This window comes from Euleptes europaea, chromosome 13 (assembly GCF_029931775.1).
Source record: "Euleptes europaea isolate rEulEur1 chromosome 13, rEulEur1.hap1, whole genome shotgun sequence".
In the NCBI taxonomy this organism is placed as follows: domain Eukaryota; kingdom Metazoa; phylum Chordata; class Lepidosauria; order Squamata; family Sphaerodactylidae; genus Euleptes; species Euleptes europaea.
Window position 1 is genome coordinate 42,433,195 of NC_079324.1, and position 143,631 is coordinate 42,576,825.

The following is a 143,631-nucleotide window of genomic DNA, read 5'->3' on the forward strand; positions in this document are numbered from 1 at the left end:
CTGTTTTCACACTTGTTGGATAATGTACCTTCAATGCGCTTTAGCAAGCATTTGCAGCAAATTATCGTTAAAGTGTATTACCCAATGTGTGTGAAAGCAGCCTGTGGACACCAGTGGCGGGAAGCAGTATTGGGGGAAGGCCTTGGCCTCTATGCTCTGTTTGTTTGGCCCTCCAGGGCAACTTGTTGGCTGCTGCATGAACCAGTATGCTGGACTAGATGGGCCACTGGTCTGATCCAGCAAGCTTTTATGTTGTGGTCAAGGTGTGCCCAACCAGACATTTAAGTATTATCAGCACAGACCCCCTCTCATCTGGCAGCCTGTCATGACCAAGATGCTGATACTAGCCCAGCTGTTGCTTAGAAAAGTTTTTGGCCTTGTTGATGCTGATGGCTACAAAGGTTGATTGGGGTCAACTTGTACGGCATGGATGCTTGCTAACTACTACACAAGAGAACAGCATGGGATAGTGCTTAGCATGTCAAACTGCGACTCAGAATACCTAAATTCAAATCTCCATTTTGCCATAAAGCTCACTGGGTGACCTTGGGACAATCACTCTCAGCCTAAAGTTTCTGAAAGGGCATTTAAGGTGGGTAGCTGTGTTAATCTGCAGTATAAGCTCACAAAAGCTTATACCCTGGAAAAATATGTTGAGCTTTAAGGTGCTACTGGATTTGAATTTTGTTCTTTCTCACAGGGTTATTGCAAGAATAAAATTAACACCATGGATGGTATAAAAAAATCTAGCTGATGACACTGCCTTACACCAGACAATGTATTTCAGGATAGCCCCCTCTGACTGGCAGCAATTCTTCAAAACAGCGAAAGGTCCTTCCTATTACTTTCTGACAGCCTTAACTATAGATGCCAGGGTCTGAATTTGGGACCTTTGTCACGCAAGCCATGTGCTCTGGCACTAATACACTTCCCAATGTTAGTTCTACAGGCCTCTGGCAAATGTCCCAAAACATGGGCTCATTCTTCTCTACAAACCACCCTCCCCGCCCAACATAAGAACTCACACAGATATTAAAAAGGGAAATGAACACTGTTTACTGTCTGCTTCAAATACATTTTCCAAAGCAACCTTGAAATGTGGAAAGTGGGCAACAGCTATAAATACATGTAAAAAAAAATCAAAGAGAATAATAAATAAAAACCACAATCAGCTTCTGGCCTTAGTGCGTGTTAAGAGAACTGTGCTCTTTCAAACTGTTCCCTCCCCCAACAGCCCTGCAGACAAAGAGCAATTGATAATCCCTGCCTCTGCTTTTTGTCTTGAGGCTTGGCAAGGGAATAGGATGCAACCATTTTGTAATATAAAAATTCCCTCCTCCCCATCAAGTCACCTAAGAAGGACCTTGACTAGAAATGGGTAGTGAGCAAAGGTCTTCTTGGCAGAGATTCCTTTTGCTGCAGTTTTTGAATCAGTTCCAGAAGGTTCATTTGGAGAGTCAGTTCCTGTCAAGAGAAAATAATATTTTTACTTTAGAAAGGCAGCATGCCCAGCTCCCTCCCATGTGGCAGAACACTTTTTTGGTGTGTGTGTGTGTGGGGGGATGTGTCTACCAAATGGTAAAGTATGAAGGTAAGAGACCTGTAAGTAGCTACTGGCCTGGCTCCTTAAAGTAAGTAAGTAAGTAAATAATTATACTCTCTTTGTGTTGTTTGTTCTGTCAGAGCTCATAGTATGATATTCCCTAAGGTAGCAGCTACCTTGAACTCCTTCCCTAGTGAGACCCAATGAGCCCTTTCCCTAATCCAATTTCACCATCATGACAAAATCTATCAATGCTGGATGGCTTTTCAAGATGGTTGATGCAACTTTCTTAAAAATCTTTGATGGTGGACAGCTAAAGAGTCTGTCTGCTGAATTTTAATGGTGGCTTTACTGTACTCCGGATGATTTTGATTCTAGTATTATTTTATTGTTGTTTGCTTTGAACAATATTTGTAGGAAAAGTGACTTAATAAAGGAGTAAGCTGGATATGTCTAGAATAGTAGAGCACATGCTATAGAATGCTACCCATGTCTTTGGGGCAGGAAAGGGTAGGGAGTGGTCAGGAAGCAGTGCTTGAGGGAAGCCTGTCTGTTATACCTGTCATTCTCATTCAGAAACTTTCTGGAACACAGTATGAAATAAAATGGATTACAATCCCTGACATGGTACTGAGTAGCTGTGACTACTGGCTGTTTTCTGCACAGACCTGTGTGTTTGTAGTAACGTAAAACCCAGATACACCGGCTTTCTCTAAAGTGCTCTGCTGGTCAATGACTTTCTGATCCAGTTCCAGGACAATTTTCTCATCCATCATGCGCTGCTCCTCATGAATTCGTTGCTCCATGGCCTGAGACAAGGGGGAAAGGATAGCAGAAAACTCCAATGAGAAATCTGACAGAATGCAAAATAAAAATGACCATAAAGGCCACCAAGTCCAACCAACCCTTTGTTGCAACCCAGCACTGTCCGCCCACTTCAGAATGTTCTATACCCGTGTTGGCGAACCTATGGCACGCGTGCCACTTCCGGCACGCGTAGCCCTCTCTGCCGGCACGCGTGGTTCCTCCAAGCCGCTGGCCTTTCCAGCTCTGCCCCTCCCCGGATGGGGGAGGCTGTAGCCCAGGGGTGGGGAACCTCCGACATCACTGGCGGTGGCCCCCAGACTCTCCCACAGAAGCCGTTTTGAGAATCCGGATGGGGAAAATGTGCATCTGGAGAGTGGCAAATCCAAGGCAAAACCTCCCATACATAAATGGCCTATTTCTTTCTCTGTCTCCCTCTGTCCTTTTCTTTCCCTACTTTTCTTTCTCTCCCTCGCTCCATTTCTTTCTCCCTTTCTCTTTTTCTTTCTTTCTCTCCCTCCCTTCCCTTCTTTCCTTCCTTCCTTCTTTCCCTCCAGCAGCTTCTCCGGCGCCCTCTGGGTCTGTGCGGGCGGAGGGGCGTGCAGTCCTATTCCACCTTTGAAGTGCCCACAAGCCATCCTCCAAACACCTTTCCATTTGTCTTGATATGTAGAGAGAAAACACTAAGGAACTAGTTGCCAGTCTCCAGGTACTAGCTGGAGATCTGCTATTACAAGTGATCTCCAGCCAATAGACATCAGTTCCCCTGGAGAAAATGGCCACTTTGGCAATTGGACTCTATGGCACTGAAGTCCCTCCCCAAACCCCATCCTCCTCAGGCGTCACCCCAAAAACCTCCCACTCATGGCGAAGAGGAACTTGGCAACCCTAGCCTCTCCCTCTGGGCCCCCTCTGGGGGTGGTATTCAGGTTAAATTGCCGCATTGGCACTCGGCGATAAATAAGTGGATTTTCGGTTGCAGTTTGGGCACTCGGTCTCTAAAAGGTTCGCCATCACTGTTCTATACCATCTTGGCCACTGTGCCCCTTGCAGAATTGAGTGAACTGTAAAAAGATACTTACAACGAACACCTCCTGACAACTTTTGCCAGTGAAACAAGTCACATGTAAATGAACAGATGCAGACCCATTTGGGTCACCTGCCACTGGGACATGGGAAATCCCTGACCTCAGGTCCCAATGCAAGCCTAACCAGATTATCTCAATGGATTTTCCCTCCTGTTGTGCAATCCAATAAACTTCCAACTCTCCTCTCTAGTTACAATGCCTCTCAGAGGAGCTGAGGAAGGAACCTGTCAAAAGTGTAAGGGTGGTGAAGAAAACAGTTCCTAGTCCTACTGGGCCACAACTGAGACATCAAAATAAGTTATAAAATGCCATCTGTAACATTATTCAACTCTGTTTTGCACTAGAGAAACCAACCACATCAAAGGACACCTCCTTTAGACTGTCAGTTCCTGGCGAGGAGACAGGCCTCACCTCTAGTTCCTTCTGCTGAGCAACTTTGAGAAAAGGCATGTTGTGAGGCAAACAGCACTGCTGGGCTTCCTTGTGTTTATGAAGCATCTCCTGCTTGAGCACTGGAGGTTGACAAAGCAAAAGCACGTCATTTGTTTTTGAAATGCAATTACTTTCGCTCCTGTTCAGAGTGAGACTATTGTTTCTCCTTCAAGCAAGTTTTAATGGCTGGCTGCCTGCAGGAAGGGAGAGAGGTGTGAGGGAAGTGGCAAAACTGCTCTGGGCCAGCCATGCAGTCAAGTAGCAATACACTTATTTTCTGTGTATTACTAGCTAGCAGCAAGATCTGATTTTGCCCTGGGCTACCTGAACTCAGAGTCAAAGTTGAATGATTTAAATCAAAACAATATAATTAAAGCAATAGATGCCCACTATTTCTCTCACCTGCAAGCTATGTGTTGGCATGCACGTGAGCATCTGTGTACTGGGAAGAGGCACACAGTCACCTGTCATTCACACTATGTTCTTAAATTTGAAATGATGACCAAATCCTTATCCTGAGCTCATTTTCTGCATTAGATTCATCCCTTCACCCATTTAATGAGTATGTTTTTGTGCAATCTACACTTCTACAGCTCTTTAACCACCCTGTTTAGCAAGTTCAAGAGAATGGCTCCAAGTAACCCAGTTCATGTTAAATGAACTTGGCTGTAGCCCAGAGAGGAGAGACTGTCCATGATCTCTGCTTGCCTCGGTGTTCATGATGCAGCTTGAGCCGCTGGTTGTAGAGGTTTTTCTCTGTCAGGTGCTGGATCTCTAGCAAGCCCTGGACAATGTCGAAGACTGTCCCATCGATGAGAGCCAACGCCAGGTCACTAAGGATGGTATAGGATAATCGCTGCTGGGAAGAACTGCAGGGAAAATACAAGAGAGAATCATGGGAAGTATGTTTCCTATGTAACCCTGAGGCTATACAGACAAGAGTAGTGGGACAGCCCAGATTAGCCTGAGCTTGTCAGAACTTGAAGCTAAGCAGGGTTGGCCATGGTAAGTACTTGGATAGGAGTCCACCAAGGAAGACTAGGGGTTGATATCCAGAGGAAGGCAATGACAAACTGCCTCCTCTTATGTCTTCCCTTGAAAACCCCATCAGGGTCACCATGAGTCGGTTACATCTTGATGGCACTTTATTATTATTGGGATAAAGATTGTGGGCAGGCCATGCTGGTCCATAAGAAAACTAACACAATGGCTGCACATTTTTTTAAAATTAGGACCAAACAAAGTTCCACAAATTTGCAACCTTTCAAATTCCCTCAAATTCCTCACCTGGTGTGATGTTCAGTGTCCAAAATAAAGGAGTGTGGTAAGAATAAGAAAAATGTTTTGGGAGAAACAAACAATATGTTTGTTTACTTCAATTACTTCTAGCCCAATTTGTTTTAAATTGACCCAAGGCAATTTACAAAATCTAGAACCAATAAAACAGAAAAAAAAATCCATAAGTAACAAATATAAACCTCCTTTAAAACCTAACAGTTTGTATGAAATGCTCTCTTTAAAAAATACAGAATTGTGAAACTGTACCAAAGCAGACACTCTCCTTACATGTTTTGGGTTGCTGTTCCACAAGGAAGAAGCAACTACAAAAAATGCCTGTTAAGTGGCCAGAAAGCTGACCTCACCTGCCTATACAAAAGGAAACCAGCAAGCCCTGCATTTGAGAAGCCCAGCCACCAATATCTCATCTATGGGATATCTTCAGCTATCCAACCCGAAGAGCAACAACGGAATCAAATATTTGTTGTATGTACGCAGCACAGGTTTCCACCCTCCTTTCCTGGATGGTGCCGAGACTCTAATGCCATTTATGCATGGGTTTTGCCTTGGATTTGCCACTCTTTAGATGCACGTTTCCCCCATCCATATTCTCAAAACTCAACAATAAGCCCCCATGCAGAGTTTTGAGAATCCAGATGGGGAAAATGTGCATCTAAAGAGTGGCAAATCCAAGGCAAAAACTTCCATGAATAAATGGCCAACATTAGATTTCCTGCGCTGAGCAGAGCTGATTTATCCCTTTTTAGGATCTACGAAGAGCCTTAAAATGGAACGAGGGTGCATCTGTCGCCTTAACTGGACGATACAAGCTGAACTATAGACCTGCTACGCCCTATATGTCCCTGTCACAATTCGCATAGTACAGCCCCCAAATTCATACAAAGACCTTTAATGCCAATTTAACATAATATCAAATACAAAATTATCTAACAAGCACACCTAGCTTAGTAGTAGAAAAGGGCAAGAGTCCAGTAGCACCTTAAAGACTAACAAGAATATTTTCTGGTAGGGGATGAGCTTTCGTGAGCCGCAGCTCACGTCTTCAGAAAGCTCATACCCTACCAGAAAATATTCTTAAGTAGTAGAAAAGGGCAAGAGTCCAGTAGCACCTTAAAGACTAACAAGAATATTTTCTGGTAGGGTATGAGCTTTCAGACCCTACCAGAAAAACAGCTCATACCCTACCAGAAAATATTCTTGTTAGTCTTTAGGGTGCTACTGGACTCTTGCCCTTTTCTACTACTGCAGACAAACATGGCTACCCACAGAAAATATTCTTGTTAGTCTTTAAGGTGCTACTGGACTCTTGCCCTTTTCTACTACTGCAGACAGACTAACAGAATTACCTAATTTAGCGTGCTTGTTAGATAACTTTGTATTTGATATTACGTTAAATTGGCATGAAAAGTTATATGAATTTATATGAATTTAGTGGCTGCACTACGCGAATTGTGACCGTGGCTTAACTGGACGCGGCAGCCCTGTTTACAAACCACCAGGCTTCGAGAGGCACCCAAAGGCTGCTAGGCCAGAGAAGGAAGAGTGAAATGAAGAAAAGCCCCTTGCCCCTTCCCACAGCATAATCACATGCATCACTGTAATCCTCATAAAAACAGCCGTAAAGGAGATTGCCGGGGGGGGGGGGGAGTGAGTGCTGCCAGGCAAAAAGTTCGCCTCGGGGCGACGCCGACAAAGCTGCCGTTGTTATTATACATCGCTAGTAATTGTACACAATAATTCTGCTATTAACAGGCTTGGCCCCTCCCCCGGGTGCCACGGCGAGCAGAGGCGCGACCGTTAACGGTCCCCGCCCCGCCGGAGACAAAACCCCGCCCCTCACCTGGGCAGGCCCTTGACGAGGGCCTGCAGCTTGGACAGCAGCTGGTAGTGGCGCGCCTGCTGCCGGGCCTGGAGGTCGCCGCCGGCCTCCTCGCCGCCGTAGCCCGTCCTGAAGCGCTCCATGTCCGGCGGCGGCGGCGGCGCCAGGGCCTCCCCGCCTCTTCCTTCCGAAGGGCGGGAACCGGGCCTGCCCCAACCGCGAGGCCCGTCACGTGAAGAAGAGGCGTTCCCCGGGCCTGTGAGCAGGGGTAGTCCCTCCCCCTCCCCCTTACCAAAAAACAGGGCCGGATTTAGGTTCGAGGAGGCCCTGAGCTATTGAAGGTAACGGGGCCCTTTATATGTGCAGCTGTCCTTGGTCAGCCACAAATTGTCGCTGTTTTTTTGGGTTGAATATATGCTCTGTGGTAATTTATGGACCTAATAGGCATCTAAAGCCATTTGCACATAGCAAAACATGTATTTTATCAAAGTAATTGTTGAACTGAAAGACGATTAAGAAGAAGTATATTAATAGTGAAATAATTATTAAACCAGTGATATTTTAGGGAGCAGGCTAGCAGGCGGGGCCCGTTACTTACATCATAGGAGTCTACGCAACACAAAACACCGTTGCTGTATGTAGGTTTTATTTTATTTGTTTTTTTATCTTATATTTCGGAAATGTACATCGTTTTTTTTTTCCTTTAATTTTTTGGGGCCCCCCCAAGAGAATGGGGCCCTAAGCTATAGCTTGTTTAGCTTATACGTAAATCCGGCACTGCCAAAAAAGAAGTTACAAAAGGGAGAAGCGACTACAGGGGTTGCGCAAAAGGACGGTAGAAACTGCTTGTGTGTGTGTAAAGTGCCGTCAAGTTGCAGCCGACTTATGGCGACCCCTTTTGGGGTTTTCATGGCAAGAGACTTACAGAGGTGGTTTGCCAGTGCCTTCCTCTGCACAGCAACCCTGGACTTCCTTGGTGGTCTCCCATCCAAATACTAACCAGGGCTGACCCTGCTTAGCTTCCGAGATCTGATGAGATCAGGCTAGCCTGGGCTATCCAGGTCAGGGCCAGAAACCGCTTAAGCAAATATATTCTTTCTGTTAATGTGCAGCATACACAGGCTGTATATTTTCACCATGGCAGCAAATAGCGGCTTGGGGAGATCATTTCAAAGCTAAGCTCTCTTGCCCTCTGCTATGCCGATCCAAATCCACACGTGCCTGCTTAAAACAGGTGGTGGTGAGGACTTGGACCCTGGAAATTGCATTCAAGGGACTCCCAGCGGCTTGTCTGGCTTGCCTGTTAAGTACTTTCACACAGCCCAAATAATGCACTTTCAGTCCACTTTCAGGGCACCTTAACGATCGTTTGCAAGTGGATTTTGCCAGTTCACACAGTAAAATCCACCTTCAAAGTGGATTGAAGGTGCATTATTTGGGCTGGGTGAAAGTGAAATAATGAAAGTACCCATATTCCCCTGCTCCCCTGTTTTGGCAACTGGCCAGAAGGAAGAAATTTTGCCCTTCGTGCAATTGGATTGCATGATTTTTCCAAGCAATTTTGTGATTCCAGGAGGTAGAATTCAGTTCAGCGGGATTTTTACTTTCAAGGAAACATGCGCAGGCCAGATGTTTAGCTCATCGTTCCGGTGGGATTTATTTCCCGATTAGTTGCGAGCATTCACGCCTCCCTCCCCAAACTCATGAATTTTAAAAATCAAACTGGTGGTTTTAGGGCCCCAAATCCACATCAGTGTAGATTTTTTTTTTAAGGATATGGGGTATGGTAGCACAATGATGAACTTTTAAGCAAACTTAACAAATGCAGAGAAAGACCTCAAGAATCCTGTGTCCAGAGACCTTGTGCAGAAGAAGGAATTACACCTCCAAGCTCTTCCCTATTCATTTGGTCAAGCACAACTTTAAAGCACATTAATGCAATAGGACTTCCTCTGCTATAAGTGCTATAAAGCAGCCTGTAGTCCCTGAGCTGCTTGGCATGACTCTTGGGAGCCATGTTAATTTTGTGTGTCTGCAGATGCATCCATTTAAAAGGGATACCAATCCATCTGGTTATTTACTTTTTAATTCAACAATCATAAACAGGGCTTGGGTATGCTTAAAAATGTGTTATGTGGAAATTAGCATAGAGGGAAGGAGTTGGGGCCCTTTTTAGAAGAGCTTCTCTCCTGTTTTTGTTATTCCAAGGAGCTGCAGCCAGTGGTTCATTCTGAAGATGAGAGACCCTTTGAGGATGTGCAGAGTGCCCCCTAGTAGACCAGCCCCCCCCCCCTGCAAAATAAGGAGGTAAGAGTAAACTTCCTCCAGGCATATCAAGCGTGCCTTCCCTGCACTCTGAATAGGGTTGCCAACCTCCAGGTAGTAGCTGAAGATCTGCTGCTATTACAATTGATCTCCAGTCAATAGAGATCAGTTCACCTGGAAAAAACGGATCCAGCTGCAAAAACTCCACTATCTCCTTCCTTTATGGCTGCACTCAAAATGTTCAAATGGGTTCTTCCTGTCACCAAGCAATGAGTAGCTTGTAGTCACCGGCCATCAAGCCCCTGAATCAAGCAAGGAAGCTATGTAAAAACATGAAAACATGGGGCAGTAAAGGCTAGCAGAAATACACAAAATGCACTAGGTACAGAAATATAGTTTTAAAACCCTCCACATTGAAGTTGAGTAAAACACTAGCATAATAAATACATCTAATTTGGAACAATGGCCCTTTGTTCTGATTAGAGGATCAAAAAAATCTGCACAATGAAGCCATGTTTTGAGAAGAGGGAATTTTCCTTACAGACCTAGGTTCAGGTTTGCAGAAGGCAAAAATTAAAAAACAAGAAGAGTTGGTTTTTATACCCCCCCTTTTCTCTACAGTAAGGAGTCTCAAAGTGGCTTGCAATTGCCTTCCCTTCCCCCCTCCCCCCCACACAACAGGCACCTTGTGAGGTAGGTGGGGCTGAGAGAGCTCTAAGAGAACTGTGAGTAGCCCAAGGTCCCCCTGCAGGCTTCAAGTGTAGGGGTAAGGAAATCAAACCTGGTTCTCCAGATTAGAGTCCACCTCTCTTAACAACTACACTACTCTCACTCACAAAAACTGAGGGGACTGAAAATTTTGAAAAACCAAAACGTGAGGAAAAATGCTTGTATAGAAGAACTTCCTGATGGACTGTGTCCTGGTTGTTACTTTTTAAAGCACTTTGACTAAAAATGCTACAACCATTCTCTTCCCCCCTCTTGCTGGTTTTGATGTAACAGTGAATACATGTTTATAAGAGAGAGTGAAAAAGTACAGTGGAGACAGAGGGTCTCTGTTCCTTTAAGCAGGCGGCACTCATATGATCACAGTACTGCCTCATGCTAACAGTTTCCCAGTCTGCCTTCCTGCTTACAACACCCATGCATTGCTGTACTACTGTGCAAGGATCCACTTGGGGGCCAGAAGTGCTGCTGCTTGATCAATGCCCCTATTTGCTGGCTGTTCAGTGGGGAGGAGGGTTGTGGGATAAGCAAAGGGGAAGGGAACTACATCGCTCCTGCATCCTGTGAAGAATCTCTTCTTGACAGAGAGGCCAGGCTGGTTGAGGCCCATAATGAAATCCAGATGCTGCTGAAGTGATGACATTGGGCTGTGATTTGTGCTTCCCAGTGCAGACTAAACAAGCAAAAAAGAAAAAAAAAGGAACCTTGGACTAAGTCTCGCCACAGCCAGCTGTGCACAGACCTGAATATAAATCAGGCAGCGGTCTATAGCCATCTACTCACAACCGAATGTGCACATCTTTCCTCCATTTGCCTTTTTAAAAACATCATAGTCCCAGTTGGTAGGTTGAAAGCAAGAAATAACCCAGAAGATGTTGCCTTCCCCACAGGGACTGATCCTTTACGCTGTATATGTATGATTAAATGAGAATAATTCCTTCTACACTGCATAAAAGTTATTAGTGCAGTCCTAAACAGGCTTACACCCTTCTAAGCCCATTTCAGCTAATGGGTTTAGAAGGGTGTAACTCGCCTCAGGGTTGCACTTGTTTGAAACCTTAATAAACAGAAGTACAGAAGCAGCCCTTCGATAGGTTAAGGTCAGGTGGCAGAGGCTCAGTGCCACCGAAGAATCTGACGCAAGCCACAAGGACATTCTTGTGGGCAAGCTCCACTGACAGGAATGGGGGCTACACAAAACCACAGTAGGGGGCCTGTACACCTCCATGGAGTTTGCACATAACATCTCTGTGGATTGCATTCTATGTTGATGGGCCGAGGAAGCATGACTCCATGAGGGCAAACCTCTCTTCTTTCAAATCCTTCTCAAAACTCACCTCTTCCGGGAAGCCTTCATCTCAATCTATTTGTCATGTGTGTGTAAAGTGCCGTCAAGTCGCAGCCGACTTATGGCGACCCCTTATGGGGTTTTCAAGGCAAGAGACTAATGGAGGTGGTTTGCCAGTGCCTTCCTCTGTATAGCAACCCTGGACTTCCTTGGTGGTCTCCCATCCAAATACTAACCAGGGCTAACCCTGCTTAGCTTCTGAGATCTGACGAGATCAGGCTAGCCTGGGCCATCCAGGTCCTACCTCCAGAGGAAAAAAAAAATATCCAACTATATTTTCTTCATCAGTTTCCAAAGACTTTTTTACTTTTCAAAATGTAGCTGGTTGGGTTAATTTGTTTGATGTGGGGCAGGGGGGAAATGAGCTCTTTAATCCTTTTTTCCAGCTGAAAAAAAAAGCCACCCATGGAGCTGCTTTTACCCCCATTGGGGGAAAGTTACAGAGACCTTAATTTTTGTCTCCAGTGGGGAAAAAGGCAACTTTGGGGTGTTCTTCCCAGCAGAAAAATGGGAGCGGAAGGAAGTATTAAAGAGCCCCCCACCCTGTTCTGCCTCTTAAAAAAGCCACCTCAGTGACTGCATTTAAAAAAGAAAAAAATCATCTTTGAGAATGATCACAGAGGAAAATATACTGTGTAATTCGAGCATTAGCCTAAGTATCTGTAACCATATTGGCTCATATTCTTATGCCCTTTGCCTTGGTTTTCCCCCCCTCCCCCCTCCCTCCTGCTGCCTTGCCTTCCTTCAAAAATAAGAGGGACTTTTTTTTTAGCATACTGGAAAGCACTTGTGTACATCGAAAGTGCTTCATAAATAATGAAGTGTAAAGTACCAGGGTGCCATCTGGAGTTTCTGCCTCAGGCAACAGAACACACTGGGCCAGACCCAATGTCTCTACAGAGATAGGCGGGTGGGTGTAAAAGCCATGAGTATTGACAAGGAAGGGCTGTTTCCTTAGGGACCAGCAAGATAATCTTGATAGGAAGATTCCCATTTCAAGAATCTTTAGGGAAGTTTTGAACGGAAGACAGACAAGTAGATTATAATTTCCTGTAGCAAAATGCAGCACCTCTCTTTGAGGGCCTTCCAGCTCTAGGGTGAGTGGGGCGGGGAGAGTCAGCAAGCAACAAGCAGAGCCACAGAGAACAGTCACTAAGAGTCAAAAATACATTTTTTTAATTGATGAAGCTTCTGATGGAGATGCTAGACTTGCGTACCAAACTGCCTTCAAGGCGGCCTTGCTGTTGCTGCCAAAAGGGGCATCCGTCGAAGGCAGCTTGAGGCAGCACGGCTGCACGGGAGGACGGTGCCTGAATCATCATTGGGGGAGGCCACGGGGCACCCGTGTCCAACCAGGTCTGGACTGCCATACTCGGCCAACACCCGAAGCCCAGCACGAGGCCTACACACGTCGCCAGCAACGGAGGAAAGGTCTCCCGCCTCAAACCCCGTGGAGCTTTCACTTCAGCCTTTCGCTGTGGCAGTTCCCAGACCTGACTAGAGTTACAGAAAGCCAACTAATCCATACTGCAGATTATAACAACTCCGGCAATCTTAGGGAGAGAAGCATGTGTATGCAGTTATAATACTGTTACAAATATGACCCAGCCTGCCCTGCTAAGCCCTCTTTCCCTCCCCACTCCCCGCCTCACCCCTGGCGCCAGCGCTTGCCCACAAAATCCTTTCCCCGCTCAACAAAGGGGGAATGAAATCAGAAGTGCTTTGGGCCCGCTGCTGGGGGAGAGGGCCTCCCAATGGCATTGGGGTCCACATCTCTCGGTGGGAGACATGGCATTCTCTGGAGACTTGTTTTCCCCAAGACAGATTCTGCCCGGCCTCCCTGTTTCCACTGACCACTTTTTCTTCTTCTGTGGGCGTCTTTAGTAGGCCACAGAAGATGGCCTTCCTTTATTGGACAGTCTGCGGTGGTGTGGTTGTTTTGGGCTGGTTCGAGATAGCTTCTCTGCTCTTCTTCCTGGGTGGCTTTTTAATGGGAGTTTTCTTGACCACAGGGTCGCTGGTAGGCACTGGCTCTTGGCTGCTGCTGGAGCTATGCTTCTCCACCTTTTTGGGGTCGCTGGGTGGGGCCTCCGAAATGGGATTGATTAATTTCTGCAGGTTGGGTGAAGTCGGCAGCGCGGGCTTGCTGGACTTCTGGCTGCCGGTGGCCACAGAGCGCTTTGCCTTTTGCGGAGGAGTGGGTTTCTCCCTCTGAGCTGGCAGGGGGCTCACCCCATTCTGCCTTGCACCGCTGTCGCCCCTGTTAAGGCTCTGAGTCTTTTCCTTCAGCTGCGCAGCCAGCAGCGTTGCCGCTTCTGAAGACAAGTGAGGGTGGATGACTTCAGAGCGAGCTTTGCTGTGGTTAGGGCTCTTGGGGACATCCCCTCCCTTCCGGTCTAGGGGATGGCTCCCTATCTTTTTGATCACATTCTGAATGGCCCCGTTGATATTCTCCATTTGCTCTGTGCTGGCCTTGTGCCGCTGCTTGGATTTGGATGGTGACTGTGGATCCCCAGAGGCAGGGATGGCTTTGCCTTCGGGGGAGCACAACTCTTTTGGATGTTTTGGGGCCTTCTCTTTGCTTCTTGCAGGGGCCTTTTCATCTGGCTTGCTGTGAACCCCTGCTGATGTCTCACTGGGGCTCCTTTTCCTCTTGGCCAGACCCTGCTTCTGTTCCAATGGATCAGGCATCCCAATGGCAGGTAAGGAGTTGGACTGGTTGGAGTTGTACTTGCTGTGGATCCATGAGACTTTGGGCTTTGTCGAGGGGTCCGGAGGAGGAGGCTTGGCTCTCTCTGGGGATGGCGGCTTGGGACTCTTGTTTCCCATGGCGTTTTCATCTTCGTCTTTGGACTGCTTGGAGAGGCGGGCAATCCTGGCATAGAGAGCTCCACTGGCTGAGCCAGAGCCACAAGATGAGCGCTCGCTGTCAGAGGATTTGAGCAAGGGCATTTCGCTGCTGTCTGCTTGGAGGGAGCTGCTCTCTTTTAAGACGGTGTACTCCCCGGCTTCCTCTTCGCTGATTGTTGGCGCCATCTTCTCCGCTAGGTTGCAAGGGGTTGAGACTTTGTCTTTGCTGTCGCTCATACTCTCTGGGGAGGGAAAGGAGGCAGGCTTATTATGTTGTAAGAGCAGGATGGCATTTCAGCACCCCTAATACCATAAAGCTGAGCACTAGAGACGGACTGTAGACACCTCTCTCCCCTGCCCAGAGTAAGATGAGCTCTTAGGCCCACCTGACTCTATTGACAGAGGGATCAAGGGTCCCAGCCTGCATCAGAAGCCCAACAGGACCTCTGAACAGATTATGGGCTCTTGCATTCTGTTTGGCTGGATGTCGTTTTGGGGGCTTAACAACCCACAGGGATCTTCTTGATATTATTTGCATCATGAATAATGATACAGCTCATCAGAGAGTTCAAAACACTTCATTGACATTATCTAGGTATATGATGTAATCCATTGAAGCAAAGTTAATGAATGTAGGCTATACCATGCAAACTGTGGTGACGTGAACTGCCCTTATGTAAGGGGCAAGAGAGATGTACGTTCAAGGGAATAATCATATTCTCATCACTAGTTTAAGTACATGCAATTGCATTTGCTCACATTCATCCCTTGTTTATTTATTTATTTAATATGTCATGCTATCAGTAATAGTCCCAAGGCTTGTTCTCTTCCATTCTTCTCTTCCTGTTGTTGGGTCACATATCCACTTTGGGCTGTAAGGTCCTTGGGATGGGGATTTGTCTTTGTGTGTGTTTATGCTACTCTGCAAAGTGCCATGTACAAGGATGGCACAGAACTATAATTAACAACAAGAAATGAAAATTGTCACATGGGAGGAACAATTAGTCACAAAGCATGCAGATATTGCTTGCATGTGTGAACAGATGGCTTTTGTTTAAAAAAACTAAGTTCTCAGCACCACAGACACCATATCCTGTGGTATGCAACTATACACCCCTGGTTAGTAATTAGTTTCCCTAAAGGCCAGTGAGCTGAGATTAAAGAGTTCTAGACTAACTAGGGGTGTATAGTCTGGAGACGGCCAAATTTGGTCCAAGGACCTCATGCTGCTGATCCCCAACTGGACAGAATGAAAGATGGCAGAACTGCAAGGTGCCACACCAGTTTGCATAAAGTTAGGTGGGGGGGTTGCTTTCCTTTTCATTTGCTTCCACTTGTACAAACAATACACTGGAATTACAGGAGTTAACTTTCACTGGTGGGAAACTCAGTGCATTGTAATTATGGGATGGCTCCCACCCCTAACCACACTTTAAAAGTCGTGCATGTGTGGCCTTAGAATTCTTTAGTCATTACAGGGCTATTTTGTGAAGGCCAGTTATTTGCTACAGAAGGTTTGCGGTGGAGTTGGGCTTATGCCAAACATTCCTTTGCCCTGTAATGACTGCCAAAATGAGAGAAGAGGAGACGTAAGCACTTCTGAGCTCAACTGCCGGGGACAGCAATTTACCACATGGCTGCAATCAGACTGCAAAATGGAAACTCTGGTTTCCAAGACAGCAACCACCGGTGCATCTAACCAGTTCCTGACAACTCTAGCTTTGAGTTTACAAAAAGATGATGGAGAGAACAGCAAAGGAAACTTTAAACAACAACGGCAGCATTGCTTTTCCTAGAGGAAGGACTGGTGGAAGGAACATTAACAATCTGATATATGCAGGTGACATCACACTACTGGCTGAAAACAGTGAAGACTTGAAACGACTACTGATGAAGGTTAAAGCAGAAAGTGCCAAAGCAGGACTACAGGTGAACATCAAGAAGATAAAAATAATGACTACTGGGGAATTGAGCAACTTTAAGGCTGATGATGAAGAAATTAAAATTGTTCAAGATTTTCTGTTCCTTGGTTCCATCATTAACCAAAAGGGAGACAGCTACCAAGAAATCAGAAGGAGATTAAGGCTGGGAAGGGCAGCCATGAAGGAGCTAGAAAAGATTCTTCAGTGTAAAGATATGTGTCTGGCGACCAAGATCAAATTAATTCATGCCATAACGTTCCCCATTACTATGTATGGCCGTGAAAGTTGGACAATGAAAGCTGGTAAGAAGAAAGTACATTCCCTTGAAATGTAGCGTTGGAGGAGTTTTATGGATACCATGGACCACCAAAAAGACAAATCTGTGGTTCTAGATCAAATTAAGCCTGAACTGTCCCTAGAAGCTAAAATGACTGAAATGAGGCTATTGTGTTTTGGTCACATTATGAGAAGACAAGAGTCACTTGAAAAGACAATAATGCTAGGAAAAGTTGAAGGCAGCAGGAAAAGAGGAAGACTCAACATGAGATGGATTGACGCTATAAAGGAAGCTGCAGCCCTCAGTTTGTAAGACCTGAACAAGGCTGTTAATGATAGTTTGCAGTTTGGTTGTGCCCTTGAGGAAAGAAAAGTCCAGACTGGAACTCTGTAAGGTTCACCTAGTCCAGGGTCAGTGATCACTCACCTTCATGCGGCACACAGTATACTGGTCCTTCATCGGTGGTGTCGAAGGAAGAGAAAGAGCCCTGAGAAGACCATGAAGGCGATGGCTGCTCCACCACAGATGGGGGTTCAATGAAGCTGCAGTTCATGGTGTTCTCCAAGTCATGGTGAGCCACTGCAAGACACAAAAAGGGCTACATTTATTGTTGTGATTCCGATTGGATCATAACTGCCATGTGCCCTGAGTCACCATTCTCCACTTCTGTTGCTTAAGAGCAGCCCTGGTGGGTCAGATGAAGAGTCAATGTTCTTTTTCTATTGGTAGCCGGCCAAATGCTTCCAGGAAGCTCATGACATAGGACAGGAAGGCATATGTCCCGCCCTTCTTGTTTGACCAAGCATCTGGTACTCAGAATTACACTGCCTCTGAACATGAAGATCCCTTTTTGTTACTAATAGCTGCAGATCTACTGATCCTCTTCCATAAATGTGTCTAATCCTTTCTTAAAGTTCCTTACCCCAGTAGCCTACACCATGCCTTGTGGCAGTCAATTCTATAAATTAATTGCACATTGTGTGAAGAAGTACTATTCCCCCCCCCCCCATCTGTTCTGACTGTAGTGCAAGTCATTTTCATTGTATGACACTAAGGCCTGTTGTTATAATGGAGGGACAATTATCATCTCTCTGTCCACTCTCTGTCCCACCTTATGGCTAAACCACATATTGCAAAAGGAAAGCCAGGAGAGGACCGATCTAGATAGGGGCGAAAACAATGGAGAAGGGAAGGGGTATACTTCTTCCCACAACAGGGATGAAAGTAAGCTGGTACAGGTGAGAATAGAGTACTGTAAAAGAACTGGCCCAAGTGATACACCTCTCATCTCCTTTGACCCACCCCCCTCAAGAAAGTAAGATAATTAAATTACTTTCATCTTGCCCCAAGATGCCATTTCCCCAACTGGAAATGCCCTCCCTCCTTTTTGGACTGTATTAAGCCTCAGGGGGAACATAATAGACACAACCCCAGCTCAGATCAGGGGACCCGTGGCTACCCTTTGTAGCTAAAACACATGGTTTGGGATCTGCTCATAATTCCTCAGCATCAAGTATAGTTTGGCCCTTAGTTCTCCCCTTTCCACTAATCTAAAAAGCCCCATGTGTTTTAGTCTTTCCTGATACAGAAGGTGGTCCAGTCCCTGGATAATTTTGGTAGCCCTTCCCTACTGATCAACAATATCCTTTTTGAGATGGTATGACCAGAATGGTACAAAATATTCCAAATACAGCTGGTCTGTGTATTCTCCTTTCTTGCTAGAATGTGTTCCTCAAATCACATAGATATACTGATGTTCTGCAAACAGGTCTTGCAAACGCCTATGGAAATGACTAGTCCACGTGCCATCAACATCAATGCCATTCCGGGGTGGGAAGAGAGAGAAATTCTCCAATTTAGAAAAACCTCCCTTCTCTTTTACACCTGAAGCAATTCTTCCTTGCCATAGCTCCCTGGATCTTGTATCAGTAACAGAACATACAATCATTTTTTAAGAGAGGAGAAATTGACTTATGGTAAGCATCACTTCCCAGAGTGTTCCATACACATTTCTTTTATCTCACTATCACATCTGGTCAAAAACCTGCTACACCTATTTGATGAGGAGTAAAATTAGGATGAGTGTGTACACTGCAAGCCAACCCCTCTTTCAAAGTGCCTTTAGATCTCAGGGGAGGGGAAGTGGGTGGCAGGAGGCAGCAAAATGTGACTCAAAACTGATTTAATATTACTGGGATTGTGGGAAGCGTGTACTAAATATGACACCAGTCACAGCCAGAGAATGGGGGTTTGAGGCTGTTTTCTTCTGTTCTGGCTCATACTAGTGATCATTCCAATAACAAAAAGGAATCTTGGGGCATCTTACATACTAACAGATTTATTGAAGTAGATCCTTTTATGGGTTTTAAGATGCCACAAGATGCCCTCCTCCCCGCACCAACAACTGTCTATTGTGGCTAACCCACTGGGATTTGGATTCTGACAACAGACCACATTAAACTCAAGATGAGGACCCCCCCCCCAGCAAACTCCAGTAGATCACTTCTTTTGACAGTAGAGGGAGCCCTGACCTTACTAGCTGTGAGATCATCCCAAGAGCTCCTGGTTTTGACTTTCTTGGCTGGGATCCAGACAGTCTGGATGGGGAGGAGAGCCTGGAGTGATTGTGAGAGCAGAAGGCAAAGTCTGAAAATGTAGCTGACGTGGGGGAGATAGGAAACGGGGGGCAAGAGAAGGGCTGAGTAAGAGATGAAGAGCCCGAGAACAAGGCAGGCAGGAGAGAGTCAGGGACCCAGTCAGCATGTTATAGTGGACAGTGGATCTTTTAGGAATACCTACACTATAAAACTAGGTACACTACAAATTTATAACCCTTTTAGCTTGTCATGGTTTCCCTCAAAGAATCATGGGAACTGTAGTTTGGAGAAGGTACTGAGGCTTCTAGCTATCCCCAGCCCCTCCATTAAGGCAGAACAACCTATCTGCTGGTTAATGTGAACACAGGGGTGGAAATAGGGTGGGGCAGCCTTTTTAGGAAAGAATAATCAGGCAGGGCGGTAGAAGACTTTATAGTCTCCAGATTGCCAGTTCCCTGCAGATGGCTCCTTTTCCCAGCCGTTTTCCCCCAACTTGGGGGGGGGGAGAGATTTTTTTAAAAAGCAGCTAGCCTGATCTCGTCAGATCTCAGAAGCTAAGCAGGGTTGGCCCTGGATATATTTGGATGGGTGACCTCCAAGGAATACCAGGGTTGTGATGCAGAGGCAAACCACCTCTGAATGTCTCTTACCATAAGTCAGCTGTGCCTTGATGGCGTGCACACACATATTTTTGCATGGGAGATTCTCCCACATTAGCACTGCAAGGCAAATACAGGGTTGGGACCCCATAACTGCATCTCAATATGCAATTCTGCCCTCAGAGAACTACAGTTTTCATGGGAACAAGGAATAGATGTCTCATTTTATAGCACAGACATGGGTAAAGTAACTTTCCAGTGCTCCCAGAGGTACATTCCTCCATACAGATGAACACACGAAACTGTCTTATACTGAATCAGACCATTGGTCCTTCAAAGTCTACTCAGACTGGCAGCAGCTCTCCAGGGTCTCAGGCAGAATTCTATCACATCACCTACTACTTCATTATTTTAATGGGAGATGCCAAGGATTGAACCTGGGACCTTCTGCATGCCAAGCAGATGTTCTACCACTGAGCCACAGCCCTGCCCCTGAGCAAACTACTCTGAGATAACTTGGTCATCTGTCTTATCTGGCTAGCAAGGAAAGTCTTACCATTCTTCAGGAGGCAAAATGGCTGCCTGTATACAGGAGGAAGGAAGAACTAGAGCGGCCTTCCTTGCTGTTTGGCACCAGTCTAGCAATGGATGACCTTAGTAATCTGACACATGTTTTGGAAATACACTGGTCATGAACTCAGGGCAGCAATATTTTGTTTTCAAAGCCCTAGCATCTCAGGTCATGCCACTGCCCATGTGCAGAGGGCCTTTTAACTTAAAAAATGTAAGGACAAAATAATTTTGAACACATGCAGAGTGCTAAACCATGGGCAGATGCAATTAAAAACTACAACAACTGCTTCACATCTAGGATTGCTGACTGCCTGTAGAAAAAGTGTCCTGTCCCTTTAATAGAGGCTTAATGGGATGTTATTTACTAGGTGTTGTTTTTTTACCTCCATGCCACAAAAAGCTTTGGCCGCCTATTTCCACACATTAAGCCCCTATTAATGGGACAGGACATTTTTCTCCAGGCCTGTTGGAAATCCTACATCTTACACAAAGTAGGGAAATAAAGTTCAATCACCAACCAAACACTTTCTTAAATTTCTGACTTAAAATCTTTGCTCCATATGAGCGGCGGACTCTAATCTGGTGAACCGGGTTGGATGACCTTGGGCTAGTCACAGCTCCCTTAGAGCTCTCTCAGCCCCACCTACCTCACAGGGTGTCGGTTGTGGGGAGGGGAAGGTGATTGTAAGCCAGTTTGATTCTTCCTTAAGTGGTAGAGAAAGTTGGCATATAAAAACCAACTCTTCTTCAAGTACTTTATTTTCTCTGTTCAGAATCTACTAGTCATTATCTTCTTTGCAGGGGACCATAATCTTCATATTTGCAGTGGAGAAAAATTTACCATACCACTCATAATTTTACAAACTTGACACCGAGTCATCCTTTTCCAGAACTCATAAACCCCAAATGCTTTAGCCCTTCCTCAGAGGGAAGGCGCTCCAACACCTTCCAGACTTCTCTAACTCTACTTTAAAAAATAGCCCAACAGTCCTTTGAGCTTCAAGTGCGCCAGGAGGCTTCCAACATGACTTCCCAGCCTGCAGCAAAATCAGTTATAAAGGCCAACTGCAGCTACGTGACTGAATCTCACAATGCAGATATCGATTGTAACTGAAATGACACTTGATGAGCCAACTAACTTCTTCAGAGCATTTAACCAAGTGAGTGGTTGTTTAAACCCTTTCTAGGCACTCTTTTACTGATCAAAACTCCATGCCTTGGCAGATGTGTGCCCCTGGTGGTGGTGGTGAAATCTATATTTTCTATTATGAGGCAAACAGCAATTGGAGGAGGGGATTTGGACTGAGAAAAGGGTTAAATACCCCTTCACCCTGCTGCTCAAAAGAAGTCAGCTCCCTAGGGTTGCCAGGTCCCTCTTCGCCATTGGCGGGAGGTTTTTGGGGTGGAGCCTGAGGAGGGTGGGGGTTTGAGGAGGGGAAGGACTTCAATGCCATAGAGTCCAATTACCAAGGTGGCCATTTTTTCCAGTAGCTGGAGATCAGTAGCTGGAGATCAGTTGTAACAGCGGGAGATCTCCAGCTACTACCTGGAGGTTGGCAACCCTACAGCTACCCCTCCCCACTACAGTTAAAAAATATTGGGAAATCCAATGTGGGGAATCAAAAGCTTAATGCTTAGCTTGGCCCTCGGTTGCCACAAAATGCACTGTGGAGGCACCTGGCCTGGGCCATGAGCTTTGGCAGCCCAGGGGGTGAGAAGGCCCTGAACAGGAGGGCTTCTGTGCAGAGGGATTCCTCAGGGATCCAGTCCTTCCTGTAGCTGCTCCACACTCAGACATCTGGTTCTGGCTGACTCACTGCCAAATAAATCACGCCGAGCAGGCGGCTGTGAGAAAGCTGTGCCACTTCCTGTGGGCCTCTCGCTTTCCCCTCCTCGCAGGAGCACTGGTCCCTGCTTCGCAGTCTAAATGGGCTTGCCTTGCGGACAGGCCTTGGCCGTCACTCCCTTGTGTCAGGAAAGAAGTTAAAAGCCAAAAGATTGGGCAGAAATAAGAAACAGCAGCACCCATCCCCCAACATTTTGCCCTGCAGTTAGTCTGGCTTGTAGGAAATCAGCCATTTTGGATTGCAAAAACAGCTCTGAAGCAGATGGAGGTTTCCATAAAAACTTACAGAATGTGATTTTTATACTCCAGTATTTCATGGGGGGGGGGGGGAAACAGGAATGCTGTTGTGTACCCTCCCCAACAGACTTTTCACAGAGAGTATATTACAGAACCCATTCTTGCTACCCTGATGGTAAAACATCACAACAAACATTTCTATATGCTTATTAACCCAGCAGTTCTCAAACTTTTTGAAGTGGGATTCACTTCTGAATTTACTGTAACTTTCAAGACCCATCATGGCAATGCCTTAATCTGTTGGAAGTGCTGGTAGAGGAGGCAATATATGAAGGCTCACTCCATCATGTCCAGCATAACTCCATCATGTCTGTTGGCTAGGGTTGCCATACAGCAGATGAAGCCTGGAGATCTCCTGGTATTACAACTAATCACCAGACTACAGAGTAGGTTTACCAGGTCCCTCTTCCCCACCGGAGGGAGGTTTTTGGGGCGGAGCCTAAGGAGGGCAGGGTTTGGGGAGGGGAGGGACTTCAATGCCATAGAGTCCAAAATTGTTGCTGATGTTAAGGAGGGGAGAGACTAAAATGCCACAGAGTCCAATAGCCAAAGCAGCCATTTTCTCCAGGTGAACTGATCTCTATTGGCTGGAGATCAGTTGTAATGGCAGGAGATCTCCAGCTAGTACCTCCTCAGGTTCCGGCCCAAAAACCTCCCGCTGGTGGCGAAGAGGGACTTGGCAACCATACTGATCCCTACACAGTACATAGGGGTAAGTGGCATTCTCCCTCACTCCTCCATATTTAACTTATAGGGGGCACAAACCCAAAGAATAACCAATTCTAGCAACCAACACTAAAAAAAAGAAAAGGAAAAAGAGTACTTAAACCCCAAATGTCCCTCAAAGGTGAACAACTACCCATGTCCAACAGGGAACCAGAACAACATGTCATCAGGACAGTTTCGCAGCATTCTGTATGGGGACTACGAACTGCTAAATTGCAGGAAAGGAGTGGGGCTGGAACCACCATGCCATGGGGACTGGCAAGGTTGGGAAGCCAACAAAAGGGGAAAACAAGGACATGGAATGCAAAGTCCTAAATGCTATTAATGTAAGAACGTATTTGCTTTAACGTATAATGTAATGTATTTGCTTTAATGTAAGAACGATGATATTCCAAGTGGGCAGCATCTAAATGAAAGACTCTTCGCCTGAAGTTAAATGATTCAGTGTTCTCTGGCATGCTATGTTGCCAAAACCAGGCCTATGTATATACTAAACAAATCCTGCACTCAGTAAAGCTGATGTCTGAGGCCTGTATAGGGGAGAGAAGTCTTGATTTGTATTATTCATTCTGCTTCTTGACTATTTTGTGTAATTTATTCCTGTTTTGATGTGCATGGGGAACATTTGTAGAAGCTTGCTGAATCAGACTAGGGGAGAAACAGATGTGATGAAAATCATGGGGTCCCCAGGTGTCTGTTAAAGGTAAATGACAGATGTGCACTGTCCTGGTTGGATGGCTGTTATTTGCACTAGAAAGGGAAAAAATGGGTTTTTAGAAGGACCAAACATCTTCTTTGTAAACAGTATCATAGTGATAGCTGTGGAGAGATTTCAATTAGCAAAACCAAGCAGGGGTTAGAGGGTTAAAGCCCCTCTCCAGATCATGAGCTTGCCCACTTGCAATTGCCTTTTACAGACAGGCAGGCATCTGTAATCTTCATTGCACCCTATAAGTCCACTTCTCACACTAGCCAGCCAGGTGAGTTTCATAAAACACTCAAGCAGACCAAATGTGAAGGCAGCCTGGGTGGGGGTGAGGAGAAAGAAGCGAAGCCCCTACTCCTCATTGCTGGAAATCTGGTTCAACTACCTAAGCGCTCAGGTGGCTTCAGAGATTTCAGCAGATATTAACCATACCCTTGACGATGGTGACAGTCCAATAATTGAAAAGTTGGCTCGAGGTGGGTGGGGCAATGAAAACTGACAGAAATATTATGCATGAGGAAAAAGCCAACTGAAAACCAGCTTCCAGAAAAAGATCAGGGTAAAAGAACCAGAAGAAACCTGGGGAATAAAAATAAAATTAAAAAACCCCAAAGTGAGAACTAACAGCACAAAAATGTGTGCGGAAAGCGGGAGGTAAACAGTAGTAGGGGGCCAGAACCAACTGAAAAAACCCATGTGGAAAAGCCCAATATTAACCTTGATAGGCCAATGATTTGGCTTGATATAAGGCGCCTTCATGTGTTCATACAAGTGTGGAAGGAGTCAGGAAGCAGGAAAGCAAGTGGATGCCTGGATTAACTTGCCAGAAGATCCCCAAAAGCATAGAGATACCAAACGTGTGGCTGTGCATGCAAACGTGACACTGAAACATTTGCAAAAGGCATCGGGTACTGTCTGTCCTTCATTTAGTAGCAGGTAGCACTGTTCCCGCCCTGACCTGGATGGCCCAGGCTAGCCTGATCTCGTCAGATATCAGAAGCTAAACAGGGTCACCCCTGGTTAGTATTTGGATGGGAGACCACCAAGGAAGTCCAGGTTTGCTATACAGAGGAAGGCACTGGCAAACCACCTCTGTTAGTCTCTTGCCTTGAAAACCCCATAAGAGGTTGCCATAAGTCGGCTGCGACTTGATGGCACTTTACACATGCACAGCACTGTTTCCAGACAGCTGGAGATGAAGCTGGGGCCAGAAAGAGAACTTGCTCAGACAGCTCTCTCCACTCGGGAGTTTTGCACAAGGCAAGATGGGAATGGACCACTGTGACCAACTGAGATGAGCTTCTGGTCACTGGCAAGGAGGCTGCAAAGGCCCTGCAGCTGCTCAGGCTGCGAAACTGTGCCACAGCTTGCCCACAGCTGCTGTTTTGACAGGCGCCTTGCAGCTGGATGGGCCATTTTTAGGTCTGCCAAAGCCAAGGGTAATATGGCTTCTGTTTGCTCCTTCCTGCCCAGAAGAAGAGCCGGCAGAAATCCATCTCCTCACTTCCCCTTCTCCTCTGGGGGTGGTGGAGGTGAGCAAGATGTTGCAAAAGTCACAGAGATCCCTGCTGGATTAAAAGGAGCTTCCAATGCCCTCCCCCACTGCACAGAATGAATGACTTCCTCAGCCACTGCATACACAGATTTCCTTAGCAGGAAAAGAGAAAGGGTTCTGCCTCTACAGGAACCTGTCCCCTTGCCACAGAGTTGGTACAGGCAAGCAGAAGAGCTGTGAACAACTCCGCCATAGGCACACCGGCTCAGCTCCGGGGCCAAGTGGAAACAGGCCTGGAGAGGGAGGAAGGTGGGGGAGTTATTTTTAGCTCTTAGGTGCTTGTACATCAGTCAGTTCTGCCTGCTGTAAGAGAGAAGAAAACATCTCTCTGTTGGCTCTGTTTAAATGCTAAGATTAGACTAATTCACGGAAGAAGAATCTATAGGCAGCTGTTACGGTAACTATATTTATATATTCTGCAAATATCCCTAACAAAATGTGCATAGGAAATTAACATTGCTAACTGATTTATATTTAGTGCATATACTGCCTTGGACGCATTCCAGAAGAAGAAGAGTTCATTTTTATATGCCGACTTTCTGTACTACTTAAGGGAGACTCAAGCTGGCTTACAATCACCTTCCCTTCCCCTCCCCACAACAGACACCCTGTGAGGTGGGTGGGGCTGAGAGAACTCTAACAGAGCTGTGACTTGCCTAACGTCACCCAGCTGGCTTTGTGTGTAGGAGCGGGGAAACAAATCCAGCTCACCAGATTAGCCTCCGCCACTCATGTGGAGGAGTGAGAAATCAAACCCGGTTCTCTAAATCAGAGTGCACTGCTCCAAACCACCACTCTTAACCACTATACCACATTGGCTCTCCACCCTCAAGCATCTATACATTTTCACTACCAACCACAAACGCAATAGGTTTCCAGGAAAAACCCATTCTGAACAATTCCTTGAACACCTGTGGTTGCCATCCTCATCATGAAATACTCATGATTCCAGATGTACTTCAAGACACAATATTAGTGAACATTTTGAAAAAATGTTAATAGTCGAAACAGTTCTTCAAATTATTGCAAATTAATAAACTCATTGTGGGATCAAGGGATGCCAAAATGCTACACAATTGAGGTCAAAGTAGAGGGTATGTAAAATTAACCAATAGATACATATTCCATTAGTAACCATAAATCTTTTATATATACACAAGTTAAACTCTCTTAACTGCTTTGCCTAACTACTAACAAAATAGCAAAATGATTAAAAAATTAAGTTCATCTAAGTTAGATGAAGTAGGGAGAATTCATCTGCCAGCATTATTAAAATAGAGAAGTAGGTTGGACTAGATGACCCTGGTGGTCCCTTCCAACTCTATGATTCTATGATTCTTCCTGCCATCTTTTTTGCCAGCTACAACAAAGTTTTATCTGCGTGTGCCCCACAAAGCCGAGTTACACCCTTCTAAATCCACTGAGGTCAATGGATGTTCTAGGATACTGTTTCCAGTATCTGATTAAGGAATTGCTCTCAACAGGTGTTTATTTGGAAACTCATGGCAAATAAAGTTTGTAAGCACATTTGTAGATGCTTAGGTATAATGAGCATATATAAGCTTGATGTGTTTTATGCGAGTGTTTAGATGTATTGATTCTGACCTATTTTCTTAACTGCTGGTGCTTTTATGGCCGTCTTTTATGTCTATGACTGTTTTGCACTCTTGATTTTATTGACAGGCTGCTGCTTTAAATGTTTATATTGGGACAGTTTTATTGCAAGAGATAAGTTTTGCTGAATTGCTTAAAAACTGTTGTGTTTATGCACCATGTATCTTTTATTTGTTTTCTGCCTCAAGCAGCTATCCTAGAGAGGCTACAAGTAATCTAAATAGAATATGTTTTTCTTGCTCTGCTGTCTGTTGTGTTGCTAACACAAATAATATACCAACTTTCTACCCTTACTCTGGTTGCTGTTGCTGTCAATATTCCACCTTTCTCCCATGGTACTTTGGATTCCCAGAAGGTCTCCCATGTATGTACTGACCAAACTCAGTTCTGCCTAGCTTCAGTTGGATCACGAGACCTCCAACTATGCCCTGTACAGAGACAATATATCCTTGAAGACCAGATGCTTGGTACAAATTCTCAAGGACTTCCTTGAGGCATCGAAAATCTGAGACGTATGTTTTGGTATCTATAAGCTGAGCACACGTATCTGCATGATTTACAGTGCTGACCTATACAGACTTACACCTTTTTAAGCCCATTGGCTTCTATGGGCTTAGAAGAGTGTAACTGTACTTAGGATGGCATCGTAAACCTGACACTGACCCTAAGCCCATTGGCTTCTATGGGCTTAGAAGAGTATAACTGTACTTAGGATGGCATTGTAAGCCTGCCACGGACAGTCTTGAAGGGAGAAGCCCTGAAATGCACCTTTGAGGATACTCTGGGTCCTGCTTGTTCTCTGTTGCTCTGTTGCTCCAGAGACTAGGACACGGAGTAATGGATTTAAACTAGGAGAAAAACGATTCCACCTAAACATTAGGAAGAACTTTCTGACAGTGAGGGCAGTTCGACGGTGGAATCCGTTGCCTCGGAGGGTGGTGGAGTCCCCGTCTTTGGAGGTCTTTAAGCAGAGGTTGGATGGCCATCTGTCGAGAGTGCTTTGATTGTGCGATCCTGCATGGCAGGGGGTTGGACTGGATGGCCCTTGTGGTCTCTTCCAACCTTGTGTGATTTTGTGATTCGTTTGCTCAGCCCCTCCCTTGGCATTCTGTCAGGAGCTGCTGATTTCAGCAGCCGCAAAGACAGTGGAAACCTTTTTAAAAAGTCACCGTACAGAATGGATCTTCTAGTTTATCCCTGCTGCTGTCATTAGGGTTGCCAGGTTCCTCTTCGACACCAGCGGGAGGTTTTTGGGGTGGAGCCTAAGGAGGGCGGGGCTTGGGGAAGGGAGAGACTTCAATGCCATAGAGGCCAATTGCCAAAGCGGCCATTTTCTCCAGGTGAACTGATTTCTATCGGCTGGAGATCAGTTGTAATAGCAGGAGATCGCCAGCTAGTACCTGGAGGTTGGCAACCCTGCTGCTGTCATAAATGTACTGAGAACGCTTTGAACCCTGGACTAGCTTGTTACTTAAAAATATAAGAAGTGGGAAGAGGGTCTCCCAGCAGCTCCAGTTTGAATTCTCTCCCCTCTTTTCACTGCAGTTGCACAAGACCTCGGGCCCTCCGCTGGATAATAATAAGAACATATGGCGAGGCCTGTGCGCCAAGCAAAACAAAGGAGCCCGTGACCAAAGCATTTCATTCCAATGAAATAACAGCCCCTCTGGCAGTCGAGTGAGGCTTTGCGGCGAGGCCTGTCTTGGAGTGTGTGCACACAGACAGGAGAGCACACACTGGCAACGGGGTTAATTAGCTTTTTCATGTCTCAGGCTGGGGTTTGCCAGCGATGTCCTAGAGTAGAGAACTCTTTGATAATTGCATGAAGGGCCCTTTGGGGAGGGAGGCGGGTAGAAGAGGGAGGGAAACACCGGAAAGCTGCCTTAGACTGTCACATCCTGAGTCCCTCTAGCCCAGAACTGTCTACTCTGCCTGCCTGCCTCTCTCCAAGGTCTAAGGTACAGCCCTTTTCCCCAGCTAGCCCTGCTACCGTGGAGATGCCAAGGACTGAATGTGGAAACTTCTGCATGCTGAGCAGATGTGTTCTCTATCTGTCTCCCTCTATCTAGAACATTTTGATCTTGCCCTTCTTCCCGGGAACTTAGGATAATGTACACTATTCTCTCTTCCCCATTTTTATCTACACAATAACCCTGTGAATTAGGTTATTAGACTGAGAGTTTGTGGCTTGGATCCAGATGACCATTGTCATGGCGGGCAGGATTTCTGTCCACACAGCTTGGCTTTCTTGTCTCCCTCCTCCTGCTGCAGCCTCAGGGCACTTGGGGGGAGAGGGGAGCACAGTTTGGGGAGGGACCTCAGTGGGATATGTCACAGTGTTCATCTTCTAAAGCAGCCATTTTATCCAGGGGAACTGATCCCTTTAACCTGTAGACCAGTTGTAATTCCAGGAGATCGCCAGCCACCATCTGGATACTGGCAATCCTATCCCATCATACACTGCAGTAAGGGCAGCCCTGGGAAATAATCCAAGATTAAGCATGGATCTCCACATTCATACATCCAGTGAAACCATAGCTAAGATTATCTGTGGTCAATAAACCAACTACTAACCATGGTTTCAGATCCTGGTTTGATGGGCCCTAAATAACCACAGCTAATAGAGTGGCCTGCGTTTAGGCAGTCCCATTAATCGTAGTCTATTTTAATTAAACTACAATTTCATGTGACATCTGAACGGGGACAGTCAGTCATTGCCAATGTTTACTGATGGGGGGGAATATGAAAATGTGGGTGGCATAAAATGTGACAGCCACTTGCTTTGACGGTTTTAAAAATTAGATGACACTAATGCACATAGGTGAGGTCTATTGATGCCAGGATAGTTAAATGAAACCTGCAGGCTATTCCTGAGTATAAGATATTTAGAGACAGGGCAACAGCGGACATCCATCACATGAACACATGAAGCTGCCTTCTACTGAATCAGACCCCCTTTGGTCCATCAAAGTCAGTATTGTCTACTCAGACTGGCAGAGGCTCTCCAGGGTCTCAGGCAGAGATCTTTCACATCATCTTCCCAGCCTGCTCCTCAGCTTCCCAGAACCCCCCACTGGCTGCTAGGGTTGTCATCCTCCAGGTGGGGGCTGGAGCTTTCCTGGAATTACAACTGAATTACAACAGTACATAAATCACGTATTTATTTATTCCGCTTCTCCTGGAGAAAATGGCTGCTTTGGAGGATGGACTGTATGGCATTATACCCTACCAAGGGCCCTGCCCTCCCTAAACCTCACTTTCCCAGGCTCCACTTTCAAATCCCCCGGTAGTTCTAAATCCAGAGTTGGCAACCCTGCTGAGTGGCTGCTATTGTCCTGCATTAGAAGGCCTGATCCATCTGGGGCTATTCTTCCATCCTTATGCTAAGGTATTTTTGGGGGTGGGTGGGAGCTTGTAGGGATGAATGGGGAACTGCATGTCTCTGCAAGGCTCCCTGAGTGAAGCTGTCCAAACCCGCACTGTACAAGGCAGGCCTCCTGCCCTACCTGCAGCTCCAGAAGAGAGAGCTGCCTTCTTGCAAACAGAGGCCAAGGGGGGAGCTCTCACTGCCCCTGTTTATACAAAACCTCCGACTGGCTGCAAGTGCCAGGAAATGCACATACACAGGCCCATTCAGTCAGCGCCCGTAGCCAGCTCCACTTTCACAGAAGGAGTCTCTATTCTCGGGAAAGAAGTCCCTGCCCAGTGGGCCTCTGTAAACACAGCCCTTGTTATCGTTTCAGTGGGAAAACGGTTTCTGCTGCTCGAGCCGCAGACTTGCAAGGGCAGTGTGGTACCACTGTGCTTCCCCAATGGAGAGGGGGAGGCAGTTCTCAGCACAGCCGAATACACAATGCTGGGCCCCCAACGTTTAAAAGGCAGGACAGTCTGGAATCAAGTTTCAAGGAGTGCTGGTCTAAATATTTTGCATATTTCATATTTTCCTGCAAAAGTTGCTGTTTTGCTTTGTTTGGGGCGTTTTTGTTCTTTTTTTTTTTTTGCAAAACCCCCCCCCCCCCAAGTCTCCTCCAAACTGCGGCTGCTACTGCCTTGGAGATCTTTTTTTTTCCTTTTTAACTTGCAAAAGACTTCTTCCTTTTATGATCCCAGCCAATCAGTGACCATGTACTGAATGTGATGATGCTGCTGCACCATTTAGCTCATGAGATTCAACTATGGGACAACATCATGGAAGGGAAATGAAGCCCTCCCTAATGCCCCCACTCCAAAAAGGATGGGGAATGCATCCTTACTTTCCAAACAATGGGGTTCATCCTGTTAGTTGTGCTGGCAGGTCCACCACCCACCACCATTGTGTGAGGCACACATAGATATCTGGACCACACTATATCAATATCCAAATTCTGCCCCACATAGTCAACTACAAACTGGATTGATGGTGGTCGGGGGATTGTTACATTGGTTGCCCAGGTAATGGAGACATCCTGCAGAGGGGTGCAAAAAATGACTGGAAGCAAGAAAAAAATATTTGTGAAATATATAACAATTCTCTGGCCAGGCAACCTGCATTCTAAGATCAAGGAAAGACAAGACAAATTCTGCAACATGAGCAAATGATAGGTAATAATTTGCAGAATTGCTGGTATTGTCATAATTTATCCCACAAGCATTACTTATTCCATAAGATATTCCGGTTTTGCGGGGAGAGAGACACAACTTGCCACTGCTCGGAAATCAACCAACCACCGGAAATGATTATTCAGCAACTTTGCCATTTTACCAAGCATTGCCTACACACTTTCATCCGAAAGGGCAAGACTCTTCCCTCCCTTGACAACAAAGATGACAAAGCAGAGATTCTCAGGAAGCTGACACGCACCCCATCTGGTGCCTTTTCTGTGCTCCTGCAGGCTCACAACATAACACTGGGCCTTGCCAGTAGCTAGATGGGCTGTCGTTTTTCCCTCCTGGCCTTAATCCTGTATCTTTAGACACACAGCTCACAGATGACAAGCAAATGAAACATTTTTGGCCTGGACAGAACATGATAACAGTGGGCTCATACCTTTCTGCTAACTAGGATCTTGACACCCCTAAGCTGAGTCAAGAGTGTGTTGTCATGACCAGAACTCTGAAGCTCCCACCCTTGTGTCTATTTTAGCAATCTGACTGATAAATGAGCATACTTTGCAATTACCCCACTGGCAGTGATACAAGATTTAGTTTTACTGGTGTGGTAGCAATACTCTTCTTGTTTTTATCATGCGGTCTAGGGGTTGTTAACAAGATGGAACCAAGCTAGAACTCTCATTTAGGTACCATGTGCCATTTAAATGATATCGGGGTACCTTACCAACAACTTTGGGTAACTTCTGACGGCGAAGAGGAATCCGGGGAAGTTTCATACTGATCTGGCTGAACCTGCCACAAAGACGTCTTGGGGACTTCTTGTTGACTGGGTCCTGATTTGCGCTGCAGAGGAAGCCAGGTGTTTGGTTAGACTTCTGGCAAAACATACAGCATGGATGCAGATTCTGTGGCAGGGTCTTATGATGAAACACAATGACATGTCAAGTCTGTTCCCTAAATTGGTTTCCCCTTCTCCCATTCCACTCCAACTGCTTTTATAGACCTCCAATACCTTCATTCTTTTGCTCTGGTGTCTGTCTACAACTGTCTGTCTCCTTGCCCCTTCTCATTCCCTTGCTCCCATGGGTGCCTGGGTTTCCCACAACCACCAAAATAAATCCTCCATTCCCCAAGGCCATTTTTGCATGGTAATTAGCAGTGCGTTCCAGGCTGAATTGCCCCGAATATTTTTTTGAATTTTGCACACAGAACCGTCATTCCGGAAGTGACTGCGAAGACGGTGCATACCTGTTTCGCATTACTACAGAGCCCATTTAAAGCCATTTGGTGTTTTCCACGAAGAATACCCCTCAAGGAACAATGCAAAACAACAGAGGGGCATTAGCTATGCATATGCTAATAGCTATGCAAACAGGAACAAAGGAGCAGGTGAGTGGGGGGAGTGGAACTTCTCCTTTTGCGTCGGGACCGTGAAAAGGCATTTTTAAAGTCACATTTTAAAAAAGCTTTGAGCGAGCATCAAAATTAACCATGCAAAAATGTCTCAAGTGTACCTTTTCCCTCTTGCTACTCCCTACCCACTGGAGCTCTGGCCTCTCTTTGACTTTTTTGTTAGCATATTTTAAAAAGGTAAAGGTAGTCTCCTGTGGAAGCACCGGGTCATTATTGACCCATGGGGTGACATCACATCATGACGTTTATTAGGCAGACTATGTTTACAGGGTGGTTTGCCAGTGCCTTCCCCAGTCATCTACACTTTACCCCCAGCAGCAAGCTGGGTACTGATTTTACTGACCTCGGAGGCTGGAAGGCAGAGTCAACCTTGAGCTGGCTACCTGAAACCAACTTCCGTCAGGATCGAACTCAGGTTGTGAGCAGAGCTTTTGACTGTAGTACTGCAGCTGACCACTCTGCGCCACGGGGCTCATATAGCATATTTAATGGCCATTCATAACTTTCCTCTTCATTCTGGCACCTCCCCCCAAACTGATCTGTACCTTTGCCTTGTATGTCTTGCCTAGTCTAGCAGATGTAGTCTCTTAGTGTAAGACTGATGGCAGAGGGATGTCGCTGACTTTGGGGTAGGCCATCCCCACCATGCAAGCGGAGAGAATCACACCAGACTCCCTTACTCAGCACTAAGGGCCAGATCTCCACCCAAGCACCTGAGGCTCCAGCAGCACTGCTGGAAGCATCCTTGGCTTATGCCTGTCACCGTCTCCGAGACCCGCTGACTCCAGCCCCCAAGATGCTGGCAGAGCCACTGGGCTTGACTTGCTCCAAGAGCATTTGGCCAAGTACATCTCTCGTTGCCCCTGTCCCCAGTTCACTGGCACCCCAACATCTTCACCGGTAGCCGCTGCAGTTTTTCCCAGGACTGGCACCAAAAGAATTGCCTACCCTAGGTTTAGATACAGCACCCAGGAACAGCAAATAGCATCCATCTGCAGAGGAAGGAGCTGGATTACCATTCTCTATTGTGTTCTCTATTGAAATATGCTGTGTTTTAATCAGCTAGGTGCTGCGACCATACTGATGAAAAGGCAGGGTAGAAATCTAACAGACAGTAAGTTAGAAATCATATGACCCCTCCCCGTTGCAAGCAACTTAATGGCACATAAATCACAAGGCAAGGGATATATTGCCCCCAAGATGCCACCCCCTGGTCTTAACCTCACCAGTCCCCACTCACCCCCTTGTGAAAGGATATCTGACACTCCACTGTTTGCTCTAATGGAGAGCTGGAACCAAAAGCAGCTGGCCAATGTCAGACTCAGAACGGAGAATCCCAACAGCACTCCGACCCAGCGGCTTGGTGCTTTCCCTGGCGTTGCCCTGGCATGCGGCCTGTTCAGGGACCCCTCCTCCCCCCAAACCCCTAAAAGCTTCTTGCAACACCTGCCATGGATTCATCATCAACACTTACTCCCGAGCATGGTCCTTCTTGCGGCAAACACAGCAGCAGCACAGAAGCGACAGGAGCAGGATTAGCAGAAGGGTCAGGAGGACTCCGGCTCCAATCACCCCCATCCGCTGGTTGGCTTCTGGAACAGAATCAAAGGTGTGTGAGGTGAGGCTTATTGTGGCAAGCCCCTGACTATCGCAATCAAGACGGGTGGTACCTGGCAGCCTGGGGAGGTGACATCATGCGCTAGAAGCCCAAAGGAGAGATTGACAGTTTTATGCCTGGATTCATTGGATACTTACCCATGTAGCAGTCTCCTGTCAGGGGGTCGCAGGAGTCCTTGTGGCAGTTGCAGGATTCTGCACAGTTCACTCCGTACTGACCAGCTGGGCACGTCATGTTGCAGCTGAGGAAAGAATGGTTGGGTGAGCAATAAAGAAAGGGAGGAGGAGCTGCCACGCCTTGTCCTGAGGCTAGTCATGTATGTATAGAGCAAGAGTTTCTCCTTTCCTCCAAAACAGCCCACTGTGAAGGGCTGGATCTCCAGGGATACAACTTCTTCAACAATACGGAACTAAAATTCCACAATAAATCATAGAAGAAAGACAACAGCATTCATTGGTAGACAAGTCCACAATTTGTACAGGTGGGGTGGGAGAGCATTTTTTTTTGGGGGGAGGCAAATTTGAAAGTACTGTGTCATCATTTTCTTGTCCAAGACCAGGAAAGATTAGCAGAGAAAGAGGCCAGAGACCTGTAAAGGCCTCAAGGTTCCAGAGGGAATGACTGACACCTAGTCCAACAACTGAAGAAAAAGGGGAACAAAGAAACTCAACCTAAAAGTCAGGGGAAACCAAAGGGGTTGAGCTAAACACTATGTACTATAACAACTAATAACAACTAATAAATCTATTTTAATTATATATTGTGTACAAATGTATTTAGGAGCCCTGTGGCGAAGAGTGTTAAGCTGCAGTACTGCAGTCAAAAGCTCTGAGTTCAATCCTGACAGAAGTCGGTTTCAGGTAGCCGGCTCAAGGTTGACTCAGCCTTCCATCCTTCCGAGGTCGGTAAAATGAGTACCCAGCTTGCTGGGGGTAAAGGGAAGATGACTGGGGAAGGCACTGGCAAACCACCCCGCAAACGTCTTGGAAACGTCGGGATGTGACGTCACCCCATGGGTCAGGAATGACCCGGTCCTTGCATAGGGGACCTTTACCTACCTTTTACAAATGTATTTAAAAACACAGGGCCTAAAATATAGGCTTCCTAAAACGCACAAACATAGTTACAAATATTACCAACACATAACAGTTGATGTTAGTATATAAAATGACCAAAATCTGACCAGACGCATTTCGGTCTTTTACAAGCCTTCCTCAGTGGTCATACATACACAATTTTACAATACACACCTAGTCCACCCTCCCCCTGACATAACTGAATGGAAGACAGTTTCTAAGCTTTTACCAACAGCTGCTGGTTAGTTTGATAGCTTCTGCCCTTACAAAAACGAGTCCTAACAAAAATAAATAAATAAAAGAATGTGGGAATACAGGCAAATTGCTAGAGTCTGTAGTGAAGGTCCTGGTCCAGGATTTCTCATGGCATGTGACCAGCAGCATACATGGAGGCACGATTTCCCATATGTGCACATGCAGACAAGGTTAAGAGTTTCCTGTACTCTATTGTACAATGATAATGATGGGGGCATACAGTAGCCAATCCACAAAAAGACCATTTCTGTGATGCACCATCTTGCTTTTTAATCAGCTCATTTCCCACTGAACAGCCAATGTGGTGTAAAGACTAGAGTGTTGGACTAGGATCTAGAAGCTCACTGGATTACCTTGCAGCAGTTGCTCTTTCTCAGCCTAATCTAATCCACAGGGTTGTGGTTGCGAAGATAAAATGGAAGAGGGGAAAATGATATTGCGCTTTGGATTCCCATTAGGAAGAAAAGTGGGATATATTAATAAAATTTAAGTCTACATGCATCTGTGTACCACAACACTTTGGCCAAGGCACTTTTTTGAGAGTTCTGGTCAAAAGTGACATTTATCCCTAAGGACAGGATGTTTTCAAATATGAACTTTCACATACTGTTTTTTGGGTTGTTGTTTCTTTAAAAAACAGAATTCAGCATCCCAAGAGTCTCTATTTGGAATTGGGTCAGAGGTGTTGCTCAGAGGTCAGAAGGTTTGCTGAATTCTGTGGTGCACTGGACTCATAGAAAGTCCAACAGGACCTGTTCTTTCTGGGCTTTCTTCTGAAAATTCAAAGGCTGTGGATTTGAATCCCACCAGAGTCCATTTAGGGGAAGGATGAATGGTAGGGCAGGTGCTTTGCATAAAGGTCTCCAGTAAAATCCCTGGTATCTCTAGTTAAAAAGAGTCTTTGGGAGAAAGGACAGGAAAGACCATGTGGTGCCAAGACACCAGCAGAATGCTGCCAATACTGGGTCAGATGGTGACTTCTAAGAGATCTAAAATAGACGATATATATATATTTGTAGGTCCTCCCCATCAGCTGGTTGTTCTTCAGCCACAAATCACAACAGCTTGTTTAATTAGGGTGGAATCAGGAAGAGAGCATCATTTGCGTATCTCACACTTCCATGGAACAAAGTACTATGGGCAGGGGGTTGGACTAGATGACCCTGGTGGTCCCTTCCAACTCTATAATTCTATGATTTTACGAACACACTCGAGTGGGTAACTTTTTAAAGTAGCAGAACACCGGGCTGTTGCATTGGGCCAGAGACTTTTATGACACAGTGGTGCACCTTCTTGATCTCAAATTTGGAGCTGAGGTGAATGGTGACCAGAGGCAGGACTCTTCAGCAGGGGCACCATGCCTGTGGAATGCCAATTTGAGGCCTGTTTGGCTCCTACACTACTTTCTTTTAGGCACCAAGCCAAAACCTTTCTGCTTCCCCAGACTTTTAACTAAAGGGCTGATCTTTTAAGCATCATTTTATAGTCTGTTTTTAGCCTGAGAATATTTAAGAACCACTTTAAGCTGCTTCGTGTTTTATGTTGTATTCTGTTCTGCTGTGTGTTGAATGGTGGGGCTTAATAACTTTTATGAGGTTTTATGTTTTATTTCGTAAGCCACCTCGGGCAGGTTCCCTGGAGAAGGGGACACAGAAATTTTCCAATTAAATGGATAACTGATTAAAGCTTTCATCAATGAACTGTACCGATCAAGCACTGGGAGCTCGGAGGCCCACGCTTGGTCAAGAGCCGCACACTGTCCCAGTCACCATTTCAGAAAAACCCAAAGAGGCATCTTGGTGGGGCAAAGTGACTGGATGGAACAGCCTCAAGCAGCTGCTGCTGCTCCTTAGCCATCGGAGTCTCCCAGGAATCCAGGAATTTGCATGCCTCACGAACATCCAAAGCATCCCTTTGGCTCTAGTCCTTGCCTCCTCTGTGCCACGTGCCAGTTGGCATAGAGAGCACGGACTCCACAGGCCCTCACAGCAGCTGTACGCAGGCACGCTCAGCTGGCAGCACTTAACAGAGTCTGTTTTTTGGGTTAATGCTGGGCCCTGCTGGTTTCTGTTGAATGCTTTATACTATTCTCTTTTGTCTTCTGATTACTTGGTTGCTGTGTTTTACATTTTTAAAACTCTAGTTTAGAATTGAGAGGTTTTTTGTTTGTTTGTTTTGTTTTGCTGTAAGCCTCTGTTAAGGGCTGTCAAGTCACTTCTGACTCCTGGCGACTCTATGAATCAGTGTCCTCCAAAACGTCCTATCATTAACAGCCTTGCTCAGGTCTTGCAAAATGAGGACTGTGGCTTCAATCCATCTTATGCTGGGTCTTTCTCTTTTCCCACTACCTTAAACTTTTCCTAGCATTATTGTCTTTTCCAGTGACTCTTGTCTTCTCATGTGACCAAAGTGTAATAGCCTCAGTTTAGTCATTGTGGCTTCTAGGGACAGTTCAGGCTTGATTTGATCTAGAACCCACTTATTTGTTTTTTTGGTGGTCCACAGTATCCATAACACTTTCCCCCAACACTACATTTCAAAGGAATCTACTTTCTTCCTGTCAGCTTTCTTCATTCCCAGCTTTCACACCCATAAATAGTAATAGGGAATACTATGGCATGAAACAACTTGATCTTGGTTGCCAGTGACATGTCCTTGCACTTAAGAATCTTTTCTTCCCAGTCTCAATCTCCTTCTGATTTCTTGGGTTGCAGTCTCGCTTTTGGTTGATAATGGAGCAAGGAATAGAAAGGTGGGTTTAAAAATATTTTTAAAAACGAGTGGGTGAATACGTTGTCAGGGTATTTAAAAAAGACAGTAGGGCTGAGCTTGGGGCTCTGCCTATGTTGAAGGCGTGCTGAATTTGGCTCCCGCTGCAGATTTCTACTTCCCAAGAATTCCAGATTCTTTTTAGAATCTTCCCTTCTACAAATTTCTCGCCCTTAAGCCTGCAAAGAAAAGTTAACAGCTCATTCCTGAGAGCTCAGCGGCCAGGGGCGGCGTGGCCATGGTGGCATCACAGCGTCTCCCAAGGGGTTTGGCTGCTGCAGCAGGGGGAAGAAAGGGTGTTTTAAAACAGAAAAATAAGATAAGGGGGGGGGAAGCCCAATTGAAAACAGCGATGCTGCACCAACAAAAAACTGGTGCAGCACCGCTGTTGTTAAAGGGAGCGTTCCTAGGCTGAAAGAGGTTAGGAAGCTGCCTACCGGCAGCTCTGCCCCCCAGAACACCCCAGGAAAGGCTCCCGGGATGCCGGCGCAAGGACTTGCACCAGCAGGACACCAAGCTGGCGTCTGAGGGCCCCTCTACCATGGCAGTCCAGGGGGGCCAGCGCAAGTGGCACTATGCTGGCATCTGTGCCAGTTTGCACAGTGCAAGTGTCACAGATGCTGGTGTAGGGATTACAGTGCCTCCTAAGCTCATTCGGCTCCCCAGCAACAGGAATGGGCTGTTAAAAACCCTAGTACATAATTCAAAACCATGTAGGTTCAGTATGACTTCTGGCAACCAAGGGATGTGCCTTCAGTGTTTCTCCCATCCTGAGACTCACAGGAACAGAAAAGTCCAAGGAGATTTACCCAGGGATATCTTGGATTTCCTTCCACTGATCCACCCATCTTTTCTTGCAAGTTTTCCAGGATGCTGATAGATTTTTTAAAAATTGTTGCTATTGCACTGATTCCAAATTGCTTCTTTTTTTGTGTTGAGTATTTAACTTGGTTGGCGTGATGCTTTTGATAGCGTCAATGAGCATGTTATATAGTGTCCTGGGTTGACCTGCAAACAGATTTCCTGCTGAAAGGTGACTAAGTAACACCACCTAGGTGGTTATCACAAAGATGGTGGCCTGCCAAAATGTTTCATTCCTCATTCGTCTCCTAAAACTGGAAAAGCCTGTGGCCAAAACCAGTGTTGCAAGAACACTATGTTGAGGAGGTAAGGAAGGGGGGATGAACCACCCCTTACGTTGCAAAATGAACTGTCAGAAGGTCCACGACCATAGCTACTAGGCTTCCCATCTATCTATCTATTTATTTAATTTATTTATACCCTGCCTTTCTCCCCAATGGAGACTCAAAGCGGCTTGCATCGTTTCTCCTCTCATCCATTTTATCATCACAACAACCTTGTGAGGTAGTTTAGGCTGAGAGAATGTGAGTGGGTCAAGGTTACCCAGTGAGCTTCCATGGCACAAGTGGGGATTCAACCCCAGATCTCCCAGATCCTAGTCCAGCACTCTTAACCACTACACCACACTGGCTCTCCAAATTTCTCCTGACTCTGGAGTTCCCAGGTGCCTGCTAATGGTGGGCAATCTCCCACCAATTCCTGTAGCTGCCTGCCAACGCTCACCTGTTTAGTGGGCGGAAGCAGGCCGGCCTAAAGGGGGAGTGAACAATTGGCACGTGTGTGCAATGATGACCCTTTTGGCACAATGGGGAAGCACCGGCACCACACCGGGGGACAATCTATCACTCTTGGAGCAAGTGCTAGAGTATCCCCCAGGTGTGATGCCAGCGCTTCCACACTACGCCAGAAGTGATGTCATCATGTGCGCCCCAATCGCTGCCCCGTGTACACCCCCCCCCCCAGATCTTCTGCTGGCTGCCAGGAGGGACCTGGAAACCCTACCTGACTCTCAGCCATCTTGGGCCCAAAAATCTTGTTAGGCCGTGCTGTCTTTCTCATCTCCTTGATACTGACAGAAATCAGGTAATGGAACCATTGTAAGATGAAGCAACGATTCCTTCACACTCTAGTCCCCCCCGCCACGCCTTATCAAATGCTTAAATGGCTGCAATCCCAAAGCTTTAGAACTGTGTTGTCATCCTTGTGGCGGACTCAAGGACATTGTCACATCTAGAATGGCCATTTCTCACTCACATTGCACAAATCTCAGTAGAGAGTACTGCAGCACTAGACTGCTGACATTAAAGACTGTGCGAGCAGGAAGCGACTCAGCAGTCTTGTGCTATTAGGCTGATACAATAAAGCTTCCCTTTCGTTTATCTCTTCCTTGATTTCTCAGGGGCCCCAACTTTTTGTCTCTAATAGTAATGGTGCTTACTTGATTACCACCATGGCAGCCAAAGAGGGTCATCCAGATGGTAGGGATTGGATCAGAAGACATTTAGGGCTGTTTAGCTTGGAAAGAAGGTGCTTAAAGGGAGACATGACAGAGGTCTATAAAATTATGCATGGTATAGAGAGAGTGGACACGGAGAAGCTTTTCTCCCTCTATCATAATACTAGAACGCGCGGGTCATCTGCTGAAGCTGGAAGGCGAGAGATTCAAAACAGATAGAAGGGAGTATTTCTTCACACAACACCTATTAAAATTGTGGAACTCCCTGCCCCAGGATATGGTGATGGCTGCCAACTGGGAAGGCTTTAAGAGGGGAGTGGACATGTTCATGGAGGACAGGGCTATCCATGGTTACTAATCAAAATGAATACTAATCATCATGCATACCTATTCTCTCCAGGATCAGAGGAGCATGCCTATTACATTAGGCACTGTAAAACACAGGAAGGATGCTGCTGCAGTTGTTTGGGGGCTTCCTAGAGGCACCTGGTTGGCCACTGTGTGAACAGACTACTGGACTTGATGGGCCTTGGCCTGATCCAGAAGGGTTTTCCTTAGGATGCTGCTGCAGTTGTTTGGGGGCTTCCTAGAGGCACCTGGTTGGCCACTGTGTGAACAGACTACTGGACTTGATGGGCCTTGGCCTGATCCAGAAGGGTTTTCCTTATGTTCTTATGTCTGATGGAGTAGGTCCCTGGCTTTGGAGTTCCAAAGCCAGGTCTACCCCATAGGAAATAATGGTCCTTTAAATTTTAAAGGCCCATGTGCCATGACTAGCTGGAGAGTGCTTAAATAAGGGCTAGTTGACCTGGCCTCCCTATTGATAATGGTCCTTTAAAGTTTAAAAGACAGATGCACCAACAACCAGCTGGGGAGTTCTCCCTCCTGCCTGGCCACTGCTGCCACCCTGACAGGATTCGATTCCAATATTATAGAGTGGAATTGCATCAGGGGGCAGGAGTCGTATTAGATATTGCAGACCTGGATCCGATACCCAAAATATTGAGCATCTTACTGAGCTGGCAATGTGTGACTGCACACCCTAATCTTGAACCCTTTAGTGATTATGGGGGGAAGAGGAATTTCCCCATCATCTCTCCCTCTCCTCGATTCTTTGTGGGCTGCCAACTTGATACCAAATTGGGGAGGGGCTGTGGCTCAGTGGTAGAGCCTCTGCTTGGCATGCAGAAGGCCCTAGGTTCAATCCCCGGCATCTCCAGTTAAAGGGACTAGGCACGTAGGTAGTTTGAAGGACCCCTGCCTGAGACCCTGGAGAGCCGCTGCCGGTCTGAGTCGACAATGCTGACTTTGATGGACCAAGGGTCTGATTCAGAATAAGGCAGCTTCAAATGATAACAGCCTAACCCACTCGTCTTCAATCTTTTGTTTTTACGTTTTACTGCATGTATCCATCTCTCCCCCCCCCCATTTCTCTTTCTTCTGCCATCTCTTTAAAAGAAAATGTCTGGAAGATTAGTGGTGTTAGCCCCCTCCCTTAGCTTGAGGCCTGGTCCACTGTCGGCTCAGGACCTACCACGTGAAGACCACCTCTCTGATTGCATCCTGATTCAACAGCATCCCTAACAAAAATATTGGCAAAAGAAGAAAGCCCTGAAGTTGCTTGTATGGCAGGACTGGGCCCTGACTGGGAACAAAGCTACGATTAAAAAAATTAAAATAAATCGATTCATTGCTTCCCTTCAAAAGCAACTAAAATCCACTGCCTGAGGCAGCCACCCCAATTCTTCCTTATACTAGGGCTGGTTTGAACCGAAACTCCAGTTTGGGAAACCCTTTGGGGGTTTTTCTGAACCATGCTTTCTTTTTTGACTTTTGTACGATCAGATCCCCAATTCTAGGTGCAACTCCTGATCACTCAAGTTGCTGCATGCTGGGAAAAGAAGCTGTTTCCAGAGGGGCAAATCTGTTCTTTAGCTTCCATAATGAAACAAAAAAACCCCAAACCACCCTCCAAATAAACAAACGGGAATTCTTCTCTCCCTTCTTCCCATGAAATGTACAAAGAAATCCCTAAATACTGCTTCACAGGAAAAATAACCACTTCTTTTTTAGCCTTGAATGCAACTGAGGCATGTAGTTGTTTTGAAGAAACTTTGTCCTGAGAGCCAGCAACCAAGATGAGTAACTCCTGACCAAGCATTATTTTTAGTTTGCCTTCAGGGGTTTCCATCTGCGGAAAAAGCCCTCTTACTACGTCTGACATTTCAATCTGCCGGGCTACTGTAACTGACATGTGCAAGGTGGGATTCAAGACATTTTGGTACCCAATGAGGAAATCCAAACGGCACTCTCTGGATTGGGGAGAGGGTTGTTATCCTGCATGAGCTGAAAAGGAACTGTGCAAAAGCACTGAGGGGATAAAAACTTCAGCCTTTCCCATTTTTAAGTGCGAAACTTCTGAGGATTACAGAAAAGATCACATAGCTTAGTGACATCTCAGGCACCATGCAACAGGTACCCCTCCACAGCTTGATTGTATCTGATATGTTGGAAACTAACACATGAACACACATGAAGCTGCCTTATACTGAATCAGACCCTTGGTCCATCAAAGTCAGTATTGTCTACTCAGACCGGCAGCGGCTCTCCAGGGTCTCAGGCAGAGGTCTTTCACATCACCTACCTGCCTCGTCCCTTTAACTGGAGATAATGGGGATTGAACCTGGGACCTTCTGCATGCCAAGCAGATGCTCTACCACTGAGCTACAGCCTCTCCCCTAACTAGAGCTCTTTTGATCTGCAAAATGTCTTCTTGTTGAGGGAATAGCGAAACTCCTGCCACATTTACAATGATATATCTGTCTTTACTTTCCCTTTCCCGACCCTAATTCCCTTCCAAAACACTCTTTAAAATATCACCAATCACACAACTGCGTCACCACAAAGAGAATCCAGCCCAAATCCATTCAACTCACACACTTCCTGTGTCAACTGGGTCGTGTGAATTGGCCTGCAGATACACGAGTTGCAGTTAAAAGAATGCCTGATACAAAACCCGGATTCTGCTTTGAAGAATATTTTCAATAAAGAAAAAGAAGTATTCCAATGCCTCTGATTAAGGGAATGCTCCTCCTGTGGAAAGAGAACCCGACTCAGGCTTCCCTTTCACTCCATTCATGGTGGGTGAACTCAAACATCCATTAACTCAGATATCCTTCCTCACTCGTCTTCCCTGTAAACCCAACTGCAGCTTTGAACACGGCCAAAAGAGTTTGAGCCCATTCAGAGCAGTTAGGGGCTTAATAACGTCATTATATGGCAGCCATTTTTAATGTTTGCTGCATAGCACAATGATCTGTTTCATAGCAGGTAATGACAGAAGTTGCTCCGGTCTGGAAGCAGACAAAGTTAACTCTAAATGAGCCTGTTCAATGGGAGGACGCTACATTCAGACAGCAAAAGGGAAAGTAGCTGGATTCCTTTTTGCACATAAAGCAATGCATGTCTATATCCCAGACACACTGTCAGAGAGCAATGATTTAACTACATCGTTTTGTAGAAGAAGAGTTGTTTTTGATACCTTGCGTTTCTTTACCTTAATGAGTCTCAAAGTGGCTTACAATCACAACCCCTTCCTCTCCATACAACAGGCACTTTGTGAGGTAGGCAGGGCCCAACGTAAGCCAGCATGCTTCATGTGGAGGAGTGGGGAATCGAACCCGGTTCTTGGGATTAGAGTCCGCTGCTCTTAACCACTACACCACGCTGGCTATACAGTGTTGCACAGACCTGTTATAAAATTTGATATCTGGCATAGAACTAATTAACCTGAGAACCCCAGGTTTTTTTTAAACCCCAAGTTTAAAACAAGTTGGAGCGAGTCCAGAGGAGGGCAACCAGAATGGTCAAAGGTCTGGAATCCATGCCCTATGAGGAGAGACTTAGGGAGTTGGGTTTGTTTGGAGAAGAGAAGGTTGAGGGGAGACATGATAGCCATGTTTAAATATTTGAAGGGATGTCATGTTGATGAGGGAACTAGCTTGTTCTCTGTTGCTCCAGAGACTAGGACACAGAGTAATGGATTTAAACTAATAGAAAAGCGATTCCACCTAAACATTAGGAAGAGCTTTCTGACGGTGAGGGCTGTTTGATGGTGGAATGCGCTGCCTTGGAGGGTGGTGGAGTCCCTGTCTTTGGAGGTCTTTAAACAGAGGCTAGATGGCCATCTGTTGGGAGTGCTTTGATTGTGGGATCCTGCATGGCAGGGGGAGGGTTGGGGTCACTGTGGATGTGGGGGGGTAGTTGTTAATTTCCTGCATTGTGCAGGGAGTTGGACTGGATGACCCTGGTGGTGCCTTCCAACTCTGTGATTCTATGATTCTAAGTTTCTAGGTCTCACAACTCTGATGATAAAACTTAATGCATGTGGGTGATGCCTGATAAAAGTCATAAGGCAGAAAAGCAGCCTTCCCAGAGGATGGGGGATGCAGCTTCAAGTCTCTGCAGGCTGGGCTAGCAGAACTGGAGGAGCAGCAGGAAGTTTGCATGCCTACGCAAAGTTCATTTAATTTATTCAACCGATTGAGTCCATTCACATGTTAACAAGGTCCTGTGTTCCCCTCCACTGTCTGCCGCTAGGAATTTTGAACAGACGTGCACTGAGAATTCCAAGTCTGGAACTCAATTCCCAGAAGTGGATGGACCCAATTTGGATTGAGGTCACATCATATTTTTTGACAGTTAGAGTGGAACAGGCTTCCTTGGGAGGTGGTGAACTCTCCTTCCCTGGATGTTTTTAAGAAGAGGTTAGATGGCCATATGTCAGCAATGGTGATTCTATGACCTTAAGCAGATGATGAGAGGGAGGGCATCTTGGCCATCTTCTGGGCATGGAGTAGGGGTCACTGGGGGTGTGTGTGGGGGAGGTAGTTGTGAATTTCCTGCATTGTGCAGAGGGTTGGACTAGATGACCCTGGTGATCCCTGCCACCTCTATGATTCTATGATGCCAATGCATGCCTGGGACATGAGTTCCCAGCACGAAACTCCAGGTGAATGTCTTTGTAACATGTAAACCAGCCCTCTGAGTCTGAAGCAAGTTGGTGAAAAGAGGAGCAAATCACTTACGAAGTCCCGTAAAACCCTGCCCTGCAGAGGCATCTTCCTGTCTCGAAGTGACATTCACCGTTGAAACAGTCACTGCAGACAAAGGCACAGTTCTCGCCGTACGTCCCATTGCGGCACTTGGTCTCACACCTAGAGAAAAGCCAAAACAGGCCATTATGGTTGGAGAAGGGTGATCTGAGGAAGCAGAAAGGACAGGGCAGCATGGCAAAGGGACAAGCTCTGTTTGTGGTCACCGTTCAATTACCCTTAGTCTACTATGTGAAGGGCTGAGACTGATTTGCCTAAATCTTTCTGCTAAGTGAGCTCCTTCTCCATCACTGACTGACTTTGCCCTACATGCAACTGGAAAGTCAATTTTCTAATGTATTGGGCCACAAGAACCAAAAGAAATCTGGCACAGCCAATGGACTCCTGCCTGTGGAACCACAGTGGGTTCACCCTCCCACAATATCCACACTGCAAGTACAAGTCACTTGGCACGTTCCTGAACACCTGTCTCAAAAAGCAGTGGGCATTGGATAGAACTGGCATCATGTGAAGGTCTTCTAGGAAGCACCCTGTATCCCAACAGTCTCCACAATAAATATTAATGTAGGGTCACATCAATCAGCAAGGTGTAAGAGTAACATAAGCCAACATGTCATTTCACAAACCACTGCTCTCTCATAAGGGACAGTGCATGCATTCTGCAGAATTGTGGAATAAAGCTGATCCTGGTCTTTCCCACTTCAACTGGGCTGCAGATCTGTGTAGAAAGTTTCAATGCTCCCCCATTAAAAAAAAAAATCTCCCTGCACATGAAAAGACGTATTGGAAAGGAGATGGCTAAAGAATATGCCTTCTTCCTAAAATGGCAGAAAGGTGGTGGTAATGGGGTAGTCCCCTATGCAATGCCCCACTTCCAACCAGAAGGGAAGGAAAGCTTCAACACTATGCTGGTGAATGAACAAAACGGACCTTTGTTTCAGCTTGCCTCAAACCATTGGGAAATGTCACACATGAAGCTGCCTTATACTGAATCAGACCCTTGGTTCATCAATGTCAGTATTGTCTACTGAGACCAGCAGCGGCTCTCCAGGGTCTCAGGTAGAGGTCTTTCACATCACCTACTTGCCCAGTCCCTTTAACTGGAGATGACAGGGATTGAACATGGGACCTTCTGCTTACCTAGCAGATGCTCTACAAAATGAGCCACAGCCCCTCCTACAGACCCTGAGCTCAAGGAGGCACCGTCCAGGTCTACACTGAAGCAGGGCTAATAATAGCCCCAACCTGGCCCTGATGCTCAGTACTGTCCTAAGTAGCACAAACCTTTCCCACTCCTGGACTTACCTGTCTCCAATCCAGCCAGGATTGCAGAGTGAACACTTGCCATTGATATGATTGCAAGTGTGACCATCCTTGCAGGAAGGGCAGATCTGCTCACAGCCTTCTCCGTAGAAGCCCGAGGCACAGACCTGGTTGCACTTGGTGCCGTTCCAGCCCGCTTCGCATGCCAGGCAGAGGCCATCCACAATCGTGCATGGCTGCAGCCCCTTGCACTGGCCACACCTGTAAAAACCATGGAAATGTGCACAGGTTTTTAGGAAGTCCAGCCAGGTAGCCAAAGCAACACCCCCCCTCCTTTATTCCTGAGTTAGCTACCTGCACATGAACAACCTCGGGGCTGGCCTTACCCCCAGTTGACCTTCAGCCATACTTTAGGACTGTGCTTAACAGGGGCTGCTACTTCCTGTACAGCAACAGAGATAAGGGAGTTTTCTTTAGCTAAGGGAGTTTTCTTTAGTGATGCTTTCATGCATATTCTTTGGCCCAGCAAAACACAACAGTGATTCAGACAGTTGCACATCAGGTGAGTGGGAACTTGTTTCCCAAGTGCCCAGGACTCCGATTTGGCTTGGGACCACAGCATGGGGTGACTTCAGCCTCCCCCCATGACATTTTCACAACTGAAACAGCCTTGAAGGGGCACTATTTGCCTGGTTGGGGGGGGGGGCTGCGCATACACTGACACACTCAAAAATTGATATGACCATGTGAATTAGATGATTAGGCAAAATAAGAGAATTGAAGTTGAATCTTACAACTTTAATCTTTATCTTACAAATAAAAGAAATGGTGCACAAGACAGGGACTGAGCTAGATAATTCTTCTGCAACTAATACAAGTCCAGAAGCATCAGTTTTCACAATGCAAGAAGCAAATAAAGCTTATATTAGAGTAATAGCAGTGTTGCAGTATAAGAGAAATCCTTTTCCTAAGTAAAGGGCAATTAGAACTAAAGGGCAATTAGAACTAAAGGGTAATTAGGAAAAGGGTATAGAAAATAATGCATGAAATTATGTTCTATATGAAAATATGTTCTATCTGAAACAGAAATTTTATGAAATAGAAGACAAAGCAGGAAAATTGCCTGGCTAACAGGCAAAATAAAATGCCAAAAGTATTATATCTAAAATTAAGATGGCACCATTGATGCAAAAAAATGAGGACATTATGAAAGACATTTTACAGTTCTATGAAGAGATAGGCCTTTTATGCATGGCTGTTTCCCTTACTGGTCACCCCCCCTCCCCAACTACTTTGGGGATTTGTTTCGATTATCCATGGATTTTCCGTCCTTCAGAAGTCGCTCTTCCTGCAAATTTCTACGTATTTTCCCCGCATTTTCTTGATGCTGGCTAAACAGCATCCAGAAAACGCTTGGGGAGAGCGAGGCGACCTCTGAAGGTTGGAAAATGCATGCATCATCAGAACAAAGCCCCGAAGTAGTTAGGAGGGGGTGCGCTAGGGAAACAGCCATGCATAAAGGACCATTGTTTATTTCTCACAAACCTGAAGAATGGGCCATAGAATAATTTTTAGGGGAAATAAATATTTCAAAATTATCCATAAAGTGTCTAGAAAACATTTCAGTGAAATATGTTGAGAAGGAATTTTTTAAAAAGAACGCAACTTCAGGCCTTAATAGGCGTACACCTGAATATTATCAAGTGTTTTTGCTAGGACCAAAACCCTAACCAGTGTAAGATTCTGCATGAATCATATCAAAAATGAAGTCTGCAGCACACAGAAATAATCATTAACTCAATCAAAAGCGTTGCCTCTCATCTTGCTTTCCCCACCTTTTCCAGGTGTAGGAGGGAAAAGAGAAAAAACACAGCAATCTTAAAAACAGCGTAATGGTTAGAGTGTAGTATTAGGATCTGGGAGACCCAGGTTCGAACCCCCACTCTGCCATGGAGGGACCTTGGACCAATCACTCTCTCTCAGCCTAGCCTACCTCCCAGGACTGTTGTGAGGCTAAAAGGGAGGAGAGGAGAGTGATGTAAGAGGCTTTGGGCTCCCACTGGGATGAAAAGCAAGGTATAAATAAATGAAATAAACTAATACAGATGAAAAGTTTGTCCCTACTCAAAAAAAGAAAGGCACCTGAGATTTCAAGCTTGCGTAACTTCCCAAGCTCCCTGCTTACCGTCTCCTGCAGCCTTGTCCGTAGAAGCCGGCCGGGCACGGCTCCCGACAGTGCTTGCCACGGTAGCCCGGGTCACAGGTGCACGTCCCATCCAGCTGGTTGCACCTGCCCATGTGGCACAGGCAGAAGCGGTCACAGCGGGGGCCAAAGGTCCCCCCGCGACACTGGCAGCGCCCAGTGAACTGCTCACAAGGCGAGGTGTTGCAGGCGCACTGGTTGTTGCAGCTGCGGCCCCACCAGCCGGGCTGGCAGATGCAGGTCCCCGTCTGTTGGTCACACTGAGAGTTGAGGCTGCAGTAGCAAGTGCTGGAGCACTGGGGGCCCCACCAGTTGGGCTCGCAGGTGCACTTGCCCATCTTCTGGTCGCACTTCCCATGCTTGCACAAGCAAGGGTTCTCGCACTTTGGACCCCAGCGGTTGGCGTTGCATGTGCACTGCCCCGTCACGTCTTCACACTGCCCATTAGGGTGGCACCGGCACATCTCCTTGCAGTCGGGGCCCCAGAACTGGCGGGGACATTCTGCAGACAAAACCGTAGGGATCCAAGAGACAGTTAGCAGTACAGCAGAAATCAAATGTTTGCTCCCCAAAACTTCTCTGAACAGTACGCTCAAACATGCTCCAAATTATTCTCTTGATACTCAAGACCTCGTGTGTGTTGATGGATAGAGTGAGGACTTCATAGCAGATGCGCAATGGCGGTTTTGCGCAGTTTCTTGCTCACAATTGCAGCACGCAGAGAGAAGCAGCTTCAGGCTCTCTCCCCTCCCTGGTGCTCACATCCTTAAAACTCTCCCATGGAGCACTGTTGGCTCTGTTGCAGGGCACACCCCCATTCCAGCCTACTTTAGTTTACTCTTGAAGAAACCTTTTCTCCCAAGGAGACTATTACACCAGAGGAGGCCTTTACTCCACAGGGAGCTAGTGCTGGCTGTCAATCCCCCCCAAGTCTGTTCCTTAATTGCCCCTGTAAATGTGCCTTGCTCTTCCCTCTACCTTGCAGCTGTGTTGATTTCTCCCTAGGACAGCACTCCTGCTCTCCCCCTTCTCCCCCAGGGTCAGCATGCTCTCCAAGGTGTGCCAGACCAGCTCTCCCCAGGGTGAGAGTGCTCCAGGGTATGACACATGTATAGGCTTGCCAGCTTTTGTTTGTAGGTTGGGTTTCATTCCCCTTTTTTTCTTCCTCCTAGGCTTGCCAATTGCCCAGTGGAGATGGGCAAAAGCCCCCCAATCCACCGGGCTGCCCACCAACTCTCAGCTGGTCAGTGGGCAAAAGAGGGCCAGGCGGAGAGGGAAACCTGCGATGTGCGTAGGGTTGCCAGGTGCCCGGTGGTGGTGGGTAAAATCCCGCCAATCCACCGGGTTGCCCGCCAGCCAGTTGAGGGCCTGCGGGCTCAGCGAGCCCCTCGAGCGCGCTCCACACGCATCACTTCCGGGTTTACCCGGAAGCGACGCGGACACTCTGGCAACCTTGGCTGAAACTATGGAAACCACAGAGTTTCGGCCGGGATTGCTAGAGCATCCGCGTCACGCGGGGTGCACACGCGCACCTGGCGCACGTCCACCGCAGCCCCGCAAAGCTCCCGCTGGTGGAGCCGCGGGGCCTAGGAAGTCTAGATGTGCGTGACCCTCCATAGAGTTTCGGCAGAGATTGCTAGAGTGTCCGCGTTGCTTCCATGTAAACCCAGAAGTGATGTCGGCACGTCGCTCACCCCAGGCCACGCCCCCGCAAAACTCCCACCAGTGGAGCAAGGGACCTGACAACCCCTACACATTTATAGTACTACTGAAATGGAGGATAAGACCTCTATTTAGTAAAAAGTGAGGTCTGGGGCCAATAAGGTTGCCAGGTCTCTCGTCGCCACCTGCGGGAGGTTTTGGGGACGGAGTCTAGGAGGGCGGGGTTTGGGGAGGGGAGGGACTTCCGTGCCATAGAGTCCAATTGCCAAAGTGGCCATTTTCTCCAGGTGAACTGATCTCTATCGGCTGGAGATGAGTTGTAATAGAAGATCTCCAGCTACTAGGCTTACCAGGTCCCTCTTCCACTCAATTGGCCCCTTGTGGTGCGTTTTACACCCGGAAGTGCCGCATCGCAACAGGCCTTTACCACTCAAACTAGGAGCTTTTGTGGAAACCGGCCCTTTGCAAGCAGCACTTCCGGATGTGAACCGGAAGTGACCTGTCCCTGCCTGCAGGTTGCCCGCCGACCCTCAGCTGGTCAGCGCGCGGCCAGGTGGATTGGCGGGGGTTTCCCGCCACCACCAGGCACTTGGCAACCCTACCAGTTACTACCTGGAGGTTGGCAACCCTAGGGGACAATAGTCCTCAACACGGGTGCACCAATGGTAGGTGAAGTCCCTAGCAAGAAGACAGATGCTGTCCATTTTACTTACTTGTCTCGCAATTGGCTCCAAAGTAGCCATGGCGACAGCGGCACTCGTTGGGCCTCACACAAACCTCATTGTCCTTGCAGGTGAAATTTCCCTCACATATGGCTATGGGGGAGAGAAAAACAGCATTGTTAGGACATGGCAGACCAGTGGGCTGGAAGCAGGAGGATCCTGGGCCCTTCCCCCAGTGACCTAGATCTCCCATAAGAGATGGAAGCTGAGCACAACTTCTTACAGGGCCCTGGTCTTTTTTGAAAAAAGAAACCATACAAGGTCATGTAATGTGAAAGGTTGAGGTCACTGCAAATTTATATAGCACAATTCATGTTTGTATTAAAGTTTTTCTATAGGAAATAAAAACCCTGCACGACTTCTTTGTGCTGCCTTGACATTCGAAAATAACATACAGTAAATTGTCCTTTGACAAGAGCATTTGCTTTTGAGATAATGAGCTCAAAGTTAATGCCGTTTTTTTTAACTGATTCTACTTCTTCACCCAAACTCCATAGCTTACCCAGTTCTCAAATCATGATGACTTTTGACTACCAGTCCATAAACATTTGCTTGCTTTCTCATTGAAACACACAGAATGCCCAGTGATAGCCTGCCTTTGTTTCCAGAAAGTTCCAGACGCCTGCTGTGCAAGTGAATGGTCTTACTCGGAAATGTTGCTTAAGTACATATTGGCTTGCATCCAATGAAGTGTTCCCCAGATGGAATGATCTCCACCCTTGGAGCATGATCTCCTTGCCTCCCCCGGCCCAAAGCGCTGTTTGTGGAAGCAGCATTTAAGTGGGCATGTTTTCTGCCCTACCTTCGGCGACTCTAGGAGCCAGATTTAAGAGGTTATCAAGCTTAGAATGGGGGTGTCCCTGTAAGTCGGGTGCACACGTTTTCTTCAGATGCTCTTTCTATGAGGAAGCAAGATTTAACCTAATTTCCCCTCTCCTTAATCTAACAAAGGACAGCTCTGAGGAAGGGAGGCTGAGGAATCTCCTATGGGAAGGGTCAGCCCAGACGATGAAACAAGTAGCTAAATTCTGTGCGGCAATATACAAGATCTGCCAGAAAAAGCGGGGGGCTTGGCAATCAAACCTAAAATGGAGAACGTTATTTTAATCTGAGGTTTTTAGCTAATTTATTTATCTATTTAAGAATTATATATCCCATAGTTTTAGACACTGTATCTTTTAATTCTATTTTGTAATTGATATGAATATTTTAATAGCTTCGCCGTATTCATAAATCAGATTAGCAGTCACATATAAAGTCCGCTTCTTAAAGTTGAGTCATGGCAACTAGATTATTTTAATTTTATTTAATATTTAGTGAATTTTAGTTTCTTAAATATTAGTCAAGAATTTTACCCAGGTATTGTCTTTTTAAAATCTATGTAATCTTTTATCTCATGGACTGATGATACAAATGTTTTACTGGCATATGCCGTACTAATAAATCTGATTCTGATTCAGTGGGCATTTAAGGCCACAGCAACAGGGGTGCAGGTGAGAAGGTCACAGAAATCATTCTCTCTGTGGAAACACTGTTGGATCCAAGCCATGTATCTTAAGTAGCACAAAGGCTCTTCTTTGCCACAAATTAACACATTTTAATGTTTAGATCAAATTACAGTGAGTACTTAAAAAAAAAAACCTGAAGTACCAATGGGAAATTAGATTTAAATCAATTTGAGCCAGCTCTTTCTTTATGGATGGTGTAGCCTAACACATGGGATGTATTGATTTAAGTCCTTTTTCATGTCGACTAAAATAAAAACCCATTTGGCTTCAGCGAGTCCCTCTTTCAACACAGGCTTACCTGCCAGGGAGCATTGCAGAAGATACTGGGGTACGTCCTCGGGCATGCTCCTGGGGTCCCGCTACACATTCTTCATATTTGTTGGGGAACAACATGAGGACTTAGCATCAGCTTGGGCGATGGGAGATTTCTGCCTCCTGCACCCACGCTGACTCTTTTCTGCCTGCAACCAAAGCAGGCAGGGAGAAATCAGCCCCAGCCCCTCTCCCCTGCCGTTTTTGCTGTGTTGTGAAACGAAGGTGAGGCCATGAAAATAACATGACTTTAACAAGGAAGCCAACAGCCACTCCATCAGGCAGTATGAAAATGCAAAAACAGCAGCGGGGAAGAGGCTAAAGCTGCTTCTCACCGCTGGCTTTGGTTGCAAGCAGAAAAGAGCGTGTGTGCGTGTGAGGCAGAAAAGCCCCATTGCGCTTCTGATGCATAGTCCTTGTGTTGTCCCCCAATGAACACGAATTTGTAATGTGTGGATTATTGGGGACTGTCTGACCTCTCTGAACTGAGCACATCCTAGGCACCCATCCCTCTCTTAGAACTGTGCCTTGCAGATTGATAGGAAGGCAAGTGGTCATTCAGGGGACAGTGTCCACCATTACTGACTTCCTCCTTAAGGAGCTGCTGGTAAGCTTCTGAGCCTGGGCTTTCTATGGCATGCAATCTGAAAGCCACTGAGCAACTTGAGAACAATAAGTGAGGCTGGCCATGTTGTCCCTTGCTAGCCACACACTCCAGTGGGGTGATAGAAACCTCCACATTCGGTCATGGGTACCTTACTGACCCTAAACACATGCTTCACATTAACCTTCTATCATGAGAACATATTTATTTTATTAAGCTTATACCCCACCCTCCCCAGCAAAAGCTGGGCTCAGATGGAATGTGGGCAATTACTGTATTAAGATGCTTATAGATTAGGTGAGGCAGAGGTGTGAAGCAGACAGAATCCCCCATCAAGACATCCTACCATGTGTACCGCCCCGCCTTACTTTCAGGTTTCTGCTCCCGAGCAAAAGAAAGAGCCAGTTTGGAATCTGGGTGCCATCTTGACCCTTTCTCTCTGAAAAAAAGTCCCCCTGGTAATCTCCACTGGACAGACTTCCGCGTGCACAGTCCCTGCACAAAACCTCCTCAAGTGGCAAGGAAGCAAGGAGAAGATTCCAGACAGCCCCAAGATGGACACCAGAAAGAACTCTAGAAAAGTACAGAGAGATTAGATAACTGTCAGTTAGGCAGAGATGGAAACACAGAGTTTAGCACATGCAGCAGGAAAGCTTAGAAGGCACCATGTTCCCATCATGCATGAGATGCCGGGCAAAGCACTTACCCCGTTGAAATGTGGAGAAATTACTCTTCCCCCTTGGGAAATGTTTGGGTAGCATCCGACCAAGGCACTAAACACATGCAAAGGAGGAGTGGGGAGGGAGGGAGGGGGGAATTAATTAGTTTTCATAACGGAGAACTCCATGGTATTAGTTTATTATTCAAACTTTAAATACACAGGCAACACAAAGGAGCGACACTCAGTTTCCCCCACAAAATCTTCTTAGCGACGGCAACCGCTCAACTGTGCTTAGAGAACTGTTCACAAGTTATTACCTGGAGAGAATGAACAAGTGCAAGTGTATGGGGACAGGGGTGGGGAGGAGAGGGATCACACCTGCCTGCTCCAAATCTGTGCACATGTGGACAGCCTGGGGAGGGGCTGAGGCTCAGTGGTAGAGCATCTGCTTGGCATGCAGAAGGTCCCAGGTTCAATCCCTGGCATCTCCAGTTAAAGGGACTAGGCAAGTAGGTGATGTAGAAGACGTCTACTTGAGACTCTGGAGAGCTGCTGCCAGCCTGAGTAGACAATACTGACATTGATGGACCAAGGGTCTGATTCAGTATAAGGCAGCTTCATGTGTTCATGTATTCATATGCATGTAGGCTTTGCCCACGTGTTCATATTCAAGGTCCTGACAGCACAGAACTCAATTGGTATTCTTTTAATTTACCCTTGGTTTGGTTCCATCTTCTCCTCCTTAAAAGAATTCCCTGTTGTGAATTTCTGTTTTAAATTGCAAATATATAAGAAAAAACAATAAAAATAAATAACATGCCCAATGAATTTTTCTACATTCATTTCACATCTTGTTTTCATAAATGGAATGAAAGGTTGCAGTCCAGCCATCTGAAATATCTCAAGTATCCCTCCCTTCCGGCCCTTACATCTGAGATGAATATACTTAACCACTTAAGCCATTTTCATTACCTTCCAAGCTTTTGCTTATCCTGTCTCTTCAAACAGATAGGTGAAGTTGGCCAGCTAGAGGAGTCTGACTGCTGACCTTACAAGCAATTTCTCTGTGCACTTTTTGTTTTGCCCTTTCAAAATATCCAAGGAGAATGTTCAGTGCATCGAGTGGATGGAAATAACTTAACATATGAGACTGATTACATGCATAACTTTCCCTTGGATTTTAGACTGCAAACTCTGCAGGGCAGGGACTTATTTGAAAGCCATTTCTAAAAAAAATTCTTTGATGCTGACCAAAATTCAGGCTTGTAGGTAGTCACCAAGAACACTTTCTACACATGTGTGACATTCCAGTTCCATTCATATATCATAGACAAAGCACATTTTGTTTGTAATGGGCACGAACATGGTTAATTGCCAGGCTTATGCACTACACATCTTCTCCCCTCCTCTTCTCTTGTGCAGCATGCTGAGATAGCAAACCTCTACCAGTCCTTGAAGACAGCATCAGGAGAAGGCCTTGGTCTGCTGGCCCTCCACGGCATCTGGTTGGCCAATGTGTGAAACAGGATGCTGGACCAGATGGACCACTGGTCTGATCCAGCAGGGCTCTTCCTATGTTCTTATTATGGATGACTTCACCTAACTCCCTTTTCTCTTGACACCTGTAGGTGGGTGCCATAACTAACTAAGGTTAGTGTCCCTCCCAGTAACCAGGATTCTTAGGAAGGGTTAAACTGTAGTTAAAAATCCTGATTCCTGGACTGATGTTTGCATTTGGACATGACAACCAATTGCACTTAGCTGAAATCTTGGTATGCTGAGCTAAGGGTTCAAAATGGGGGAGAAAGTGAAGGGCTCTGACCATTGTAAATAAACGTTGTATGTGATGCCTGGATTGAGCCTCTGCTTTGGTTATCCTGGTGGTACTTTTTTAAAAGGCTGATTCACAAACTGTGTACTTTAAGGTGCACACTTTACATGGTAATCTAGGAACGAGTGGGAGATAAACTTATGGTGACGTACATACTCGTGGTTTGGTCGTGGCTCCTTCCTGAGAGATATGTTCAATGGCATAATTTGTGTAAGGGCCTAAAAAGGGAGCTTTCAGTCATTCTGAGAGTTTTAAGACAGAAGGCAGTTTGGTCAGTGCCCAAGAAGCTTCAGTTCCTTCTGTGGTCTGCTTGTATATGATCCAACCAGCCTAGGTACAATTAGGACTGTGAATATCTCCTTTTTGGCCCCTCCTCCCCAGCTGTTCCAGCATTTATTCCAAACTGGGGCCCTGTGCCAGAGCTCAACCCTACCTAAATTCAAAACCATGGACTCCGTGACCCTCAACTTCCTAGTTCATTGGGATATTGCTGAGGGTGGTTTTGGGGGGGAGGGTTTGGTGTCTGTGTGTTTGTGTCGGTGTGTCCAATCAACCTAGGTTTGGTCCAAGACATTTTGGTGCTGATGATGGAAAATCCAAAGCCTCCCTCTGTCTGTCACTAATTAACACAGGCCACAATACAGTAGGGCCACAATACATTTTACAGACACCACACTGAAACCAACAGAAACTCTACAGAAGCACTGCTCTTGTGGAACTCCCTGCCAAGGTCACACTATGGTACCTGTACCTGGATCCAGATCTGGAGTGTACAATCTCCAGGCCAAGGAACCAGAGCTGGAAGCCAAGTCTCGGGAAATGCATCAGCAGGCAGAAGGTCTTGTTCTGCTTGTCAGGTGAGGAAAGAAGGCCGGGCTCCACATGTTGGCCTGGCCAATCCAGAGGTTTCACAATATCTGCCCATCACAGGGGCTGATGTTGCATGCAGGGGCTGATGTTGCATGCAGTTGCACAGGGGCATGATGTTGCATACAGACATCTCTGTATGTCTGATGGTGCACAAACAGACCCTATGCCCTAAGCAGTTCATTAAACTAAGCCCCACTCACACACCATGAGGTTCCTTATTCAAGGCCCTGAGTCTCTCACACTTCCATTAATTTCGGGGTGGGGGGAACCTTGAGTTTCCCAGTGGATTATGAATCACCCCATGTGTAAAATTTGTCAGTTTTCTGCTCTGCCTCCCCATAATGGTGTCCAAAATTTACTGCCAGAGATTGTTACCTCACAGCAGGGCCACCCCTGTGTAGGGTTGCTAACGCTGGGTTGAGAAATTCCTGGAGATTTGGGGGTGAAGCCTGGGGAGGTTGGGGCCTGGGGAGGAGAGGGTCCTCAGTGGGGCATAATGCCACAGAGGCCACCCTCCGAAGCAACCACTTTCTCCAGGGGAACTGATCTTTGTAGCCTTTGGATAAGTTGTAATTCCAGGAGATCTCCAGGCCCTGCCTGGAGGTTGGCAACTCTACCTGCCTGCTACGTTTAATTGTTCAACTACATTACAATTGCACAATCTTTCTCTTTCTTTCTCTCTTGTGCGCGTGCGCGCACACACACACACACACAAACTGCTCTAGAGGCCAAGCGAGGCTGCTTTCGATCAGCACCAAGAAACATTACTCCACAGGAAGGGAAGAGCATCTTAGCCAACTGGAACTGCAGTGAATTTAACAGGCCTCCAAAAATAGCCTCTCCAAGTTTCCCATCAGCGCCTTGGGACTCCAAGTCCCGAGAACTCACAAAACTCCACTTTTTTTGTTCACTCTGTAAAAAGCTACAAAGCATTCTAGCCGGAACAGTCGGATGCCAAGTTCCAAAGCCAAAGGGGAGCTTTTGGACACAGACAATAGAGAATAGAAAGGCACAGAAAGTCCGCTGCCTCTTTTCTTGCACTTGCAATAACTGTGCAAAGGCCCAAAAGGTATAGAGTGTAACAAATACCATTCACCTCACCTCGGGAATTTGGGAGCATGGCTGGCAGACTCACTTTGTCCCTCAGGCCACCAATTGCACAGGCCTGGGCTTAAAAACTGTTCAAAACTCTGCACCAAAGCAACACAAACTTTGTCACAGGAAACACCAGTTCTACAATCGGTATAAATTATGCCCTTGTTACTAAATTGCATAAGTTGTCCGGTTCCACTAGACCTCTAGTGGGGCAAGGAATTTTTTGGGGCACTGAAGATTCATTCCTCTGACCACTGATTCGTCCACTTCTCTGGTTTCTAAACTATTACAAGGCATTCTTCGCGGGCATTCAGGTATATAGGAGCTAGTGTGGTGTGGTAGTGTTGGACAAGTACTTGGCAGATCAGGTTTCAAAGCCACAAAGACTGAGTGACCATGGGACAGTAATTATCCCTCTGCCTAATCTATCTCACAGGGTTGTTGTGAGGACAAAACTGAAAACCCACCTATATCACTCTGAGTTTTAAAGGAATGGTGGGATAGAAAATTTAAGAGATATATTTACTTTTTACAAGCAAACGAAGCTGTATTCTGCACCCAATTTTGTATCTCTGTTGTGTTCCTCCATGAAAGGCAGCATACACAAAGCCCTTCAGGTACTGTTCCAAATCTTCAAACGGGGCTTGCAGTTTTCCTGGAATTGTGACTGATCTCCAGACTATAAATGTTGGAGGGTGGACTCTATGGCATTACAACCCTGCTGAGCTCCCTCCCTTCCCCAAACTGCCCCCCCAGCCTGCACACCCCCAAATCTCCAGTGATTTCCCTACCTAGTGGGCAACTTATTTCCAGTAGTCTCAGGAAGGGCCCGATTAGAAATGAGAATAACTCATAACAACTTGGATCTACACAGCAGTACCCCAGTTGCCTCTTAGGGATTTGCTTCCATTCATTGCAGTGTTAGAATGCAGTATTATTTATTTATTTGGGAGATTCTTATGCTGCCTCTCCAGAGTCCTGCTTGGGCGGTTTACAATTAAAATAATAAATTATCACTATAAAACCCACAACCCATTTTTAAAAGCCTGTGGATATAAGAATGGAGCAAAAGTGTCCATAAAATAGACCTCAGTCAAGAAGTGGTACCCTCACAACAATAGGTTTTCCAGACACACAACAAAGGCACAGAGAGACCATATGAAAAGGGTTCTCCCAAACCCCGGACCCAATTAACATTTTGCTCAAGTCTGGACCTGATGTATTTGAGACTGTGATATGGCTCCTTCTGGAACTGCTGGATTTCAAAAGAGTCACTATCCCTCTTTCCAGACCGTAGAAATGTGATGACTACTCCCCCAGAAACTCCTGTTTCTTTCACTCCTTCCCTTCAGAACTCCCCCCACCCCCGGCCAACAGAACAAATGGAAAATCTGGGGGACACTGGGGGGAAGAAAAACCCTCCTATGAAATATTTCTCTTTTTGGAGTGAGTGAAAGGATTTTTAAGATAAGGTTTCACTCTAAATTTCTTCTTCGAAGTATTACGTTTTTTACACAAATTTTTACACAAGTAATCTGCAGCAGTAAATGTGTACACTATAGATATACTGTATTTACAATATATTTTAAAGGCTACGTTTATTGTTAAAATGCAACTAACTCTGTCTACCATTAACATGACACACTGTGTGTATGGATAATACACCTCTGAAAAGGGCAGTGTTTTCCATGTTGTTTGATTCAATATCCAAATCTGCTGATGCTCCTTAAGCATGTGTGCAGAGAGGCAGAAGGCATGATACTCATCCTCTTGAGGCATGCATACTTAACAGCAGGTTCTTCTAAACAGCTGCTGAAAAATGGCAGTTCTGTAGGAACTCACAGCCCTCCTCTTTAGGGTAGAGGTTGTGGCTCAGTGGTAGAGCATCAGCTTGGCATGCAGAAAGTCTGAGGTTCAATCCCTTCCTGGGCATCTCTAGCTATGACCTCTGCCTGAGACCCTGGAGAGCTGCAGCCAGTCTGAGACAATATTGGCCTTGATGAACCAATGGTCTGATTCAGTCTAAGGCAGTTTTATGTGTTCATGGATGTATGCACGTGACCCACGGGCTGAAGACTGTTGGCCGATCAGTTAATCTTAGCCCTGGACCCTCTTCTCACAGGTAGTACTAAGGTTTCACCTTGTAATGTGTACAGACCACATCTGAGCATGAGTAGAGTTCCTTTTCTTCAATATTAAACAATCACAAGCAGGTTAGGCAAAAATGCCCCCAGTCCCAAAAATGCAAGATTCCATCAGTACTGTGTAGCAAGGACAAAACCTGGCTCAAAAACTGCCTGTTTTGTGGGCTGCTTCCTCCACCGGCAATATCAGCCTTGAATGTCTGCAAAGAGGCTTTGGATGCAAGCAGCCATTGTGAGCAGAGAGTAGTACAGTTTTCCCAACCACAAGGAGGAGGAACAGTTGGGCTCATCACAGGAACATCAACATATGGAAACAAAGAGGATAGAGGGGTTTTCTTGTTCCATTCCCCCCTCCTCCAGCCAAAAGACAGGAAACTATTGGGTAGCTTCTAACCTGCTTCGGAAAGGAGGAGGAAGAACAATGCAAAGCTGGCCCTTACCAATCAAACATTCCTCGCCTTGTTGTTTCCATCCAGGGCAGCAAACGGACCCAGTAGAACTGCAGAAAGAAAGACAGAGAGGGTACCCATTAGGAAAGATTTACTTTTGCAAACCAGAATGACCCCAGCTCAAATCTCCCACCTGCCTGGTACTCACTAGGCAGTCTTAAAACAGCAACACTCTCTCAAATTTTCTCAAGTAATCTGGGGGTGATAATAACACTGTTGGTCTACCTTATAGGGTTGTTGAAAGGATAATGAGATCATTTATCTAAAGCTCTCTGAATACTCTAAAAGTGCTACATAGATGCTTCATGAGCAATTCTCCCAGTCCAGTCTGGGGCCCCATTTATTCCACTTAACAATTTAAAAGGTTTATACCCTGCTTATCAGCCTAATTGCTACTGTGGTTAGGATTGCCAGCGCTGGCAATCTAGAGATTCAAAGACCAAATCCCTGGAGATTTGAGGGTATACTTAGGGAAAGGCATAATTTGGGCTGGGAAGGGAGCTCAGCAGGGATGCTATGCCATACAGCCAAATCTCCAAATATGCCGTTTTTACCAGAGGAACTGATTGCTGCAGTCTGGAGATCAGCTGTAATTCCAGGAGCACTCCGTGCCCCGCTTGGAGGTTGAGAAGCCTATCTGAGGTAGCTATGAGAATGGGACAGGGTCAGCATCTAACTCAGTGGTCTGGTTCCTGGGCCAATGCAGAACAAGAAAGGCTGCCGGACGGCTCACTGGCCACTCAAGGGCCCCTTGCGCATGTAAGCAGCTATAGAAACATTATTTAGCCCTTGCAACACCTAAGCCCATCAAATAAAATGGAAAGGTAGGTTCACAATAAAAAAGAATCTAATCATAATAGTCTCTGTCCCCTCACTTCTACCACCAGGGCCAGTCCTTCACAGGGTCTGGGGTTTTTTTTTGCAAGAAGAGAGTACTGGAGTCTGTCTGGAGGCACTGACAAATACCCGAGCAAAGGTAAGGGTTTAGAGTAGCATCAGGTCCCCCGAAAGAAAGCAGAGCGCATTAGCAGTGTCTCCCAAACTCCAGGTAGCTGCAAGACCCCACCCCACATACCTGTTTCCTTTGCCGGCAACATACAACGTGCAAACGCTATTTTTCTGTAGCCCCTGCCCAAGCAGGTGAGGCGTGACATAGCTAGTATGGTAGATATGCTTTATGTGTTGCAAACCAGTGACACAGTCACCCCAAAGTGATTAAAACCACAAAAACAACATCAGCACAGAAAGACCAATGAAAAGCAGCACCTACTATAACAGTGATGGCGAACCTTTCAGAGACTGAGTGCCCAAACTGCAACCCAAAACCCACCTATTTATCACCGAGTGCCAGTGTGGCAATTTAACCTGAATACCACCCCCAGAGGGGGCCCAGAGGGAGAGGCTAGGGTTGCCAAGTTCCTCTTTGTCATGAGTGGGAGGTTTTTGGGGTGGTGCCTGAGAAGAGCAGCGTTTGGGGAAGGACTTCAGTGCCATAGAGTCCAATTGCCAAAGTGGCATTTTTTTCCAGGGGAACTGATCTCTAGTGGTTGGAGATCACTTGTAATAGCAGGAGATCTCCAGCTAGTACCTGGAGATTGGCAACTAGTTGCTTAGTGTTTTCTCTCTACATATCAAGACAAATGGAAAGGTGTTTGGAGGATGGCTTGTGGGCATTTCAAAGGTGGAAAAGGACTGCACGCCCCTCCTCCCGCACTGACCCAGAGGGCGCCGAAGAAGCCGCTGGAGGGAAAGAAGGAAGGAAGGAAAGAAGGAAAGGGAGGGGGAAAGGGAAGGGAGGGAGGGAGAGAAAGAAAGAAAGAAAAAGAGAAAGGGAGAAAGAAATGGAGCGAGGCAGAGAAAGAAAAGTAGGGAAAGAAAAGGACGGAGAAAGAAAGAGGCCACTCAAGCATGGGAGGTTTTGCCTTGGATTTGCCACTCTCCAGATGCACATTTTCCCCCATCCGGGGCAGGGCAGAGCCGGAAAGGCCAGCGGCTTGGAGGAACCGCACGTGCCGGCAGAGAGGGCTACGCGTGCCGGAAGTGGCACCCGTGCCATAGGTTCGCCAACACGGTACTATAAGAACTTGGTAAGTAGTACACATGGCTCTTCTTAGGAAGAGCTGGTTTATATACCCTGCTTTCCTCTACCATAAGGAGTCTCAAAGCGGCTTACAATCACCTCCCCGCCCCCACAACAGCCACCTTGTGAGGTAGGCGAACTAAGAGAGTTCTGAGAGAACTGTGTCTAGCCAAAGGTCACCCATTAGACTTTATGTGGTGAAGAAGGGAATCCAACCTGGTTCTCCAGATTAGAGTCCGCAGCTCTTAACCACTGTACCACACAGGAGGACACAGTTTGTTTATTCCTCCTCAAAGACCCTCTGGAGAAGACTTGTTTAAACTGATCGTCTCTAGAGTGCGCCATTCGAGAGTGCGGGGGCATGGAATTCCAGAACTTGTGGGCAACCACAGAGGAGGCCTTTTCCCACATGCCCACCAATCTTATTCCCTACATAGTTGGCACACAGGGAAGGCCAGGTCCAGAGGATCTCATAGCTTGAGCAGGTTCATATAGATGCAAGCAGTCCAAAGGGTATCTTGGCCCAAGTTTGTTTACAGCCTGCTTGGTGGTAGAAAGTGCCATCAAATTGCAGTCGACTCAAGGCGACCCTGTAGACAGGCAAGCAACGAACTGAGGTGGCTTGTCACTGCTTGCCTCTGCATAGCGACCTGATATTCCTTGGTGGTCTTCCATCCAAGTACTAACCAGGGCTGACCTTTCTTAGCTTTCAAGAGTGGATGAGATCAGGCTACCCTGGCCCATCCAGGTCAGGACAGAGCTTGTATAGGCATGATGAATTGGGTTCGGATAATATGAGCAGTGAGGACTATGAAATCCACATTGCCTCCCCTTTTTATATCATTTAGTGAAAAGAAAGATGCAGAACATTTAGAAACACAACTGAAGGCCTGTTGACACGTTACCTTATCATTCAGAGGGTCACCCTGCAAGTTCTGCCAAATCATAACATGTAGCACTAGTGGTGATTATTACTAGATTCAGGTGCAACCAGCAGAGAAACTCTCCATGTTGGGTTGCCAACCTCCAGGTACTAGCTGGAGATCTCCTGCTTTTACATCTGATCTCCAGCTGATAGAGATCAGTTCCCCTGGAGAAAATGGCCGCCTAGGCAATTGGACTCTATAGGATTGAAGTTCCTCCCCTCCCCAAACCCCGCCCTCCTTAGGCTCTGCCCCAAAAACCTCCCACCGACGGCAAAGAGGGACGTGGCAACCCCATTTCCATGCCAGGCAGGATCGTGCAATGACCAGCATTACACATTGGAGCTACAGTATGGAGAAACCATCATGTGGAGGCTATTTCCAGATCCCTCCATTCCAAAAAAGAAGCATGTTTAGATTTCGTGTGTGTGGGTTGCATGCACACACAGAGAGCTGTTAAAATGCTGATACTTAGCATGACTCATTTCACATGATACCAGACTGGCCTCCTTTCAAGGTTCACTGCCAGTTAATACCCCGCAATGATGTAATAGGCTCCTTCTCAAATTAGGTAGGCTGCATTATTCTTGGCATACATATACATTTCAGATGGCAAGCCCCTTGGAGAGTAGACAAACTACCTGTTCCTTAGGAGTTTCAAACTTGGGGCACCAACCTCTTAAAGGGCATCGGTGCAACAGATTGATTCAAGAAGCTTGTCCCAGCAATCTCAGAAACATGGCAAGTGCTCATGCGGATCCTAGGAGCCCCGTGGCACAGAGTGGTAAGGTGCAGTATTGCAGTCCAAGCTCTGCTCATGACCTGAGTCCGATCCCGACGGAAGTTGGTTTCAGGTAGCTGGCTCAAGGTTGACTCAAGCCTCCCATTCTTCCGAGGTCGGTAAAATGAGCACCCAGCTTGCTTGGGGGTAAAGGGAAGATGACTGGGGAAGACACTAGCAAACCACCGGGTAAACAAGGTCTGCCTAGTAAACGTCGGGATGTGACGTCACCCCATGGGTCAGGAATGACCCGGTGCTTGCAGAGGGGACTACTTTTACCTTTTTAAATGTGGATCCTACTTGGGGAAGTGGCACTTTGCGCAACGTGTCTATCGACAACGGCTCGGAAGATAGCAGGTTCACAGCAAAGCCAATTTGGTTCAGAAGTATGAGGAATTCTACCATGGGAATGCTACTGCATGGCATCAAGGGATACCTGGCACAAGGTTTTGATATAACTAATCACCAAAGAAGGTCTTTTCTGGCTTTTGATGGCTGGTGGTTTCATGATACGGGACACTTTGGGTTGGATCCTGTGCAAAATCTTTGCTGATGAAAAGGATTCTTGTCAGCAGAGCAGAACTTGTTTGCATTACCCCTCACACTGTAGCCCCAAATGTCCCCCATACTGCTGTCCTGGAGGAAACCAGTTTGCCAGAAACAATATGCAGGAGATCCGAGGTTGGACATGGAAAGGGGAATTGGCAAAAATCATCCCCACTTTCCATCAGTGGACATTTCCACTAGATCCAACGCTTTATAACCAACCAAAAATAATTCAGATGTATGGGAAACCTGAAAACCATCCACCTGTCAACACAAATTCTACAGTGATATAAAGAAATCTCCACTAAAGTAATGCTCTGGAGTGTTCAAAGTGCTTCCTATACATTATCCTATACATAATCCAAACATCAACCCTGTGAGGTAAGGCAGCCTACGGTCCATGTCCAGCAAGGAACTCAGTGCCATACAGATGTCTGACTAGCGGTTGGTTGTTCTGAAAAATACATCTACACTAGACATCTAATTTCTTCTAGGACTCATTGAGGCCATGTTACGTATGGAAAGCTCCAGAAGAAACAGAGGGGATAAAGTCTCGAACTGCGGTGCAATTCCCCCTCCCACCCCCAACTAAAAAGGGCCAGCCTCCACAGGAATGCATCATGGCCAAAGGTTGTTCTGCTCTGTAAGGGGTCTTATAGGGAAATATGGTCTGTAATTTGAGGAAGGGCCGCCAAGCAGAGTAGTTTCTCTGAATGGAGCCATTATCCAAAGCCTGTGTGAGTTTTACCTTGAGGCATCACAGGAGACAAGCAAATCTGATCCACCGGGGCACAATCCCCCCAGGCCTCACTGAGACTTGGAAGACCTTGGCAGAGTTCTCACAACGACCTCTTGGCATCACAGTGAGGTCTGCACAGAAAAACTCCCAGCACACACACCCAGAGCAGGGTGCTTAAAGAGCAAAACTGAATATCAAGAAACGCTAAATTCTGTGACTTGCATCAATTATTCACATCGAGAAAGTATTTCTGATTTCTCCAATCATGCAGAATTTATTCTGTGGTGTTTTTTTACTGTTAAGAACCCAAGAAAACCTAGCTCTGTAACTTGCATCAATTATTCACATCGAGAAAGAATTTCTGATTTCTCCAATCATGCAGAATTTATTCTGTGGTGTTTTTTTACTGTTAAGAACCCAAAAAGTCTAGCTCAGTTGGGCCATGCATCAGACTACAGTCTTATTTTAGCTTTGCCGGTCATGGGTTGGTGTCGGCGGGTGTGTGTGTGTGTGTGTGCTGCAGCCACTGAAGCCCCTGCATCTAAGGAGGATGAAGTTGGTTCTTAGTTCCTTAATCACACTTCCTAATTCCTATTTGCAAATACAAGCACAAAGAAGTAAGAAGAGAACACGCTACCAACTTCTGCCTCGTCTACACCGACCCATAGGAAAACTTGTTCAATCTCCTCTCTAGCTTCTGACAGTTCACTAGCTATTGCCTGTATAAAACTACAAGCCTATCTTTGCAATCACAAGGGCTAGAATCTTGCTATTATTATTATTATTATTATTATTATTATTATTATTATACAAAAGCTGGAATTCCTAGAAAGCCAAATTCTACAAACGGCAGTGCATTCTGTGGCTTTTCTGTGCTCCTGCAGAATTGCATCACACAAGAACTGCTTATTTTGCTTTCCAGTTCCCTCCCTTGATATATATAATTACATACAGTAACCAGGTGAATATTGTCAGAGAAGTTTGACAGAATGCAGGGGGAGGGGGGGCAGGCTGGCCAGTTATCTTTCCAGAAAAGTTCCAGACGGGCTGCTTTGCAGAACCAAGGCCCCAGCAGCTCCGCTAGCACTGTAGGAGCCATTTGGCTCATATGCAGGGACTATGATGGGTGTCAGCTCACCAGCTTTTGCACTGCTACTGGAGAAAACAGGTAAGCCATTGCCCATCATCAGTGCTGCTGGCAGGGTCTGAGCCGAGTGGCCCTGAAATGCTAGCACAACACGGCTGAGGCTGCTTGACTTAAGTTCATTCCGCTGAAATTTCCCAGTCTGTCTCTGGTGGACCGGCTATCTGTAGGGAAGAAGATGAAGGGGCAAAATTCTCAGACTTGGACCTCTGATCTCTTGGGAGCCAAAGTGTCTCTGAAATGCACATTCCATTAGCAACTTCCAGCCGATTGATCAATGAGTATCAGAGGAGGCGCATCCTGCAGCCATCCGAACGCTCAGTTGCATCCCTAACACCCCCTCCCCAAATTTCCATGCTTCCCTCCATCACAAAACAGACATTGTCTTGGTAGGAAAAACATGGTCCAGATGCTTCTATGGGGGTGGGAGAAACCTTGCACAGAAACGGCAAAGCCCTCTCTCTCGTCTGAGAAGGTTTGTTTGCAAGAGTTTCAATTGAAAACAGATGTATCGTCTCTTTCCATTGGGTTTTAAGTTACACTTGGAAGGAGGCTGGTGGGTGTTTGGGGTTGGGTTTTCTCTCTCCCTGGTTCTTTGAACCTCATGGAAAAACGGGGGGGGGGGAGAGGGACACCTATCGGGAAGGGTGGATCCCCAGAAATGTCAGTCACTTTCCTAGCTCAGGTTTCCATTTTGAGAGCTGCAATCTTGGGTACAGTGTGGTGGGCAGCGTGTGTGTGTGTGTGTGTGTGTGTGTGTGTGTGTGTGTGTGTAAGCAGGGGGGAGGGCTGCTTGGCAAGTGTGGAAATTAAACGCAGCATCTTGAGACCGTTAAGTATAGGATGGGGTTAATTCTCCAAAAAGCAGCCCTAGCTGGAGGGAGAGGAAACCAGAGGCTTCCAAGAGCTCAGCGCTGGCAATCCTTTTGCTGCTTAAATACATGGTTGCGAGAGAAGTTGCAATTAAGATCCAGCACCACCAGTCTGTCTCCCCCACTGCCTTTCCAGGGGCCTCCCCATTCAAGCCATCCCAAGGGGGGAGGGCCCCCGGCCTTGCAAGCTATGGGAAACCAGCAGCAACCATGGTATCACTAAAGGAGAGGAAAGCAATCCCTTGTTGTCTGGGTCTGGATTCAGCCTCCAGGCTAGAAGAAACCCAGCCATACCAAGCTCCCACGGCAACCCGTGATGACCCTCTCCCTGGCCTAGAAGAAACATTTCCCACCATGGGAGGTCTCAGGGCTAGGCAGAGAGGGCCCACTGGAGACTGTCCAGAAATCCCAGTGAGAAATCCAGAATCAGAGCCATATTGGCAAACTTTGCCCAGTCAACAGAAAGGATGGAGACAAAAGGTGGGGGCCCCAAGCAAGGTTAGGGACCCTCTCTTCTCCTTCCCCAGGGCTACCCTTTGTAGGCGTGCACACTCCGAGAGCCACGAGGAGGAGGTGCCAATCCCCTCTATAACTTTTCTAGAGCCAAGATGGGAACCCCCCCCAAAAAAACACCCGCCATGGATGTGGACTTTCTTTCCAGCACAGAATGAGGAGAAAGAGGTCCGCTTTCTAGGTCCCTACAATAGATCATAGACATCTTTACTCCATCCAAGTTCAGACAGGAGTGAATTTCAACTTGCGGATGGGGAAGGATCAGAGCCCCCCCCCCCCCCCCCGAAGAATGGGCACCAGAGACTGGATGTGGGACATCCCGCTGTTTGAGAAGGCCTTAGGGTTGCCAACCTCCAGGGGGTTAGTAAACCACGAAATAGGAGGAAATATGCAAAGCTTTATACTGCAATCCTTTTAGTTAGATATATGTTTCACAAATATTCACATCATATTAAAGTTCATATATGAATTCGTACAATCACAATATATCAATTGGACAGTCACAGATTGTGCAAATATCTCGCTCTGACTTGCGTCTTGGAGACGTGAAGGCAGCCCCAGGGTTGCAAGGGTTTCTGGCAACAAGACAGTCTTTTCTTTTTGCCACCGTCTTTTAGGTACAAGGTCCCCGAGGGGGCAATTTCCAAGTGGCCATCTTCCGATGATAGGACAACAATTTCCAATTAGCAGCCAAGCTAATTTCCAATTAGCAACCCTCCGATGACAGGGCAACTGAGCTCCAGCCGACAGAGGTCAGCCCCCCTGGAGAAAAGGGCCGCTTCGGCCATTGGACTCTACGGCAGGGGAGCCCCACCCCTCCCCAAACCCTGGGGATCGGCGAACCGGGCCAGGATCCAGCCCCCGGGGGCCCCCAGCCCTGCCCACCCACCCCCGGCCCTCGCTCCCCAGCGCCGCGCGTCCCAGGGCGCGCCGGACCACCTCTCCAAGCGCGCGCGGGCGCGCGCGCTTGGAGAGGTGGTCCGGCGCGCCCTGGGACGCGCGGGGCCGAGCGGCGGCGCTCTTACCCGGCCGCCGGACAGACGTTCCTCCCGCGGGGACTGAGCTGCTCCTGGGCAGCTGCCCAGCTCAGCAGCAGGAGCAGAGGGAGGAGCGCGCCGCCTCCGGCTCGCGCTGCCGCTCTCCTCGGCGTCTCCATGCGTGGCGCGCGGCGCTCTCCGGCCCGGCCCGGGCAGCCTGGCTCCCCGGCCGCCGCTCCTCGGCGCTGCTGCCCGCTGCTGCTGCTGCTGCAGAAGCCCGGCCGGAAGCTGCCGTGCGAGCGCCGCCGCCGCCGCCTCCCCTTCGCCCCTCTCGGCGGCAGCAGGAGGGGCGCCCGGCCAGCCAGGAAATGCCGCATTGGTTCCCCCCCCCTCGCCTGCGCCGGCTCCCCCGGGCTGCCCCCGCCTCCGCCTCCTGCGTTCCTCTCGTGCCCCGCGCGCTTCCTCGGGAGGGAGGGAGCCCCCCTCGCCTCCCCCCGGCTCAGTCGGCCTCGCTCCGTGTCGAAGCTGCCTTATGCTGAAGCGGACCCTCAAAAGTCGGTCTTGTCGACTCAGACCGGCAGCGGCTCTCCAGGGTCTCAGGCAGGGGTCTTTCCCATCGCCTACTTGCCCGGTCCCTTTAGCTGGAGACGCCGGGGATTGAACCTGGGACCTCCTGCGTGCCGAGCGGAGGCTCTACCACTGAGCCACCGACCCTCTACACGGCTCTCCAGCTGAGGTCTTTCCCATCACTTAGTTGCCTGGTCTCTTTAACTGGAGATGCCGGGGATTGAATCTGGGACCTCCTGCATGCAGAGCGGAGGCTCTACCACTAAGCCACCGACTCTCCAGGGTCTCCAGCTGAGGTCTTTCCCATCACTTACTTGCCTGGTCCCTTTAACTGGAGATGCCCGGGGTTGAACCTGGGACCTCCTGCATGCCGAGCGGAGGCCACTGAGCCACCGACCCTCTACACGGCTCTCCAGGGTCTCCAGCTGAGGTCTTTCCCATCGCTTAGTTGCCTGGTCTCTTTAACTGGAGATGCCGGGGATTGAACCTGGGACCTCCTGCATGCCGAGCTGAGGTTCTACCACTGAGCCACCGACTCTCCAGGGTCTCCAGCTGAGGTCGTTCCCATCACTTACTTGCCCGGTCCTTTTAACTGGAGAGGCCGGGGATTGAACCTGGGACCTCCTGCATGCCGAGCGGAGGCTCTGCCACTGAGCCACCGACCCTCTACACTGCTCTCCAGGGTCTCCAGCTGAGGTCTTTCCCATCACTTACTTGCCTGGTCTCTTTAACTGGAGATGCCGGGGATTGAACCTGGGACCTCCTGCGTGCCGAGCAGATGCTCTGCCACTGAGCCACGGCCTCTCTACAACGTATGGGGCTTCCAATGCAGAGAATCCATCCAACTTAGCCCCAGAACTCTTTGGTTACTTCTCCCTGCTCAAATGCTGTTGAAACTTGGAAAGAACTGCTCCATCCTATGCATGTGCGTTTGGAAGCAAGTCGTATGGAGTTCCGTAGGATGCTCTGGCCCCATGCAAGCGGGGGAGCTTCAGTGATGGCAGATGGCAGCAGATTCCTGGTTATTCAACACACACCATACCTAAGTGCCGGTCTGGGGCGCCAGTCATTTTAGCCTATCCTGTAAAAATAAAATTTGTGGGCATCTTGGGAAGTTTACTGGTCATGGGAGAGTATGATCTAAGAGTTGTTTGGTTCAGACAAAGTGGTTTCTTATTCAGGCTGTTCCAGCAACTCTGCCTTGAATAAGCAACCAACTTCCCTCTGGTGCCATACGGTTACAAATGTACAGAACTGCAGCTACAGTTTCACTGATATCATAGGGACTTCTGTTCAAGACTGGCCTGAGATCTGTTCTGACTGTACGCTGCATTCCCAGAGGTGTGCCCTCATCCTCTCTTGGGCACAGCTCTTGGATCAGGTGCTCTTTGAGTCTTCATTTCAACATAATGCTGGCAGACCAGACCTTTCCTGTGCCCAGTGACTTGTTTGAACAGAGTACTCAGCTGCTTGGCAAAAAGAGCCCTACTGGATCAGACTAATGGTCCCTTTTACATCTATAATGACTGACAAGAGGCCCCCAAAGCGCCCTGAAGCACCAAAGCTGCCCACCCCCCACCATTCCCTTCGGTCAGCAACTGGCATTCAGAGGTGTAATGTTTCTATCTTCTATGAATTTGTCCAGTGCCCCCTTTTACAGCCATCTAAGCAAAGTGGCCGTCACTAGAGTTCCACAGGTTAACTTGGTACTGTGTGAAACAACATTTAGTCCTGGTTCGAATCTACTGCTCCCCTCCCACTGTTTTTATGAGAAAGGGAGAACAAATTTCAATATCTACTACATACATATTTTAAATAAATTTCTACCATGTCCTTCACTAGCAAGCATAGTGTAGTGGTTAGGAGTGATGGGCTCCAATCTGGAGAACCGGGTTTGATTCCCCACTTCTCTACATGTGCGGCTGACTCTGATCTGGTGAACCGGGTTTCCCCCCCACACCTATACATGAAGCCTGCAGGGTGACCTTGGGCTAGTCACAGCTCTCAGCTCCACCTACCTCACAGGGTGTCTGTTGTGGGGAGGGGAAGGGAAGGTAATTGTAAGCTGGTTTGATTCTTCCTTAAGTGGTAGAGAAAGTCGGCATATAAAAACCACTTCTTCAATCTCTTTCTAAAAAGAAAACCCCCAGACCCCCGCCTTTCTCTGTAGGGAGCCTATTCCAACCATGGAATAATTTTGTAGCCTCTTTTCTCCAGTTTATGAGATGGGTCAATGAAGAACTGTATATAGTATTCCAAATGAAGCAGCACCACATATCTATACAAGGGTTTTACTATCATTGCTGTTTTTTCAGATCTCTTTCCAAAATAACCTGTAGCAAAGAAATTGCCTTTTCCACCACTACTACACAATAAACAGACATTTTCGTTGGATTAGCTGCCATGATCACAAGAATTGTTGTTTTTTGGTCAGTTACTGCCAATTCAGACCGTATCAGTGTTTTTGTAGAGATTTAAACATGCATCATTTTACATTGAATCTCATTGGTCACATTATCAGTTATTCATCCAGGTTGCAGAGATATTTTTGAGCTCTTCTCAGTTCACTTTGGCTTTTACCTTCCTCAATGATTTGGTGCCGTTTGTGAGGGCATTGCTTGCCCTCGATTGCAGAGAATTTATGAACAAATTAGATTATACCCCAATTCAGATTTCTGAGGACCCTATTATCGACCTATTGTGAGATTCTTCAGCCAACCTCGGCAATCCCAAAAAGTCACTCGCTCAGACGGGCAGGTCTAAAGCAGGTAAACGTTTATTTAGGAGCCGCAGGTACAACATGAGCAATCCACAGATTCAAAGCTGCTAATGGCGAACCAAACTACAAAGCATAGTTTTAAGCATACAGTCATCCCAGGTGCAAAACCAAGCGGCCTGGGAGTTAAAAGATAACAGTCTGCCTGGTGGGAAGAAGGGAGTGAGCAAGCCATAATACTGAAGTGCTTGCTGGAGACTCAAGGTCAGAGCAGGGGGGGAGTAAAGGAGCGGGTACAGCATAATGAAACGAAACATGTGGGGCCGCCACCCATTCATCATGTGCTGGTCCCAGATGTTTCCAACGTATTAAACGTATTAAATAGAACAACCTCCCTTTCTTCAGCTTGGAATCAAGGACTCTAGATATTTCCAGATGCACTTCCCCTCCCACCACAGTTGGTACCTAGGGCTTGGGCTCAGGGTGGAATTGGGGAGCTGCTACATAGGGCTTGAGGAGACTGATATGAAACACCAGGTGCACTCCCCTGAGGGCTTTGGGAAGTGCCAGCTCTACAACCACTTCGTTGATCACCCTTGTAATGGTATAGGGACCTACATATTTGTCACTGAGCTTTTTACATGGTCATAGAGTCTGCAGGTTTTTGGTGGACAGGTAGACTTGATCCCCCACTTTAAAGTCCCACCCCGGGGAATGATGTTTATCTGCATGCTCTTTGTACTTGCGTTTAGCCCGCTCCAGGTTTTTCTGGAGCCAAGGCCATGTGTTCTGAACCACCTGCACCCAATCTCCCACTTCATTTTTCACCCCCTCCTCCTGGAGTAGTTCTACGTTCCCAAAGGGTCCAAAATCCCTGCCGTACACCACCTGGAAGGGACTGTACCCCATAGACGAATGAGGAGCATTATTGTAAGCATATTCAGCAAAAGGCAGTAAATCCACCCAATCATCCTGATGATAGTTCACGTAACAGTGCAAATAACATTCCAACACTGAATTTACTTGTTCCGTCTGTCCATCCGTCCGAGGATGGTGTGCCGAAGACAAACCTTGTTCTACCCCCATTAGTTTTAAGAAGGTTTTCCAGAACTTAGCTACGAATTGAGGGCCCCTGTCGGAGATTATCTTACATGGGAACGAGTGATGTTTCATCACGTGTGTAATGAACATGCGTGCCAGCTTCTGGGCCATCGGTAAGCCCGTACACGGAACAAAATGCACTTGCTTAGAAAATAAGTCCGTCACCACCCACAACACTGTCTTCCCTCGGCTGGGAGGAAGATCCGTGATAAAGCCCATGGCAATGACCTCCCAGGGAACGGACGTGACCGCATAGAGTCTGCGGAAATCTATACAGAGTCGCAAATCGCCAGTCTTTTTCTTCACAAAAAAAGCAGGTGCCGAGTGAGGCGCTGAGGACGGACGTATGAACCCCCTTGCCAAATTAGTGTCCAAATAGTCTCTTAACACCGCCTTTTCCTTAGGGCTCATGGGGTAGATTTTTCCTTTTGAGAGTTTGCCATCCCCCACCACCTCAATTGCACAGTCCGTGGTTTGGTGGGGAGGCAATTCATCACACTCGCGTACATCAAACACATCTGCAAACTGTGCATATTCCTTGGGGAGTTGAGGCGGCAAAGCCTCTGTTGGCGGATGCTCTTGCAACGTGGCTACTTGTTCTTTGAATGCCACCTCCCTCCTGTGTCGAACACACTGAGCTTGTGAAAACTTAATAGTTTGTTCTATCGTAGGACTATGGCCATGTAGCCAGTTCATTCCCAAGACTATGGGGTACTGGATAGTGGGGGCTATGGTAAAATGGAGCTGTTCCCAATGCTCCCCAACTCCCAAGGCGACCCGGGCTGTTCTATGCGTGACCGCCCCCCCTAAAGTCACTACCGTCCATCTGGGCAAAATGAATGGGTTCGGGCAACTCAACCCTCTTCACCCATAATTCATGTGCAGTCTCTTCATTTATCAAAGTCCGAGCACCGCCCGAATCAACTAGCGCTGATACTCGCAACCCCCACCCCCCAGGTAACTCAAGGGCAATGAACACACTGTCCTCATGATCGCTTACCATCACTGGAGCTCCCTGCTCAAGGTCTGGGGCGGCCTGCTGTGGAGCTCCTTTTACAGCAGACCGACGGCGTTTTTTGCCGGCGGGCTTCACTCATCCCCCTCACTGGAGGAAGAGGAGTCTTGGTTTGTAGTCTGTGGCTTTGATGAGCCGGTAGCTTGGTTTGTAATCCGCGGCTTCGATGAGCAGGTAGCTTTCGGCGGTTCTTGGGCTGGTTGAAGCTGAAGAGCCGGGGGTGTCCAACGTCGTCCCGGCGGGGAGTTTCTGCGGTGGGCCTGTCCCTCGGTGCGCCCTTCTCAGTTTACGCAGCAGCTGGCTGGACTGGGGCCGGTTTTTCGGACCGGGATGGGCAACGAGAAGCAAAATGCCCCAAGCCTCCGCAAATGAGACAGGCACCACTCTGGAAACATTTACTCCGTTCTGCCACCGACAGACCCCCTCCATGCAAGGCTCGAAAATCTTTAGGGGCACCTGGCCTGTCTCCACGGGCTTGGTCTCCAGCGCGGTACGCTGCTTAGAGAGTTGCAACAGTTGCCTACGGTTTTCGATGTTGGTTGCATGCCGCACTCATCCCTCCACGTCTGGAGGATTCCCTTGCATGAAAGTCCAGTGCTGCAACTCAGGATTGAGCCCCTCCCGAAAATACTGTACTCGGGTGGCCTCACTCCAGTCCAGCATTTTACTCGAGAGCACTTGAAACTCACTAGCATACTGACCCACCGACTTAGTTCCTTGGCGCAGCTGCAGAAGAGCAGTCTTGGCCTGTTCCCCCCGGTGCGGGTCTTCAAACCGGTTGCAGAGACTCAAGGTCAGAGCAGGGGGGGGAGTAAAGGAGCAGGTACAGCATAATGAAACAAAACTAAAATAATACTGGAACAGAGATGGGCCTAACTCATGTCAAGAGCCTGCTCGGACAGCCAGACTCTCGGCGGTTTCAACATCTCAGAGGACAGCCAGACTCCCGGCGGTTTGAACATCTCAGAGAAACAAAGTCTAGAGACACATGAACAGCTAACAATGAATACACTTGAACAGAAATAAGCATGGCGCTTGGCATGGTTCTTGACACCTATGGGACAACTGTCCATTTATTCCTGTTCTTTACTTCCTGTTATTTAACCAGTTAAATAACAGTGCCAGCGTAGTGTAGTGGTTAAGAGCCGTGGCTTGGAGTGGTGGAGTCTGATCTGGAGAACCGGGTTTGATTCCTCACTCCTCCACATGAGTGGCTGAGGCTAATCTGGTGAACCAGATTTGTTTCCCCACTCCTACACATGAAGCCAGCTGGGTGACCTTGGGCTAGTCATAGCTCTCTTAGAGCTCTCTCAGCCCCACCCACCTCATAGGGTGTCTGTTGTGGGGAAGGGAAGGTGATTGTAAGCAGGTTTGATTCTCCCTTAAGTGGCAGAGAAAGTCAGCATATAAAAACCAACTCCTCTTCTTCAGTTGCTAATCCAAGAAAGGACCCATCCTCTTATCCCATGATTCATGAGTTTATGTAGGAGACTTTGGTGAAGGATGTTGCCAACAACTTGGTGGTGGTTCAAGTATGTCATGTTTACCAGATCATGGCTATCTACACTCTTATTAACACTGCCAAGGAACTCTAAAATGCTGGTGAGACCGGACTTCTTTTGCTGAGAGTAGAGCTTGTTCTGCTGTGCCATAAATCTTCAGCCTCCCCACAGCTAGGACCCCCTTTGAGTCCCAGATGGCGGTACAGGACCTGCTGCATTGGAAGCATGTGACAGGAAGCAAGAAAGCTGGAGTTATGACTTCACTGGTGTCAGAGCCGGGACTGCAGTCAGCAGACCAAGAAAGCCAAGGACAGGAAACAGGCCAAAAGCAAGGAAGTGAACCATAGCGAGGAAGCAGTCCAAGGGCCGGAGCCACCAAGGCATACTATTCACCACTGAATGGCCTTCCCTTGCCATCCTGCCGTTCCTCTCAGATGCATGTAAATAGAGGCAGGAGGGATGGCACCTTTCCTCGATGCACGTGCATTAGCAACAGGCCCTTCCAAAACAGGCCACTACTTTATAAAACTTAACAGGCATCAGGCTATGTAGCTTGTAATTTCCCAGATCCACTCTTGATCCCCTTCATTAAAACAAATCAGCATTCAGTTTACTACTTTCCAGTCCACTGGTGCATTGTGATTGTCAGGGATAAATGTTTTTGTATCTGAGCTCCTAAAAACTCTTGGGTATACATGAGCAGGACTCAGTAACTTGACCACTTTTAATTTGCCCATTAACCCTAGAACTTCATTTTTCATCACCTCAGTTGGCTCAGTTCTTCAGATATACTCTGTGAAATTAGCAGTTCTAATAGGGGCAGCTGCCATATGTCACCTATAGTGAAGGTACCATATTAATTTGGCTTCTTGGATGACTCCTAGTCTTTCCTTAGCAATCTTTTCACTGCTTTGCTGTCCAACCACCTGCCTGGTTGGCTTTCTGCTTCTGCTGTGTGTGTGTGTGTGTGTGTGTGTGTGTAAGTAAAGTGCCTTCAAGTCGCAGCTGACGAGGTCAGGCTAGCCTGGGCCATCCAGGTCTGCTTCTGCTATATGTAAATAAATTCTTCTTAACCTTTTAATAGTATGGCCTTCAAATTCTCCTCTGGCTAGCCTTATGGACAATTTACATTAGTTTTGCCAGAACCCAGGTGCCTTCTTGTGCTCCTTGACTTTTGACTACCTGATTTTGATGGTCAACCATGCTGGCATCCGCTTTGTGATGATGGCATCTTTGCTAAGATGTGTCATGCATTCTAGCTGAGCTTCAGTTATTTAACTTATGCATGCTAAAACCCATGGCATAGGGTGGTCAATATGCTTATGCTGCACAATACTGCATACATAGGCTGCACAGTTTCAAGGAGAGGCTTTGCATATACAAGATCGTAAGTTCTTGACCTCCAGCATCATGTTTAAATCATGCCTTCTCTGCATGACTGCTATGGGTTGTTATGACCTGTCCAGGTAACATTCAAGTCGCTGACCAGGATATCCCCATGCTAGCCTAATTTTGTCAGATCTCGAAGCTAAGCAGAGTTGGCCCTGGTTAGAATTTGGATGGGCAACCTCCAAGGACTTCCAGGGTTGTGATGTGGAGGCAATGGCAAACCACCTCCCAATGTCTCTTGCCGACGGGGTCACCATGAGTCAGCTGTGACTTTTTTTTCCAGCTGTGACTTGGCGGCGTACACACACACACATACAACATTCGGGCAACAGCATTCAGGAGCACTGAATATTGCAATCAAGCAGTGCGCAGCTTTAAGCATAGCCTGCACCTGAACACCTGCAGACAAAGGATACTCACATCTGAACAGCCTCTCATTTTAGAAATTTAGCAGTGGCCTTTAGCCCCAAATGAGAGGATGCTTCTGATCCCCTTTTTGAGCAACAGTTTGGCTTTGAAAACTCCACACTTTGCTGTATCGTATATGACAGAGAAGCCTTGAATTAAAAATAGGCTGAACTGATGCTCTGATTCAAAGGAAACCCTTTACTTGCCTAGGCTAGAGAGGGCTTCTAATGTTAAAACATAGACTTAGTTTGTTTTTTCTGTTGGCTCTGTTGATTTCCTAGTCACTGACGCTCTGTTAAGCACACGGCAGTATAAAGAGGAACCCACATTGACCCTAGGGCTTGTAATCTACGTTTCCCACAAAATTTCCTAACACAGATGCACTGATTTAGACACAGCCAGCAAGCAATAATGGCAATTGTGCACACTTTATGCCCATCACCTAAAAATCCTCATGGGGAATTTGAGATTACAATGGGAAGGGGGGAGATCCTGGATGGGCAGAAAGTATGAACAAGATTGTACCTAACTTCGCCATGGCTTTCCAGTGTCATGTTCTTTCAAACCATCTTCCCCCAGGACTTCCTGTGGGGGATTCTCAGAAGGAACCAAGGGTTCCTTGATGAGAAGATCCATTAGCGGCAAACAAACATCCCTGGAAGACAGCTTGATCAGTCTCCTACTCTTTTCCTGGAAGGCAGAAATGCAGAAGAGAATTTGTACATGCTTGGACTAGCGCTCTAGGCTGTTTGGTACAAGGGCAATACCTAAAGGGCCAGCTTGAGACCCCACTCTTAAAAATTGCTCCCAATACCCCCACCCCACCCCAGGGCAGCAAGGGGCTTACAGCTGGTAGGTTAGTCATTGTCTTAGTGGGTATTTAGCTATTGGCACTTGCCTGATCTCGCCAGATCTCAGAAGCTAAGCAGGGTCAGCCCTAGTTAGTATTTGGATGGGAGACCACCAAGGAAGTCCAGGGCTGCTATACAGAGGAAGGCACTGGCAAACCATTTCTGTCTCTTGCCTTGAAAACACCATAAAGGGGTCGCCATAAGTCGGCTGCGACTTGACGGCACTTCACACACACACACACACACACACACACACACACACACACACAGATAAAAATGCCCAGCACTGCTCCCTCTGCCTAAATACGATCCGTCTTGCATCTGATTTACTCCCAGATTCCACTTCATGGTCCTGGTTTGGTTATTAGGCCATAGGATTTCAAAAAGACCAGGCTTGTCACAGAAACCCCTTCAGACCCTTCAAACTGAACCTGTTCCCCGCCCCCCGGAACACCTGATGGTATCTCTTATTTTCAGCACTAGAAGTGGAGAGGGTGGACGGCTGTTGAAGGTTACAATAGCACCAAGCTGAATGCCAACGTAGCAAAGAAAAAAAACAGCGGCTGCCAGATTTTTAAAAGCTGATAGGAAGCCTTGAAAGCACCAGCAGGGCAGATCATCAGTGCTGGCTCTTTGGTTTAAGCACAACGTTCCAGCGGACCTGCAGCAGAGGCAGAGGATTTTCTCCCCTTGCTTCTGGCCTCTCAGGGCACCCTGCACTGTGAGAATATAGAGGCACTGGCAGACCCTTCTTACTGATCTCAGGGGCCTGGCTACTGCCTGACCTCAGCTCCTGCAGGAGGCAGTCCTACCAGAATAGCTTACATACCAGCTGCTTCGCCTCCATGCTCCACTGAATCTGCTTTTTCAAGGCAGAAGATTTAACTGGGAGGACTTACTCAACATCCGTCAGCTGTGGCTATCACAGCTCATGGGCGCCACCTCCTGGACACACTTCAAAAAAGCAGGCTGAACATGAAATGCAAGACCTCTGTCTGTATTGCTCCCCCCCCCCCCCACCACACCCCCAGCAAGACTGTTATTTCCTTGTCAGGGTAGACCAATTCACATGAAGACGAATGGGGAAACTATTGCTCACACCTTAATCCCATATCTTGGCTTGTGCCCTTGATGAGATCATCTACATAGAATCAGTCACATAGTTCCCTTGTGAATACTAATATTTGTAGGCCATGGATGAAGTTATAAGTAATCCAGCCCAGGACATGCTTCCTGCACCTTAGTGGTATGGGGAGCAGGACGGGCGAGGGGGAGAGAAGAGGACAAAAGGTAACTCACATGCACGGCACTGCAGCATTCCTCCACCACTCCCACTTCCTGCAGAACACATCTTTTGCATGACTCCCATTCCCAGCAGTAGAAAACGATGCGGGTTGCATGCTCGAAGAGAAACAGGGAAGCAGTGTACCATCTAGCCTGGCTAAGAGAAGCATCCTTCTCACACCCCTCTAATAACCTTACAAAGATGTAGGCCAGGAGAACAATGGGACTACACTTTGAGGAAAGATGGAGGACTGAATGCGTGACTCACGAGACACAGGTTAGAAGACTGAGGCTCAACAGCATACACCATTCCCTTTATACTACCCTCTAGCCAGGATGACTTGTTTTCCTTTCCTTTATCCCTTAGAAGCTCCTTGATCCATTGATCTTGACCAGCATAATTTTAAATCTAATGTTTGAGGGATATAAGGACTGAAATCAATCTTGCCACTGACAATGTAGCCTTGGGATCCCTGTCACTTAATAAAAAAGGCATTATGTCAGCCACAGAGGCATTAGATTTAGATATTAAAAGGGGAGAGAAATAACGCAATCTAAATTCCTCATGAAAGCGGCATTCCAAAAGGGCATGAGCTAATGAATCAATAGAGCCAGAAGAGCAAGGACAGATCCTGTCTGGGTATGGTATGTTCAAAATTCTGCCTTGCATAACCATAGAGGGGTGGACTGTTTTGAAAACTTTATTCATTTTATAAACAATTTAAAAACAGAAAGTGCTTGAGTATTGCATTCCAAGTGAAGTAACACAGCTAATAGGGGTTCAAACTACTGCAGGCAGTGGCATGATCTTCCCTACTGCTTCGGAAGCAGGCCCGTGATCTTCCTCCTCTCACTCATCCAGGGCCCTTTTGGGAGCCTTGTGACAGAAAGGCTGTACGGCCTGCTTCCAATACATGTTCTCAGCCAGGGCTCTCCAGTGCCCCAGCTGTGGGCAGAACCCTTCGCCCAGTTATTTCCTGTTATGTTTCCTGGAAAAAGAGCCCCCAAAGCCTCTGCTAAACCATTTTCGTTTAGGATGGAGGTGTCTGAGTCCCAGGCAACTGTGAAACAAACTTCAGTGTGCTCCGAGAGGAAAAAACTTCAGTGTGCTCGTAAAGGCAAAAATCCGCTTGGCACAAAAGCATGCTCAGTCCAACATGGCAGGAAGCAGGTCCCGTGTGGTTCCGGCACAGAAGGTAAGGAGATCCTCAGAAGGCACTATATGCTCAGGTGCCAGAGTGGAAAGCGCTACAGCCTGGGCACTGCCAGCAGGCATGGCCAAGGTTATCAGCTCTCCTTGGCAGATGGTCGAGAGGTTCTACTCTGCCCCAGAAGCTGGCGCTCGAAGGGCAAGTCTAGGGTGGGCTTGGACTGTAGAAAAGGGTGCCTGAGAGCAGCCGCCTCTTGAGCTCAGCGAGCAGGAGATGCTGCTCCTGCTTGGCTCTCTTCATGAAGCCTCGGTTTTCCTGGGCTCTCCTGGTCAGGTAAGGCAGCACTTCGTTCACAGGCCCATAGGGAACATATTTGTAGACCGGGAAGCCAGCTTGGCCTACAGGCAATACAAAGATGAAGGGACCATGAATTCACACTCTCAAATGCAGCAATGCCCCTGAACAGCATGGACGAGCACACCCATTGGGCGTGCTGTGTTTTTACAAGGAGAGGACGCTAGACCTAAAGGAATGCAGACTGGGCCCGACAGAGCAACAACACACACTGGTAACAAGAAGGTCTGGAAACACTCCCAGTTTCATTCCACCTTTCTTCCAAGTGGCTCAAGGCAGCAGTGCACACTTCTCCCCTTGTGTGGTGAAGTGGGTCGGAGAGAACTAAGGGCCAAGCTACATGTGACACTGGGAATGCCGTGAGTGGAGCTGTCGGTGTAAGTTTCCCCCCTTTAAACAGCAAGCTGCACAGGCTGCAAAACCCCACACCCTGACCAGGACTGGGCACCAGGCTCGTCACAGGAGGATTTGTCTTCCAATAAACATGGAGAGGACTGGAGAGGTGACATTAATCATAGAGTGGCTGTTGTCATCGGTATTCCGGAGTCACAGCAGGTGCACCTCGGAAGCTCATCAGGGTCCCGTCATGAAAGTATCTGCAATGCCACTCAAGCTTCTGCTAGACAGCTCAGCACCAATCTCTCCCCCCGCCCCTCCGGAGACATGCAGATCTATGGGAGTGTTTGCTGTATTTCCAGGCCTGTTCTTGGATCTTACAAGCAACTGGCGAGTCTTTCAGGGCTCGCTATTTAACTACGTAGCCTAGAACATGACCACATCTCTCCTGCAGCTACATACTGCAAGGAACATGAACACAGCAGTCACTCAAGGAGGCTCTTTAGCAGACAAGCTAACACAGGAAGAGTTTTTCTAAAAAGGAGACAAATCTGACCACCACTAGCCCACAGTAACTAACAAAGGACCTGTCAATATTACAAGGCTGTCAGATTAGTTTGACAGGTGCAGGTTAGATCAGATGGATCTAGTAATGATGCAATCAGCCTGGAAACTCCCTGGAGAGCTAGAGGGAGCTGGCCTGATCCAGTTATGGCCAGTAGGCTGATGCAATTCATTAGCAAGTCATAATGACTAAGCATCTGCTGTGATTGGTGGCTGCGACCACCAGGTGTATATAATGGAGTGAAACTGAAGCTCTGTGTGGGATGCTATGAGCGGAGAGTGTGTAAGAAGTATTTGTATTATATCTTTGCACTGTGAAATAAACTACACTTTTCTAAGTAGCAGAGGACTTTCTGATGGTGTTATCCTGGACAGACTGCCAATCCGCTGGCTTCCGCATCAGGACCTCCCAGTCTAGTAACCAGCAATATTTATTAATTAAAGCATTCATATCCCACCTTTCCTCTTGACTCAAGGCAGCTTACAATAATAGTTAAAACAGCTGAAACCTAAGATAAAATAACAAGCCCCAAACCCGTTGTGTCAGACAAGGATGTATTTTATCTCCCTATCTCTTCAATCTATATGCAGAACATATAATTAGGAAAGCTGGATTAGATTTAGATGAAGGTGGAGTGAAAATTGGAGGGAGGTACATTAATAATTTGAGATATTCCGATGACACTACATTATTGGCAGAAAATAGTGAAGGTTTGAAACGACTACTGCTGAAAGTTAAAAGAGAAAGTGCCAAAGCAGGACAACAGCTGAACATCAAGAAAACAAAAGTAATGACTACAGGAGAATTACACAACTTTTAAGGTTGACAATGAGGAAATTGAAATTGTTCCAGACTTTCTATTCCTTGGCTCCACCATCAACCAAAAGGGAGACTGCAGCCAAGAAATCAAAAGGAGACTGAGACTGGGAAGGGCAGCCATGAAGGAGCTAGAAAAGATTTTGAAGTGTAAGGATGTGTCACTGGCCACCAAGACTAGATTAACGCATGCCATCGTATTCCCTATTACTATGTATGGGCGTGAAAGCTGGACAGTGAAGAAAGCTGATAGGAAGAAAATAGATTCCTTTGAAATGTGGTGTTGGAGGAGAGTGTTACAGATTCCGTGGACTGCCAAAAAAACAAATCAGTGGATTATAGATCAAATCAAGCCTGAACTGACCCTAGAAGCTAAAATGACTAAACTGAGGCTATCATATTTTGGTCACGTCATTTGACGACAAGAGTTACTGGAAAAGACAGTCATGCTGGGAAAAGTTGAGGGCAGCAGGAAAAGAGGAAGACCCAACAAGAGATGGATTGACTCAATAGCAAAAGCCTTCAGTTTACAAGATCTGAGCAAGGCTGTCAAAGATAGGACACTTTGGAGGACTTTCATTCATAGGGTCGCCATGAGTCGGAAGTGACTTGATGGCACTTAACACACACACACAAACCCGTTTCCACCGCCCCCAAAGATGCCTCCTATTCAGACCTCCTCAAAAGTCCTGGCAAATGGGCAGGGCTTGCAGCGCCTCCTGAAAACCTCCACGGAGGGGCCCCTCTCAGCTTTTTAGGGAGCCCATTCCACAGACCTGGAGCCATGATGGAAAAGGCCTGGGCTCTGGTTGATGCCACACAGGCCACCCTAAGAGGTGAGATAGCCAAGAGATCATTGCCTGATGACTGTAGTTGGTACACAGGGACACGTGGAAGGAGATGGTCCTTCCAATATGTGGATCCCAGGCCGTGAAGGGCTTTAAAGGTCACAACCAGCACCTTGAACTGAACTCGGCAACAGACTGGCAGCCAATGAAGCCACTTCAAAACAGGCAACACATGCCCCTTGTGGCTAGCCCCTGGCAGCAGTCGGGCTGCCGCATTGTGGACTAGATGTAGCTTCCAATGTTATCTTCAAGGGTAGACCTATGCAGAGCGCATTTGCAATGGGCTCCTTTTGAATCAGGGCTCCTCCAGAGTAACCAAAAGCTTTCCACATTTCAAGAAACATTAACCGCAGAGTAAGTGGTGATTTCAAACCAAGAGGAGGATAGACTTGGTTTCTGCACAACACTTTCCAGCAACCCACACGGATGCTTACCAAGAGGGAAGGTAATTTGGTCACACATGCCTAGGAGCTGCCCAAAGCAGATCTTGTTCTCAGAGGGATGGATGCCAAGTTCTGCCATCCTGCAGCACAAGGGGAAAAAACATTTAGGTGCCTTCCCATCTTGCCCACCAAAGCACGTCTTACTGATGATTCAAACACCTCCCCCCACCGAATTGCCTTCCAGACTTTACCAGGTAAAGGGCAGAAACAGGGCTGTCTTAACGCATGGACACGCTGGGCAGTTGCCCAGGGGGGGGTGGGGCCTATGAGCATAGGGCCCCAATGCTAATCTATGTATGTTGCGACTTGCTGTCAACAAATAAATATTATACTATACTAAAGAAATTTCATAAATGTTTGTGCAGAACACTTGATTCACAATAAATAACTCATAGTAATTTCATACTGTGCCATCTCCGTCTGTACGCTTTCCCAATCAAGTATCATTTAGAAGAGTTGGTTTTTATATGCCGACTTTCTCTACCACTTAAGGCAGAATCAAACCGGCTTACCATCACCTTTCCCTTCCCCTCCCCACAACAGAGGTGGGTAAGGCTGAGAGAGCTGTGACTAGCCCAAGGTCACCCAGCTGGCTTCGTGTGTAGGAGTGGGGAAACAAATCCAGTTCACCAGATTAGCCTCCGCTGCTCATGTGGAGGAGTAGGGAATCAAACCTGGTTCTCCAGATCAGACTCCACCGCTCCAAACCACTGCAGTTAACCACTACACCACGCTGGCTCTCATTTATATTTAATATTTATATTTACATTGATATGTTGAAATTTTTGTGCTTTTCAAGGCTCATGTTATATTGTTCAAAAGTGTTGATTGGTCTTTGCGGTACAGCATGCTTTTTTAATGTTTAAACACTGGTTTTGTTGGAAGTGCCAATAAATATATCTTTAATTTTATCGACCATTTACATTTCTATTCCTGTGAGCGGTTGTGTAGGCAGGAGCCCCAGCGTACTGCTTGGCCTGGGGGCCTATAATGCTGTTAAAACGGCCCTGGGCCAGAAGCAGTTTGCCCGCCCCCTTGTACCTGTGAATTGCAAACTTCACTGTGTCTTCGTTGTGGGAAGCCACCATGACGTTGGCCTTCCGGCGGCGCTTGATCTCCTCGAGGATGTAGTCCAGGCATCTATAGGGCGTGGAAGACAGGAACAGGAGGGTAAGGGAGCTGCCTGGGGCTGTCTTGCCCTTCCTGCTATACCCCTCCAAGGCTTCAAGCCGCCTGCCCTCTTACCTGTGGTACATCTCACTGGTCTTCTGGTAAGTTGGGTTTATGGGGTCCTCGTAGCCCAGTTCGGCTGCCCTGCTGCGCTCCTGAGTCATGTAGGCGCCCCTAACCAGTTTGGCTCCGAAGTGCCAGCCTTCCCGACGGGAGAGAGCCACGTCCATGGTCACGTGATCATAAGCTCCCTGCTCAGTGAGGGGAAAAAAAGGAGAGCCCGTTGGCTGCCAGGTTAAGGAAAAGCCAAAAGGGACCTATTAGGGAACACCCAGACCTGTAACAGTCATCCTTCCATCCTACTTAAGGTTGCCAAAAGAGATGCTTTGTTCTTTTAAGGTATATTTGTTAGCTGTGTAGGGATTCTAATCTCAACCTTTTCCTTTGTTCTCTGCCTTCCAAGGGACCACAAATACTGACAGTGTATACACAAAAGAGGGCAAATCTGCATCGTGTCTATGTATGTCAGCAGGTGTCTGTCTAACCCAAACTGGAAAACCTAGATTGTACTGCCATCTGCTGAAACATTTATTTCCCTATAACACAAGATGCATTTTCAGTTTTAAGTTACTACATTGAGAGTTCCAATACAATAAGGAGGGTTCGTTGTTCTAGCAAGCTCTACAGAAAGAATGGCTCATTCCCTGTGTCATAGTGGTGTCTGCTAACTCATCCATTCTGAGTCTACCCCAAGGTTTAGCCATTCTGCAAAATGCAACACTGACTCCCCCCACCCGGTGATATGCCAATGTAAGTTTGGCAGATGCCAACATATGTTGTAATAAAGATCAAATGCAAGTCACTCCCAAGCTATCCGACCACACAGACATCCATGTCATCATGCCGGGACTGAAATTAAATATGGGCCCTTTCATTTCTCTCCAGTTCTTTTTTGGTTCACATTTGTCCAAGCATTGTGCCTGAGGAAGAGTACCGTCAAACTCTAAAGCACCCAAACTCATTATGAACAGCAGCCAGTTCTAAATCACAGCTTGTTTTCTTTTAGTGGACCCAGCTGCCCTTAGCTCCCTAAGGCTGCCATCCCGATAGCCTTTTCAGGCTTTAACAAAAAATGTTAACTGACATATTGCTATAGTGTTATGTTATAGTAATGTCAATTACAATTTTAAAAAGCCCTCCCGTGGTAGGGGATGGGATGCCTGAAGTGTACGGAGGCAAGAAAAATGGCCCTGAAGTGGGAGAGACCTGAACTCCCCCCCCCCACCTTTCCATCCACACTGGTACAAACACTCTTTGGCTACAATCTTTAAAAAAGAAGATCAGGTTTAGGAAAGGCTGAAGCCAAAGCAGGGCAAAAGCTGGAAAGTGGTGAGCAGATTCTGGGGAGGGAGGGGACTGCACCTGTTTGGGAGCCAAGGCAGACCCCAAGTAAAGCTGCTTGCCCAAGTGAACACCCTGGGGCCCACCGACTTTCTCTGCCAGAGATTTCCATCTGTCTTAACTCAACTTTTGCCCAGAACTCCTGGCAGCCAAAACCACTTTGCTGCTTTCCAGGTTCATCCCATTTCCATTTGAAGCACCTATTTCTTGAGAGGTGCTGGTGAAGCAGCCGCAGGAAGATTGCAAGAGAACGCCCCGGTGCTTCTGTGCAATCTCAGCGCTTCTCTCCGGCACACTTTGCGCAACATTGCCAGGATCTGGCCGACTGAGCAGAGTGTCCGCCTGGGGGTGGCAAGAGGCCTCAGGCCAGCCCTGGCTCCATCCTCACCTTCAGATAGCACTGGTATGTGTTGAAGATGGCTGCCCTCTGCTGGTTGAACTTGCGCTGCATCTCCAGGGTGAGGCGCCTAATGGCTGGCTGGAAGTAGGTCTGTTCTGCATCCACCATCAACCTCACGCCCAACTCCGTAGCTTTCTGAAAGGGAGAAGGCAGACATGGTCGTAGGGGCCCGGAGGATAGCAGAATCAGCTTGCCCCCCCATACACTAAGCACCCACCTGGGGAAATTCATGGCAAAGTGCAGACCTCTCATTGCTATTTTTCATGCCAAGTACGTACACAAAGGAAGTCTGGCTCTGAATGTATGTGCAAAGTGCTGTCAAGAGCCAGCGTGGTGTAGTGGCTAAGAGCGGTGGTTTGGAGCTGTGGAGTCTGATCTGGAGAACTGGGTTTGATTCCCCACTCCTCCACATGAGCGGCGGAGGCTACTCTGGTGAACTGGATTTGTTTCCCCACTTGTGCACATGAAGCCAGCTGGGTGACCTTGGGCTAGTCACACTCTCTCAGCTCCACCTACCTCCCATGGTGTCCATTGTGGGGAGGGGAAGGGAAGGTGATGGTAAGCCGGTTTGATTCTGCCTTAAGTGGTAGAGAAAGTCAGCATATAAAAACCAACTCTTCTTCAAGTCGCACCCAACTTATAGCAACCCAGTAGGGTTTTCAAGGCAAGAGACTAACAGAGGTGGTTTGCCTTTGCCTTCCTCTGCACAGCGGCCCTGGTATTCTTTGGTGGTCTCCCATCCAAATACTAACCAGGGCTGACCCTGCTTAGCTTCTGAGATCTGACAAGATCAGGCTAGCCTGGGCCATCCAGGTCAGGGATATATCACTATCACACTACCACCCCAGGTCAAGGCCTGGCTCTGAATACCCATTTCCAGATGTCAAATACAGCCATCCTGTTGCCTTCATGCCCTACAAATTTGGTGGTTTTACCCCAAAAAACCACCCTTGAGCCCCACAAAGATTTCCTATAAAGCTTAACAGACCCGAACATTTTCAGATATTTTTTTAAAAAGCCAAAAAATCTTCATATCGGTATGGGGATTCGGTTTCCGAAAATTTTCAGGTCTATTAAACCCAAATCCAAAAAATTCCACAACATCCAGAAACTCTTCTTCCCTGCCTTTCTGAATTCAACAGCCTAATGAAGAGTTCTGGTGAACAAAAAAGCTTGCTTGATGACTGTGCACATCTATGGTCCTAACAATTGTATTTATTTCTGTTCCTTTAGTACCGAGAATGTTCCAAGGCTTTCCTTGGATAGGCCTAAAAGACAGACCTGAGTTCGATCCCAACAGAAGTTGGTTTCAGGTAGCCGGCTCAAGGTTGACTCAGCCTTCCATCCTTCCGAGGTCGGTAAAATGAGTACCCAGCTTGCTGGGGGTAAAGGGAAGATGACTGGGGAAGGCACTGGCAAGCCACCCCGTCAGCAAAGTCTGCCTAGTAAACGTCGGGATGTGACATCACCCCATGGGTCAGGAATGACCCAGTGCTTGCACAGGGGGCTACCTTTATCTATAGAAGAAGAGTAACTGGCCTAAAACCTACATCCAGAATTTGTAGGTGAGGCTGTCCTATGAAGTCTTCAGTCTGCACTTAGCCACTACACTACAGCCTAGAGCACATGAGAGAGGAGACTTGCAGCGTTTAAGAGTAGAAAGAAAGCCCCCCTCCACTCCACCCAGAGGCTGATCTGTGTGATCCCTGGGCGTAAAACCTTTCCTGATCCTGACTATGGCAAAACCAACCCAGTCAAGGACCCCCAAGGATAGCTTTACTGGACATCAGACTCTCACCCCAGAGCACAGTTCCTCCACAGCAGCTGCTGTGCTCAAGCAGGGGAAAATGCCACTCCCAAGCTCTTACCTTGGCCAGGACATCCATCCTCTGCAGCAGCCGTTTCATTTGCATCTCCTCCTCCTCTGTGAAGCTAGACAGCAGGGGCTCAAGTTGCCCTGTCTGCAAGGAGAGAAGACATGGAGGTCTCTAGCTGAAGGCTAGAGACCAACCTCACCCTCCCGCCCTGCAAGCCCTTGGAGCAAGAGAATGAAACTGGGCCTGCCCTGCGCAGTTGGTGGGATGGGATGCAGATAGGGTTGCCAGGTCCCTCTTTGCCACAGGCAGGGAGTTTTGGGGGTGGAGATGGAGGAGGGTGTGGTTTGGGGAGGGACTTCAATGCCACAGAGTCCAATTGCCAAAGCGGCCGTTTTCTCCAGGTGAACTGATCTCTATCGGCTGGAGGACAGTTGTAATAGCAGGAGATCTCCAGCTACTACCTGGAGGTTGTGTGAATTCAAAAATCAGAGCACAAGTCAAAACAAGCTATATTGAAGGCAAAATATGCCTCAACTAGAATATACTGATCGAAATATATTATGAGGAAAAAACCTCAAAGACACAACCGCAGTTGATAAGAACAAGGGGACAAAGTCCAATTTGTACAATAAATATAGAACTCGACGCGTTAAGAAGTACAAAGGCGTAGGAATGCTCACAAGTCATAAAAGTCCATACAAAGAACAAAAAGCAACGGAGCAAGAATATCACGCAATGGGCTTCCGGTAAATTCCCATTTCAAGGTATTTTTTCAAGCTTTAAATTCTTCCGTGTGCTTGTAGCTTCATTCAGAAGTTAGAGGAGTGTGCCTTCCTAATATGTACGGACGGCTGGATAAGTCGTCGATCAGCATATTCTAGTTGTGACATGTTTTGCCTTCAATTCGGCTTGTTTTGACTTGTGCTTTGTTTTTTGAATTCACACTCCCTGTTGAAGCACTAGTAGCCACTTTTTGATTACTACCTGGAGGTTGGCAGCCCTAGATGCAGAGCAAGAGACAAGTCTCCTGCACAGGGAGGTCTGAGGCCTGAGTGAGCAAAGCAGCTTTTGAAGCAACCTACCCCAGTTTCAGCCCACCAGAGAGTGGCCCTGGTTGCTTGCCCCTGCTCCCTCTTCCCCTCCCCCAGCCACAACGGAGGCTAGGATGCTGACCATCTCATAAGCTCACAAGTTAAGACAGAGGGCTTGAGATTGCACCACTGGGGCCTTGCAAGGTTGGAGCACATAAATGGGAGCTTTTTAGGGGTGTCAGTTCTGGGTTGGCAAATACCTGGAGATTTTGGGGCATAGCCTGGGGAGGGAGGGGTTTGGGGAGGGGAGGGTGTTCAATAGGGTATAATATAGGGTTACCAGGTCCCTCTTCGCCCCTGGTGGGAGGCTTTTGGGGCAGAACCTGATGAGGACGGGATTTGGGGAGGGGAAGGACTTCAATGCCATAGAGTCCAATTGCCAAAGCAGCCAATTTCTCCAGGTGAACTGATGTTTATTGGCTGGAGATCAGTTGTAATAGCAGGACATCTCCAGCTAGTACTTGGTGGTTTGCAACCCTAGTGTAATGCCATAGAGTCCACTCTCCAAAGCAGCCATTTTCTCCAGGTGAAGTGATCTGTCACCTGGAGAGCAGTTAGAATCATAGAGTTGGAAGGGACCACCATGGTCATCAATTCCAACCCCCTGCACAATGCAGGATATTCACAACTACCTCCCCCCCACACCCCGTGACCAGAAGATGGCCAAGGTGCCCTCCCTCTCATCACCTGCCTAAGGTCACAGAATCAGCATTGCTGACAGGTGGCCATCTAACCTCTTCTTAAAAGCCTCAGGGGGCTGGATCTAACCCAGGGTTAAGTCGCGGTGGTGTAGTTGTAATAGCGGAAGATCTCCAGCCACCACCTGGAGACTGGCGACCCGAGAGCTTTGGCAAGAGGGCTCTTTGCCCCAAAGGGAGCAGGGCCTTTAAATGATAGCCCTTAAAGAGAAGTTGCACAACTTTGGGGAGGCAGCATTGGAATAGCGAGTAATTAAGGAGGAAATGGACTAATCTGTACTCGCAGACTGACAACACAAGAGCCTTGCAAAGGAAAGGAGCAAATTTGGCACAGGCCACCAAAGCTACGGTTACACTCTGTTTTGGTTAAAAGATGCCTAGGGTGGTAGTACGATAGGGGATCCTCCACCTCGCCTATCTCTCATCTGCAGAGGAGAGATTACAGTGTGGCTGGAGCAACTATGAGGTCCCAGAGTCTGGCTGCTGTTCCCTTGCTGAGTTTTATTAAGCAGACAAAAGAGTCACATACACCAGAGTCCTGGCCAAAGAGAGACTGAGCAACTCCAATGGAAGTGGAAGGATCGCCATTGCCATCATGAGAATCTCCCCTGCCCTGGTCCGTCTAGTAGGCCTGGCTATTTACCTTCATGTTTGGAATGAGCAGCAGTTTGGAAATCTTCGTCTGGGCATCGATCAAGCTGTTCCAGTCTAGCAAGTCCACTGTTCTGGGGGTGGTAGAGAGAAAAGGGTAGCATTTTCAGTGCTGGGTCATAAAAACCTAAGCAAGGCCATGCTGTATCAGACCAAGGTCCATCAAGTACAGCAGTCTGTTTGCATAGTGGCCAGCCAGGTGCCTCTAGGAAGCCCCCAAACAATTCGACTGCAGAAGCATTGTCCTGCTTGTGTTCCACAGCACCTAAGATAATAGGCATGCTCCTCTGATCTTGGAGAGACTAGGTCTGCATCATGACTAGTATCCATTTTTACTAGTAGCCATGAATACCCCCCTCCTCCATGAACATGTCCGCTCCTCTCTGGGGTATGTGTGTGTGAAAATAATTCCTTTACCAAGTCTCACAGAGTGTTTCTCACTTTAAACTGGAGTGCCCAACTCAGGGAGCTGGATCTAACCCAGGAGCTGCAAGATCCCAACCTCTAGCGGGGAAGCAGCAGAGTTAAGTTGCTGTGGGGCTTAAGAAGCTCCAAGAAGACTGGGACCCAATTCCCCAACGGATCAGGCTGCCTTCTGTCTCCACCAGGCATTGTTTTCAGGCTACAGGAAGCCACAGGAAGCTAGAAACCTGAACTGTAATAAATAAAAACCAAGGTTTTCAGGAGGGTGGGTTTTGAGCTCTCCTTCTCCCAAGAACACTTGTAAACACCCAGATCCACATGCCACAAAATACTACCAGGGGGTGTCACCAAAAAGTCCCTGATCCCAAATATGGAAATCCTCCTTAGGGTTGCCAGGGCCCTCTTCACCACCAGCAGGAGGTTTTTGGGGAGGAGCCTGAGGAGGGCGGGGATTGAGGAGGGGAGGGACTTCAATGCCATAGAGTCCAATATCCAAGGGGCCATTTTCTCCAGGTGAACTGATCACTATTAGCTGGAGATCAGTCGTAATAGCAGGAGCTCTCCAGCTAGTACCTGGAGGTTGGCAACCCTAATCCTCCCCATCACCCAAAGCAGCTGCTCCAAAAAGTCTATTACTAAGACACAACCCCCATCCCCCCCAGTCACCAAACTCACCCAGACTCACACAGCTTCTCACCAGTAAACCAGTGCTGGCTCTCTGCCTTGGTGGCGACTCCCAGCTTGGCCAGTGCCTCCTACCAGAGATTAAAGGAACCAGCGTTGACCTTACACCTTATAGCAGGCTGCCCTCGACCCTACCCCTTTCATCCAAAGGAAGCAGGCATTCACCTTGGAAACCCGGCAGCCTCTCGAGGGGCGAGCTAGGGACTGCAGTCCCCCCTCCCCACACAAGGAACCCTGACCCTTGCAATATGTTGTTCCTTGCTGCTTAGGGTAGCCAGGTCCCTCTTCGCCACCAGCGGGAGGTTTTTGGGGTGGAGTCTGAGGAGGCGGGGTTTGGGGAGGGGACAGTCTTCAATGCCATAGAGTCCAATTGCCAAAGCGGCCATTTTCTCCAGGTGAACTGATCTCTATTGGCTGGAGGTTAGTTGTTATAGCAAGAGCTTTCCAGCTACTACCTGGAGGTTGGCAACCCTATTGCTGCTTGACTGCAAGAGGTGCCTTAATCAGCTCGGGTTTCATCAGTATTCCGCTCCCCAGCTTTTGTTATAATGGCAGGATTTGCCAATCCACATAAATGGAAGCCAAAACTGGAACTGTCCCCCACCCCCCGCCTCGCCATCCACAGCTTCAGCTATATGGGAGAGAAAGCAGTGAGGAGGGAATTTATAAATTTAGCTTCATTCAACACTGAGGAAGAACCAGCAAGAGGAAGACCAGCCAACACTGGCTGTTTTTAAAAACCAGACTGTATTATTATTTTTAAATAGGGTTGTCAGGTCCCTCTTTGCCACCGGTGGAAGGTTTTTGAGGCAGAGCCTGAGGTTGGTGGGGTTTGGGGAGGGACTTCAATGCCCTGGAGTCCAATTGCCAAAGTGACCATTTTCTCCAGGTGAACTGATCACTATTGTCTGGAATTCAGTTGTAATAGCAGGAGATGTCCAGCTAGTACCTGGAGGTTTAGCAAAAAAAACAAACAATAATCTATGCTGAAAGATCAAAGTTAATTGCAACAACCAGCATATGGGCTCAATATTGAAAATAAGTGGTGTGCAAAATACTGTACCACTGTATCAGTGCACTCTATAATAATGAACAAAAACTCGTTTGATTACAAAAAATTAGTGTTACTGTTATATGCAATAATATGTGTGTGAAAGTAACACCCTTCCAGATTATTGCATATAACAATAACACTAATTTTTTGTTATCAAACGAGTTTTTGTTCATCATTATAGAGTGCAGTGATATAGTGGTATAGTATTTTGTACACCACCTATTTTCAATATTGAGCCCATATGCTGGTTGTTGCAAGTGCCTGGAGGTTGGCAACCCTATTTTTAAATAAGAGATACTTGGCATTAATCCAGCAGCTGGAGCAATGGAGTTGAAAAGTTTGGATACGTGTGAAAGCTTACAGGCGCCTAAAATTTATAAAATGCAGTTATTTTGAAAACGCTACAGAATAGTCAACTAAAGGGGGGCGAAGAGAACACACAAAGGTAAAACACGGATCACATTATTCGAGACATTTCTCATTACAATGAACTGCTTCATAGCTCTGTAAACCTAGATGGCAACATAATTTTCATTCCTCAAGTAAGCCAGGACAACAGAGGAGCACAGGAGGATTTAAATGTAATTAGGAAACGTGAAAAGAAACACAGCAGCAAGCCAGGTTAGTTTCTATTTGGGAGATTCCAAAACATTTTGGCACCTTGGATTATAAAAGCAATTAACAGATGCTTCTTGTTTTAAAAACTGCTTAAAGCAGAGAGGCAATATCTATTCTGATTCCTATAACGGGGAATATTACTGAGACAGAAGACCAATCTCTTTAAAAACCCAGTATAAAACACTACACATCTATTTTAGCAGCATGTTTAAACAGGATCACACTGAAGTATTAAAAATAAGTTCAGACACAGTTTGTTCAAAAACAGCTGCTTTCTAATAAGATCAGGAAATTATCCAATTTACTGAAAGCCCTCAGTAGTAATATAAAAAGGTGCATTTAACTCCTGATATTCAGAAGGTCTTCATCATGGTCACAGCCAATTGAGGAAAGTTAGCTTAGTTTGGCTTTGGAAATAATTTAAGACTTTGATTTCCCTGCTGTACATTCAACTTCAAAAAATATTAATCACAATTCAGAAGAATGAATGTATTTGAAATGGGGAGCTCAAAGATATCCTTCGTCTCCAGCAGTATTCATTGAACGGATGTTTTAGCTATCATAATAAATAAAGAAATCAGATGAGGAATGTCAAAGTTCTTGGAACAATCTCAACTGCAATACATGCAGATGATATTGCTTCGATACTGGCAGACCTAGTAAATTCAGTTAAAGTAGTATTATAGGTTATAAAAATTATGCCCTATGAATTGTGGCTATAAATTACATGAAGTAAAATATGAATTTTTAGTATTAAACAGTAAGCTACAAACCCAAGATGCAACTGACAATTTTTGCATGACTGTGGAGGGGGGGGGGGGGAGAGATTATGCATTTAAGCACAAATCGTCTGCAAATAGAGGTGCTATTAATGTTGTACTCCAGTCATTAAAAAGATTAATGATAAGATGGAGAAGGAAATTATCAAGTTGGCAATAATTAATATATATATTTTTACAGCCCAATTTTTAATCCTACTTATTTATGTTCCAGAGCATGTTGGGATACCACATCTATTAACGGGGGAAGAAATCCAGGGCAACTAGCAAATTTTACACCAGAATTAAGGAAGAGTGGTATATTATTATCTCAAAACAGTCTACCTGAACTGGTAGCTATCACGATGGGTAGCCGACGTGTTAGACTGTCTGTAGCAGTAAAGACTAACAAAATTTCTGGCATGATATGAGCTTTTGCAAGTCACCCCCAAAATGGAGGAAGTCAAGAACAAAGACTTCCACATGAGGGTTGGAAAATGCACCCCTGGTGAGGAAAGAGCAATGTGGAAGTGGGGTGAGAAAAGCATTTCCTGCCCCTGCATTGCTCACACCCGATGTTGCCCTCCCTGTACTTGTGGGTGGCGCTCTTGCCATGTATCCTCTGAGCAGTTCCTCCTTCAAGCTGGATCCAACGATGTTTTGTTTTGATCTAGCTCAACTAGGAAAGCCACGGGAGGCTCGCAGCATGCCCAGAAGGATCAGGATGTTGTGTGGCTGCATCCCTCAGCCCACACAAGGAAGAAAAAAAAACTCCATGTGGAAGCTGCCCTAGATATATCACTGCAATCTCTTATGATATAAAAAGAGTTAACTCCATGCATTATATGTAATCACCGCCCATATATTAAAGCAGTTTTGATACAGTTGGGGAACAATAAGAATAGGCTTAAACTTAATATCTTCCCCATTACTCCTGCCTTTTGCAATGAAATTGCAGCCAAGGACTGGAAATAAACATTTAGGAAAGGAGCTGTTTTTATAGAATTATTACTCTTATGAAGGACAAGATTTATAATACCTGTGTCAATTTAATGAAAGGGAGACTTCCCTTGTTGCCTTAATTTAATTAAGACATTCTGTAAATCAGTTAAGAAGAGCAAATCAACAGAAAAAGGAGGCCATTTGAGATAACCTCGAGTTAAAGGAATTCTTATCCAAAATTAATGCTTTCCCACTGAATTAGTACAGGAAAGATAAAGAAATTAAAATTCTGTTGAAGCCAGAAGCACAGAGAAATTTGTTCTGAGAAGAAGAAGTCTGTTTCTATAAAGGAAGTAAATGTATCAATTGCTGCTGTTTTTTTATGTATTTAAACCTCTCATATAGTTGGCATCTTATTGCTGTAAAGCTGAATAAATGTTATGGGGTGACAGAGTCATGTAAGCTATAAAGAATATTGTGTGGAGGAACTATATGGAGGAACTATAATATAACCTAGAATTTCTTGAAATCAGTTGTCAAACCTACTGCTGCTATAAATTAAATTGTTTAACCTTAATTATCACCAAGAGGCTGCTGAGATACATGCATTATTTGACCTCCAATGCTCATAAAAGGAATCTGCAGGATGTCTAGAAGTTATCAGTGGAAGGATATGAAAGAGCTGGATTTACAAAGATAGCTGGGAAGAATCTGCAATAACTCACATACAGTGAAATTCATCCATGATTAGATTTAGAGACAGTAATTAGAGGATTCAGTAATTTTATAAAGAGCTGGAACAAGTAGACATTTTTATCAGAATATACCAAGGGAGAATTTAAAGAATTGTGCTGCTTCCGTAGTAATTCACAGCAAAATTTAGCACCTGCAACAACTAGTGTTAGCAGACAAGGATTATTAGATGTATTTTGCAATTGATGGCTTGGATGGCTAATAGGAGGCAATTAGCTTAAATGGCAGATATATTGAAGTTTTTTTGGGAAACCGGAAAAGGCTCTAATCTCATGTATTTTAATAGAAAACAACTCCATGTTTTTATATTTAATAACTAAACATTAATCATGATCAGGAGAATTTTAAATGTCTGAGTTATAATAATAATAAAAAAAAAACACTGCCCATGATCTAGTCTATTTTGATAGATCCCGATGGGTAGCCATGTTAGTCTGTCACCAGCAGTAGAAAAAGAGTAGGAGTCCAGTAGCACCTTAAAGACTAACAAAATTTCTGGCAGGGGATGCTTTCCTGAGCCACAGCCCACTTCTTCAGATAGTCAGAATGTGATTCCATCTATCCTGGAGTAGAGTGAATTAGACACACAATGGCATTGTAAATGTAAAAAGCATGTAAATGACATTAGCAGGCCTGATTGGATTAGGTCTGATATGCAGAGGGGTAAGTAGGCATGGAGAAAATCAGCAGTGGTAATGAGTCAGGAATCCCAGATCTCTATTAAGTCCCAGATAATGCATAGCCTTGAGCTTCATTATTAGTTGTAATTCAGCAGATTACATAAGAAAGGCCCTGCTGGATCAGACCAAGGCCCATCAAGTCCAGCAGTCTGTTCACACAGTGGCCAACCAGGTGCCTCTAGGAAGCCACTAACAAGACAAGTGCAGCAGCATCATCCTGCCTGTGTTCCTCCGCACCCAAAATAATAGGCATGCTCCTCTGATACTAGAGAGAATAGGTATGCAGCATGACTAATATCCATTCTAACTAACAGCCATGAATACCCCTCTCCTCCATGAATATGTCCACTCCCCTCTTAAAGCCCTCCAAGCTGGCAGCCATCACCACATCCTGGGGCAGGGAGTTCCACAATTTAACCATGCATTGTGTGAAAAAATACTTCCTTTTATCTGTTTTGAATCTCTCACCCTCCAGCTTTAGCAGATGACCCCGTGTTCTAGTATTATGGGAGAGGGAGAAAAAGAGAGACCGCTGAATTACAACTAAATGAAGCTCAAAACTATGCATTCTAAGACTTAATAGAGATCTGGGATTCCTGTCTCATTTCCAATGCTGATTTCTCCACGCTTCCCTGCATATCACACCTAATCCAATCACGCCTACTAATGTCATTTACGTGCTTTTTACACTTACATTGTGTGTCTAATTCACCCTTCTCTACTTAAGAATAGATGTAATCACATTCTAGCTGTATCTGAAGAAGTGAGCTATGGCTCACAAAAGCTCATACCCTGCCAGAAATTTTTGTTAGTCTCCAAGGTGCTACTGGACTCCTACTCTTTTCTACTGCTAATTTATTTTGACTAGACAGAAGTGAAAAAACAGAGAAATTTTGTCCTCTGGTGCTCCAAGGGAGTGTCACTTATCGGGGGGGGGGGAAAGGCAGAGTACCACTCACCTGCAGTTTCTTCACCTCCAGCTTGGTCTCCAGGGCTGCGAGACCCCCCATGCCCTGCTCTGTAGCCATCTGGTGGAAGAACGTCTGCCACTTCACCAACACCTCCGAGAACTGCAGCTGGAGACAGGTAGAGTACAAGCCCCATTTAGGCAGGCTCTGCAGGTGGAAGGAAGCTCATGTGGGCCAGATGGCCCAGAAACAAGAACACGAGAAGGGCCCTGCTAGGTCAGATTAACAGCATGCCAACTGAGTCCAGCATATTGCTTGCCAGGCAGATGTCACCAACCAGGGCGTGAAGCCAAGAGCCCTCTTCTGTTCCACAGCAGCTCTCACTCTAACATGTGTTGCCTCTGAACATGGCTGTTCCATGACAAAACACTCCCAGAATGAATCTTATTCCCCTCTTTAAAGACCACCATCCTTTTGCAGTTGAGAATTCTATAGTTTATATGTTGCGTGAAGCTGGATTTTTGTCTATGCTGAACTCACTGCCAAGGGCAGTAACAATAGGAAATATATATGCCCCTAACCATCAGAAAAAACAATTTTTCAATAAATTACACGACACCCTTGTAAAGGAAGTGGAAGGAGACCTTATCTTAGGAGGAGACTTCAATGTTGTTATGGACTTGAAAGCTGACAGAAGTGAAAAGAAGACAGGGAGTTATAAGAACAAGAGTATTGCATTAACGTATATGATGAAAAAGACCATCACTAATTTCCAATTAGTTGACATTTGGAGACTTAAGCACAATTCAGAAACAGAATACTCCTTTTACTCAACAGCTCACAAGTCATCATCTAGAACTGATATATTCTTAATTTCAAAACCTCTGGTAAATATAGGATGTGAAACGGAAATAGATAACTTTCTCTACGCTAACCATATCCCCATATTTTTATGGTTAAGTATAAAGGAAAAAAAGGAGTAAAACCTGGGCTCTCAACAACGAACTATTAAATAATGCCAAAGGCAAAGAGAAATTAGAGAAGGAACTTTAATCCTTTCTCATTGTGAACAACTATGTGTGTGTGTAAAGAGCCATCAAGTCGCAGCCGACTTATGGCGACCCCTTTTAGGGTTTTCATGGCAAGAGACTAACAGAGGTGGTTTGCCAGTGCCTTAGCAACCCTGGACTTCCTTGGTGGTCTCCCATCCAAATACTAAGCAGGGCTGACCCTGCTTAGCTTCTGAGATCTGACGAGATCAGGCTAGCCTGGGCCATCCAGGTCAGGGTACAACTCTACCAGCTCAGATATAATGGGTGTGGGAAGCAGCTAAAGCCTTTTTTAGAGGAATTGCTGTGAAGGAGTCATTGCTCCTAAAAAGAAACAGAGATAAGGATAGGAACATATGTTTAAAAAATATAGCAGAATTGGAAAAACAAGTCAAACTTAGCCTGTCAAAAAATAATAGCAAAGGAGTTGAAGTCAGAAAAAGAAAACTTAGAAAGAATTGATGCAATTTCCATACATAAGAATCTTCTTTTTACTAAACAAAAATATTTTTAAAAAGGAAACCAAGTAGGGAAATTATTAGCCCAGAAAGTTAAAAAAGTAAGAAGTAAAAACATCATCACTGGTATCAAAACAAAAGAGGGAGAAATTACTAATGACACCAATGAAATTAAAAAGTCTTTTAGAGAATATTACCAAGAACTTTATAAGGCCGGGCCTGTAGATAAAGATAACATTAAAAGCTTTCTACAAAATACTAATATACTCAAGTTAAATTCAGATGATAAAGATTTTATGGAAAAAGATAATAATATACAAGAACTAGAAATGGCCATCCAAAATTTGAAAATTAATAAGGCCCCAGGCCCGGATGGCTATATAGCTAAATTTTATAAAACGTTAAGCCACACAATTAAAATTCCATTACTCAAAACAATAAATAATATCTTTCAAAATGGAAAGCTGCCAAATACATGGGCTGAAAGTAACACTACAGTTATTCCCAAGCCAGAAAAGGATCCAACCTTAACTAGTTCCAATAGACCAATCACTCTCCTAAATATTGATTATAAAATCTTAACTTCAATCTTAGCAAACCGGCTAAAACAAATAATTAATAAATACATTAACCCTGATCAAACAGGTTTCATCCCTAAGAGACTGTTAACATCTAATATTAGGAAAAGTTTTAATTTACAAGATTATATAAGAAAATCAATGGGAAAAGCAGTTCTCTTATTCTTAGATGCTGAAAAAGCGTTCGATAGGGTTGAACACTGTTATTTGAAGGAAACAATAGCTAGCTTTAGTTTCGGGGGGAAATTCCAGAAATGGATTAATATTCTATATAACAAGTGTCAAGATAAAATAAGAATTAACGGTGAAAGAACAGAAACTTTTGATATCATGCGGGGCGTTAGGCAAGGCTGCCCTCTGTCAGCTCTCGTATATGATCTCTCGCTAGAACCCCTGGCAATCTCAATAAGAGATAATAATAAAATCAAAGGTGTAAAGATTAAAGACGAGGAATTTAAATTAAGCCAATATGCGGATGATATAGCGCTCTTCCTAACTGAAGCAGATAAATCTGGATTAGAGGTTAGAAACGTGATTGCAGAATTCAGTCATATATCTGGATACAAGTTAAATGCAAATAAATCTGAAGCTTTTTTTTAAATATCGATAACAAAAAGGAGAAACAATTATGGGAAGAAGATCTAAGAGAAGCTGATAATGTTAAATATTTAGGAATATGGTTAAGTAAAGATAGAACTAAATGTTTAAATTTAAACTGCGGAAAAATAGTGAAAGAACTGAAGAATTGTTTTCAGAAATGGCTCCCTTTGAATTTTTCTCTTAGGCCGAGTCAACCTAATTAAAATGATAATCTTGCCAAAATTGAATTTTATTTTTAATAACCTATTTGTAGACATACTGAAAAAAATGACTGAAGAATGGCAAAAGATCTGTAATAGATTCATCTGGCAAAATAAAAAGAATAGATTTAGAAACAATAACCTATATGAGATTAAAAGCAAAGGAGGGATAGGTATGCCAAATTTATTAACGTATTATCAGGTGGCTAGGATAAAGTGGTTAAAATCATGGGTAGTAAATGATGAAAAGGAACCATATATCATAATTGAGCAGGACTTTGTTAAATTCCCGCTAAATAGATGGCTTTGGGTTAAAAAAAACTTATAGGAAAAATTTCTACAACAAAGATAATAATTGCATTAATGCGCTAAGAGAGAAATTAGCTCCAGATATTTCCCCAATGTCTTCCTTTTTATGGAATATCTTAGCTGAGAACCCAGAATTCCAATTACCACATAGAATAAAGATAGATAAACAGAATGAATGTAATTATTGGATTACAAATAATAATTTAGAACCTTTATGTAAAATTATGGATAAAAAAGAAATTAATATTACATTTTTTGAATATTTACAAATAAAAAATATTGGAATAACCTAAAAGAAAATGACATATCCGAAATTAGAGATAATCAAAGTTTGAGAAACTGGTGCTACAAGACAAAACTCCAACTTCAAAAAGTTATGCAATTCTATTGAAAGATGAACTAACCCTAACAATGGGATATCGAGATAAATGTGAGTATTTATTTGGATAGAGCATCGAGTGACCAAGAATGGGAATACATTTTCACAAAGGGATTAGATTTTACAAGGCTTTTTAAAATGGGGAACCTCACCTTGCAGAATAAGCCTTCCAGGGAAGGCAGGTCTATAGGTGTAATCCCACTGCATGGAGAGTCCTTGCAGCCTGTTTTATGAAACCTCACATTCAACAGACAGGGGTGTAGGGCAAAAACATGCATTGTACTCACCAAGAACTGAGGCCTCCCCAATGCAGTCAGTTTAATAGCTGAGAAGCCATTTTCTGAGCTGCTAGCTGCAAATAAAAGATTGAGCATAGTTCATCCCTTTTTATGCTGGCCAATGGCCATAACAATAAATTATTATTATTGTTCATCCCTTTCCGCAGGAGGGCTCTGAAATCCCACGGGGTATCTGACACTTTTCTTAATGGACTTATCCCATAAAAACCTATCAATTCTCACATTACCATTCATGACATTACAAAGTTCTTGTGGCCTTTGGGTCATGCATGTTTGGGGAATTTTGTGCTTCCCAGATGGGTGTGTGTGGATTAGGACTCTGGAGCAGGTAGAAAAAGAGCTTCAGCCTTCCCCATCCCATGCTTTCCCCTCCAACCAAAGGAAATCAGTGTGTGAAATGCCTTCTCCACATGCACCGTGGTCATGAACCAAAAATGGGCCCCTTCATGCTTGGAAAGCACAGAACTCCCCCCCCCATACACATGACCCAAAGTCTTTGTAGCAAGTGACTTGACCCTGCGTGGTGCAGGAGTTCAAACCCAAGGGATCCCAGTTCAACTAAGTTCACTACTCTGGTTCTTAGAAGGTGGTAGTTTGAATAGACAGAGCTTCTTTGTGTAGAGCCAGAAAACTGGTTGCTCTATCCAATGGTAACTCTTATTGGCGGTGGCTCTCCAAGGTCTCAGTCAGACTCTTTTTCTAACCTTGCGATCCTTTTCACTCAAGATGGCAAGGGTTGAATCTGACACTTTCTTCACGACCTGTTTACTCCTGAGCAGTGGCCATTCCTCTATAGCAGAGGGCCCCTTCACTCCTTAGCAAGACACTGGGTACATAAAGATTTGAGAGGGGCAGACACAGAAGGTTCCACTGTGTGACACAATGCCTACCTGAGGCTTCTATGCACTGCAGAAAGGTGTCCATGCGCTGGTCACACTTGGCTTCATCTGCATAGAAGTAGGTACGGGCACTGGTGACACCGGCCCGTCGATCGCCAAACCCGCGATGCACACTGTATCGCTTTTCTCTCTGCTCTGCGAGAAAATTAGAGCAAGCAGGTCCAGAACTGATACCAAAGCCTAAATAAATTTGCTCTGTAATAGCTTCACAAGCAGGCTGGCATCCCCCCCAACCTCCCAGCTTCAGCCCTACCTTGGACTTTGGGGGCTTAAGAAAGCTCCTGAAGGGATTTGGCAGTGCTGAGAGCTCTTTTCGCCTGAAATTATTTTGAGGCTCTAGAATGAGCTCCCTATGGTGATCATGATGAGTCACTGCCTTATGTGTGTGTGTAAAGCGCCTTATAGTCTTCCAAAAAAAGGCAAACCTGATTTAAGTGGTCTTTGGAGATCATTTGAATGTAGTACTATCCTAAGTTACTCCTTGGTTGACAAATGTCAGCATTTTAAATTTTATCGTTTTACTACATTTTGATGTAAGATGATAGCCTTTTGCCAAGGAAAGGAGGCGTAGCTGTCAGAAGTAGGGATGCCAGATCCCCCCTGGCTACCAGCAGGGGGTGGGCTAGGATTGCCAGCTCCAGGTTGGGAAACTCCTGGAGATTTTGGGGTGGAGCCCAGGAAAGATAGGGACCTCAGTGGGGCACAATGTCCACTCTTCGAAACATCCATCTTCTCCAGGGGAACTGATCTCTGTAATCTGGAGATGAGCTGTAATCTCAGGGGATCCCCAGGTCCCACCTGGAGGCTGGCATCCCTGGTTGTAAGCAAATTAAATGAAAGACTAATTTATCCTCAGCCAGCCCAGAGGCAGGTCAGATTCATGGCTTGTGCCCAACTGAACACTCTCAAGTAGGACAATGTCTCAGGGGCAGGGTGGGGGGAGACACACTGTATTAGTGAGAACAAGTTCAAGCTCCAGCTGCTAAAGCAGCCTGGATCTGTAACTGGGGCAACATTCATTTCACACAGCCATGGCAGAGAAGGGTAAACTGGTGGCCTCACAAAAGGAGTGGGCGCTAAATAAAAGTTAAATTATTCCCAGACTCAGACCAGCTACACTGCCAACTGCTTGGACAGCTGAGAGAGAACACTACTAGGGCGGTCTGAATCTGCTCCACCGTCAGAGCCGGCCCTGCTGGTATGGTGTTTAAGACAATTTATATGTTGGGGGAACTATCTGCCTTGACATATATGCTTAGGCACTGGCCTAGGCCCAAAGCCTACCTAAACCGAAGGTTCTGCTTGGTGTTGCGGTTCAGGTGTCAGACTAGGATCTGGGAAACCCAGGTTCGAATCCCCACTCTGGCATGGAAACTTGCTGGGTGACCTTGGGCCAGTCACACACTCTCAGCCTCGACCCTGGCACGTATTTGGATGGGAGACCTCCAAGGAATGTCACGGTTGTGATGTGGAGGCAGGCAATGGCAAACCACCTTTGAACATCTCTTGCCTTGAAAACCGTGAGGGATTGCTACAGGTCAGCTATGACTTGACAGCCAAAAAAAAGTTTTATATTGCCCGCTTAATCAGAAAGATATGTTAAGGAAAGTTGTACTGGGGAATTTATAAAGAGCAAGTTGAGGTGGAGAAGAGTCAAGGTTTGACATTAATTACAATATTGTCAGTTCTGCTGATCAGTTCTGTTGCAGGGAAGGGAAAGCAGAAGTAACTCTTCTGAGAAATCCAGCTGTATCTAAAGAATGGGTGATTTCTTGGAAGAGCAAAAGGAAACCAAAGTCTTCCGAGAAATCACCCAGACAGTTACTTTTGCTTTCCATTTCCTCAAAAACATGACAACATGAACAACCAGAGCCTCAACTGTCCATGAACTTTCAGTTTAGACAGGCTTTGGGCCTAGGCCAGCAACTAATGGCACGATCCTAAGCAGAGTTATACCCTTCTAAGTCCATTGGAGTTAATGGGTTTATAATGGTGCAGCTCAGCTTAAGATGGCACTGCCAAGCATACTTCAAGCCAAACAGCACACAGCATCTAGACAAGGCAGAAATCACTGCAACGTTTGATCAATTTCATAAAACCTTCTGGAAGCAGAGGATTTGGAAGGATTCCATGCTTACAGAAAACAATACACGATGAACTCATCTGCCTTATTGGTACAAAACAGAGGATCAGTTCTGGACGATTTGAGGCATGATTTTTCACTTGTCACACGTTCATCAATCATTAGTGGAAGACGCATCATGTGATGCTTTACCACTTAAACCCTTCTCAACTCTATTTGAATTAAGAAGACATTATTTGTGACAGCCTGACCTAAATGGCTACATCTGCAAAATTAACTTGTTAGTACAAAGCACCAGTCTCATGATGCAGCCAGCATGGCACAAAGACCAAGGATTTTAGAGGAAAAATCAGTGTGCTATGTGTGTTGGACGTTCACTGAATCTTACTGACTGGCACTGATGTTGACTGCTGCCTAATGGAGCAATTTAGTTTTTGCTATTGTGAGCCAAATGCACACATTTTGCTCTACCTCTACAAAACGTTAGACAGTGCTCAAACCATTTTTGAATCCTGATGTCTGCATTCAAAAAAATTTGCCTGCTGGGAAGTACAAGCAATGGCTGCTTCAGCTGATATTACAGCTCTTTTATTGATACTTTTCATCACTGATAAAAGAGAAAGATGATACAAGGATAGAAGCCAGTGTTTCACAGGATAAAACGTGGTAACTTGAGTCTGTGTTTTTATGTTAGAATCTCATGTTGCTTTCCATTTAATAAACTGCTAGTTTGTGTAGCTTTTTTCCTATTTGTGTTAAAAAGTATATAAAACATATTCAAGACTTCTAATGGTTAAAGGTAAAGGTCCCCTGTGCAAGCACCGGGTCATTCCTGACCCATGGGGTGACGTCACATCCCAACGTTTACTAGGCAGACTTGGTTTACGAGGTGGTTTGCCAGTGCCTTCCTCAGTCATCTTCCCTTTACCCTCAGCAAGCTGGGTACTCATTTTATCGACCTTGGAAGGGTGGAAAGGTTGAGTCAACCTTGAGCCAGCTACCTGAAACCGACTTCTGTCGGGATCGAACTCAGGTTGTGAGCAGAGCTTGGACTGCAGTACTGCAGCTTACCACCCTGCGCCACGGGACTCTAATGGTTAGGAAGTGTTATATGGTACAAACAAGCCTTACTGTAAGACATGGATGAATTAGACAAGTTTCTTTGTATATATGCTAAAATAAAGAGTTCATATTTACATTTTCAACATGCTTTTGTTAAAAGAATGCTTCTTACAAGTGTGTGGGTCTTTTAAACTGATACAACTCAGGGCCTCATCATATCTACTTTGGCCCTGGTTGTGGAGTATCATTTGCTGGCAAGATTAACACTCCTTGAGAGAGCATTCACAGAACCTGCCATCATGCTTGGAGAGTCCGCTCACAGCAACCTCACATGGATTGTGAGCTAGCCTTCATCTTGTCTGCTTTAGAGGGAATGCTAGAAAAGCCCGCTCCATTTTACAAACTGCCATGGCAGTTACTGAAGGCAAACCTGGGGCTGACTGGTGGCGGAAGGAACATGGAAGGACAGGAGCTGTGTGTGTGTGTGTTAAGTGCCATCAAGTCATGACCGACTCATGGCGACCCTATGAATCAGTGTCCTCCAAAGTGTCCTATCCTTAACAGCCTTGCTCAGATCTTGCAAACTGAGGGCTGTGGCTTCCTTTATAGAGTCAATCCATCTCTTGTTGGGTCTTCCTCTTTTCCTTCTGCCTTCCACTTTTCCTAGCCTGATTGTCTTTTCCAGTGACTCTTGTCTTCTCCTAATATGTCCAAAGTACGACAGCCTCAGTTTAGTCATTTTAGCTTCTAGGGTCAGTCATTTTAGCTTCTAGGGTCAGTTCAGGCTTGATTTGATATATAACCCACTGATTTGTTTTTTTGGCAGTCCAGGGTATCCGATAGGGCTGTTGAAAAAAAATATTCGGTAAAATTCGGATTCGGCAAAATTCAGCCTGTTTTGATTCGAGAAATGCCGAAGTCCAAACTCCTCCGATTCGGATCCGTGCAATTTGGCGTGAGATTCGGAGTTCAGGGAAAATTTGGCCGTTTTAAGCCATTAAAAACACATTCACGCCTTTTTGCGGCTCTGGGGGGGCATGTTTGGAGGTAGAGGTCCCAAACCTTCAGCGTAGCTTGAGGGGACCCTTCTTACAAGAACCCAAGTTTTGTGAAGATTGGTTTAGGGCCCCCCAAGATATGGGGCCCAGAAGGGGTCCCCCCAATCTGCCCATTGCAATAAAGCCATTTAAAAACACACTCATGGCTTTCTGTGGCTCCGGGGGGGGGGGGTTGGAGGTAGAGGCCCCAAACTTTCAGCATAGCTTGAGGGGACCCTTCTTGCAAGAATCCCCAAGTTTGGCAACGATTGGGGCAGGGGGTCCTGAGTTATGGGGCCCGGCAGGGGTCCCCCCTCCGCCCATTGGAATGAATAGAAATAAATAGACCATTTGGACTCGGAGTTTGCAAAACCATGCAAAGCAACACATGACGCAACCTTGGGAGTTTGCAAACCATGGAAAGGGACAGAGGCTCGCTAGCTATGCATAAGGAGCACGTGGGGTGGAATTTCCCCTTTTGCATCGGACTTGGGAGTCTTGGGACTGGGCAAATGCATTGTTTAAGTCACAATTTGAAAACCAGTTTTGAGCGAGCATCAAAATAGACCGAACCGATCTTATGAATGAGGGAACACCTGAGGACACACAACTGAAGCCCCCCCTCAAACCAGGGAGAGAAACGAGTGGGCACCCCCCCCAGGCAGAACGGGCAAACCCCCATTAAACCACTATGGCTCAGCCCCAAACGGGGAAAAAACCAAGGAGGAGGAGGCGTGGGTGCCGAGCCGGGGAGAGACTCATGCAAGCTGCACCGTCGCACCCAACCCCAGGCTAGGGGTAAAAAACAAAATCAGAGCACAGCACACACTCCCGCAGAGGCGAACGGGCACACACCCTCTGCAGAATGGGCGAAGCCCCCCCCCTCAAACCGGTACGGCTCTGATCAACCCCAAATGGGGAAAAAACCAAGGAGGTGGCGGCACGGCACGGGTGCCGAGCAGAGAGACTCACTAGCCATCACACAGACTCAACTTTAAAACTTTAAAAGCAGAACACACACACTCCCGCAGAGGCGAGCGGGCACACACCCTCTGCAAAACGGGGGAAGCCCCCCCTCAAACCAGTACGGCTCTGATCAACCCCAAACGGGGGAAAAACCAAGGAGGAGGAGGCGCGGCCCGAGTGCCGAGCGGAGAGAGACTCGCTACCCGCCGCACAGACTCAACTTTAAACTTCAAAACTTTAAAAGCACAACACACACTCCCGCAGAGGTGAGTGGGCACACCCACCTCGGCAGAACGGGCGAAAGCCCCCTTTGGCTTCCCTCCCCACCCAGAGACTCTGCTCCCCCCCCCCACACACACACATAGGAGAAAAGGTATAGAGAAAAAAACCCAAAATCAAACTGTGTGGATGTCTTCCAGCAGGAGCACGGAGGAGAAGTAAACCCCAATCCTATTCTGGTAAGCACCAGCAGCTCGGCCAAGTCAGGAATCGGATTTCTCAGCAGCACCGCCACCAAATTGGAAGGCAATGAGTACAGTTGGGAGAGGAGTTTTTAGACTCTTCTCCTGTCCATTTCAAAAGTGAGAATCCCTGCTCTGATTGGCCAAGAGAAGACCCAGCTTGGTCACCATTGGCCGCGGGAGAATGCTGCTTACTGACGGTTATGCTGCTGATTCTGAGCCCCCGAATTTGCCGAATTTATTCGGCGCACCCCAAACTTGCCGAATTCAGCTCGTATTTTCCCCGCCTTTTTTTGAATTCGGTTCCATCCGAACTGAAAACCGCCGAATCGGGGGAAATTTGGCTGTTTTTTGGTCCGGGATGAACCGAATCGACAGCCCTAGTATCCGTAACACTCTCCTCCAACACCACATTTCAAAAGAATCTACTTTCTTCCTATTAGCTTTCTTCATTGTCCAGCTCTCACACCCATACATAGTAATAGGGAATTAGGAGCTAGGAAGCAACAGGAGCGAGGAAGCAACTTTTCAGAAAGATCTTTACTTACTGCCTGTCTCCTTCTCAAATGCAGAGGTACAGGAGCTGAAAGGAACAGAAACACCCTAGTGAGTCACAGAGTTATTTCACTGGCACACATCCCCTAACTCCTCAGGACCTAAGCATGTTATGCAGGTGAACCAAGAACAGCTGGTCCACAGAAGCGTTATGGGTTCCAGAGAACCAACCTTTGGATTGTGCAGAGTGAGTGCCTAAAGGAATAAGACTGGCAACCTTGTAGGTCCTTGTGGAATTTTACATAAGTGAAACTCCCCCTGAATGCAGAAAACTAGGTACTTTTCTAAATTCAAGAATCTTTGTACATAGTGAGGATTTCAGCTCCACATGTATCTTCAAGTGGTACAGTCTATTCTAGTGCCTCACCAGATTGTGTATGATTTTAGCCTGGTCAACACATGCAGCAGGATGAAGCAGCGGCCTCCTGGGGTGTTATAAAGGACTGTGTAACTTCACACTACCATGTAAAATGCTAGTCAAGCAAAAAAGAAGGCTGAGCTAGATCCTTTCTCCCTCCTGTGCTAGTTTTCTACTTGCAGGGAGTTTTCCTTAAAAGGTGCGATCCCTCATCTGCTGTCTGAAGTGGTCCAGTCTATTGAACAGCTTCATTCTCACCCCATTATGCTGCTGCATGCGTAGAGCAGCATACAGACAATGTCAGTGGTTCAATTATTCCAACCAGGAAGGAACAGTATTAATGCTACGAATAGGCTTGCTTGCTTTTGCTAGGCAAGAAAACAATGGCTGCCCAGATGTGAACGCAGATATGCAAACCTCCAACCCAACTTCATTCCATCAGGCTACACTGGCTCAAGCAGCCAATCACTTAGATTTGGTAATAAAGGCAGCCCCTAAAATGAGAAGGGAAGTCCTGCTGTCTGAAGCTACTCACACACAGCTAGAGGTTTCTATTCTGTGCAATGCACGGTGTGCGAGAAAGGAATGTCCTGGACTGCAGTGAAGCTGCTTCTCAGCGTCAGCTCAGCTCACTATCATTGGACAAGAGATCAAGCAGGAGCCAAAGCAACTCAGGGGTGGCGGCCTGAAATATGAGACCCAGGCAGAAATTAGATCCGTTCCTCCTAAGAAAGCCCTGTGACAAGGATTAGGAACGTTGGCTGAGCGCGTGAACTCAGTGAACTCATGTCTAAGCGAGAATAAAGTGGGACAGGGCTGCCTCCAAATACTTTGCTTTGCACCAGTGCAAGATAATCATTTATCAGGATCCCTGCTGACAAGGCTGCAGTTCTCAGCAGGCCTGATTGAGTCTACATTAGGGAAGTGCTGACTGAGTTTACATTAGGGAAGACGCCTACTTTTGTTAACATGCCCCCTTTAGATTAGGAAATCCTAGTTTCTGGCCTTTCTCTTGGTTAAGGACAAAACCACAGGCTTTTCCTCCTCCACCCTAAGCATACTAATGAGGTTTAGTAGAATTACTACTGCTAAAAACGATACTAGTTTCCTCTGCACTATTTTTACACACGTTCACCAGTCAGGAACATCAGCCATGGAAGAGAACAAAACAGTCTCATAACATTAAAAACCCCTGCAAATGGTCTTACTCGCGCATCCCTGAACTCTACGCTCAGGGTTCAGCTAGCTCTTTTACCGGCACTAGTGAAGAACGACCTTCCTTCTGTGCAGTGAGCAGAGGTACAAATAAATTTAGATACACACCCAGTATTCAACTATGTTGATGGGGCGTTACTCTCGAACACCAAGGGATCAATGTGTTTGTATTTGCGGATCCTCAACTCTAGAGGACTTGACCCATTAAATCCTATTCTGCCCGTTGCATGCAAGCCACAGGGCTAAATTTTCGGCAGGAATATTATCTGGTATTAATACGCTTTTGGCTGCAGAGAAAATTATATTTCTGTTATCAGATATTGATGCATATGTATCCTATAGTGTCTCTTTGTTTGCTCTTGCAGCAAAGAAAATAAGGTCCAACGTGGTATCGGAATAAGCAGCTACTTTTCTTTTAAATTGAAACGCTTTAGTATATCTCATTATTTAATATTTTACTTGCTAATCTATTGTATTTGTATTTTATTTATTTGTTTTAGCAAATTGTGATGGCCAATGGCTATATACAATAAAAATTTTCATTCAGTATTCAACTAGAGGCAAATGCATCCTATAGGGCAAGTAAGTGACCCAAAGTCTGCAACCTAAAGCAGAAGGGTGGCAGATGGAGACTTTGACCAGAATCCCTTACAGCTTTTCTTGTGGAAGCCCCTCTGAATAAATGGGGCCTGAGCATGTGCATGTAAATGCTTCACTCAGAAAGGAGCAAAGGTTATCAGGAACTCCCGCCTGACTGCGTAATGCAAGATAGCCCCCACCCCCGTTCAAAACACAATTTCTATTCGGTATGCAAAGAGACTGCACAAAAAAGGGGCGGCTGAGCAGCAGGAGAACGAGGTGCCCAGGGCAGCTCCCAGTGCCTAGCTTCAGCCTGTACAGAGTCAAACATCTTTGCTGCTTGCATAAGGGCTCCGCCTCTGTGACAACCAATCGGGCCAAAGAGAAGGGATTTCCCTCAGCCAATCATGCGACCCAGCAGCTCATTTTTCTTCCTTTGGAAAGCCGCGAGTTGCACATTGCGTACCGAGCAAAGAGAAAAATCCAGCCTGTGTCGCAAGGTAAGTTTCTGGCTTCCACCTCACAGCTGCAGGCAGGCAATCTGACACCCCCCCACACACACCAACTTCCATGCTAGAAACTATATATTTCTCCTGCATCCATACAGCAAGAATCCGGATTTGGTGGCAGGGTTCCCACTGCATAAAGACAGTAATATACAGGAGCCATAGCTCAGGGGCGGAACAAATGTCTTGCCAAGGCCCAGACTCAATACAACACCCCCAGTTAAAGGGGCTGGAGGCGGCAGGACCAAGGTAACTCCACCTGAGACCCTGGGGAGTTCCTGTAGAAAATGCTGAGCCTGAAGAGAAGCACCATGTAGGAAATCCCCTGGCAAGCCATTTTTGAAACATCAGCATGGAGAAGACACCATTTGCACAGCTTTTACCAAAGGCAATTGGGGTATGCACTTCATAGAACTTAACAGAGGGGTTTGGTGGTGAATGGTTTATAAGTTATTTTATAAAGGACAGCTGTCATAGGTCTTTTATGCATGGCTGTTTCACTCACCGTCACCCCTCGGATGACTTTGGGTCTTCGTTGTGATTATGCATGCCATTTCCGGCTGCCAGAGGTCGCCTCGCTCTCCCCCTGCCTTTCCCCACATTTTGCCCGCATTTTCAAATTTGAGATAAAACATGTCCCTCAAAATGCGGGCAAAATGTGGGGAAAGACCGGGAGGTGATGGGCGAGTAAAACAGCCATGCATAAAAGACCATAGCCTACTCCATTCAGAAGCAAGATCCCTTTGCTAGGGACTTCAGCTGCATTCACATCCTGCAGCAACCATTCATTTCTGGATTATCCTGTGTGGATAAGCCAACTGTTGCAAATGATGGCATCATCCAAACAATCTGAGAATGAGCACCGTAAGGCTACAAAGCACTGCCCTAGGAAGCAATATGAGCCCAGTCCAAATGCACAGAACAGTAGCCAGTTGCCCTTTCCAAAACGAGAAGCAGTGTAAGTGCGTGAACCAGTTCAAGTGTTATAATACATGACTCTTTATGACTCCGTTAGAGACCCCATGGCTCATTATGAGTTCAGACTCCAGCACTCCCTTTAAAGCTTAAAATTATCAAGTCACCAAAGCCCCAGAATTGGAAAAAAATACTACAGAGAACTTGCAGGCTGTCTTCTGAAACTGAAAAGATTAGCTCAAAGGGAAGAGATGAAAGATAAGACAACACCCTGGAAAGACATAACAAAAGTGCAAATGTTAACTTAGCCCTCGCAGTGTTGAAATAGTGGCCCTTGGATGGCTCGGTGTGGACAGTCCTGCATCCTTGGGATACACCCCCATTCTTTCAACATTCAGGGCAGTGTGGGCTAAAATATCCTGAAATCCAGACCTTCCCCTTGCTAAAGGCCACTTTTGTCCCGTTTCGGCTGCCTTGGATGGGCAATGATGCAATGTCATATATCAGCCAGCAGTCTCAACAGCTCTAGCGCCAACTCCATCAAGCTACAGCTGATAAGCACTGAGGGCAGGAAACAGCACGTATCCCTATTGTGCACAACCAAGCCAACTTGCTCGGATCAACTCTTGCACCATGTGGCCTTTTGACCTCACCATTTACAACTGCCTCTCTACAAAGTCATATGTGGGGCGGATGACATAACCAGCTGGCTGTTCAGGGATGTAACAAGAGCCTAGTCTGATGCAACCGTTTAGCTCAGCACCCCAGCCATCCCGTCATGCAAAACAGCGAGTAGGACACACTGGCATCCAAACTAATTCAGCCACTTGGAGCCACGGCCCCAGCCGCAAGGAAAAAGCATGCTTACTCCAGCTCCTTCTTCTCAGCCTCCTCTGAGCTTAGGTCCTCCTCCACGCCATAGTCGAGCACGGAGCCCACACCATAGGCAAGGTTGTGCTGGATAAGAGGCTTGATGGCTCTTTGATCCTCCCCGGCCACAAACTGCCCATAGAAGGTCATTTTCATCAGCTTCTCGAAGAGCCGCTGCCCCAGCAGCTTCCGGCTGAGGGTCATCACCTGCAAGATGCAAACAGAGATAATGAAGAGCAGCGCATCTCCCCTCCCAGCATGTGGCTGGGAAGCCGACCTTATAAGGGTCTTTGGGATTGCAGTCTGTTGGGGGGGACACACACACATAGTCCCCTTTCATTTCACCATCATTAATTTTAAAAGGCTCACGAAAAGGGCCCACAGTTGCTAAAAAGGGAGAGGTTTTACCTCTCCCCCTCAAATATTCATGGAAGGGGGTACTTGTTTCTCACCCCCGCCACTGTTGCTACTACCCTAAGGAGCATAGGCACAATTTGGGCGAAAACGCATGTTTGCTTTAGCCTCTTTTGTTCCCTGTTTCCCATCACCTACTGCATGCCAAGCAGATGCTCTGCCACTGAGCCACAGCCTTCCCATCACCTCCTTGCCTATTCCCTTTATTAACTGGAGATGCTGGGGATCCAACCCGGGACCTCCTGAATGCCAAGCAGATGCTCTGCCACTGAGCCACAGCCTTCACATCACCTCCTTGCCTAGTCCCTTTAACTGGAGATGCCGGGGATTGAACCTGGGACCTTTCGCATGCCAAGCAGATGCTCTACCACTGAGCCATGGCCCTTCCCCAAATAATAATAAGAAGGAACCGCTGGGCTAAGCGAAAAAGTAAGTCGCACAGTCCTAGGAGAAGGAGACAGAACCGAGAAGGGAGAAAACGCATGGTCGCTTTAGCCTCCTTTAATCCCTGTTTCAGCCTGGATCGAAGGCATGCGTTTCGCCTAATGTGCGTTCGATCCTGGCTAAAACAGGGATTAAAGGAGGATAAAGCGACCGTGCGTTTTCGCCCTATGTACGTTTGGGTTTCCATGGCAGGGGGAGGAGGAGAAATGTCAGCGGAGAAAGCAACAAGTCTGCTCTGAGAACAGCCCAGGATCCGTATGAGACGCGGCTTCCCGCTGGAGGCGCTTTCCTGGGCGGCCAGCAGTCGCCCAGCCGGCTAACGGAGGGAGGGACGGGCAGTGGCGTAGCGTGGGTTGTCAGCACCCGGGGCAAGGCAAGTAATTTGCGCCCCCTAACCCGTGGATTTTAGCACTCGAGTCTCTTCCACTAGATTAGTTAAAGAAACCCTTACCCCCTAAGCACATGTATTGTTTGTTATGAAAATACTGATGTAATTAAAGTAAAATGCATCTAAATACAAGTTTATTTTCAAACACTTCTCAGAAGAGCATCCTGGTGTCCGCAGCCTCCGCCAGGGCTGTAATGTGTTTCCAAGGAGAGGGCCTGTGGGGGGGGCACTGGTCCCCTGCAGAGCATGTTGTGCTAACTGGGGCCTGGGAGGCCTGGGTTCAAATCTTGGCTTTGTTGGGGGGCGCAGAAGGGAGGGCAGCTTGATTTCTGGGGCTTGGGGAGGGGGTCTTGCTGCAGGTCGTGCTCCAGGGGCTGGCTTGGAAGGAATGGCCAGCGGCAGAAGCCGAAGGGCCAGCCTTGCGCCGAAAGGGCGCGTTCCCGCGGGAGCGGGGCTGCTGTGCCGCGCAGGGGCCGGGCCGGCTCCGCTCCCTGTGCCGCGCAGGTGCTTGGCGAGGGGGCCGGGCCTCGCCTCCCTGCACCACGTCTGCTGGCCCCGCAGCAAGAGCAAGAGCCGCCTGGACGCCACGCAGGTGAGCGGGCCGGGGGGCTGGGGGGGTGCGCGTGCCCCCGGGCTGGCGCGGAGGCGCGGGGCTGGCCTGCCTGCCTGCCTCCCTGCCAGCAAGCGGCCAGGCCGGCTGCGGCGCCAGGAAGAGTGGCTTGGCGGACGCTCGGCTCGGCGGGGCAGGGGTCGAATCCCGGCTGCGTCGTGCACGCGTGTTGGGTGGTCTCGGCCAAGCGCGTGCATTCTCCGCCTGGCCCACCTCACCCGGCGGGGGTGAGGATAACATGCCACAGAGGGGAACGACGTGAGCCGTCTTGGGTCCCCACTGGAGAGGAAAGGGGTGGCGGGTCGGGTGAAGCGCCCTTTTGCCGGAGGGGAGGCTTCCCCTTGAGACCCTGGCGGGCGAGGCGAGGCTGGAGCGGACTCTGGAGAAGAGCGGCTGCTGGGGACGGGGGTCTGCCCCCCCTCCCCCAGCCATGGAGACCCGGCCCCTCGGGGCAGAGAGCTGCGAGTGCGAGCGCGCCCCCCCAGATGTTGCGCCCGGCCCCCCCTGCACCCCCCACGCTACGCCACTGGGGACGGGGCAGCCAAAACGCACGGGAGGTTTGGCCTTGAATGTGCCGCTCTCCAAGTGCACGTTTGCCCCACCCGAAGTCTCCGCACTCAACACCCCCTGCAGAGTTTGGAGAGTCCAGAGGGGGGGGGGGAAATGGGCATCTCGAGAGCGGCACCGCCAAGGCGAAACCTCCCGTGCGTCTTCGCCCTTAAAGGCTGGCGCGCCCTGGTTTCCCCCCGCGCTGGGGCGGCGGTAGCCCAGCCGGAGCCCGCCCGCCAGCCTCCCCCTACGGAACGAGTCAAAAAAGAAGGGCACCTCCGTGCCTGTACCGCAAGGTTTGGAGATTAGCACGGGAGAATGGGTACAAAGAAGCACACAGCCAGGATACAAATAGCATTAGTATAAGAAGTGACAATGATGAAAAAGACAAAGACTGGTGTGCAACATAAAATCTTAAACACTAAGTTGCTAAATATGTACAAAAATACAAGGTAGGTGTTAAACAATTCTTTTGGGGCAAAGCAGGAGGCAAAAGTCCTCTTCTGGGTTCCAATAACAACCAGTTTCTTTAGAATATCCAATAACAGGTATAAATCCAAAAAATGGATTTATTTGGATTTATACCTGTTATTGGATATTCTAAAGAAACTGGTTATTACTGGAACCCAGAAGAGGACTTGTGCCTCCTGCTTTGCACCAAAAGAATTGTTTAACACCTACCTTGTATTTTTGTATATATTTAGCAACTTAGTGTTTAAGATTTTATGTTGTACACCAGTCTGTCATCATTGTCACTTCTTATACTAATGCTATTTGTATCCTGTCTGTGCGCTTCTTTGTACCCATTCTCCCTCGACGGAACGGCTCCTTGGGGCGGCAGGCTCCGCTGGGTACACCCACGCTTCCCCCCCCCCCCGGGAGGAGAGGCGCGCGCCCCAAGCCGGCGCGGGCTCGGCTCACCTGCTGGGCGCGCTCCACCAGCAGGTCGACGGAGCTGAGCCCCAGCACCACCAGTCCGCGGGCCAGCTCGCCGCTGGTCTTGCTGCGGAAGGCCTCCCGCGTGTCGGCGAAGTCCACGGCTGGGGGCGGCGGCAGCTGCTGCTGGGGGCGGTGGGCATCTTGCAAACCGGCCGGGGCTGCAGCCCCTCGGGAAGGCGGCGGGGCAGCGTCGCTGGAGGCGGCGCCCAGGACCGGAGCGGCTGCCGTGGAGAGCGGACGGCGCCGGAGGAGCAGCGCCGAGGCTGCGCGCAGCGTCCCGCCGCGGAGGTTTTGGCACCGCCCGGCCATGCTGACCACTCGGCACGGATGACCGCCTGAAAGTTCCAGCACCCGCTTAAATAGGCGCCGAGGAAGGACACCACGCCCACCGCCGTTAGAAGTTCGCCGCGGGTCCGTTGATTGGCCTCTGATCTCCAGGCCGCGCCCACCAGTAGCCCCCCCCCCACTGTCGCTGGGAGAGGGTTCTGTTTTGCTCTTCGCCGAGCTCGCGGCAGAGGTTCGATCCCCCCATTCCCCTTCTCGAGCCCCGCCCCCGCGATAAGAACCACGTCCGCGCTCACGTGCAGAAAAGATGCCGGAGACCGGAGTGGACGATTTTCCAAAACAGCGGCACGGGTGAAGGCTGACTAAAAAGTGACAAAGAGGTCAGCACGCTTCCCAGTTCACCAGAGCTTTTCTTCAGTCTGGATGTTAGGGAAAAGTTTGTTTCTAACCATGTTGTGTTGGAGTCTGAATTTGCAATGTCTGGGTATTGTGTGTGTAAAGTGTCCTCAAGTCGCAGCTGACTCATGGCAACCCCTTTTGGGGTTTTCATGGCAAGGTGGCTTTGCCAGTGCCTTCCTCTGCACAGCAACCTTGGTATTCCTTGGTGGTCTCTCATTCAAATACTAACCAGGGCTGACCCTGCTTAGCTTCTGAGATCTGACGAGATCAGGCTAGCCTGGGCCATCCAGGTCAGGGCAAAGGTAAAGGTCCCCTGTGCAAGCACTGGGTCATTCCTGACCAATGGGGTGACGTCACTTCCCGATGTTTACTAGGCAGACTTTGTTTACAGGGTGGTTTGCCTGTGCCTTCCCCAGTCATCTTCCCTTTACCCGCAGCAAGCTGGGTACTCATTTGACCGACCTCGGAAGGATGGAAGGCTGAGTCAACCTTGAGCCGGCTACCTGAAACTGTGCCTTCCCCAGTCATCTTCCCTTTACCCCCAGCAAGCTGGGTACTCATTTGACCGACCTCGGAAGGATGGAAGGCTGAGTCAACCTTGAGCCGGCTACCTGAAACCGACTTCCGTCAGGATCGAACTCAGGTCGTGAGCAGAGCTTTTGACTGCAGTACTGCAGCTTAACACTGCGCCACGGGGCTCCTGAAGTGTGGAGATGCAATTATCTGAATTATGCAGATGCAAATTGCAATTTTACCCTCACTTAGACTGTGGTTGCCAATCTCCAAGTAGGGTCTGGTGGTCTCCCAGAGTTAATGATCTTCAGACTACAGAGATCAGTTCCTCTAGAGAAAATGACTGCTTCAGAGGGTGGACACAATGGCATTATACCCTGCTTAAATCCTGCTCTTTTCCCCAACCCTGTCCAGATTAGATTAGACTAGGTACTGTGTATTTTATTTTGGCCTATAGCTGTAAGAATAAACTTTAGATTAGATTAGAGTCCAGATGACACTACATGCTGATGACACTACATTATTGGCAGAAAATAGTGAAGATTTGAAACTACTACTGCTGAAAGTTAAAAGAGAAAGTGCCAAAGCAGGACTACAGCTGAACATCAAGAAAACAAAAGTAATGACTACAGGAGAATTACACAACTTTAAGGTTGACAATGAGGAAATTGAAATTGTTCAAGACTTTCTATTCCTTGGCTCCACCATCAACCAAAAGGGAGACTGCAGCCAAGAAATCAGAAGGAAATTGAGACTGGGAGGGCAGCCATGAAGGAGCTAGAAAATATTCTGAAGTATAAGGATGTGTCACTGGCCACCAAGATTAAGTTAATTAATGTCATTCTACTCCCTATTACTATGTATGGGTGTGAAAGCTGGACATTGAAGAAAGCGGATTGGAAGAAAGTAGACTCCTTTGAAACGTGGTGTTGGAGGAGAGTGTTACGGATACCCTGGACCGCCAAAAAAACAAACCAGTGGGTTATAGATCAAATCAAGCCTGAACTGACCCTAGAAGCTAAAATGACTAAACTGAGGCTATTGTATTTTGGTCACGTCATGAGATGACAAGAGTCATTGGAAAAGACAGTCATGCTAAGAAAAGTTGAGGGCAGCAGGAAAAGAGGAAGCCCCAACAAGAGATGGATTAACTCAATAAAGGAAGCCACAGCCTTCAATTTGCAAGATATGAGCAAGGCTGTCAAAGATAGGACATTTTGGGGGACTTTCATAAGGTCGCCATGAGTCGGAAGCAACTTGACGGCACTTAACACACACACACACACACACACACACACACACACATGAGTCCAGATGATTAGAGTCCAGATTAGATTAGAGTTCTCCAGATTAGAGTCCATCGCTCTTAACCACTATACCACGTAGGCTGAGGCTCTCCCAATGGCAAACCACCTCCTCAGGCTGCACCTCTCTCTAGGAATTTCCTAACCCTGAGGTGACAACACTAACCCAGATCCCCTTGTTCCAGTGGAGCCCCAGTATTGGAGACCTGCACCTGTGCAGACATGCTATTCAAAAGCGACAATCCCTGTACTTGTGGAGTGTCTCAGTGCAAAGGATAAGACGAAGCAGAGGGGGCATAGTAAGGGCAAAGCAGAGGTTAGTTGGCATACTAATGTTACCCTAGCAAAAGAAGTGGTGTAAGTCAAAAGACTCCCACTGCACTCACATGAACACATGAAGCTGCCTTATACTGAACCAGACCCTTGGTCCATCAAAGTCAGTATTGTCTACTCAGACAGGCAGCGGCTCTCCAGGGTCTTAGGTAGAGACGTCTTTCACATCACCTGCTTGCCTGGTCCCTCAATGGAGAGTCCAAAACCATCTCTCCCCCACTGCCTCCTTCAGAGCCCCAACCGAACATAAGACTCAGACCACCACAACCAGTGGTAAATAGCATGTTTCAGACCATTCAGATGTGTGCCCATGTCGCTCTGCCTTCATGGACAGAGAATTTAGCGTACAGAACAGCAAGCTCACAACAGGCACCCCGATAAGCCCACTGGGGGAAAAGACACGGAATAGACAGTGAGGCTGCTCCATACCGAGCAAGGTCACGCGTCCATCTCACTCATCTGTCTACTTTGACTGGCAGCAGCTCTCCAGGGTCTCAGGTACAGAAAGGACTCCCCCTGCACTGGCTGGCTGACATCCTTTAAAGGGGGACATGGGATTTTCTGCATGCAGGCACTGTGCCAATGATGTATGACCCCACCCCATGGACATTTGAATCTTGGCCAGGAAGTGACTTCTCCAAGGACAGCCTGTCAGCAATAATGACCGAGGAGCCAAAAGGGAAGTAACATTATCAGTGCTGGTAGAAGAAGAAGAGTTGGTTTTTATATGCCGACTTTCTCTACCACTTAAAGGAGACTCAAATTGGCTTACAATCACCTTCCCTTCCCCTCCCCACACTAGCACCCCGTGAGGTAGGTGAGGCTAAGAGAGCGTGACTCACCCAAGGTGACCCAGCTGGCTTCATGTGTAGGAGTGGGGAAACAAATCCAGTTCACCAGATTAGCCTCCATCGCTCATGTGGAGGAGTGGGGAATCAAACCCAGTTCTCCAGATCTGAGCCCACTGCTCCAAACCACCGCTCTTAACCACTACACCATGCTGGCTTTCCACCATCTCTCCATCATCTTAGCATATCTTTGGTCTCTGCTGCCAGAAGAGGACATAACTCTGATCCTACCCTCTCATCCAGCAGGCGTAATTCATTGACACAATTGCTCTGATTGTTGCTAAAATTAATCATTAGTTTCTGACACTTGGATATCAGTGTGTGATTTATGGCTGTAAAAGCCTTCTCTCCTGCTTAAATGATAAGCATGTGGCAAGAACCCAACAGCACAAGTCTGTTGCGGTCTGGAAGGCCAATTAACAAAATCCATTCCCCTGTTAAAAGCAGACGCAGAAGAAGAAGAGTTGGTTTTTATATGCTGACTTTCTCTATCACTTAAGGGAGACTCAAACCAGCTTACAGTCACCTTCCCTTCCCCTCCCCACAACTGACACCCTGTGAGGTGGGTGGGGCTGAGAGAGTGTGACTAGCCCAAGGTCACTCAGCTGGCTTCGTGTGTAGGAGTGGGGAAACAAATCCAGTTCCCCAGATTAGCCTCCGCTGCTCATGTGGAGGAGTTGGGAATCAAACCCAGTTCTCCAGATCAGAGTCCACCCCTCCAAACCACCGCTCTTAACCACTACACCACGCTGGCTAGTTAAACAAGGTTGCCTGTTAGCCCCACTACTCTTCAATCTTTATTTGAATGATATGATCCCTTATTTACAAAAACCATCTCTCCATGCACCTATATTGGCCGGCCATGAAATCTCGGTACTGCTTTATGCAGACGACACTCAGTCTTACTATCAAGAACCGAAACTGGACTTCGCAGAGCTCTAAATTTATTTACTGATTATTGCTTCCAGGAAGGTTTATCGGTAAATTACGATAAATCCAAAGTGATGTTTTTTTCTGGATCCAGAACGGGGCAGAAAGCCTGGAAACTCAAGGGAGAATGAGCAAGTGCAAAGTTTTAAATATCTAGGGCTTACGTTCAGCTCTAATCTAAAGTAGAAACCCCATGCCCGCCTACTAACTGAAGTGGCTAAGATAAGTGCAAATGCACTCTTAAGGGTTTTCCACTGTAAAGGTGGGCAATATAGACCTGCAGCTTGGATCCCCCAGGTTTTGTTTGGGGCAGGCGTGTGGATAACTGGAGTCACTGAAAACTTGGATAGTACACTCATACAGTTCTTACGGAAGCTGGCTGGGGTGCCCAACTGCGTGGCAGGAACTGCCCTTAGGGTGGAGCTTGTGCAGTGCTCATTTGAGTCAAGGGCTTGGGCTGCCGCTTTCAAACTGAGAATGAAGATCTTATTTGCAGCGCCAAATATTCAGGGTGGGTTCCTACATCTCCTAGAACAGTGTTTCCCAACCTTTTTTTGACCAGGGACCACTAGGACTTTTTGGTTCGGTGCAGATACCCCAAGGTTCAAAATAAAAATTCAGAGAATTTGAAAATAAACTTTAATCATAACTGTTAGTTAAACATTAAACTTAGAATAATATTTGAATATGTTTTTTTATAATAGAGAACTTTTAATTGAAAATATTAATTTATTATGGGTTTATAACTTTGTTTCGTGGACCTTAATTTAGTTCTCGCGGACCCCTGGGGCTCCATGGACCCCCGGTTGGGAACCAGTGTCCTAGAAGGAGACAACTTTAGGAGTGAGTGGATGAGGTGTGTGGATAGCAGGATTGAAACCCTGGGCCTTTCTCTCACAAACCTCAGTAACATGGGTACTTGGGAAGCAATGAAGCTACTCAGCACAAGGGTGGCGGACCTTGATCGAGTGAGTACACTGTACTCTCATCCAAGTACTAACCAGGGCCGACCCTGCTTAGCTTCTGAGATGTGATGAGATCAGACTAGCCTTGGGCCATCCATGTCCAGGGCCGTAACGGGGGGCGGGGGAGCTGCCACCCCTGTGGCAGGCAGAAAGGGTGGCAGAACTGCCTCTCCTACCTGGCCCGCTCCTCCTGTAGGAGAGGCAGTTCTGCCGCCCTCTCTGCATACCACAGTGGCGGCGGCTGCCCACCTCGTCCCTAACTACGACCCTGTCCATGTCATGCTAATCAACTCATGGCTACAGCCAAAGGACATCTCACCCTTCCTCCCAGGGTTGTCAGCTGTGCCTTGGGAAGTTCCACAGTGCCTCCCCTCTGCATTGGATGCTTCTGTCAAGATCCCAAAGGCATCACAGGAGAAGTTTACAAATCTTGCAGAGGGAATAATACCTTTATTCTCACGGTGCAGCATTTTTGGATAGCTGTTTCTGGGAAAGGAACAATGTTTTGGCAAGGGCAGAGGAAGGGAGTGAACGGCACACAAAAAGGATCGAAAGTACACTAGCAAGAATCAGTTCTGCAAGGTGCTTGGTAGCCTAGCGGGGAGAAACAACTAGCAACTCCAGTGGGAAATAGGATGTGTGTATGGAGCCAGTCTGGATCCCATCTCCAGTGAGCTGGAGGAGCAACTTCCCCAAGACAAACTTGCTTTTCGAAGGCCTGCTGGAAACAATAATTTTAGATGAAAAAGGGGAGCTCATGAGAATAGAACTCACGTATCCCACTCACTCCGCAGAATAACACTGTAACCAAACACATAGGAGCAGGCAGAAATGATGGAGTATTTGCATTCCCAAAGGGCCTAACACAAAATGCTTGTCTCCAGACTACAGAGATCAGTTTCCCTGGAGAAAATGGCAGCTTTGGAGGTTGGACTCTGTAGCATTACACCCCCCGGGGTCCCTCCCCTCACCAAACCCTGCCCTCCCTGGGCTCAACTCCCAAATCTCCAGGAATTTCCCAAGTCAGAGTTGGCTTAGGTCCATAGGAAACAAGGGGTGAGACCAAATTCCTCAAGCTTGCTGGCTAAGTTTAAATATCCCCATTTTGATTCTGTTTTTTCCTTGTAAGAAATAGATCAGAGTCTTTGTTCTTACACAAGTTTTGGTTTCCTCACATGTATGATTTCAGTGTGAATGTGTGTAAATAGCCCCTGTGTAATAATGCCGTAAAAGAAAAAAAAGGTGATGAAAATGAGGTGGACTGAAAACAACGGCAACAAATGGAATGAAACAGAAATGTCCATATAAGGTCACCCTGGTGTCATCACTAGGGTTGCCAGGTCCCTCTTGGCAACCGGTGGGAGGTTTTTGGGGTGGATCCTGAGGAGGGCGGGGTTTGGGGAGGGGATGGACTTCAATGCCATTCAGTCCAATTGCCAAAGCGGCCATTTTCTCCAGGTGAACTGATCTCTATCGGCTGGAGATCAGTTGTAATACCAGGAGATCTTCTGCCGCAACCTGGAGGTTGGCAACCCTAGTCATCACCCCCTTGCTTGTTTTTGGCATAGCCCCTATCACTCAATACACTGAATTCAAAATGTGCCTTGCAAATAGGGTTGCCACTTCTCTGTTGGGAAATTCCTAGATATTTTGGAGGAGGAGCCTGGGGAGGGCAGGGTTTGGGGAGGGGAGGGACCTCAGTTCCACATAATGTCATAGAGTCCACCCTTCAAAGCAGCTGTTTTCTCCAGACAAACTGATTTCGGTCATCTGGAGATCAATTTAAATTCTGGGAGATCTCCAGGACCCACCTGGGGGTTGGCAACTCTACATGCACATCCAGCCATAATGGCCACATTGACAGATGGATATTTCCACCTGGCTCATGCTTTATGTCCCTTCCTTCCCAAAGATGACAAGATTCCAGAAGCTGTTTCTCTCACAACAGCCTGCCCCCGATCTGCTTTGTACTGTACTGATACTGCCTTCAGAGATTTGTGCACAGATGGAAAATACAAGTGAGCCTTGGAAGGCATTAGGAAGAATGTTCTGTGTTAGCTGTTCATGATTGAAAATTAGCAGGTCCATATTCCTAATACAGAACCTGAGTTACTTCCATCCCCCCCCAATTAGAATATTGTTTCAAAGAAGCAGCTAGATAAAGAAACGGTACACTATAAAATTTATTTTATGACAAAGAGTGCAAGATCCCTCCAAGTGGTGTTTCATATAAGAACCTGCCCTGATCCATTTTGTAATGGAATTATGCTGATTTTGGACATGTATCCGGAAAACACAAACATGCGTTATACAGTTGAAAGCACCAGCTTGGGAAATTCCTGGAGATGTTTTGGAGGGTGTGTGAGTGCGGAGGGCAGCGTTTGGGGAGGGAAGGGAGCTCAGTAGGAATGTGATTTCATAGAGTTAGTTCACCCTCTGAAGCTTCCATTTCTTCCAGGGGAACTGATCTTTCTAAGCCTGGAGATCAGTTGTCATTCCAGGAGAACGCCAAACCCCACCTGGAGGTTAGCAACCTTAATATATGTTTGAAAGAACACCATTTGCTTCCCCACAGCCAGAGCCTCGGCTTTTCATTCCTTAGCCTGCATAGAGGAAATAAAGTTATTAATAGAAACCAGAGACTGACTTTCAAAATGCGAGAGTCAAAGCCCACCCCCATTCCCCATCTTTGCTGTATATCTGCTCTGGGCAGCCAAATGCGTTTCTACCTGAAGTTCAAGAGAAAAAGGTTATTTGCTTTGGAAAAAAACCAAACCAAACCGAGGGTGAATAACTTTGTGTGGTTCTTTTTCATAGTCAGGCACAAAGCAATGATGTCACTGGTGCTGTGAAAAAGAAAATATTGTGCATGAACAAAAAAGAGGCAATATTGAGTGTGAACATAATTCATTACAAAAGTACTGTACCAAAACAATCTGATCAATAGTTGTAGAAGAAGAATGGGAAGTTCTGCACAGAACTATTTGCTCTCTTTTAGCTGTAACAAGTTGGGTACCCACAAGGTTTTTGGGGAGGCGTATAATTTTCCCTCCCCCACTATTTCCTTCCCCCCTTCTTTGAAAGCCCCCCATTCCTGCTTCCTTCTGTCCTTCCCACCCATCAGCCAACCAACCTTTATCTGCTCCCCTGTCTTCAGATTTCCTCCTTCCCTCCCCCTGGCAGCCTCTACCTGGGAAAACTATGGCCCATTTGTGCAGTGCTGGCAGCTGGATTGGTCCAGTTGCGCAAAAAGAAACCAACAAGGGCTTGTGAGGGGCACATTTCTCCCTGTATCCCCTTCCCCACACTATTTTCCCTCCTCCTGGCAACCCTCATATCCTCACTTTCCCCTGCTTCCTTCTCTCTTCCTACCCACCAACCAACCTAACTTTTATTTGCCCCTTCATTTATACCCCACCATTCTCCACAATGAGTACCCAAAGCAGAGTACATCATTCACCTCTCCTCCATTTTATTCTTACAACAACCCTGTGAGATAATTAGGCTCAGACTGTTTAACTGGCTAGAGGTCACTCAGTGAGCTTCCATGGCAAAGCTGTGATTCAAACATGGGTCTTCCAGATCCTAGTCTGAAACTGCAATCACTACACAGCACAGGCTTTCATGTGTTGGCTGCTATTGAACAGTAGCAAGCAGCCAGTCCTGAGTGAGTCATGCAAGTCGGGTGATGTTGAGTTGCCTGGTGGTTGTTGCCAGGTCTGGTCCTGATGAATCCTCCCTCGAGGGCGATAACAGCCTTGGAAAGGGCCCTGCCCCTCCTCCTGCCTTTTACTGACATAAACCAGTGCTTCAAAGCTGGCGATACTGTTGTGGTTGCCTAGCAATGGCTACTTAGGGCATTCATTTCTTAAAGGTGCTGCTTCTATTATTTTGGAGTTTTTTTTTAAACTTCCAATATATTTTCCCAAGATTTCTGATTTTTCTGCAAACCTGGGGCATTTTTCAGATTTGTAGAAAAATCTGCCTTGTCTGTTTATGCCTCCAATCTCTGCAATTAAGTATCCTCAGATTTCGCCATGTTGAGAATTAGCTATATTGATGATTTCCCCCCAATCTAGGCACATATCCACTGATAAGAAATGGATACCTCTTCTAACAATGACAAATGATAAAAAACTTATGTTCATTAGCACCAGAAATACCAGAAATAGAACATAAAGTTTTCCAGAGACTGCCAGACTGCAGAGATGCGAAGTTAGAAAGTCCAGTGACGCGCACAGAAGCGCTTTAGATGGTTGCCGCGGTAAACTTTTCATTGCGTGACATGAACAAAAGAAAAATTCCATAGCAGATCAGCTAAAGGCTGTGATGCACCTAATCAATCTTGCAAAAGAGCCACTGCATGCATTCGGCCTTCAAGTCCCAAGGAACTGGAATGGTGCAGTCGAGGGTTCCTCCTCTAATAATTATGTGGGGTTATTATGCAATTGTTGGTTGCTTTCATTGATGTCTCTGGCAATTTTACTAGAACTGTGCAAGAGCGTTAATGAGTAGTGTTGAGCAGGGCCAATTGTCATAGGCAAAGGTCAAAAGTGGTGGCAAAGACTGCTTAAGCCCTGATACCTTCCTAGTTAGAAATGAATCAACGCATTTGCATTTGCGGGGGCAGGGGACTGGACGGGATAAAAATACGCTCACGTGCAGCAATCCTCGTGTTACCATACACCCGCTCCCTTTTGCCTAAGGAATTCCCTTCTGGCAGCAACAGCAGTAATAACAGGAAGAGGGCCATTCAGACTTGATACTTTCGTTTTCCTCGCTGCCTCTCCGGTTCCGAGAACTGGGAGCAGTTCCCTCTGTTCAACTTCAGAATGTTTTGCAAGATTCCAGGGACATCCTCTTCTAGGAAAAGAACAGAACTTGAGAGGTGTAATGTTTTAAGCTGCTTATGTCCAGCCCAGTTTTACTATGTAAATGTCTTTTTGTTGAAAGCGGGCATAGAACTGTTGTAACGAAGTCAATAACAAATAAATAATATGAAAAGTGAATGTAAGAATCGGGGCTGCTTTGATGGATTTTGGCTTCCGGGTCTCTCCTGTAACCCAGCTGGTGGCAGATTGGGTCTGGGAAGCACTAAGGAGCATAAGGCACATCTCTTGCCTTTCTCTTGCTGCCACTGGCTGGGCTAAAGTTGCCCTCCAGGGGTTCTGCCAGCGTTTCAAAGGCTGACCCTCTTGGCAGCAATGTGGGTCCGGGAGGTGATGACAGGTTTAAGCTGTGACCATCCAACCCCTCTTCCCACACCAGCCGTGGCTGGAAGGAAACCAATACCTGGCAGTGCTTGCCAAATTGTGCTGCTGCCATTTGGGGTGCTTGGCTAGGAAACTGGCCCTCTGCTGAGAATTATTGCAAATGCAGGGCAGAGAAATGTGTGTGTGTAAAGTGTTGTCAAGTCACAGCTGACTTAGGTTGACCCCGGCAAGGTGCTTTCAAGGCAAGTGAGAAGCAGAGGGGGTTTGTAGGGTTGCCAACCTCCAGGTAGTAGCTGGAGATCTCCTGCTATTACAACTGATCTCCAGCCGATAGAGATCGGTTGTTCACCTGGAGAAAATGGCCACTTTGGCAATTGGATTCTATGGCATTGAAGTTCCTCCCCAAAACCCCACCCTTCTCAGGCTTCGCCCCCAAAACCTCCCGCTGGTGGTGAAGAAGGACCTGGCAACCCTAATGGTTTGCCATTGCTTTCCTCTGCAGAGTCTTTCTTGGTGGTCTGGTCTCCCTTCCAAGTACTGACCCTGCTTAGCTTCTGAGCTCTGAGGAAATCTGGCTATTAACATGTCGCCTTCTCTCCCTACAGAGAAATACCAGCCTGGAAAGAAGGTGTCATGGTCCAGACTTCAACAGGCGAAGCATCATCAGTGGAAGAGCCAGAGCAGGGAGAAATAACGGGCACTGCACCTCAGGCAGCTGAGAATGCAGGGCAGGGTGAAGGACAACAGGTAGAAGTAAATACCAGCCCTGCTGAGGAATTGGAAGTAAACACAGAATCACCTCCTTTGGCACAACCAGATGCAGCTGTAACTCCACAGAAGCAGGACCCACCCAGCTTACCTGAAGCCACTCAACAGCACAGGCAAAAAGGGAGACTGGAGTTGCAAAGTAAAAGGAGAAGTGCATGCCTATAGGCACTAAGAAGACAGCTCCAAGAGTGTGAGCTGTCTGAGGATGAGAACTAAGGCAAAGAGAAACAGCTTAAAACCATGCTTGGAACAGACAGACATTGCGAAAGCAATTGTTGCAAAAGGATCTCTGACTTTTGTTGCTGACGCTACTAGACATTGATAAATGAACTTCTGACCCTGGGGACCCGACTTTGCCTCTGCACGCCGACTTTATCTTGGTTTCCAGTTCCGTAGCGGCAGTAACCCGAGACTACCTGGCCTAGCACAGCAGGTCACACATTATGTGCAGTGTGGACAGTGCTCTAACGTGTAAAAAAAGAGATGTTGCTGTCCTTCCACTGGACTGGGGCACAGCAAAGTCCAGGGGCCAGGCAGGATGGAGCCAGGACATCTCTCTGCTGCTCCAGTGCAATCCAGTTGGGCTTGGTTGTAAACACTTAAGCTGGTGAGGCAATGGCTTGCACCAGAGAGACAGAGGGACCTTTTCCATTTTGGGCTGCTACCCTGCTACAAGTTGTTTTGCCTCATGGTGAAAGCAGATCTGATTTTGCTGGAATAGCAAAACGAAACTGAATTCTGACAGCACTTTAAAGACTAACAAAATTGATTCCAGCACAAGTTTTTGTGAGGAAGGACAATTTGACTCGGGGGACCTCTAGTGGTCAGCAACAATTAACTTAAGTTTTCTGCTTCCACAAAATTAAAAAAAAAAGTTGTAACAAATCCAAAGATTGGTTGGCTTTAATGAATGACACCCGCGGAGTGGATTTTCTTTTCATATTTTCTGAAGTGTGGAGGATGGAGAATGACTCCCAGTACAGAGTTCCAGTCTTTGATTGTTGCCTTTGGATAAAGTGTACTATTTTCAGGATGTGGGAATTTCCCCCGCATCAAGATTTTAAAAACCTTCTAGCCTAGTTTAGCATCTTCTCTCTAGTTGACTGTGACACATAAGGGCAAGTGCTGTTCTTTTTATTATGTTTGAACAAAACTTATTGAAAGGACAAATGTTAACAAAGGCAATCCTGAAGTGAGTGTCCAGTGGAGGCATGCTGTGTCATCTAGACACAAGGGAACCTGATCGCAAAGGGTAGCCTTTCCCTGCAGAAGTATTCAAGACTTCATTGGAAGAGGGACGAAAAGGCCATCAACAAGGCTGGAGTCCATGATGGCTTGAGCTGTAACTTTTCTAAGCGTAGAAACAGAGGTTTTGTTCCATGCACACAAGAATCATGTACAGCAATGCTCACCCTCAAAGCACCCATGAATTAAGTCAGAGCCTGGCACCTTAAAGGCTAACAAGATTTTATTCCCACATAAACTTCTGTGGACTACAGTCCACTTTGTTGGTGCTAAGAAAAGAGCCCTCATTAGGCAGGCATTTGTATTTTGAGGTTGTAAAATAAACAGCACAGAGACCCATGGCACAGATTGGTAGGCTGCAGTCCTGCGGTCAAAGCTCTGCTCACAACCTGAGTTCGATCCCAATGAAAATTGGTTTCAGGTAGCCAGCTCAAGGTTGACTTGTCCTTCCATCCTTCCGAGGTTGATAAAATGAGTACCCAGCTTGCTGGGGGTAAAGTGTAGATGACTGGGGAAGGCAATGGCAAACCACCCCGTAAACATAGTCTGCCTAGCAAGCTTTGTGATGTGATGTCACCCCATGGGTCAATAATGACCCGGTTCTTGCACAGAGGACTACCTTTACCTTTACCTAAAATAAACAGTAGGGTCAAAGGCTCATGAAGTGCAGTAAGTACAGAGTGAGATGTAATTGTGCAAAATTAAAATATAATACAGAAAAATACATCCACAATAGCAGTAACTGGTCCCCTGTCTACTTTTGCTATCCTAGGAAGGAACCTGTGAAAGACAGTTGTGAAAGGATTCTTCAATATGTAATAAGGAACAAGAAAAATAGGTCCATGAAGCGGAACTGAAGAAAGCTTGAAACAGCTGTCTCCCTCTTCACCCTTAGCTCTTCCCGTTGTTAGAGAAGAATACTTACCCACAACCTATACTGGGAAAAGAAATATATTTATTAGTCTCAAGGACTGAACATTAGGAACAACAAGAGATTAATTTTGTATGTGTACTGAGCATAGTTAAGTGTTGTTGTTGTGGCTTGTGTATAATATAGTTGTGTGCCTTAGTTTGCAACCTTTTGATGCTGAGTTTTTCTGTGTCAGACTTCAAATAACCTCCAGGTACTAGCTGATAATCTAGAGATCAGTTCCCCTGGAGAAATTGGCCACTTTGGCAATTGGACTCTATGGCATTGAAGTCCCTCCCCTCCCCAAACCACGCCCTCCTCAGGCTCCACCCCAAAAACCTCTTGCCGGTGGCGAAGAGGGACCTGGCAACCCTACCACCGGCAGGGGATGGAGGGTAGGGTTGCCAGATCTAGGCTGGGAAACTCCTGGAGATTTGGGGACAGAGCCTGGGATGGACAGGGGCCTTAATGGGGTAGAATGCCATAGAGTCCACCCTCCAAAGCATCCATTTTCTCTGGGAGAACTGATCTCTGTAGTCTGGAGATGAGGTGCAATTCTAGGGGATCCCTAGGTCCTACCTGGAGGCTGGCATCCCTACATAAAATACAGAACTGATGTGATTTGATAGGGACTCATCCACATCAGATGCCATCAAAGGTTCCTCCCCCCATAGATTCTTTACGTCATCAGCTGTTTGGCTGAAACTAAGGACACTTGTGTGTTGAAATGCATCCTGACACATACAATATAACAAAACATATTTGAGAGGATCTTCCTCATTCAGACAACATTTTCTTTTACTCTACCTTTTAGCTGAAAAAAAAATCCCATGATTGAAACCGCTACTATTTTTATCTGGGCCTTTCCTCCTCTGTGCCTATACAGCAATATTTAAACTGAAGTTCCACTCAGCTAACCAATTTTCCTTCACCGGTCCCAGAGAGGCAGGCCGTGCTTCCAGGGTATGTCACGGAGTCACTGCAATTTCTTCTCACCTCAGTGTCACAAGCATACGATGCATCATTTTCTTTTTGCCAGTGTGCAGAATGATAAATGGGTAGGGGGCAGCTGGTATAGGTGGGTCTGAAAAAACTGTCCTATTTTGCTACTTCTCACCTAGAGAAGCAGGAAGCTCTCAAGGTATACAGTTTGGACTTGCAGAAATTCCTGCCTATCCATAATAGTCCATGGGACCATGGGAGGGGCTGTGGCTCAGTGGCAGAGCATCTGCTTGGCAGGCAGGAGGTCCCAGGTTCAATCCCCAGCATCTCCAGTTAAAGGGACCAGGCAAGTAGGTGAGGTGAAAGACCTCTGCTTGAGACCCTGGAGAGCCACTGCCAGTTTGAGTAGGCAATACTGACTTTGATGGTCTGATTCAGTAGAAGACAGCTTCATATGTTCATATGTTCACCATTCATAACAGACCATGGGATGCACCACTTTTCTCTCTCTAATGTGGAGTATGAGATGAAGTATGGGTAGGTGATGCTAGCAGCCAGGGAAGGTATGTTCCTCTTAAGAGAGTCAAAATTTAATGCAAGAGAACTGACTTGGCAACCAAAGCTCAAAACAAAACAGGATGCCAGTGGCACCTTAAAGACTAACAGCGCATTCCTGAGGAAGGGGGCCGAATCCCCTTAGGAGGCGGCGTGACTTCACCGCCAGCGTAAGTGCGTCTAAACAAGGATTAAGATTAGAATGGCCATGCCGGTGCAGGGGGGCATTCCCGGGCCGGGCCGGGGGAGGTGCCGCCGGTTAGGCAGCTTCCTATCCCCGTTCGGCCTATTACGCCGGCACCGGGAATGGCGGTGCTGCTCCTGCTTTTTAGCTTTGTAGCAGGCACAGCCTCGCTGTTTTCAATGGGGCTTTTAGCCCCATTGGGGAAAAAAAAGCCTTTTCAAGGCTTTTCTTGTTCTTGCGGAGTGCGCAAAACGGCATAGGAGGAGGAGTGGCTGTGCCTCTTCCCCGCCATCCCCGCACGCCGCCAGCTCAGGAATGGGCTGTAACAACGATTTTTCCAGGATAAGCTTTCTTGAGCCAGAGCTCACTTCATGAGACACATGAAATGTTCATCTATTAGACAGAAATATTTATACTTCAAGTTGCACACAACTGAAGGAGGTGTGTGTGTGTGTGTGTGTGTGTGAGGGGGAGTGATGTTATAAAGAGAAGACAGCTTAAAACAACCAGAAGAGTAATCAATCCACTTGGAGCAGACAAGGACCACAATGCTACTGTTGCTACTTCAAAACGGTACAGGTGCCAATGGAGACATCTGTAGTGTCGCAGTTTCATATGGTGTGTGTGTGTGTGTGTGTATACCTGTCTTTTTCTGTTTGATCTTTTCCCGCCTGTGTCTGATCTGCAGGATCTCCTCAAGAGTGTCGCAGCCATGCTTGGGACAACTGTATTATTGATGTCCTCTGAATCAATAACTTTTTTTTAAAGGAAGGAATTTTAATTCCAGACTGATCTGCTGCAAAGAGGATTTAGTGCTCGAAAAGGAGGAGGAGGGTTTAGAAAGGAGGGAAGACTATTTGTGTCATACATATTTCATGGGCTGTGATGCTCAGCCTGACACTGCAGAAACCAACCCCCTTCGATAAACAAGCAAGCAAACCTCGGCAGATGGCAACAAGTTCCTGGAATTTCACCTGGGAGGGAGATGGATGAGGCTGAAATGGCTCCCTCTGCAATTCGGTGGAAATGTCAAACAGGTCTGACAGGTGTTCCCTCGCTTCCCTGCTAATGTCACCCCCTCCCCACAGCATGTACTTAATGGGCTCCCTCTCCAGTTGCCTAAGTAAGGGCTTTCTGGCATTGAACTCTATCTGTTTGCAAGCGGAATGAGCCTGTCCTGGCTGGTTCCCTGGCCCTAGAAAAGCCCATCCCGAGACTGTGTGAGACAACTGGAACTTGGTCCTGGCTCAGAGGGCCGCCAGGTACTGGACACAGGTGAGAAATAAGAAGCACATTGCCTACCACGCTTGCCAGAAGCAAAGGAAAAGAACCCAGAAGGACATTATGGGGGGCACTAAAACTGGGTTCCGGGTCTCTCCTGCGATGGCAGGATAGCCTGAACCTGTGTATGTTTACTCAGAAGGTCTCAATGAAACTCATTGTGTCTTTGTTAGGGGTCTTGCTCGATGGATCGTTTGATTATGGTTAGGTAAGAGTCAATCACAGCACACAATAAACAGACAGAGTCTTTCCTTGTTTCAAGAAAATCAAAATCTTTACTATCTGAAGGATAGGGTAACCCAGGCTGTTACCGCACTAGGTATTCCCAGTGATGTATCAAGAGTTTGGAAATGTTATAAAAAACATCGCTTTAAAAGGGTTTTTGGATGCCACAGCTAAAAAAATGGTTGGAAGACGTCTTCACAACTAAAGGGGCCAAACAAAGTGCGAACAGTATTTTTTATAACAGTTTCAAACTCTTAATGCATCGGTGGGAATACCTAGAAAGTGCGAACAGTATTTTTTATAACATTTTCAAACTCTTAATACATTGCTGGGAATACCTAGTGCGGTAACAGCCGATACAAAACAACAATTCCTTTCTACTTATCTAGTTCCCTATAAACTTGCTAGTTTATACTAGCAGGCATCTACAGCTTTGCTATTGCCCCTAGGGCTGTTGATTCGGTTCGGCCTGAACTGAAAATCAGCCGAATTTCCCCTGATTCGGTGGTTTTTAGTTTGGGAGGAACCGAACTCAAAACTGGTGGGCAACCGGGGAGCCGAATTCAGCGAGTTCGGGAGTTCACGAATAAATCCGGCAAATTCGGGTCCGTCAGTAAGCAGTATAACCGTCAGTAAGCAGCATTCTCCTCCCCCGGCCAATCGGTTGCCAAGCTGGGTCTTCTTCTGGCCAATCAGTCAGGATTGAGTACTGGAGGAATCAGCTGATGTGCGGCCCGGCCAGGGAGAGAGAGAGAGAGAGCGAAATCCTCGTGTGTGTGTGTGGGGGTGCTTGTGCACATTCACTCCTTTTTTGGCTGCAGGGGGCATATTTTTTGGGGTACAGACACAAAACTTTCAGTGGAGCTTCAGATGAAGCTTCTTAAGATACCCCCAAGTTTTGTAAACATTGGGTCAGGGGGTCCCGAGATATGGGCTCCCCCCTTTTTCTTTCCATGGCTGCAGGGGACGCATTTTTGGGGGTACAGACCCCAAACTTTCAGTGGAGCTTCAGATGAAGCTTCTTAAGATACCCCCCAAGTTTTGTAAACATTGGGTCAGGGGGTCTCGAGATATGGGCTCTCCCCCTTTTCCCTCCCCCCTTTTCCATTTATGTGGCTGCAGTGGGGGTTTTTTTGGGGATATAGCCCCCAAACTTTCAGCATAGCTTCAGACAATCATTCTTAAAATACCACCCAAGTTTTGTAAAGATGGGTTCAGTGGGGGCAGAAATATCGCCTCCCCCCTTTTCTCTTTCCGTGGCTGCAGGGGGCGCATTTTTGGGGGTGCAGATCCCAAACTTTGAGCGGAGTTTCAGACAAGTGTTCTTAAGAGACCACCCAAGTTTTGTGAACATTGGGTCAGGGGGTCCCGAGATATGGGCTTTCCCCTTTCCCCTATAGGGATGAATGGATCAGCCGATCCTATGTGCATCTCCAGAGCAAAACATCCCGTGCCTAATTGGAATCATCTTGGATTACAAGTCCTCCCCAGCCCCTCCTGATGGAACAGAAGACAGCCACAGTAAGACCCCTTTGGGGGCTTTAATCTATAATTTTTCTCCTGTGTATGTGTGTGTGTGTGTGGGAAAGCAGAGTCTGTGTGTGTGTGGGGAGGGAGCAGTTTCTGTGGGTGGGTGGGAAGCCAAAGGGGGCTTTCGTCGGTTCTGCCTGGGGTGTGTGTTCTCCCTCGAGTCTCTCGCTCCCTGGTTTGAGGGGGGAGGTTTCAGTTGTGTGTCTTCTGGTTTTCCCTGTTACAAAGGTGTTGTTTTACAAGGTTGTGTTTCTTTGAAGTTGCTTTGCAAACTTCTCAGCTGTTGTCGGGGCTGGGAGCTTTGTGCGTGGGCGGCAAGTTCTGCTGAGAGATGCACATTAAGGGTGGGGGGACCCCTTTCAGGGCCCATATCTCAGCCCCCCCTGACCCAATCTTTACAAAACTTGGGGAGTCTTTCAATAAACGTCCTTTGAAGCTCTGCTGAAAGTTTGGGACCTCTAACCCCAAAAATGCCCCCCAGAGCCGCGGAAAGGCGCGATTGTGTTTTTAATGGCTTTATTCGGCCGAATTTTTTCTCAAACTTTGAATTCCCGCCGAATTGAACTGACCCGAAGTGGGGGAGTTCGGACTTCGGCATATCCCGAATCTAAACGGGCCGAATTCGGCCGAATCCGAACTATACCAATTTTTTTTTAATTCAACAGCCCTAATTGCCCCATCTCTGCTGGGAGCAGAGATGTGCATCTTGCTGGTGTAAAATCCAAAGTGGGAGTGAGTAACTACAACTCTTCCCCCCCCCTTAACAAAGAAGAGGGCAATAAACACAATTGTTCCTACATGACCTAAGACATGTCCTCAATGGCGTTTTGCTTGACCAATCAGCTAATAACACATTGCATTACATCATCAACCTGTCTGTATAAACAATCAACATAAACAAATTAACCCTTGACTGTCTGACAGAAACCAAACTCGCTTCCTATACCCAACAGCCTTACATCCAAGCAACCATGGATTGCAGCCCAAGTTAGTTAAGATAGTGTTAATTAACAGTCAGTGTCCCCCTAACCCACTTCCATCTTACACAGATAAGCATCCCTCCCTTACATAGATCAGCACCCCCTTCCCCCCTTCCAATGAGGACCCAAAGTACATAATACACATAATTCTAACCTTCTCCATTTTATCCTCTCTGCATCCCTGTGACATCGGTTAAGCTGAGAGAGTGACTAGCCAAGGTCACCCAGTAAGTGTCCCTAGTAGATCAGGAATTCAAACTTGGGTCTCTCAGATCCTAGTCCAGCACCCTGATCACTACACTATGCTGATCGTTTAAAGCATAACTGATCCCAAGTATAAATTCTTGCCTAAGAACAGAGCAAGTGTATTGCTGAATCAAAACAGGGACCACTAAGAGTACATTTTTGTGCAAGGATTCCAGCAAGCAGTAGGTATCAGGAGGTTTACTAGGCATGGGCTGAACTACTTTCGCCCATTTACCTTCTTCTCGCCCATTTACCTTTCCTGCACACTTGTTAAGAACGCCTGGACAGTGGTAGCCCTATACAGAAACCATTCCTCCATTTATTCCAGCAGCCATGTAGGGTGACAGCAAAGAGTAGGGTTGCCAGCACTTGGCTGGCAAACCTTGGGAGATTTGGAGGTGTGGGGACTCAGGATACTGGCATAAAGCCACGCCGTGACATTGCTTCCAGTTGAGAACCCAGAAGTGATATCAAGGCATTTCATGATGCACTAGCAATTTCCCACATCTCTATGGTTTTTACTCTGCAATTTCAAGAGCATTGTGTGATGCTGTGACTTCACATATGTTCTGTTTCAGATCCAGCCACTTTCCCCAGTGGGTAAATATAAGAATAATAATACAGGTTAACCTTACAGGGTTGTGGTGGTGATCACTGAACCCTTGAGAAGTGCTATATAAATCCATAATATTATTCGAGAGAGTCAGTGTGGTGTAGTGGTTAGGAGGGGTAGACTCTAATCTGGAGAACTGGGTTCGATTCCCCACACCTCCACATGAAGCCTGCTGGGTGACCTCGGGCCAGTCACAGTTTTCTCAGAACTCTCTCAGCCCACATGGAGGCAGGCAATGGCAAACCACCTTCAAAAGTCTCTTGACTTGAAAACCCTACAGGGTCGCCATAAGTCGGCTGTGACTTGGCAGCACTTTCCTCCACCAACTATAATTGCTTAGAAGGAGAGGGGCAATATGGGGCAGTGGGAAGAGCATTTGCTCAGGCCGCATGAGGTCCCAGGTTCAGTCTCTGGCTTCTCCAGTTTCAGGCATCAGGGCTGGAAAGAGCCTCTGCCAGAGGCCCTGGGGAGTCGCTCTCTGAGAGGGCAAGGTGGACTGTACACAAGGGACCTTCCCAGGCATCGCTGTTGATCTGGCAGGGCATCCTGAGATATCATTCTAGGATCTCATCAGCAGGTGGCAGCATCAGCACTAGCACAGGCTCATTGATACGTTCAAAAAAGATGTAGGTTTTCTACAAGGAGGGATATGGAGAGTTTCTTCGGCCTTTCCTTGCCCTGTTCTGCACCCTTACTCCTGAGTCTGGCATCTTTCCAATCTCGATTTATTCCTGTTCAGCACTGTGTCTCCTGGCTCCAGTTCTCTGGCACAGAGAAGGGGCCATGACTCAGTGGTAGAGCATCAGCTTGGCATGCAGAATGTCCCAGTTTCAATCCCCACCACCTCCAGGTAAAAGGATCAGATAAAGGATCAGATCAGATATTTATAGTTTATTGTGTTGAATACCATGTTGTCAGCCACCCTGAGCCCGGCCTTGGCCGGGGATTGAGAGCGGGGTAGAAATTTAAGGAAATAAATAAATAATAGGTGATGTCAAAGACCTCCACCTGAGACCCTGGAAAGCTGCCACCAGTCTGAGTAGTCAATACTGACTTTGATGGGCCAATGTTGTGGTTCAGTATAAGACAGCTTCATGTGTTCACTTCCCCACTTTAAGGGACAAGGAAATGCCTAGAGATTTGGGAATGGAGCCTGGGGAGGACAGGGATCCCAGTGGGGTACAATGCCATAGATCCATTTTCTCCAGGGAAACTGATCTCTGTAGTCAAGATGAGCTGTGATTCCGAAGGATCACCAGGTCCCACCTGGCGGCTGGCATCTCTAACCCAAACCATCTTACAGAATCGTTCCCCCTTTCTTCATTTTATCCTTACAACATCAGTCCTGACTTAGGGTTGCCAGTTCAGGTTGGGAAATACCTGGAGATTTTTGGGGCGGAGCCTGAGGAGGGCAGGGATTGGGGAGGGGAGGGACTTCAATGCCATAGAGTCCAATTGCCAAAGCGGCCATTTTCTCCAGGTGAACTGATGTCTATCGGCTGGAGATCAGTTGTAATAGCAGGAGATCTCCAGCCACCACCTGGAGGTTGTAGCAAACAAACGTTAGCGTGCTGTATAGTTACTTGAGCAAACCCAAACCAGCAACGTATTGCAAAAACAATAAATAATTCAAAATTAAATACTTGTAATAGTGTTATTCAAAATATCATATACACTATATACAATGAACTTGGTTTACAAACTGAACTGTATATACCAAAGAACACAAAATTAAACTACAGAACATAGGTGCAATGTCCATTTTTTGCAGTCCTTTTAGCTGTATAGAACGTCTTGTCATTCAAGAGGTAAGAAGGTCAGTTCTTCATTTAAACAGAAGCCCGGTTGTCTTTCTGTTTCGGCTTAACAAAAAAGCCTTCCTCAGCGGCCACTACAAAAATACAGCAATATATACAATGCAAAATGGTCTATAAATAACAGGAATCAAAAGTAAGCATTATAAAAGTAAACAACAAATTGATACTTACACGCGAGCTGTTACTAACTGGCTTTCGCGTTGGCAAAGTAGCCCTGAGTACGGAGAGCATTTAAAGAGTCTAGTCACATGATACAAGGAGACCATGTGAACAGAATGTTTTAAAGTGACAGAACCATATAGTGTAAGTGATGTACTTGCTCATAGGTAACATGCTAGATCTAGCGATGTGTTTAGTCCTTTAGGATGTAAGGAATCGAACATATGTATGTACTTAGACTCTTGACGTCTAAGTATCAATTCAATGTCAGTTTTCTCATATTTCTTAGTGTTAGTATAACGCCATAATACAAAGAAAGAAAGTTCCTCATCAGTGTGGTTTTTCTCCAGGAAATGTGAGGTAAGGGGAGCCTCCAGAACGTGATTTCTTACTCTGGACCTGTGCTCACTGATCCGGTATTTTATAGGTCTCTGGGTTTGTCCAATATACCAGAGAGGACATGCACATCTGATCACATAAATAAGGTGCCGTGAGTCACAATTATTAAAACTATCAATTTTGAATATGCGACCCGTTACTGGGTTCGTGATTTCACGAACTGTCAGCATGTATTTGCAGCTCTGACAAGAGCCACATTTGAAATTACCTGCAGGCAAATTGGATGAGGACATAGGGCGTGATATTGGATTTATTAGTATGTCTCTAAAAGACCTGGTGCGTTTGTATGCAATCCGTGGAGGTACTTGGCAACCGGGTAGATGTTGCACCAGGTGCCAGTGTTTACGGAGGATTTGGCCAATTAGAGGTGACATGGAAGTATATTGCATCACATAAGTAAGTCGTGTAGGCTTAAGAGTGGTGCATTCTGTAATTAATGATTCCCTAGGTTTGTTATTAGTTTGATGCATAGCATTTAGAATGACATGTTTAGGGTATCCCCGTTGTAGGAGATCAGCATTCAAATTATGTGCTGCTTGGAAAAAATCAACTTGTTGAGTTGAATTCCGTTTCAATCGAAGTAATTGGCCATATGGGATATTATTTTTTAGATGGACCGGATGGAAAGAATCATAATGCAATAAAGCATTCCTGGCCATAGACTTTTTATAGGGGCGAACGCCCAATTTACCATCAGAATTTTTGTAAACGGTCACATCTAGAAACGGAATTGACTCTAAATTACATGCCCCACTCAATTGAATATTTAGATCTTGTTCATTAATCCATTGGTTAAATTGCATGAAACTATGTGCATCTTGCATAGCCAAGCAAACATCATCTATGAAACGACAATAAAAAAAGATCTTATTACTAAATGGGTTATTGGTCAATATATGTGCATATTCAAATGCGATCATATAAATATTTGCAATTGAGGGCGCACAGGCGCTCCCCATGGCGACCCCATGTATCTGCAAATAAAATTCCTCATCATATACAAAGTAGTTCTTTTCCATAACAATGTCAAGTAAGTTCAAAAGAAATGGGGTCGGAGGTTGTAAGTTAGCACGTGAGTCCAATAAATCAGCAATTATAACACGTACTACGTCCGTAGGGACGTTTGTGTATAGTGCGTTAACATCTAGGGTGCAAAGCACCGCAGTCAGTGGTATAGTCAGTTGTTCTATGCATGTAATAAAATGTTTAGTGTCTTTAATATATGCTGGAGTTTTTAAAGTAAACTCATGAAGGAAGGATTCTAGATACTTAGCTAAGGGTTCTAAGGCAGAGGAAATCCCTGCAACGATTGGTCTACCTGGTGGAGGGCGGGTCTGTTTGTGGATTTTAGGCAGAAAAAAATGGACATTGCACCTATGTTCTGTAGTTTAATTTTGTGTTCTTTGGTATATACAGTTCAGTTTGTAAACCAAGTTCATTGTATATAGTGTATATGATATTTTGAATAACACTATTACAAGTATTTAATTTTGAATTATTTATTGTTTTTGCAATACGTTGCTGGTTTGGGTTTGCTCAACCACCTGGAGGTTGGCAACCCTAATCCTGACTTGAGTTAGGCTGAGAGAGAGCGACTGTGCAAGGTTATTCGGAAAGATTCTGTGGCAGAGTGGGGATTTGAACCCGGGGCTCCCAAATCCAAGTCTGACAGGCTGACCATGATACCACACTCGCATTACAGTAGTCCAATGTCAACTTCTTTAAGGCTTTGATGGTGCTTGCTCAGCCTGCATCTGCAAGAAAAGGCCACAGTCTTCTTACCCAGTAACAATCTTCCATTTGGCTTTCAGGTGTGTTGGAGCTTTTGAGCTTCCTGTGTATTTCGGTGATGCTGATTTATCTCCTCCAAGTGGTAGATTTTGCAACTAAAATAAATTAAGCAATAGTCTGGCGTAGTTCTGTCAAGCCGCATGCTGTCCAAGAGGGGTCTGTGAATACTCCCATGCACACAACTGGGATGGCTGTGTCAGGCCTGGAAGTGTTTAATTTGAATATTTCAGTGAGTTCTAGAAATTCATCCTTGGAAGGAAAAAAAAAACGTTTCTGAAAGTTGAAAAGCATAAAGACATTGTCACACACCTTTGATGAAAAGAAAATGGTACGGCTTTACAAGGCACTTGGAAGACTATTTCTATTGCAACTCCATTTCCTAGAGGCAGACCCTATTTTCTGGAACCTCTCTAGGGTAAGTCAGTCTCTCCGTTTTGTCCCTGTTTTGTCTTTGAAGACACTGTCATTGTGTTAGTGAAGGCCATAGCTTTCATTCCCGCCTTCCCTCAGCTCTCCAGAAGTTGAACCTTTGTGGGTGTGGGAGGGGGAGAGGCAATGCATCTTACGTGTACATGAGCCATTTTGCAGCTGCTGAGGCTCATTTTGTACCGTGGACAAATGTAGCCTACAACAGTTATAACTTTGAAGATATGGCAGTAATGAGTAGTACAATTGACTTGACCACTGCATACCGAAGGAACATGTTTTGGAATGCTGTCCTATATTGTAAAAAACAAAAGAAAACCTTCAAATATAAATCTAGCATAGTAAAGAGAAAAAAGAGAGAGCGAGAGAGCGAGAGCGAGAGAGAGAGCTGGTCTAGAACATCTTCCCTGAAGTGCTAGTTTTCTACTTGCAGAGGAGGTTTCTTTTAAAAGAAGAGTTGGTTTTTATATGCCAACTTTCTCTACCACTTAAAGCAGAATCAAACTGGCTTGCAATCACATTCCCTTCCCCTCCCACAACAGACACCCTGGGAGGTAGGTGGGGCTGAGAGAGTTCAGAGAGAACTGTAACTGGCCCAAGGTCACCCAGCTAGCTTCATGTGGAGGAGTGGGGAAACCAACCTAGTTCACAAGATTAGCCTCCGCCGCTCATGTGGAGGAGTGGGGAATCAAACCCAGTTCTCCAGATCAGAGTCCG

The 143,631-nt window shown here is 46.7% G+C and overlaps 3 protein-coding genes across 3 annotated transcripts; all 3 read right to left on the reverse strand.

The window, feature by feature from the left end:
• Positions 1–1,368: 1,368 nt before the first annotated feature.
• Positions 1,369–7,128, reverse strand: LOC130485890 (protein DGCR6-like). Its single transcript, XM_056859037.1, has 5 exons — positions 7,007–7,128; positions 4,576–4,736; positions 3,847–3,947; positions 2,212–2,352; positions 1,369–1,464 (listed from the first exon to the last, which is right to left on the reverse strand). Exons 1-5 carry the CDS (start codon positions 7,126–7,128, stop codon positions 1,369–1,371), a joined length of 621 nt encoding a protein of 206 aa, XP_056715015.1.
• Positions 7,129–13,232: 6,104 nt separating this feature from the next.
• SCARF2 (scavenger receptor class F member 2) lies at positions 13,233–70,116 on the reverse strand. The gene is made up of 11 exons (XM_056859817.1): positions 69,986–70,116; positions 61,354–61,412; positions 51,880–51,981; positions 49,487–50,006; positions 47,344–47,562; positions 46,012–46,140; positions 34,645–34,748; positions 34,364–34,481; positions 32,201–32,319; positions 16,800–16,952; positions 13,233–14,416 (listed from the first exon to the last, which is right to left on the reverse strand). The coding sequence occupies exons 1-11, from the start codon at positions 70,114–70,116 to the stop codon at positions 13,233–13,235; spliced, it is 2,838 nt and encodes a 945-aa protein (XP_056715795.1).
• An 11,989-nt stretch (positions 70,117–82,105) lies between these two features.
• Positions 82,106–118,362, reverse strand: PRODH (proline dehydrogenase 1). The gene is made up of 14 exons (XM_056859517.1): positions 118,036–118,362; positions 114,708–114,916; positions 110,260–110,294; positions 104,094–104,237; positions 103,192–103,256; positions 99,383–99,499; positions 93,610–93,689; positions 92,504–92,585; positions 90,123–90,215; positions 88,243–88,389; positions 86,529–86,704; positions 86,325–86,423; positions 85,275–85,363; positions 82,106–82,319 (listed from the first exon to the last, which is right to left on the reverse strand). The coding sequence occupies exons 1-14, from the start codon at positions 118,360–118,362 to the stop codon at positions 82,126–82,128; spliced, it is 1,857 nt and encodes a 618-aa protein (XP_056715495.1). The 3' UTR covers positions 82,106–82,125.
• Positions 118,363–143,631: the final 25,269 nt, after the last annotated feature.

Excerpts from the sequence above, each read along its gene's own strand:
- SCARF2 (XM_056859817.1), bottom strand. The coding sequence starts at position 70,116 with ATGGAGACGCCGAGGAGAGCGGCAGCGCGAGCCGGAGGCGGCGCGCTC. Across the intron at positions 47,563-49,486 it reads GGACAAGGCTGCAGGAGACG|GTGTGGCCAGTGCAAGGGGC; the intron begins GTAAGCAGGGAG and ends TGGTTTTTACAG. Across the intron at positions 14,417-16,799 it reads ATACTGTGTGCCGCATGAAG|AGAGTATGAGCGACAGCAAA; the intron begins GTGAGTGATCAC and ends TTCCCTCCCCAG.
- LOC130485890 (XM_056859037.1), bottom strand. The coding sequence starts at position 7,128 with ATGGAGCGCTTCAGGACGGGCTACGGCGGCGAGGAGGCCGGCGGCGAC. Across the intron at positions 3,948-4,575 it reads GCTGCATCATGAACACCGAG|TGCTCAAGCAGGAGATGCTT; the intron begins GCAAGCAGAGAT and ends GTCAACCTCCAG. Across the intron at positions 1,465-2,211 it reads ACGTTACTACAAACACACAG|GAACTGACTCTCCAAATGAA; the intron begins GTCTGTGCAGAA and ends TTCTCTTGACAG.
- PRODH (XM_056859517.1), bottom strand. The coding sequence starts at position 118,362 with ATGGCCGGGCGGTGCCAAAACCTCCGCGGCGGGACGCTGCGCGCAGCC. Across the intron at positions 90,216-92,503 it reads TGCTCATTCCAAACATGAAG|ACAGGGCAACTTGAGCCCCT; the intron begins GTAAATAGCCAG and ends CTCTCCTTGCAG. Across the intron at positions 86,424-86,528 it reads ACCAGTGAGATGTACCACAG|ATGCCTGGACTACATCCTCG; the intron begins GTAAGAGGGCAG and ends CACGCCCTATAG.